Source organism: Lotus japonicus, chromosome 2, assembly GCF_012489685.1.
Source record: "Lotus japonicus ecotype B-129 chromosome 2, LjGifu_v1.2".
Classification (NCBI taxonomy): domain Eukaryota; kingdom Viridiplantae; phylum Streptophyta; class Magnoliopsida; order Fabales; family Fabaceae; genus Lotus; species Lotus japonicus.
The window spans coordinates 27,998,454-28,142,632 of NC_080042.1; positions in this window are offsets into that span (position 1 = coordinate 27,998,454).

The window sequence follows — 144,179 nt, forward strand, 5'->3', positions numbered from 1 at the left end:
TCGAGCAGCTCTACAAGCAATTTGGGCGAAACGTTCATAAAACAAAATTCCTACGCGCGAATTCGAAGAAACTGGGGCACAGTCCCTAATTTTAGTCCTTAAACTGTGGAAAAATTTTTGGAACATTTCGGGACTGCACATTTGTTCGAGTTATGTTCCCGTCGAGCAGCTCTACATACAATTTGGGCGAAACGTTCATAAAACAAAATTCCTGCGCGCGAATTCGACGAAGCTGGGGCACAGTCCCTAATTTTAGTCCCTTAAACTGTGGAAAATTTTTGGAACATTTCGGGACTGCACATTTGTTCGAGTTATGTTCCCGTCGAGCAGCTCTACATACAATTTGGGCGAAACGTTCATAAAACAAAATTCCTGCGCGCGAATTCGACGAAGCTGGGGCACAGTCCCTAATTTTAGTCCCTTAAACTGTGGACAAAAATTTGGAACATTTCAGGACTGCACGTTTGTTCGAGTTATTTCGAGTCGAGCAGCTCTTCGTATCATTTGGCGAAACGTTGATAAAACAAAATTCCTCTGCGCGAATTCGACGAAACCGGGGCACAGTCCCTAATTTTAGTCCCTTAAACCGTGGAAAAATTTGAAACATTTCAGGACTGCACGTTTGTTCGAGTTATGTTCCCGTCGCGCAGCTCTACGATTAATTTGTGCGAAACGTTCATAAAACAAAATTCCTGCGCGCGAATTCGATGAAACTGGGGCACAGTCCCTAACTTAGTCCCTTAAACAGTGGAAAAAATTTGGAACACTTCAGGACTGCACATTTGTTCGAGTTATGTTCCCGTCGAGCAGCTCTACGAACAATTTGGGCGAAACGTTCATAAAACAAAATTCCTACGCGCGAACTCGACGAAGCTGGGGCACAGTCCCTAATTTTAGTCCCTTAAACTGTGGACAAAAATTTGGAACATTTCAGGATTGCACGTTTGTTCGAGTTATGTTCCCGTCGAGCAGCTCTACAAGCAATTTGGGCGAAACGTTCATAAACCAAAATTCCTACGCGCGAATTCGAAAAACTGGGGCACAGTCCCTAATTTTAGTCCCTTAAACTGTGGAAAATTTTTTGGAATATTTCGGGACTGCATATCTGTTCGAGTTATGTTCCTCTCGAGCAGTTCTGCGTATCATTTGGGCGAAACGTTCATAAAACATAATTCCTGCGCGCGAATTCGACGAAACTAGGGAAACAGTCCCTAATTTTAGTCCCTTAAACTGTGGGACAAAAATTTGGAACATTTTAGGATGCACGTTTGTTCGAGTTATGTTCCCGTAGAGGCAGCTCTAAGAACAATTTGGGCGAAACGTTCATAAAACAAAATTCCTGCGCGCGAATTCGACAAAGCTGGGGCACAGTCCCTAATTTTAGTCCCTCAAACTGTGGACAAAAATTTGGAACATTTCAGGACTGCACGTTTGTTCGAGTTATGTTCCCGTCGAGCAGCTCTACAAGCATTTGGGCGAAACGTTCATAAAACAAAATTCCTACGCGCGAATTCGAAGAAACTGGGCACAGTCCCTAATTTTAGTCCGTTAAACTGTGGAAAATTTTTTGGAACATTTCGGGACTGCACATTTGTTCGAGTTATGTTCCCGTCGAGCAGCTCTACATACAATTTGGGCGAAACGTTCATAAAACAAATTCCTGGCGCGCGGAATTCGACGAAGCTGGGGCACAGTCCCTAATTTTAGTCCCTTAAACTGTGGAAAATTTTTGGAACATTTCGGGACTGCACATTTGTTCGAGTTATGTTCCCGTCGAGCTGCTCTACATACAATTTGGGCGAAACGTTCATAAAACAAAATTCCTGCGCGCGAATTCGACGAAGCTGGGGCACAGTCCCTAATTTTAGTCCCTTAAACTGTGGACAAAAATTTGGAACATTTCAGGACTGCACGTTTGTTCGAGTTATGTTCGAGTCGAGCAGCTCTTCGTATCATTTGCGCGAAACGTTGATAAAACAAAATTCCTCTGCGCGAATTCGACGAAACCGGGGCACAGTCCCTAATTTTAATCCCTTAAACCGTGGAAAAAATTTGAAACATTTAGGACTGCACGTTTGTTCGAGTTATGTTCCCGTCGCGCAGCTCTACGATTTATTTGTGCGAAACGTTCATAAAACAAAATTCCTGCGCGCGAATTCGATGAAACTGGGGCACAGTCCCTAATTATAGTCCCTTAAACAGTGGAAAAAATTTGGAACACTTCAGGACTGCACATTTGTTCGAGTTATGTTCCCGTCGAGCAGCTCTACGAACAATTTAGGCGAAACGTTCATAAAACAAAATTCCTACGCGCGAACTCGACGAAGCTGGGGCACAGTCCCAAATTTTAGTCCCTTAAACTGTGGACAAAAATTTGGAACATTTCAGGATTGCACGTTTGTTCGAGTTATGTTCCCGTCGAGCAGCTCTACAAGCAATTTGGGCGAAACGTTCATAAAACAAAATTCCTACGCGCGAATTCGAAGAAACTGGGGCACAGTCCCTAATTTTAGTCCCTTAAACTGTGGAAAATTTTTTGGAATATTTCGGGACTGCATATCTGTTCGAGTTATGTTCCTCTCGAGCAGTTCTGCGTATCATTTGGGCGAAACGTTCATAAAACATAATTCCTGCGCGCGAATTCGACGAAACTAGGGAAAAGTCCCTAATTTTAGTCCCTTAAACTGTGGACAAAAATTTGGAACATTTTAGGACTGCACGTTTGTTCGAGTTATGTTCCCGTAGAGCAGCTCTAGGAACAATTTGGGCGAAACGTTCATAAAACAAAATTCCTGCGCGCGAATTCGACAAAGCTGGGGCACAGTCCCTAATTTTAGTCCCTCAAACTGTGGACAAAAATTTGGAACATTTCAGGACTGCACGTTTGTTCGAGTTATGTTCCCGTCGAGCAGCTCTACAAGCAATTTGGGCGAAACGTTCATAAAACAAAATTCCTACGCGCGAATTCGAAGAAACTTGGGCACAGTCCCTAATTTTAGTCCGTTAAACTGTGGAAAATTTTTTGGAACATTTCGGGACTGCACATTTGTTCGAGTTATGTTCCCGTCGAGCAGCTCTACATACAATTTGGGCGAAACGTTCATAAAACAAAATTCCTGCGCGCGAATTCGACGAAGCTGGGGCACAGTCCCTAATTTTAGTCCCTTAAACTGTGGAAAACTTTTTGGAACATTTCGGGACTGCACATTTGTTCGAGTTATGTTCCCGTCGAGCTGCTCTACATACAATTTGGGCGAAACGTTCATAAAACAAAATTCCTGCGCGCGAATTCGACGAAGCTGGGGCACAGTCCCTAATTTTAGTCCCTTAAACTGTGGACAAAAATTTGGAACATTTCAGGACTGCACGTTTGTTCGAGTTATGTTCGAGTCGAGCAGCTCTTCGTATCATTTGCGCGAAACGTTGATAAAACAAAATTCCTCTGCGCGAATTCGACGAAACCGGGGCACAGTCCCTAATTTTAATCCCTTAAACCGTGGAAAAAATTTGAAACATTTTAGGACTGCACGTTTGTTCGAGTTATGTTCCCGTCGCGCAGCTCTACGATTTATTTGTGCGAAACGTTCATAAAACAAAATTCCTGCGCGGAATTCGATGAAACTGGGGCACAGTCCCTAATTATAGTCCCTTAAACAGTGGAAAAAATTTGGAACACTTCAGGACTGCACATTTGTTCGAGTTATGTTCCCGTCGAGCAGCTCTACGAACAATTTAGGCGAAACGTTCATAAACAAAATTCCTACGCGCGAACTCGACGAAGCTGGGGCACAGTCCCAAATTTTAGTCCTTAAACTGTGGACAAAAATTTGGAACATTTCAGGATTGCACGTTTGTTCGAGTTATGTTCCCGTCGAGCAGCTCTACAAGCAATTTGGGCGAAACGTTCATAAAACAAAATTCCTACGCGCGAATTCGAAGAAACTGGGGCACAGTCCCTAATTTTAGTCCCTTAAACTGTGGAAAATTTTTTGGAATATTTCGGGACTGCATATCTGTTCGAGTTATGTTCCTCTCGAGCAGTTCTGCGTATCATTTGGGCGAAACGTTCATAAAACATAATTCCTGCGCGCGAATTCGACGAAACTAGGGAAAAGTCCCTAATTTTAGTCCCTTAAACTGTGGACAAAAATTTGGAACATTTTAGGACTGCACGTTTGTTCGAGTTATGTTCCCGTAGAGCAGCTCTAGGAACAATTTGGGCGAAACGTTCATAAAACAAAATTCCTGCGCGCGAATTCGACAAAGCTGGGGCACAGTCCCTAATTTTAGTCCCTCAAACTGTGGACAAAAATTTGGAACATTTCAGGACTGCACGTTTGTTCGAGTTATGTTCCCGTCGAGCAGCTCTACAAGCAATTTGGGCGAAACGTTCATAAAACAAAATTCCTACGCGCGAATTCGAAGAAACTTGGGCACAGTCCCTAATTTTAGTCCGTTAAACTGTGGAAAATTTTTTGGAACATTTCGGGACTGCACATTTGTTCGAGTTATGTTCCCGTCGAGCAGCTCTACATACAATTTGGGCGAAACGTTCATAAAACAAAATTCCTGCGCGCGAATTCGACGAAGCTGGGGCACAGTCCCTAATTTTAGTCCCTTAAACTGTGGAAAACTTTTTGGAACATTTCGGGACTGCACATTTGTTCGAGTTATGTTCCCGTCGAGCTGCTCTACATACAATTTGGGCGAAACGTTCATAAAACAAAATTCCTGCGCGCGAATTCGACGAAGCTGGGGCACAGTCCCTAATTTTAGTCCCTTAAACTGTGGACAAAAATTTGGAACATTTCAGGACTGCACGTTTGTTCGAGTTATGTTCGAGTCGAGCAGCTCTTCGTATCATTTGCGCGAAACGTTGATAAAACAAAATTCCTCTGCGCGAATTCGACGAAACCGGGGCACAGTCCCTAATTTTAATCCCTTAAACCGTGGAAAAAATTTGAAACATTTTAGGACTGCACGTTTGTTCGAGTTATGTTCCCGTCGCGCAGCTCTACGATTTATTTGTGCGAAACGTTCATAAAACAAAATTCCTGCGCGCGAATTCGATGAAACTGGGGCACAGTCCCTAATTATAGTCCCTTAAACAGTGGAAAAAATTTGGAACACTTCAGGACTGCACATTTGTTCGAGTTATGTTCCCGTCGAGCAGCTCTACGAACAATTTGGGCGAAACGTTCATAAAACAAAATTCCTACGCGCGAACTCGACGAAGCTGGGGCACAGTCCCTAATTTTAGTCCCTTAAACTGTGGACAAAAATTTGGAACATTTCAGGATTGCACGTTTGTTCGAGTTATGTTCCCGTCGAGCAGCTCTACAAGCAATTTGGGCGAAACGTTCATAAAACAAAATTCCTACGCGCGAATTCGAAGAAACTGGGGCACAGTCCCTAATTTTAGTCCCTTAAACTGTGGAAATTTTTTGGAATATTTCGGGACTGCATATTTGTTCGAGTTATGTTCCTCTCGAGCAGTTCTGCGTATCATTTGGGCGAAACGTTCATAAAACATAATTCCTGCGCGCGAATTCGACGAAACTAGGGAACAGTCCCTAATTTTAGTCCCTTAAACTGTGGACAAAAATTTGGAACATTTTAGGACTGCACGTTTGTTCGAGTTATGTTCCCGTAGAGCAGCTCTAAGAACAATTTGGGCGAAACGTTCATAAAACAAAATTCCTGCGCGCGAATTCGACAAAGCTGGGGCACAGTCCCTAATTTTAGTCCCTCAAACTGTGGACAAAAATTTGGAACATTTCAGGACTGCACGTTTGTTCGAGCTATGTTCCCGTCGAGCAGCTCTACAAGCAATTTGGGCGAAACGTTCATAAAACAAAATTCCTACGCGCGAATTCGAAGAAACTTGGGCACAGTCCCTAATTTTAGTCCGTTAAACTGTGGAAAATTTTTTGGAACATTTCGGGACTGCACATTTGTTCGAGTTATGTTCCCGTCGAGCAGCTCCACATACAATTTGGGCGAAACGTTCATAAAACAAAATTCCTGCGCGCGAATTCGACGAAGCTGGGGCACAGTCCCTAATTTTAGTCCCTTAAACTGTGGAAAACTTTTTGGAACATTTCGGGACTGCACATTTGTTCGAGTTATGTTCCCGTCGAGCTGCTCTACATACAATTTGGGCGAAATGTTCATAAAACAAAATTCCTGCGCGCGAATTCGACGAAGCTGGGGCACAGTCCCTAATTTTAGTCCCTTAAACTGTGGACAAAAATTTGGAACATTTCAGGACTGCACGTTTGTTCGAGTTATGTTCGAGTCGAGCAGCTCTTCGTATCATTTGCGCGAAACGTTGATAAAACAAAATTCCTCTGCGCGAATTCGACGAAACCGGGGCACAGTCCCTAATTTTAATCCCTTAAACCGTGGAAAAAATTTGAAACATTTTAGGACTGCACGTTTGTTCGAGTTATGTTCCCGTCGCGCAGCTCTACGAAAAATTACTGCGAAAAGTTCATAAAAAATTTCCTGCGCGCGAATTCGATGAAACTGGGGCACAGTCCCTAACTTTAGTCCCTTAAACAGTGGAAAAAATTTGGAACACTTCAGGACTGCACATTTGTTCGAGTTATGTTCCCGTCGAGCAGCTCTACGAACAATTTGGGCGAAACGTTCATAAAACAAAATTCCTACGCGCGAACTCGACGAAGCTGGGGCACAGTCCCTAATTTTAGTCCCTTAAACTGTGGACAAAAATTTGGAACATTTCAGGATTGCACGTTTGTTCGAGTTATGTTCCCGTCGAGCAGCTCTACAAGCAATTTGGGCGAAACGTTCATAAAACAAAATTCCTACGCGCGAATTCGAAGAAACTGGGGCACAGTCCCTAATTTTAGTCCCTTAAACTGTGGAAAATTTTTTGGAATATTTCGGGACTGCATATCTGTTCGAGTTATGTTCCTCTCGAGCAGTTCTGCGTATCATTTGGGCGAAACGTTCATAAAACATAATTCCTGCGCGCGAATTCGACGAAACTAGGGAACAGTCCCTAATTTTAGTCCCTTAAACTGTGGACAAAAATTTGGAACATTTTAGGACTGCACGTTTGTTCGAGTTATGTTCCCGTAGAGCAGCTCTAAGAACAATTTGGGCGAAACGTTCATAAAACAAAATTCCTGCGCGCGAATTCGACAAAGCTGGGGCACAGTCCCTAATTTTAGTCCCTCAAACTGTGGACAAAAATTTGGAACATTTCAGGACTGCACGTTTGTTCGAGCTATGTTCCCGTCGAGCAGCTCTACAAGCAATTTGGGCGAAACGTTCATAAAACAAAATTCCTACGCGCGAATTCGAAGAAACTTGGGCACAGTCCCTAATTTTAGTCCGTTAAACTGTGGAAAATTTTTTGGAACATTTCGGGACTGCACATTTGTTCGAGTTATGTTCCCGTCGAGCAGCTCTACATACAATTTGGGCGAAACGTTCATAAAACAAAATTCCTGCGCGCGAATTCGACGAAGCTGGGGCACAGTCCCTAATTTTAGTCCCTTAAACTGTGGAAAACTTTTTGGAACATTTCGGGACTGCACATTTGTTCGAGTTATGTTCCCGTCGAGCTGCTCTACATACAATTTGGGCGAAACGTTCATAAAACAAAATTCCTGCGCGCGAATTCGACGAAGCTGGGGCACAGTCCCTAATTTTTGTCCCTTAAACTGTGGACAAAAATTTGGAACATTTCAGGACTGTACGTTTGTTCGAGTTATGTTCGAGTCGAGCAGCTCTTCGTATCATTTGCGTTAAACGTTGATAAAACAAAATTCCTCTGCGCGAATTCGACGAAACCGGGGCACAGTCCCTAATTTTAATCCCTTAAACCGTGGAAAAAATTTGAAACATTTTAGGACTGCACGTTTGTTCGAGTTATGTTCCCGTCGCGCAGCTCTACGATTTATTTGTGCGAAACGTTCATAAAACAAAATTCCTGCGCGCGAATTCGATGAAACTGGGGCACAGTCCCTAACTATAGTCCCTTAAACAGTGGAAAAAATTTGGAACACTTCAGGACTGCACATTTGTTCGAGTTATGTTCCCGTCGAGCAGCTCTACGAACAATTTGGGCGAAACGTTCATAAAACAAAATTCCTACGCGCGAACTCGACGAAGCTGGGGCACAGTCCCTAATTTTAGTCCCTTAAACTGTGGACAAAAATTTGGAACATTTCAGGATTGCACGTTTGTTCGAGTTATGTTCCCGTCGAGCAGCTCTACAAGCAATTTGGGCGAAACGTTCATAAAACAAAATTCCTACGCGCGAATTCGAAGAAACTGGGGCACAGTCCCTAATTTTAGTCCCTTAAACTGTGGAAAATTTTTTGGAATATTTCGGGACTGCATATTTGTTCGAGTTATGTTCCTCTCGAGCAGTTCTGCGTATCATTTGGGCGAAACGTTCATAAACCATAATTCCTACGCGCGAATTCGACGAAACTAGGGAACAGTCCCTAATTTTAGGACTGCACGTTTGTTCGAGTTATGTTCCCGTAGAGCAGTTCTAAGAACAATTTGGGCGAAACGTTCATAAAACAAAATTCCTGCGCGCGAATTCGACAAAGCTGGGGCACAGTCCCTAAATTTAGTCCCTCAAACTGTGGACAAAAATTTGGAACATTTCAGGACTGCACGTTTGTTCGAGTTATGTTCCCGTCGAGCAGCTCTACAAGCAATTTGGGCGAAACGTTCATAAAACAAAATTCCTACGCGCGAATTCGAAGAAACTTGGGCACAGTCCCTAATTTTAGTCCGTTAAACTGTGGAAAATTTTTTGGAACATTTCGGGACTGCACATTTGTTCGAGTTATGTTCCCGTCGAGCAGCTCTACATACAATTTGGGCGAAACGTTCATAAAACAAAATTCCTGCGCGCGAATTCGACGAAGCTGGGGCACAGTCCCTAATTTTAGTCCCTTAAACTGTGGAAAACTTTTTGGAACATTTCGGGACTGCACATTTGTTCGAGTTATGTTCCCGTCGAGCTGCTCTACATACAATTTGGGCGAAACGTTCATAAAACAAAATTCCTGCGCGCGAATTCGACGAAGCTGGGGCACAGTCCCTAATTTTAGTCCCTTAAACTGTGGACAAAAATTTGGAACATTTCAGGACTGCACGTTTGTTCGAGTTATGTTCGAGTCGAGCAGCTCTTCGTATCATTTGCGCGAAACGTTGATAAAACAAAATTCCTCTGCGCGAATTCGACGAAACCGGGGCACAGTCCCTAATTTTAATCCCTTAAACCGTGGAAAAAATTTGAAACATTTTAGGACTGCACGTTTGTTCGAGTTATGTTCCCGTCGCGCAGCTCTACGAAAAATTACTGCGAAAAGTTCATAAAAAATTTCCTGCGCGCGAATTCGATGAAACTGGGGCACAGTCCCTAACTTTAGTCCCTTAAACAGTGGAAAAAATTTGGAACACTTCAGGACTGCACATTTGTTCGAGTTATGTTCCCGTCGAGCAGCTCTACGAACAATTTGGGCGAAACGTTCATAAAACAAAATTCCTACGCGCGAACTCGACGAAGCTGGGGCACAGTCCCTAATTTTAGTCCCTTAAACTGTGGACAAAAATTTGGAACATTTCAGGATTGCACGTTTGTTCGAGTTATGTTCCCGTCGAGCAGCTCTACAAGCAATTTGGGCGAAACGTTCATAAAACAAAATTCCTACGCGCGAATTCGAAGAAACTGGGGCACAGTCCCTAATTTTAGTCCCTTAAACTGTGGAAAATTTTTTGGAATATTTCGGGACTGCATATTTGTTCGAGTTATGTTCCTCTCGAGCAGTTCTGCGTATCATTTGGGCGAAACGTTCATAAAACATAATTCCTGCGCGCGAATTCGACGAAACTAGGGAACAGTCCCTAATTTTAGTCCCTTAAACTGTGGACAAAAATTTGGAACATTTTAGGACTGCACGTTTGTTCGAGTTATGTTCCCGTAGAGCAGCTCTAAGAACAATTTGGGCGAAACGTTCATAAAACAAAATTCCTGCGCGCGAATTCGACAAAGCTGGGGCACAGTCCCTAATTTTAGTCCCTCAAACTGTGGACAAAAATTTGGAACATTTCAGGACTGCACGTTTGTTCGAGCTATGTTCCCGTCGAGCAGCTCTACAAGCAATTTGGGCGAAACGTTCATAAAACAAAATTCCTACGCGCGAATTCGAAGAAACTTGGGCACAGTCCCTAATTTTAGTCCGTTAAACTGTGGAAAATTTTTTGGAACATTTCGGGACTGCACATTTGTTCGAGTTATGTTCCCGTCGAGCAGCTCTACATACAATTTGGGCGAAACGTTCAAAAAACAAAATTCCTGCGCGCGAATTCGACGAAGCTGGGGCACAATCCCTAATTTTAGTCCCTTAAACTGTGGAAAACTTTTTGGAACATTTCGGGACTGCACATTTGTTCGAGTTATGTTCCCGTCGAGCTGCTCTACATACAATTTGGGCGAAACGTTCATAAAACAAAATTCCTGCGCGCGAATTCGACGAAGCTGGGGCACAGTCCCTAATTTTTGTCCCTTAAACTGTGGACAAAAATTTGGAACATTTCAGGACTGCACGTTTGTTCGAGTTATGTTCGAGTCGAGCAGCTCTTCGTATCATTTGCGCGAAACGTTGATAAAACAAAATTCCTCTGCGCGAATTCGACGAAACCGGGGCACAGTCCCTAATTTTAATCCCTTAAACTGTGGAAAAAATTTGAAACATTTTAGGACTGCACGTTTGTTCGAGTTATGTTCCCGTCGCGCAGCTCTACGAAAAATTACTGCGAAACGTTCATAAAAAATTTCCTGCGCGCGAATTCGATGAAACTGGGGCACAGTCCCTAACTTTAGTCCCTTAAACAGTGGAAAAAATTTGGAACACTTCAGGACTGCACATTTGTTCGAGTTATGTTCCCGTCGAGCAGCTCTACGAACAATTTGGGCGAAACGTTCATAAAACAAAATTCCTACGCGCGAACTCGACGAAGCTGGGGCACAGTCCCTAATTTTAGTCCCTTAAACTGTGGACAAAAATTTGGAACATTTCAGGATTGCACGTTTGTTCGAGTTATGTTCCCGTCGAGCAGCTCTACAAGCAATTTGGGCGAAACGTTCATAAAACAAAATTCCTACGCGCGAATTCGAAGAAACTGGGGCACAGTCCCTAATTTTAGTCCCTTAAACTGTGGAAAATTTTTTGGAATATTTCGGGACTGCATATTTGTTCGAGTTATGTTCCTCTCGAGCAGTTCTGCGTATCATTTGGGCGAAACGTTCATAAAACATAATTCCTGCGCGCGAATTCGACAAAACTAGGGAACAGTCCCTAATTTTAGTCCCTTAAACTGTGGACAAAAATTTGGAACATTTTAGGACTGCACGTTTGTTCGAGTTATGTTCCCGTAGAGCAGCTCTAAGAACAATTTGGGCGAAACGTTCATAAAACAAAATTCCTGCGCGCGAATTCGACAAAGCTGGGGCACAGTCCCTAATTTTAGTCCCTCAAACTGTGGACAAAAATTTGGAACATTTCAGGACTGCACGTTTGTTCGAGCTATGTTCCCGTCGAGCAGCTCTACAAGCAATTTGGGCGAAACGTTCATAAAACAAAATTCCTACGCGCGAATTCGAAGAAACTTGGGCACAGTCCCTAATTTTAGTCCGTTAAACTGTGGAAAATTTTTTGGAACATTTCGGGACTGCACATTTGTTCGAGTTATGTTCCCGTCGAGCTGCTCTACATACAATTTGGGCGAAACGTTCATAAAACAAAATTCCTGCGCGCGAATTCGACGAAGCTGGGGCACAGTCCCTAATTTTAGTCCCTTAAACTGTGGAAAACTTTTTGGAACATTTCGGGACTGCACATTTGTTCGAGTTATGTTCCCGTCGAGCTGCTCTACATACAATTTGGGCGAAACGTTCATAAAACAAAATTCCTGCGCGCGAATTCGACGAAGCTGGGGCACAGTCCCTAATTTTTGTCCCTTAAACTGTGGACAAAAATTTGGAACATTTCAGGACTGCACGTTTGTTCGAGTTATGTTCGAGTCGAGCAGCTCTTCGTATCATTTGCGTTAAACGTTGATAAAACAAAATTCCTCTGCGCGAATTCGACGAAACCGGGGCACAGTCCCTAATTTTAATCCCTTAAACCGTGGAAAAAATTTGAAACATTTTAGGACTGCAAGTTTGTTCGAGTTATGTTCCCGTCGCGCAGCTCTACGATTAATTTGTGCGAAACGTTCATAAAACAAAATTCCTGCGCGCGAATTCGATGAAACTGGGGCACAGTCCCTAACTTTAGTCCCTTAAACACTGGAAAAAATTTGGAACACTTCAGGACTGCACATTTGTTCGAGTTATGTTCCCGTCGAGCAGCTCTACGAACAATTTGGGCGAAACGTTCATAAAACAAAATTCCTACGCGCGAACTCGACGAAGCTGGGGCACAGTCCCTAATTTTAGTCCCTTAAACTGTGGACAAAAATTTGGAACATTTCAGGATTGCACGTTTGTTCGAGTTATGTTCCCGTCGAGCAGCTCTACAAGCAATTTGGGCGAAACGTTCATAAAACGAAATTCCTACGCGCGAATTCGAAGAAACTGGGGCACAGTCCCTAATTTTAGTCCCTTAAACTGTGGAAAATTTTTTGGAATATTTCGGGACTGCATATTTGTTAGAGTTATGTTCCTCTCGAGCAGTTCTGCGTATCATTTGGGCGAAACGTTCATAAAACATAATTCCTGCGCGCGAATTCGACGAAACTAGGGAACAGTCCCTAATTTTAGTCCCTTAAACTGTGGACAAAAATTTGGAACATTTTAGGACTGCACGTTTGTTCGAGTTATGTTCCCGTCGAGCAGCTCTACAAGCAATTTGGGCGAAACGTTCATAAAACAAAATTCCTACGCGCGAATTCGAAGAAACTGGGGCACAGTCCCTAATTTTAGTCCCTTAAACTGTGGACAAAAATTTGGAACATTTTAGGACTGGACGTTTGTTCGAGTTATGTTCCCGTAGAGCAGCTCTAAGAACAATTTGGGCAAAACGTTCATAAAACAAAATTCCTGCGCTCGAATTCGACAAAGCTGGGGCACAGTCCCTAATTTTAGTCCCTCAAACTGTGGACAAAAATTTGGAACATTTCAGGACTGCACGTTTGTTCGAGTTATGTTCCCGTCGAGCAGCTCTACAAGCAATTTGGGCGAAACGTTCATAAAACAAAATTCCTACGCGCGAATTCGAAGAAACTGGGGCACAGTCCCTAATTTTAGTCCCTTAAACTGTGGAAAATTTTTTGGAACATTTCGGGACTGCACATTTGTTCGAGTTATGTTCCCCCGTCGAGCAGCTCTACATACAATTTGGGCGAAACGTTCATAAAACAAAATTCCTGCGCGCGAATTCGACGAAGCTGGGGCACAGTCCCTAATTTTAGTCCCTTAAACTGTGGACAAAAATTTGGAACATTTCAGGACTGCACGTTTGTTCGAGTTATGTTCCCGTCGAGCAGCTCTACAAGCAATTTGGGCGAAACGTTCATAAAACAAAATTCCTACGCGCGAATTCGAAGAAACTGGGGCACAGTCCCTAATTTTAGTCCGTTAAACTGTGGAAAATTTTTTGGAACATTTCGGGACTGCACATTTGTTCGAGTTATGTTCCCGTCGAGCAGCTCTACATACAATTTGGGCGAAACGTTCATAAAACAAAATTCCTGCGCGCGAATTCGACGAAGCTGGGGCACAGTCCCTAATTTTAGTCCCTTAAACTGTGGACAAAAATTTGGAACATTTCAGGACTGCACGTTTGTTCGAGTTATGTTCGAGTCGAGCAGCTCTTCGTATCATTTGTGCGAAACGTTGATAAAACAAAATTCCTCTGCGCGAATTCGACGAAACCGGGGCACAGTCCCTAATTTTAATCCCTTAAACCGTGGAAAAAATTTGAAACATTTTAGGACTGCACGTTTGTTCGAGTTATGTTCCCGTCGCGCAGCTCTACGATTAATTTGTGCGAAACGTTCATAAAACAAAATTCCTGCGCGCGAATTCGATGAAACTGGGGCACAGTCCCTAACTTTAGTCCCTTAAACAGTGGAAAAAATTTGGAACACTTCAGGACTGCACATTTGTTCGAGTTATGTTCCCGTCGAGCAGCTTTACGAACAATTTGGGCGAAACGTTCATAAAACAAGATTCCTACGCGCGAACTCGACGAAGCTGGGGCACAGTCCCTAATTTTAGTCCCTTAAACTGTGGACAAAAATTTGGAACATTTCAGGATTGCACGTTTGTTCGAGTTATGTTCCCGTCGAGCAGCTCTACAAGCAATTTGGGCGAAACGTTCATAAAACAAAATTCCTACGCGCGAATTCGAAGAAACTGGGGCACAGTCCCTAATTTTAGTCCCTTAAACTGTGGAAAATTTTTTGGAATATTTCGGGACTGCATATTTGTTCGAGTTATGTTCCTCTCGAGCAGTTCTGCGTATCATTTGGGCGAAACGTTCATAAAACATAATTCCTGCGCGCGAATTAGACGAAACTAGGGAACAGTCCATAATTTTAGTCCCTTAAACTGTGGACAAAAATTTGGAACATTTCAGGACTGCACGTTTGTTCGAGTTATGTTCCCGTCGAGCAGCTCTACAAGCAATTTGGGCGAAACGTTCATAAAACAAAATTCTTACGCGCGAATTCGATGAAACTCGGGTACAGTCTCTAATTTTAATCCCTTAAACTCTGGAAAAAATTTTGGAACATTTCGGGACTGCATATTTGTTCGAGTTATGTTCCTGTCGAGCAGTTCTGCGTATCATTTGGGCGAAACGTTCATAAAACATAATTCCTGCGCGCGAATTCTACGAAGCTGGGGCACAGTCCCTAATTTTAGTCCCTTAAACTGTGGACAAAAATTTTGAACATTTCAGGACTGCACGTTTGTTCGAGTTATGTTTCCGTCGAGCAGCTCTACGTGCAATTTGGGCGAAACGTTCATAAACCAAAATTCCTACGCGCGAATTTGAAGAAACTGGGGCACAGTCCCTAATTTTAGTCCCTTAAACTGTGGAAAAATTTTTGGAATATTTCGGGAGTGCATATTTGTTCGAGTTATGTTCCTCTCGAGCAGTTCTGCGTATCATTTGGGCGAAACGTTCATAAAACATAATTCCTGCGCGCGAATTCGACGAAGCAGGGGCACAATCACTAATTTTAGTCCCTTAAACTGTGGACAAAAATTTGGAACATTTCAGGACTGCACGTTTGTTCGAGTTATGTTCGAGTCGAGCTGCTCTTCGTATCATTTGCGCGAAACGTTGATAAAACAAAATTCCTCTGCGCAAATTCGACGAAACCGGGGCACAGTCCCTAATTTTAGTCCCTTAAACCGTGGAAAAAATTTGAAACATTTCAGGACTGCACGTTTGTTCGAGTTATGTTCCCGTCGCGCAGCTCTACGATTAATTTGTGCGAAACGTTCATAAAACAAAATTCCTGCGCGCGAATTCGATGAAACTGGGGCACAGTCCCTAACTTTAGTCCCTTAAACAGTGGAAAAAATTGGGCCCACTTCAGGACTGCACATTTGTTCGAGTTATGTTCCCGTCGAGCAGCTCTACTAACAATTTGGGCGAAACGTTCATAAAACAAAATTCCTACGCGCGAACTCGACGAAGCTGGGGCACAGTCCCTAATTTTAGTCCCTTAAACTGTGGAAAAAAATTTGGAACATTTCAGGACTGCACGTTTGTTCGAGTTATGTTCCCGTCGAGCAGTTCTACAAGCAATTTGGGCGAAACGTTCATAAAACAAAATTCCTACGCGCGAATTCGAAGAAACTGGGGCACAGTCCCTAATTTTAGTCCCTTAAACTGTGGAAAATTTTTTGGAATATTTTGGGACTGCATATTTGTTCGAGTTATGTTCCTCTCGAGCAGTTCTGCGTATCATTTGGGCGAAACGTTCATAAAACATAATTCCTGCGCGCGAATTCGACGAAACTAGGGAACAGTCCCTAATTTTAGTCCCTTAAACTGTGGACAAAAATTTGGAACACTTCAGGACTGCACATTTGTTCGAGTTATGTTCCCGTCGAGCAGCTCTACGAACAATTTGGGCGAAACGTTCATAAAACAAAATTCCTACGCGCGAATTCGAAGAAACTGGGGCACAGTCCCTAATTTTAGTCCCTTAAACTGTGGAAAATTTTTTGGAATATTTCGGGACTGCATATTTGTTCGAGTTATGTTCCTCTCGAGCAGTTCTGCGTATCATTTGGGCGAAACGTTCATAAAACATAATTCCTGCGCGCGAATTCGACGAAACTAGGGAACAGTCCCTAATTTTAGTCCCTTAAACTGTGGACAAAAATTTGGAACATTTTAGGACTGCACGTTTGTTCGAGTTATGTTCCCGTAGAGCAGCTCTAAGAACAATTTGGGCGAAACGTTCATAAAACAAAATTCCTGCGCGCGAATTCGACAAAGCTGGGGCACAGTCCCTAATTTTAGTCCCTCAAACTGTGGACAAAAATTTGGAACATTTCAGGACTGCACGTTTGTTCGAGCTATGTTCCCGTCGAGCAGCTCTACAAGCAATTTGGGCGAAACGTTCATAAAACAAAATTCCTACGCGCGAATTCGAAGAAACTTGGGCACAGTCCCTAATTTTAGTCCGTTAAACTGTGGAAAATTTTTTGGAACATTTCGGGACTGCACATTTGTTCGAGTTATGTTCCCGTCGAGCAGCTCTACATACAATTTGGGCGAAACGTTCATAAAACAAAATTCCTGCGCGCGAATTCGACGAAGCTGGGGCACAGTCCCTAATTTTAGTCCCTTAAACTGTGGAAAACTTTTTGGAACATTTCGGGACTGCACATTTGTTCGAGTTATGTTCCCGTCGAGCTGCTCTACATACAATTTGGGCGAAACGTTCATAAAACAAAATTCCTGCGCGCGAATTCGACGAAGCTGGGGCACAGTCCCTAATTTTTGTCCCTTAAACTGTGGACAAAAATTTGGAACATTTCAGGACTGCACATTTGTTCGAGTTATGTTCGAGTCGAGCAGCTCTTCGTATCATTTGCGTTAAACGTTGATAAAACAAAATTCCTCTGCGCGAATTCGACGAAACCGGGGCACAGTCCCTAATTTTAATCCCTTAAACCGTGGAAAAAATTTGAAACATTTTAGGACTGCAAGTTTGTTCGAGTTATGTTCCCGTCGCGCAGCTCTACGATTAATTTGTGCGAAACGTTCATAAAACAAAATTCCTGCGCGCGAATTCGATGAAACTGGGGCACAGTCCCTAACTTTAGTCCCTTAAACACTGGAAAAAATTTGGAACACTTCAGGACTGCACATTTGTTCGAGTTATGTTCCCGTCGAGCAGCTCTACGAACAATTTGGGCGAAACGTTCATAAAACAAAATTCCTACGCGCGAACTCGACGAAGCTGGGGCACAGTCCCTAATTTTAGTCCCTTAAACTGTGGACAAAAATTTGGAACATTTCAGGATTGCACGTTTGTTCGAGTTATGTTCCCGTCGAGCAGCTCTACAAGCAATTTGGGCGAAACGTTCATAAAACAAAATTCCTACGCGCGAATTCGAAGAAACTGGGGCACAGTCCCTAATTTTAGTCCCTTAAACTGTGGAAAATTTTTTGGAATATTTCGGGACTGCATATTTGTTAGAGTTATGTTCCTCTCGAGCAGTTCTGCGTATCATTTGGGCGAAACGTTCATAAAACATAATTCCTGCGCGCGAATTCGACGAAACTAGGGAACAGTCCCTAATTTTAGTCCCTTAAACTGTGGACAAAAATTTGGAACATTTTAGGACTGCACGTTTGTTCGAGTTATGTTCCCGTCGAGCAGCTCTACAAGCAATTTGGGCGAAACGTTCATAAAACAAAATTCCTACGCGCGAATTCGAAGAAACTGGGGCACAGTCCCTAATTTTAGTCCCTTAAACTGTGGACAAAAATTTGGAACATTTTAGGACTGGACGTTTGTTCGAGTTATGTTCCCGTAGAGCAGCTCTAAGAACAATTTGGGCAAAACGTTCATAAAACAAAATTCCTGCGCTCGAATTCGACAAAGCTGGGGCACAGTCCCTAATTTTAGTCCCTCAAACTGTGGACAAAAATTTGGAACATTTCAGGACTGCACGTTTGTTCGAGTTATGTTCCCGTCGAGCAGCTCTACAAGCAATTTGGGCGAAACGTTCATAAAACAAAATTCCTACGCGCGAATTCGAAGAAACTGGGGCACAGTCCCTAATTTTAGTCCCTTAAACTGTGGAAAATTTTTTGGAACATTTCGGGACTGCACATTTGTTCGAGTTATGTTCCCCCGTCGAGCAGCTCTACATACAATTTGGGCGAAACGTTCATAAAACAAAATTCCTGCGCGCGAATTCGACGAAGCTGGGGCACAGTCCCTAATTTTAGTCCCTTAAACTGTGGACAAAAATTTGGAACATTTCAGGACTGCACGTTTGTTCGAGTTATGTTCCCGTCGAGCAGCTCTACAAGCAATTTGGGCGAAACGTTCATAAAACAAAATTCCTACGCGCGAATTCGAAGAAACTGGGGCACAGTCCCTAATTTTAGTCCGTTAAACTGTGGAAAATTTTTTGGAACATTTCGGGACTGCACATTTGTTCGAGTTATGTTCCCGTCGAGCAGCTCTACATACAATTTGGGCGAAACGTTCATAAAACAAAATTCCTGCGCGCGAATTCGACGAAGCTGGGGCACAGTCCCTAATTTTAGTCCCTTAAACTGTGGACAAAAATTTGGAACATTTCAGGACTGCACGTTTGTTCGAGTTATGTTCGAGTCGAGCAGCTCTTCGTATCATTTGCGCGAAACGTTGATAAAACAAAATTCCTCTGCGCGAATTCGACGAAACCGGGGCACAGTCCCTAATTTTAATCCCTTAAACCGTGGAAAAAATTTGAAACATTTTAGGACTGCACGTTTGTTCGAGTTATGTTCCCGTCGCGCAGCTCTACGATTAATTTGTGCGAAACGTTCATAAAACAAAATTCCTGCGCGCGAATTCGATGAAACTGGGGCACAGTCCCTAACTTTAGTCCCTTAAACAGTGGAAAAAATTTGGAACACTTCAGGCCTGCACATTTGTTCGAGTTATGTTCCCGTCGAGCAGCTCTACGAACAATTTGGGCGAAACGTTCATAAAACAAGATTCCTACGCGCGAACTCGACGAAGCTGGGGCACAGTCCCTAATTTTAGTCCCTTAAATTGTGGACAAAAATTTGGAACATTTCAGGATTGCACGTTTGTTCGAGTTATGTTCCCGTCGAGCAGCTCTACAAGCAATTTGGGCGAAACGTTCATAAAACAAAATTCCTACGCGCGAATTCGAAGAAACTGGGGCACAGTCCCTAATTTTAGTCCCTTAAACTGTGGAAAATTTTTTGGAATATTTCGGGACTGCATATTTGTTCGAGTTATGTTCCTCTCGAGCAGTTCTGCGTATCATTTGGGCGAAACGTTCATAAAACATAATTCCTGCGCGCGAATTAGACGAAACTAGGGAACAGTCCATAATTTTAGTCCCTTAAACTGTGGACAAAAATTTGGAACATTTCAGGACTGCACGTTTGTTCGAGTTATGTTCCCGTCGAGCAGCTCTACAAGCAATTTGGGCGAAACGTTCATAAAACAAAATTCTTACGCGCGAATTCGATGAAACTCGGGTACAGTCTCTAATTTTAATCCCTTAAACTCTGGAAAAAATTTTGGAACATTTCGGGACTGCATATTTGTTCGAGTTATGTTCCTGTCGAGCAGTTCTGCGTATCATTTGGGCGAAACGTTCATAAAACATAATTCCTGCGCGCGAATTCTACGAAGCTGGGGCACAGTCCCTAATTTTAGTCCCTTAAACTGTGGACAAAAATTTTGAACATTTCAGGACTGCACGTTTGTTCGAGTTATGTTTCCGTCGAGCAGCTCTACGAGCAATTTGGGCGAAACGTTCATAAACCAAAATTCCTACGCGCGAATTTGAAGAAACTGGGGCACAGTCCCTAATTTTAGTCCCTTAAACTGTGGAAAAAATTTTGGAATATTTCGGGAGTGCATATTTGTTCGAGTTATGTTCCTCTCGAGCAGTTCTGCGTATCATTTGGGCGAAACGTTCATAAAACATAATTCCTGCGCGCGAATTCGACGAAGCAGGGGCACAATCACTAATTTTAGTCCCTTAAACTGTGGACAAAAATTTGGAACATTTCAGGACTGCACGTTTGTTCGAGTTATGTTCGAGTCGAGCTGCTCTTCGTATCATTTGCGCGAAACGTTGATAAAACAAAATTCCTCTGCGCGAATTCGACGAAACCGGGGCACAGTCCCTAATTTTAGTCCCTTAAACCGTGGAAAAAATTTGAAACATTTCAGGACTGCACGTTTGTTCGAGTTATGTTCCCGTCGCGCAGCTCTACGATTAATTTGTGCGAAACGTTCATAAAACAAAATTCCTGCGCGCGAATTCGATGAAACTGGGGCACAGTCCCTAACTTTAGTCCCTTAAACAGTGGAAAAAATTGGGCCCACTTCAGGACTGCACATTTGTTCGAGTTATGTTCCCGTCGAGCAGCTCTACTAACAATTTGGGCGAAACGTTCATAAAACAAAATTCCTACGCGCGAACTCGACGAAGCTGGGGCACAGTCCCTAATTTTAGTCCCTTAAACTGTGGAAAAAAATTTGGAACATTTCAGGACTGCACGTTTGTTCGAGTTATGTTCCCGTCGAGCAGTTCTACAAGCAATTTGGGCGAAACGTTCATAAAACAAAATTCCTACGCGCGAATTCGAAGAAACTGGGGCACAGTCCCTAATTTTAGTCCCTTAAACTGTGGAAAATTTTTTGGAATATTTTGGGACTGCATATTTGTTCGAGTTATGTTCCTCTCGAGCAGTTCTGCGTATCATTTGGGCGAAACGTTCATAAAACATAATTCCTGCGCGCGAATTCGACGAAACTAGGGAACAGTCCCTAATTTTAGTCCCTTAAACTGTGGACAAAAATTTGGAACACTTCAGGACTGCACATTTGTTCGAGTTATGTTCCCGTCGAGCAGCTCTACGAACAATTTGGGCGAAACGTTCATAAAACAAAATTCCTACGCGCGAACTCGACGAAGCTGGGGCACAGTCCCTAATTTTAGTCCCTTAAACTGTGGAAAAAAATTTGGAACATTTCAGGACTGCACATTTGTTCGAGTTATGTTCCCGTCGAGCAGCTCTACAAGCAATTTGGGCGAAACGTTCATAAAACAAAATTCCTACGCGCGAATTCGAAGAAACTGGGGCACAGTCCCTAATTTTAGTCCCTTAAACTGTGGAAAATTTTTTGGAATATTTCGGGACTGCATATTTGTTCGAGTTATGTTCCTCTCGAGCAGTTCTGCGTATCATTTGGGCGAAACGTTCATAAAACATAATTCCTGCGCGCGAATTCGAAGAAACTAGGGAACAGTCCCTAATTTTAGTCCCTTAAACTGTGGACAAAAATTTGGAACATTTTAGGACTGCACGTTTGTTCGAGTTATGTTCCCATAGAGCAGCTCTAAGAACAATTTGGGCGAAACGTTCATAAAACAAAATTCCTGCGCGCGAATTCGACAAAGCTGGGGCACAGTCCCTAATTTTAGTCCCTCAAACTGTGGACAAAAATTTGGAACATTTCAGGACTGCACGTTTGTTCGAGTTATGTTCCCGTCGAGCAGCTCTTCAAGCAATTTGGGCGAAACGTTCATAAAACAAAATTCCTACGCGCGAATTCGAAGAAACTGGGGCACAGTCCCTAATTTTAGTCCGTTAAACTGTGGAAAATTTTTTGGAACATTTCGGGACTGCACATTTGTTCGAGTTATGTTCCCGTCGAGCAGCTCTACATACAATTTGGGCGAAACGTTCATAAAACAAAATTCCTGCGCGCGAATTCGACGAAGCTGGGGCACAGTCCCTAATTTTAGTCCCTTAAACTGTGGAAAATTTTTTGGAACATTTCGGGACTGCACATTTGTTCGAGTTATGTTCCTGTGGAGCTGCTCTACATACAATTTGGGCGAAACGTTCATAAAACAAAATTCCTGCGCGCGAATTCGACGAAGCTGGGGCACAGTCCCTAATTTTAGTCCCTTAAACTGTGGAAAAAAATTTGGAACATTTCAGGACTGCACGTTTGTTCGAGTTATGTTCAAGTCGAGCAGCTCTTCGTATCATTTGCGCGAAACGTTGATAAAACAAAATTCCTCTGCGCGAATTCGACGAAACCGGGGCACAGTCCCTAATTTTAATCCCTTAAACCGTGGAAAAAGTTTGAAACATTTTAGGACTGCACGTTTTTTCGAGTTATGTTCCCGTCGCGCAGCTCTACGATTAATTTGTGCGAAACGTTCATAAAACAAAATTCCTGCGCGCGAATTTGATGAAACTGGGGCACAGTCCCTAACTTTAGTCCCTTAAACAGTGGAAAAAATTTGGAACACTTCAGGACTGCACATTTGTTCGAGTTATGTTCCCGTCGAGCAACACTACGAACAATTTGGGCGAAACGTTGATAAAACAAAATTCCTCTGCGCGAATTCGAGGAAACCGGGGCACAGTCCTTAATTTTAATCCCTTAAACCGTGGAAAAAGTTTGAAACATTTTAGGACTGCACATTTGTTCGAGTTATGTTCCCGTCGAGCAGCTCTACATACAATTTGGGCGAAACGTTCATAAAACAAAATTCCTGCGCGCGAATTCGACGAAGCTGGGGCACAGTCCCTAATTTTAGTCCCTTAAACTGTGGAAAATTTTTTGGAACATTTCGGGACTGCACATTTGTTCGAGTTATGTTCCCGTGGAGCTGCTCTACATACAATTTGGGCGAAACGTTCATAAAACAAAATTCCTGCGCGCGAATTCGACGAAGCTTGGGCACAGTCCCTAATTTTAGTCCCTTAAACTGTGGAAAAAAATTTGGAACATTTCAGGACTGCACGTTTGTTCGAGTTATGTTCGAGTCGAGCAGCTCTTCGTATCATTTGCGCGAAACGTTGATAAAACAAAATTCCTCTGCGCGAATTCGACGAAACCGGGGCACAGTCCCTAATTTTAATCCCTTAAACCGTGGAAAAAGTTTGAAACATTTTAGGACTGCACGTTTTTTCGAGTTATGTTCCCGTCGCGCAGCTCTACGATTAATTTGTGCGAAACGTTCATAAAACAAAATTCCTGCGCGCGAATTTGATGAAACTGGGGCACAGTCCCTAACTTTAGTCCCTTAAACAGTGGAAAAAATTTGGAACACTTCAGGACTGCACATTTGTTCGAGTTATGTTCCCGTCGAGCAACTCTACGAACAATTTGGGCGAAACGTTCATAAAACAAAATTCCTACGCGCGCACTCGACGAAGCTGGGGCACAGTCCCTAATTTTAGTCCCTTAAACTGTGGACAAAAATTTGGAACATTTCAGGACTGCACGTTTGTTCGAGTTATGTTCCCGTCGAGCAGCTCTACAAGCAATTTGGGCGAAACGTTCATAAAATAAAATTCCTGCGCGCGAATTCGACGAAACTAGGGCACAGTCCCTAATTTTAGTCCCTTAAACTGTGGAAATTTTTTTGGAACATTTCGGGACTGCACATTTGTTCGAGTTATGTTCCCGTCGAGCAGCTCTACGAACAATTTGGGCGAAACGTTCAAAAAACAAAAATTTGGAATATTTTAGGACTGCACATTTGTTCGAGTTATGTTCCCGTCGAGTAGCTCTACGATTAATTTGTGCGAAACGTTCATAAAACAAAATTCCTGCGTGCGAAGTCGACGAAACTGGGGCACAGTCCCTAATTTTAGTCCCTTAAACTGTGGAAAAAATTTGGAACATTTTAGGACTGCACGTTTGTTCGAGTTATGTTCCCGTAGAGCAGCTCTAAGAACAATTTGGGCGAAACGTTCATAAAACAAAATTCCTGCGCGCGAATTCGACAAAGCTGGGGCACAGTCCCTAATTTTAGTCCCTCAAACTGTGGACAAAAATTTGGAACATTTCAGGACTGCAAGTTTGTTCGAGTTATGTTCCCGTCGAGCAGCTCTACATACAATTTGGGCGAAACGTTCATAAAACAAAATTCCTGCGCGCGAATTCGACGAAGCTGGGGCACAGTCCCTAATTTTAGTCCCTTAAACTGTGGAAAATTTTTTGGAACATTTCGGGACTGCACATTTGTTCGAGTTATGTTCCCGGGGAGCTGCTCTACATACAATTTGGGCGAAACGTTCATAAAACAAAATTCCTGCGCGTGAATTCGACGAAGCTGGGGCACAGTCCCTAATTTTAGTCCCTTAAACTGTGGACAAAAATTTGGAACATTTCAGGACTGCACGTTTGTTCGAGTTATGTTCCCGTCGAGCAGCTCTACAAGCAATTTGGGCGAAACGTTCATAAAACAAAATTCCTACGCGCGAATTCGAAGAAACTGGGGCACAGTCCCTAATTTTAGTCCCTTAAACTGTGGAAAATTTTTTGGAACATTTCGGGACTGCACATTTGTTCGAGTTATGTTCCCGTCGAGCAGCTCTAGATACAATTTGGGCGAAACATTCATAAAACAAAATTCCTGCGCGCGAATTCGACGAAGCTGGGGCACAGTCCCTAATTTTAGTCCCTTAAACTGTGGAAAATTTTTTGGAACATTTCGGGACTGCACATTTGTTCAAGTTATGTTCCCGTCGAGCTGCTCTACATACAATTTGGGCGAAACGTTCATAAAACAAAATTCCTGCGCGTGAATTCGACGAAGCTGGGGCACAGTCCCTAATTTTAGTCCCTTAAACTGTGGACAAAAATTTGGAACATTTCAGGACTGCACGTTTGTTCGAGTTATGTTCCCGTCGAGCAGCTCTACAAGCAATTTGGGCGAAACGTTCATAAAACAAAATTCCTACGCGCGAATTCGAAGAAACTGGGGCACAATCCCTAATTTTAGTCCCTTAAACTGTGGAAAATTTTTTGGAACATTTCGGGACTGCACATTTGTTCGAGTTATGTTCCCGTCGAGCAGCTCTACATACAATTTGGGCGAAACAATCATAAAACAAAATTCCTGCGCGCGAATTCGACGAAGCTGGGGCACAGTCCCTAATTTTAGTCCCTTAAACTGTGGAAAATTTTTTGGAACATTTCGGGACTGCACATTTGTTCAAGTTATGTTCCCGTCGAGCTGCTCTACATACAATTTGGGCGAAACGTTCATAAAACAAAATTCCTGCGCGTGAATTCGACGAAGCTGGGGCACAGTCCCTAATTTTAGTCCCTTAAACTGTGGACAAAAATTTGGAACATTTCAGGACTGCACGTTTGTTCGAGTTATGTTCCCGTCGAGCAGCTCTACAAGCAATTTGGGCGAAACGTTCATAAAACAAAATTCCTACGCGCGAATTCGATGAAACTCGGGTACAGTCTCTAATTTTAATCCCTTAAACTCTGGAAAAAATTTTGGAACATTTCGGGACTGCATATTTGTTCGAGTTATGTTCCTGTCGAGCAGTTCTGCGTATCATTTGGGCGAAACGTTCATAAAACAAAATTCCTGCGCGCGAATTCGACGAAGCTGGGGCACAGTCCCTAATTTTAGTCCCTTAAACTGTGGAAAATTTTTTGGAACATTTCGGGACTGCACATTTTTTCGAGTTATGTTCCCGTCGAGCTGCTCTACATACAATTTGGGCAAAACGTTCATAAAACAAAATTCCTGCGCGCGAATTCGACGAAGCTGGGGCACAATCACTAATTTTAGTCCCTTAAACTGTGGACAAAAATTTGGAACATTTCAGGACTGCACGTTTGTTGGAGTTATGTTCGAGTCGAGCTGCTCTTCGTATCATTTGCGCGAAACGTTGATAAAACAAAATTCCTCTGCGCGAATTCGACGAAACCGGGGCACAGTCCCTAATTTTAGTCCCTTAAACCGTGGAAAAAATTTGAAACATTTCAGGACTGCACGTTTGTTCGAGTTATGTTCCCGTCGCGCAGCTCTACGATTAATTTGTGCGAAACGTTCATAAAACAAAATTCCTGCGCGCGAATTCGATGAAACTGGGGCACAGTCCCTAACTTTAGTCCCTTAAACAGTGGAAAAAATTGGGCACACTTCAGGACTGCACATTTGTTCGAGTTATGTTCCCGTCGAGCAGCTCTACGAACAATTTGGGCGAAACGTTCATAAAACAAAATTCCTACGCGCGAACTCGACGAAGCTGGGGCACAGTCCCTAATTTTAGTCCCTTAAACTGTGGACAAAAATTTGGAACATTTCAGGACTGCACGTTTGTTCGAGTTATGTCCCCGTCGAGCAGTTCTACAAGCAATTTGGGCGAAACGTTCATAAAACAAAATTCCTACGCGCGAATTCGAAGAAACTGGGGCACAGTCCCTAATTTTAGTCCCTTAAACTGTGGAAAATTTTTTGGAATATTTTGGGACTGCATATTTGTTCGAGTTATGTTCCTGTCGAGTAGTTCTGCGTATCATTTGGGCGAAACGTTCATAAAACATAATTCCTGCGCGCGAATTCTACGAAGCTGGGGCACAGTCCCTAATTTTAGTCCCTTAAACTGTGGACAAAAATTTTGAACATTTCAGGACTGCACGTTTGTTCGAGTTATGTTCTCGTCGAGCAGCTCTACGAGCAATTTGGGCGAAACGTTCATAAACCAAAATTCCTACGCGCGAATTTGAAGAAACTGGGGCACAGTCCCTAATTTTAGTCCCTTAAACTGTGGAAAAATTTTTGGAATATTTCGGGACTGCATATTTGTTCGAGTTATGTTCCTCTCGAGCAGTTCTGCGTATCATTTGGGCGAAACGTTCATAAAACATAATTCCTGCGCGCGAATTCGACGAAACTAGGGAACAGTCCCTAATTTTAGTCCCTTAAACTGTGGACAAAAATTTGGAACATTTTTGGACTGCACGTTTGTTCGAGTTATGTTCCCGTAGAGCAGCTCTAAGAACAATTTGGGCGAAACGTTCATAAAACAAAATTCCTGCGCGCGAATTCGTCAAAGCTGGGGCACAGTCCCTAATTTTAGTCCCTCAAACTGTGGACAAAAATTTGGAACATTTCAGGACTGCACGTTTGTTCGAGTTATGTTCCCGTCGAGCAGCTCTACAAGCAATTTGGGCGAAACGTTCATAAAACAAAATTCCTACGCGCGAATTCGAAGAAACTGGGGCACAGTCCCTAATTTTAGTCCGTTAAACTGTGGAAAATTTTTTGGAACATTTCGGGACTGCACATTTGTTCGAGTTATGTTCCCGTCGAGCAGCTCTACATACAATTTGGGCGAAACGTTCATAAAACAAAATTCCTGCGCGCGAATTCGACGAAGCTGGGGCACAGTCCCTAATTTTAGTCCCTTAAACTGTGGAAAATTTTTTGGAACATTTCGGGACTGCACATTTGTTCGAGTTATGTTCCCGTGGAGCTGCTCTACATACAATTTGGGCGAAACGTTCATAAAACAAAATTCCTGCGCGCGAATTCGACGAAACCGGGGCACAGTCCCTAATTTTAGTCCCTTAAACTGTGGAAAAAAATTTGGAACATTTCAGGACTGCACGTTTGTTCGAGTTATGTTCGAGTCGAGCAGCTCTTCGTATCATTTGCGCGAAACGTTGATAAAACAAAATTCCTCTGCGCGAATTCGACGAAACCGGGGCACAGTCCCTAATTTTAATCCCTTAAACCGTGGAAAAAGTTTGAAACATTTTAGGACTGCACGTTTTTTCGAGTTATGTTCCCGTCGCGCAGCTCTACAATTAATTTGTGCGAAACGTTCATAAAACAAAATTCCTGCGCGCGAATTTGATGAAACTGGGGCACAGTCCCTAACTTTAGTCCCTTAAACAGTGGAAAAAATTTGGAACACTTCAGGACTGCACATTTGTTCGAGTTATGTTCCCGTCGAGCAACTCTACGAACAATTTGGGCGAAACGTTCATAAAACAAAATTCCTACGCGCGCACTCGACGAAGCTGGGGCACAGTCCCTAATTTTAGTCCCTTAAACTGTGGACAAAAATTTGGAACATTTTAGGACTGCACATTTGTTCGAGTTATGTTCTCATCGAGCAGCTCTACGAACAATTTGGGCGAAACGTTCATAAAACAAAATTCCTGCGCGCGAATTCGACGAAACTAGGGCACAGTCCCTAATTTTAGTCCCTTAAACTGTGGAAATTTTTTTGGAACATTTCGGGACTGCACATTTGTTCGAGTTATGTTCCCGTCGAGCAGCTCTACGAACAATTTGGGCGAAACGTTCAAAAAACAAAAATTTGGAATATTTTAGGAATGCACATTTGTTCGAGTTATGTTCCCGTCGAGTAGCTCTACGATTAATTTGTGCGAAACGTTCATAAAACAAAATTCCTGCGTGCGAAGTCGACGAAACTGGGGCACAGTCCCTAATTTTAGTCCCTTAAACTGTGGAAAAAATTTGGTACATTTTAGGACTGCACGTTTGTTCGAGTTATGTTCCCGTAGAGCAGCTCTAAGAACAATTTGGGCGAAACGTTCATAAAACAAAATTCCTGCGCGCGAATTCGACAAAGCTGGGGCACAGTCCCAAATTTTAGTCCCTCAAACTGTGGACAAAAATTTGGAACATTTCAGGACTGCACGTTTGTTCGAGTTATGTTCCCGTCGAGCAGCTCTACAAGCAATTTGGGCGAAACGTTCATAAAACAAAATTCCTACGCGCGAATTCGAAGAAACTGGGGCACAGTCCCTAATTTTAGTCCCTTAAACTGTGGAAAATTTTTTGGAACATTTCGGGACTGCACATTTGTTCGAGTTATGTTCCCGTCGAGCAGCTCTACATACAATTTGGGCGAAACATTCATAAAACAAAATTCCTGCGCGCGAATTCGACGAAGCTGGGGCACAGTCCCTAATTTTAGTCCCTTAAACTGTGGAAAATTTTTTGGAACATTTCGGGACTGCACATTTGTTCAAGTTATGTTCCCGTCGAGCTGCTCTACATACAATTTGGACGAAACGTTCATAAAACAAACTTCCTGCGCGTGAATTCGACGAAGCTGGGGCACAGTCCCTAATTTTAGTCCCTTAAACTGTGGACAAAAATTTGGAACATTTCAGGACTGCACGTTTGTTCGAGTTATGTTCCCGTCGAGCAGCTCTACAAGCAATTTGGGCGAAACGTTCATAAAACAAAATTCCTACGCGCGAATTCGATGAAACTCGGGTACAGTCTCTAATTTTAATCCCTTAAACTCTGGAAAAAATTTTGGAACATTTCGGGACTGCATATTTGTTCGAGTTATGTTCCTGTCGAGCAGTTCTGCGTATCATTTGGGCGAAACGTTCATAAAACATAATTCCTGCGCGCGAATTCTACGAAGCTGGGGCACAGTCCCTAATTTTAGTCCCTTAAACTGTGGACAAAAATTTTGAACATTTCAGGACTGCACGTTTGTTCGAGTTATGTTCCCGTCGAGCAGCTCTACGAGCAATTTGGGCGAAACGTTCATAAACCAAAATTCCTACGCGCGAATTTGAAGAAACTGGGGCACAGTCCCTAATTTTAGTCCCTTAAACTGTGGAAAAATTTTTGGAATATTTCGGGACTGCATATTTGTTCGAGTTATGTTCCTCTCGAGCAGTTCTACGTATCATTTGGGCGAAACGTTCATAAAACATAATTCCTGCGCGCGAATTCGACGAAGCAGGGGCACAATCACTAATTTTAGTCCCTTAAACTGTGGAAAATTTTTTGGAACATTTCGGGACTGCACATTTGTTCGAGTTATGTTCCCGTCGAGCAGCTCTACATACAATTTGGGCGAAACGTTCATAAAACAAAATTCCTGCGCGCGAATTCGACGAAGCTGGGGCACAGTCCCTAATTTTAGTCCCTTAAACTGTGGAAAATTTTTTGGAACATTTCGGGACTGCACATTTGTTCGAGTTATGTTCCCGTCGAGCTGCTCTACATACAATTTGGGCGAAACGTTCATAAAACAAAATTCCTGCGCGCGAATTCGACGAAGCTGGGGCACAATCACTAATTTTAGTCCCTTAAACTGTGGACAAAAATTTGGAACATTTCAGGACTGCACGTTTGTTCGAGTTATGTTCGAGTCGAGCTGCTCTTCGTACCATTTGCGCGAAACGTTGATAAAACAAAATTCCTCTGCGCGAATTCGACGAAACCGGGGCACAGTCCCTAATTTTAGTCCCTTAAACCGTGGAAAAAATTTGAAACATTTCAGGACTGCACGTTTGTTCGAGTTATGTTCCCGTCGCGCAGCTCTACGATTAATTTGTGCGAAACGTTCATAAAACAAAATTCATGCGAGCGAATTCGATGAAACTGGGGCACAGTCCCTAACTTTAGTCCCTTAAACAGTGGAAAAAATTGGGCACACTTCAGGACTGCACATTTGTTCGAGTTATGTTCCCGTCGAGCAGCTCTACGAACAATTTGGGCGAAACGTTCATAAAACAAAATTCCTACGCGCGAACTCGACGAAGCTGGGGCACAGTCCCTAATTTTAGTCCCTTAAACTGTGGACAAAAATTTGGAACATTTCAGGACTGCACGTTTGTTCGAGTTATGTTCCCGTCGAGCAGTTCTACAAGCAATTTGGGCGAAACGTTCATAAAACAAAATTCCTACGCGCGAATTCGAAGAAACTGGGGCACAGTCCCTAATTTTAGTCCCTTAAACTGTGGAAAATTTTTTGGAATATTTTGGGACTGCATATTTGTTCGAGTTATGTTCCTCTCGAGCAGTTCTGCGTATCATTTGGGCGAAACGTTCATAAAACATAATTCCTGCGCTCGAATTCGACGAAACTAGGGAACAGTCCCTAATTTTAGTCCCTTAAACTGTGGACAAAAATTTGGAACACTTCAGGACTGCACATTTGTTCGAGTTATGTTCCCGTAGAGCAGCTCTAAGAACAATTTGGGCGAAACGTTCATAAAACAAAATTCCTGCGCGCGAATTCGACAAAGCTGGGGCACAGTCCCTAATTTTAGTCCCTCAAACTGTGGACAAAAATTTGGAACATTTCAGGACTGCACGTTTGTTCGAGTTATGTTCCCGTCGAGCAGCTCTACAAGCAATTTGGGCGAAACGTTCATAGAACAAAATTCCTACGCGCGAATTCGACGAAGCTGGGGCACAGTCCCTAATTTTAGTCCCTTAAAATGTGGAAAAATTTTTGGAATATTTCGGGACTGCATATTTGTTCGAGTTATGTTCCTCTCGAGCAGTTCTGCGTATCATTTGGGCGAAACGTTCATAAAACATAATTCCTGCGCGCGAATTCGACGAAACTAGGGAACAGTCCCTAATTTTAGTCCCTTAAACTGTGGACAAAAATTTGGCACATTTTTGGACTGCACGTTTGTTCGAGTTATGTTCCCGTAGAGCAGCTCTAAGAACAATTTGGGCGAAACGTTCATAAAACAAAATTCCTGCGCGCGAATTCGACAAAGCTGGGGCACAGTCCCTAATTTTAGTCCCTCAAACTGTGGACAAAAATTTGGAACATTTCAGGACTGCACGTTTGTTCGAGTTATGTTCCCGTCGAGCAGTTCTACAAGCAATTTGGGCGAAACGTTCATAAAACAAAATTCCTACGCGCGAATTCGAAGAAACTGGGGCACAGTCCCTAATTTTAGTCCCTTAAACTGTGGAAAATTTTTTGGAATATTTTGGGACTGCATATTTGTTCGAGTTATGTTCCTCTCGAGCTGTTCTGCGTATCATTTGGGCGAAACGTTCATAAAACATAATTCCTGCGCTCGAATTCGACGAAACTAGGGAACAGTCCCTAATTTTAGTCCCTTAAACTGTGGACAAAAATTTGGAACACTTCAGGACTGCACATTTGTTCGAGTTATGTTCCCGTAGAGCAGCTCTAAGAACAATTTGGGCGAAACGTTCATAAAAAAAATTCCTGCGCGCGAATTCGACAAAGCTGGGGCACAGTCCCTAATTTTAGTCCCTCAAACTGTGGACAAAAATTTGGAACATTTCAGGACTGCACGTTTGTTCGAGTTATGTTCCCGTCGAGCAGCTCTACAAGCAATTTGGGCGAAACGTTCATAGAACAAAATTCCTACGCGCGAATTCGACGAAGCTGGGGCACAGTCCCTAATTTTAGTCCCTTAAACTGTGGAAAAATTTTTGGAATATTTCGGGACTGCATATTTGTTCGAGTTATGTTCCTCTCGAGCAGTTCTGCGTATCATTTGGGCGAAACGTTCATAAAACATAATTCCTGCGCGCGAATTCGACGAAACTAGGGAACAATCCCTAATTTTAGTCCCTTAAACTGTGGACAAAAATTTGGCACATTTTTGGACTGCACGTTTGTTCGAGTTATGTTCCCGTAGAGCAGCTCTAAGAACAATTTGGGCGAAACGTTCATAAAACAAAATTCCTGCGCGCGAATTCGACAAAGCTGGGGCACAGTCCCTAATTTTAGTCCCTCAAACTGTGGACAAAAATTTGGAACATTTCAGGACTGCACGTTTGTTCGAGTTATGTTCCCGTCGAGCAGCTCTACAAGCAATTTGGGCGAAACGTTCATAGAACAAAATTCCTACGCGCGAATTCGACGAAGCTGGGGCACAGTCCCTAATTTTAGTCCCTTAAACTGTGGAAAATTTTTTGGAACATTTCGGGACTGCACATTTGTTCGAGTTATGTTCCCGTGGAGCTGCTCTACATACAATTTGGGCGAAACGTTCATAAAACAAAATTCCTGCGCTCGAATTCGATGAAACTCGGGTACAGTCTCTAATTTTAATCCCTTAAACTCTGGAAAAAATTTTGGAACATTTCGGGACTGCATATTTGTTCGAGTTATGTTCCTCTCGAGCAGTTCTGCGTATCATTTGGGCGAAACGTTCATAAAACATAATTCCTGCGCGCGAATTCTACGAAGCTGGGGCACAGTCCCTAATTTTAGTCCCTTAAACTGTGGACAAAAATTTGGAACATTTCAGGACTGCACGTTTGTTCGAGTTATGTTCGAGTCGAGCTGATCTTCGTATCATTTGCGCGAAACGTTGAGAAAACAAAATTCCTCTGCGCGAATTCGACGAAACCGGGGCACAGTCCCTAATTTTAGTCCCTTAAACCGTGGAAAAAATTTGAAACATTTCAGGACTGCACGTTTGTTCGAGTTATGTTTCCGTCGCGCAGCTCTACGATTAATTTGTGCGAAACGTTCATAAAACAAAATTCCTGCGCGCGAATTCGATGAAACTAGGGCACAGTCCCTAACTTTAGTCCCTTAAACAGTGGAAAAAATTGGGCACACTTCAGGACTGCACATTTGTTCGAGTTATGTTCCCGTCGAGCAGCTCTACGAACAATTGGGGCGAAACGTTCATAAAACAAAATTCCTGCGCGCGAATTCGACAAAGCTGGGGCACAGTCCCTAATTTTAGTCCCTCAAACTGTGGACAAAAATTTGGAACATTTCAGGACTGCACGTTTGTTCGAGTTATGTTCCCGTCGAGCAGCTCTACAAGCAATTTGGGCGAAACATTCATAAAACAAAATTCCTACGCGCGAATTCGTAGAAACTGGGGCACAGTCCCTAATTTTAGTCCCTTAAACTGTGGAAAATTTTTTGGAACATTTCGGGACTGCACATTTGTTCGAGTTATGTTCCCGTCGAGCAGCTCTACATACAATTTGGGCGAAACGTTCATAAAACAAAATTCCTGCGCGCGAATTCGACGAAGCTGGGGCACAGTCCCTAATTTTAGTCCCTTAAACTGTGGACAAAAATTTGGAACATTTCAGGACTGCACGTTTGTTCGAGTTATGTTCCCGTCGAGCAGTTCTACAAGCAATTTGGGCGAAACGTTCATAAAACAAAATTCCTGCGCGCGAATTCGACGAAGCTGGGGCACAATCACTAATTTTAGTCCCTTAAACTGTGGACAAAAATTTGGAACATTTCAGGACTGCACGTTTGTTCAAGTTATGTTCGAGTCGAGCTGCTCTTCGTATCATTTGCGCAAAACGTTGATAAAACAAAATTCCTCTGCGCGAATTCGACGAAACCGGGGCACAGTCCCTAATTTTAGTCCCTTAAACCGTGGAAAAAATTTGCAACATTTCAGGACTGCACGTTTGTTCGAGTTATGTTCCCGTCGCGCAGCTCTACGATTAATTTGTGCGAAACGTTCATAAAACAAAATTCCTGCGCGCGAATTCGATGAAACTGGGGCACAGTCCCTAACTTTAGTCCCTTAAACAGTGGAAAAAATTGGGCACACTTCAGGACTGCACATTTGTTCGAGTTATGTTCCCGTCGAGCAGCTCTACGAACAATTTGGGCGAAACGTTCATAAAACAAAATTCCTACGCGCGAACTCGACGAAGCTGGGGCACAGTCCCTAATTTTAGTCCCTTAAACTGTGGACAAAAATTTGGAACATTTCAGGACTGCACGTTTGTTCGAGTTATGTTCCCGTCGAGCAGTTCTACAAGCAATTTGGGCGAAACGTTCATAAAACAAAATTCCTACGCGCGAATTCGAAGAAACTGGGGCACAGTCCCTAATTTTAGTCCCTTAAACTGTGGAAAATTTTTTGGAATATTTTGGGACTGCATATTTGTTCGAGTTATGTTCCTCTCGAGCAGTTCTGCGGATCATTTGGGCGAAACGTTCATAAAACATAATTCCTGCGCGCGAATTCGACGAAACTAGGGAACAGTCCCTAATTTTAGTCCCTTAAACTGTGGACAAAAATTTGGAACACTTCAGGACTGCATATTTGTTCGAGTTATGTTCCCGTAGAGCAGCTCTAAGAACAATTTGGGCGAAACGTTCATAAAACAAAATTCCTGCGCGCGAATTCGACAAAGCTGGGGCACAGTCCCTAATTTTAGTCCCTCAAACTGTGGACAAAAATTTGGAACATTTCAGGACTGCACGTTTGTTCGAGTTATGTTCCCGTCGAGCAGCTCTACAAGCAATTTGGGCGAAACGTTCATAGAACAAAATTCCTACGCGCGAATTCGAAGAAACTGGGGCACAGTCCCTAATTTTAGTCCGTTAAACTGTGGAAAATTTTTTGGAACATTTCGGGACTGCACATTTGTTCGAGTTATGTTCCCGTCGAGCAGCTCTACATACAATTTGGGCGAAACGTTCATAAAACAAAATTCCTGCGCGCGAATTCGACGAAGCTGGGGCACAGTCCCTAATTTTAGTCCCTTAAACTGTGGAAAATTTTTTGGAACATTTCGGGACTGCACATTTGTTCGAGTTATGTTCCCGTGGAGCTGCTCTACATACAATTTGGGCGAAACGTTCATAAAACAAAATTCCTGCGCGCGAATTCGACGAAGCTGGGGCACAGTCCCTAATTTTAGTCCCTTAAACTGTGGACAAAAATTTGGAACATTTCAGGACTGCACGTTTGTTCGAGTTATGTTCGAGTCGAGCAGCTCTTCGTATCATTTGCGCGAAACGTTGATAAAACAAAATTCCTCTGCGCGAATTCGACGAAACCGGGGCACAGTCCCTAATTTTAGTCCCTTAAACCGTGGAAAAAATTTGAAACATTTCAGGACTGCACGTTTGTTCGAGTTATGTTCCCGTCGCGCAGCTCTACGATTAATTTGTGCGAAACGTTCATAAAACAAAACTCCTGCGCGCGAATTCGATGAAACTGGGGCACAGTCCCTAACTTTAGTCCCTTAAACAGTGGAAAAAATTGGGCACACTTCAGGACTGCACATTTGTTCGAGTTATGTTCCCGTCGAGCAGCTCTACGAACAATTTGGGCGAAACGTTCATAAAACAAAATTCCTACGAGCGAACTCGACGAAGCTGGGGCACAGTCCCTAATTTTAGTCCCTTAAACTGTGGACAAAAATTTGGAACATTTCAGGACTGCACGTTTGTTCGAGTTATGTTCCCGTCGAGCAGTTCTACAAGCAATTTGGGCGAAACGTTCATAAAACAAAATTCCTACGCGCGAATTCGAAGAAACTGGGGCACAGTCCCTAATTTTAGTCCCTTAAAATGTGGAAAATTTTTTGGAATATTTTGGGACTGCATATTTGTTCGAGTTATGTTCCTCTCGAGCAGTTCTGCGGATCATTTGGGCGAAACGTTCATAAAACATAATTCCTGCGCGCGAATTCGACGAAACTAGGGAACAGTCCCTAATTTTAGTCCCTTAAACTGTGGACAAAAATTTGGAACACTTCAGGACTGCACATTTGTTCGAGTTATGTTCCCGTAGAGCAGCTCTAAGAACAATTTGGGCGAAACGTTCATAAAACAAAATTCCTGCGCGCGAATTCGACAAAGCTGGGGCACAGTCCCTAATTTTAGTCCCTCAAACTGTGGACAAAAATTTGGAACATTTCAGGACTGCACGTTTGTTCGAGTTATGTTCCCGTCGAGCAGCTCTACAAGCAATTTGGGCGAAACGTTCATAGAACAAAATTCCTACGCGCGAATTCGAAGAAACTGGGGCACAGTCCCTAATTTTAGTCCGTTAAACTGTGGAAAATTTTTTGGAACATTTCGGGACTGCACATTTGTTCGAGTTATGTTCCCGTCGAGCAGCTCTACATACAATTTGGGCGAAACGTTCATAAAACAAAATTCCTGCGCGCGAATTCGACGAAGCTGGGGCACAGTCCCTAATTTTAGTCCCTTAAACTGTGGAAAATTTTTTGGAACATTTCGGGACTGCACATTTGTTCGAGTTATGTTCCCGTGGAGCTGCTCTACATACAATTTGGGCGAAACGTTCATAAAACAAAATTCCTGCGCGCGAATTCGACGAAGCTGGGGCACAGTCCCTAATTTTAGTCCCTTAAACTGTGGACAAAAATTTGGAACATTTCAGGACTGCACGTTTGTTCGAGTTATGTTCGAGTCGAGCAGCTCTTCGTATCATTTGCGCGAAACATTGATAAAACAAAATTCCTCTGCGCGAATTCGACGAAACCGGGGCACAGTCCCTAATTTTAATCCCTTAAACCGTGGAAAAAGTTTGAAACATTTTAGGACTGCACGTTTTTTCGAGTTATGTTCCCGTCGCGCAGCTCTACGATTAATTTGTGCGAAACGTTCATAAAACAAAATTCCTGCGCGCGAATTTGATGAAACTGGGGCACAGTCCCTAACTTTAGTCCCTTAAACAGTGGAAAAAATTTGGAACACTTCAGGACTGCACATTTGTTCGAGTTATGTTCCCGTCGAGCAACTCTACGAACAATTTGGGCGAAACGTTCATAAAACAAAATTCCTACGCGCGCACTCGTCGAAGCTGGGGCACAGTCCCTAATTTTAGTCCCTTCAACTGTGGAAAATTTTTTGGAATATTTCGGGACTGCATATTTGTTCGAGTTATGTTCCTCTCGAGCAGTTCTGCGTATCATTTGGGCGAAACGTTCATAAAACATAATTCCTGCGCGCGAATTCGACGAAACTAGGGAACAGTCCCTAATTTTAGTCCCTTAAACTGTGGACAAAAATTTGGAACATTTTAGGACTGCACGTTTGTTCGAGTTATGTTCCCGTAGAGCAGCTCTAAGAACAATTTGGGCGAAACGTTCATAAAACAAAATTCCTACGCGCGAACTCGACGAAGCTGGGGCACAGTCCCTAATTTTAGTCCCTTAAACTGTGGACAAAAATTTGGAACATTTCTGGACTGCACGTTTGTTCGAGTTATGTTCCCGTCGAGCAGCTCTACAAGCAATTTGGGCGAAACGTTCATAAAACAAAATTCCTACGCGCGAATTCGAAGAAACTGGGGCACAGTCCCTAATTTTAGTCCGTTAAACTGTGGAAAATTTTTTGGAACATTTCGGGACTGCACATTTGTTCGAGTTATGTTCCCGTCGAGCAGCTCTACATACAATTTGGGCGAAACGTTCACAAAACAAAATTCCTGCGCGCGAATTCGACGAAGCTGGGGCACAGTCCCTAATTTTAGTCCCTTAAACTGTGGAAAATTTTTGGAACATTTCGGGACTGCACATTTGTTCGAGTTATGTTCCCGTGGAGCTGCTCTACATACAATTTGGGCGAAACATTCATAAAACAAAATTCCTGCGCGCGAATTCGACGAAGCTGGGGCACAGTCCCTAATTTTAGTCCCTTAAACTGTGGACAAAAATTTGGAACATTTCAGGACTGCACGTTTGTTCGAGTTATGTTCGAGTCGAGCAGCTCTTCGTATCATTTGCGCGAAACGTTGATAAAACAAAATTCCTCTGCGCGAATTCGACGAAACCGGGGCACAGTCCCTAATTTTAATCCCTTAAACCGTGGAAAAAATTTGAAACATTTTAGGACTGCACGTTTGTTCGAGTTATGTTCCCGTCGCGCAGCTCTACGATTAATTTGTGCGAAACGTTCATAAAACAAAATTCCTGCGCGCGAATTTGATGAAACTGGGGCACAGTCCCTAACTTTAGTCCCTTAAACAGTGGAAAAAATTTGGAACACTTCAGGACTGCACATTTGTTCGAGTTATGTTCCCGTCGAGCAGCTCTACGAACAATTTGGGCGAAACGTTCATAAAACATAATTCCTACGCGCGAATTCGAAGAAACTGGGGCACAGTCCCTAATTTTAGTCCCTTAAACTGTGGAAAATTTTTTGGAATATTTCGGGACTGCATATTTGTTCGAGTTATGTTCCTCTCGAGCAGTTCTGCGTATCATTTGGGCGAAACGTTCATAAAACATAATTCCTGCGCGCGAATTCGACGAAACTAGGGAACAGTCCCTAATTTATTCCCTTAAACTGTGGACAAAAATTTGGAACATTTTAGGACTGCACGTTTGTTCGAGTTATGTTCCCGTAGAGCAGCTCTAAGAACAATTTGGGCGAAACGTTCATAAAACAAAATTCCTACGCGCGAACTCGACGAAGCTGGGGCACAGTCCCTAATTTTAGTCCCTTAAACTGTGGACAAAAATTTGGAACATTTCAGGACTGCACGTTTGTTCGAGTTATGTTCCCGTCGAGCAGCTCTACAAGCAATTTGGGCGAAACGTTCATAAAACAAAATTCCTACGCGCGAATTCGAAGAAACTGGGGCACAGTCCCTAATTTTAGTCCCTTAAACTGTGGAAAATTTTTTGGAATATTTCGGGACTGCATATTTGTTCGAGTTATGTTCCTCTCGAGCAGTTCTGCGTATCATTTGGGCGAAACGTTCATAAAACATAATTCCTGCGCGCGAATTCGACGAAACTAGGGAACAGTCCCTAATTTTAGTCCCTTAAACTGTGGACAAAAATTTGGAACATTTTAGGACTGCACGTTTGTTCGAGTTATGTTCCCGTAGAGCAGCTCTAAGAACAATTTGGGCGAAACGTTCATAAAACAAAATTCCTACGCGCGAACTCGACGAAGCTGGGGCACAGTCCCTAATTTTACTCCCTTAAACTGTGGACAAAAATTTGGAACATTTCTGGACTGCACGTTTGTTCGAGTTATGTTCCCGTCGAGCAGCTCTACAAGCAATTTGGGCGAAACGTTCATAAAACAAAATTCCTACGCGCGAATTCGAAGAAACTGGGGCACAGTCCCTAATTTTAGTCCTTTAAACTGTGGAAAATTTTTTGGAACATTTCGGGACTGCACATTTGTTCGAGTTATGTTCCCGTCGAGCAGCTCTACATACAATTTGGGCGAAACGTTCACAAAACAAAATTCCTGCGCGCGAATTCGACGAAGCTGGGGCACAGTCCCTAATTTTAGTCCCTTAAACTGTGGAAAATTTTTGGAACATTTCGGGACTGCACATTTGTTCGAGTTATGTTCCCGTGGAGCTGCTCTACATACAATTTGGGCGAAACGTTCATAAAACAAAATTCCTGCGCGCGAATTCGACGAAGCTGGGGCACAGTCCCTAATTTTAGTCCCTTAAACTGTGGACAAAAATTTGGAACATTTCAGGACTGCACGTTTGTTCGAGTTATGTTCGAGTCGAGCAGCTCTTCGTATCATTTGCGCGAAACGTTGATAAAACAAAATTCCTCTGCGCGAATTCGACGAAACCGGGGCACAGTCCCTAATTTTAATCCCTTAAACCGTGGAAAAAATTTGAAACATTTTAGGACTGCACGTTTGTTCGAGTTATGTTCCCGTCGCGCAGCTCTACGATTAATTTGTGCGAAACGTTCATAAAACAAAATTCCTGCGCGCGAATTTGATGAAACTGGGGCACAGTCCCTAACTTTAGTCCCTTAAACAGTGGAAAAAATTTGGAACACTTCAGGACTGCACATTTGTTCGAGTTATGTTCCCGTCGAGTAGCTCTACGAACAATTTGGGCGAAACGTTCATAAAACATAATTCCTACGCGCGAATTCGAAGAAACTGGGGCACAGTCCCTAATTTTAGTCCCTTAAACTGTGGAAAATTTTTTGGAATATTTCGGGACTGCATATTTGTTCGAGTTATGTTCCTCTCGAGCAGTTCTGCGTATCATTTGGGCGAAACGTTCATAAAACATAATTCCTGCGCGCGAACTCGACGAAACTAGGGAACAGTCCCTAATTTTAGTCCCTTAAACTGTGGACAAAAATTTGGAACATTTTAGGACTGCACGTTTGTTCGAGTTATGTTCCCGTAGAGCAGCTCTAAGAACAATTTGGGCGAAACGTTCATAAAACAAAATTCCTGCGCGCGAATTTGATGAAACTGGGGCACAGTCCCTAACTTTAGTCCCTTAAACAGTGGAAAAAATTTGGAACACTTCAGGACTGCACATTTGTTCGAGTTATGTTCCCGTCGAGCAGCTCTACGAACAATTTGGGCGAAACGTTCATAAAACATAATTCCTACGCGCGAATTCGAAGAAACTGGGGCACAGTCCCTAATTTTAGTCCCTTAAACTGTGGAAAATTTTTTGGAATATTTCGGGACTGCATATTTGTTCGAGTTATGTTCCTCTCGAGCAGTTCTGCGTATCATTTGGGCGAAACGTTCATAAAACATAATTCCTGCGCGCGAATTCGACGAAACTAGGGAACAGTCCCTAATTTTAGTCCCTTAAACTGTGGACAAAAATTTGGAACATTTTAGGACTGCACGTTTGTTCGAGTTATGTTCCCGTAGAGCAGCTCTAAGAACAATTTGGGCGAAACGTTCATAAAACAAAATTCCTGCGCGCGAATTCGATGAAACTGGGGCACAGTCCCTAACTTTAGTCCCTTAAACAGTGGAAAAAATTTGGAACACTTCAGGACTGCACATTTGTTCGAGTTATGTTCCCGTCGAGCAGCTCTACGAACAATTTGGGCGAAACGTTCATAAAACATAATTCCTACGCGCGAATTCGAAGAAACTGGGGCACAGTCCCTAATTTTAGTCCCTTAAACTGTGGAAAATTTTTTGGAATATTTCGGGACTGCATATTTGTTCGAGTTATGTTCCTCTCGAGCAGTTCTGCGTATCATTTGGGCGAAACGTTCATAAAACATAATTCCTGCGCGCGAATTCGACGAAACTAGGGAACAGTCCCTAATTTTAGTCCCTTAAACTGTGGACAAAAATTTGGAACATTTTAGGACTGCACGTTTGTTCGAGTTATGTTCCCGTAGAGCAGCTCTAAGAACAATTTGGGCGAAACGTTCATAAAACAAAATTCCTACGCGCGAACTCGACGAAGCTGGGGCACAGTCCCTAATTTTAGTCCCTTAAACTGTGGACAAAAATTTGGAACATTTCAGGACTGCACGTTTGTTCGAGTTATGTTCCCGTCGAGCAGCTCTACAAGCAATTTGGGCGAAACGTTCATAAAACAAAATTCCTACGCGCGAATTCGAAGAAACTGGGGCACAGTCCCTAATTTTAGTCCCTTAAACTGTGGAAAATTTTTTGGAATATTTCGGGACTGCATATTTGTTCGAGTTATGTTCCTCTCGAGCAGTTCTGCGTATCATTTGGGCGAAACGTTCATAAAACATAATTCCTGCGCGCGAATTCGACGAAACTAGGGAACAGTCCCTAATTTTAGTCCCTTAAACTGTAGACAAAAATTTGGAACATTTTAGGACTGCACGTTTGTTCGAGTTATGTTCCCGTAGAGCAGCTCTAAGAACAATTTGGGCGAAACGTTCATAAAACAAAATTCCTACGCGCGAACTCGACGAAGCTGGGGCACAGTCCCTAATTTTAGTCCCTTAAACTGTGGACAAAAATTTGGAACATTTCTGGACTGCACGTTTGTTCGAGTTATGTTCCCGTCGAGCAGCTCTACAAGCAATTTGGGCGAAACGTTCATAAAACAAAATTCCTACGCGCGAATTCGAAGAAACTGGGGCACAGTCCCTAATTTTAGTCCGTTAAACTGTGGAAAATTTTTTGGAACATTTCGGGACTGCACATTTGTTCGAGTTATGTTCCCGTCGAGCAGCTCTACATACAATTTGGGCGAAACGTTCACAAAACAAAATTCCTGCGCGCGAATTCGACGAAGCTGGGGCACAGTCCCTAATTTTAGTCCCTTAAACTGTGGAAAATTTTTGGAACATTTCGGGACTGCACATTTGTTCGAGTTATGTTCCCGTGGAGCTGCTCTACATACAATTTGGGCGAAACGTTCATAAAACAAAATTCCTGCGCGCGAATTCGACGAAGCTGGGGCACAGTCCCTAATTTTAGTCCCTTAAACTGTGGACAAAAATTTGGAACATTTCAGGACTGCACGTTTGTTCGAGTTATGTTCGAGTCGAGCAGCTCTTCGTATCATTTGCGCGAAACGTTGATAAAACAAAATTCCTCTGCGCGAATTCGACGAAACCGGGGCACAGTCCCTAATTTTAATCCCTTAAACCGTGGAAAAAATTTGAAACATTTTAGGACTGCACGTTTGTTCGAGTTATGTTCCCGTCGCGCAGCTCTACGATTAATTTGTGCGAAACGTTCATAAAACAAAATTCCTGCGCGCGAATTTGATGAAACTGGGGCACAGTCCCTAACTTTAGTCCCTTAAACAGTGGAAAAAATTTGGAACACTTCAGGACTGCACATTTGTTCGAGTTATGTTCCCGTCGAGCAGCTCTACGAACAATTTGGGCGAAACGTTCATAAAACATAATTCCTACGCGCGAATTCGAAGAAACTGGGGCACAGTCCCTAATTTTAGTCCCTTAAACTGTGGAAAATTTTTTGGAATATTTCGGGACTGCATATTTGTTCGAGTTATGTTCCTCTCGAGCAGTTCTGCGTATCATTTGGGCGAAAAGTTCATAAAACATAATTCCTGCGCGCGAATTCGACGAAACTAGGGAACAGTCCCTAATTTTAGTCCCTTAAACTGTGGACAAAAATTTGGAACATTTTAGGACTGCACGTTTGTTCGAGTTATGTTCCCGTAGAGCAGCTCTAAGAACAATTTGGGCGAAACGTTCATAAAACAAAATTCCTGCGCGCGAATTTTTTGGAATATTTCGGGACTGCATATTTGTTCGAGTTATGTTCCTCTCGAGCAGTTCTGCGTATCATTTGGGCGAAACGTTCATAAAACATAATTCCTGCGCGCGAATTCGACGAAACTAGGGAACAGTCCCTAATTTTAGTCCCTTAAACTGTGGACAAAAATTTGGAACATTTTAGGACTGCACGTTTTTTCGAGTTATGTTCCCGTCGCGCAGCTCTACGATTAATTTGGGCGAAACGTTCATAAAACAAAATTCCTGCGCGCGAATTTGATGAAACTGGGGCACAGTCCCTAACTTTAGTCCCTTAAACAGTGGAAAAAATTTGGAACACTTCAGGACTGCACATTTGTTCGAGTTATGTTCCCGTCGAGCAACTCTACGAACAATTTGGGCGAAACGTTCATAAAACAAAATTCCTACGCGCGCACTCGACGAAGCTGGGGCACAGTCCCTAATTTTAGTCCCTTAAACTGTGGACAAAAATTTGGAACATTTCAGGATTGCACGTTTGTTCGAGTTATATTCCCGTCGAGCAGCTCTACAAGCAATTTGGGCGAAACGTTCATAAAACAAAATTCCTACGCGCGAATTCGAAGAAACTGGGGCACAGTCCCTAATTTTAGTCCCTTAAACTGTGGAAAAATTTTGGAATATTTCGGGACTGCACATTTGTTCGAGTTATGTTCCCGTCGAGCAGCTCTACGAACAATTTGGGCGAAACGTTCAAAAAACAAAAATTTGGAATATTTTAGGGCTGCACATTTGTTCGAGTTATGTTCCCTTCGAGCAGCTCTACGATTAATTTGTGCGAAACGTTCATAAAACAAAATTCCTGCGCGCAAATTCGACGAAACTGGGGCTCAGTCCCTAATTTTAGTCCCTTAAACTGTGGACAAAAATTTGGAACACTTCAGGACTGCACATTTGTTCGAGTTATGTTCCCGTCGAGCAGCTCTACGAACAATTTGGGCGAAACGTTCATAAAACAAAATTCCTACGCGCGAACTCGACGAAGCTGGGGCACAGTCCCTAATTTTAGTCCCTTAAACTGTGGACAAAAATTTGGAACATTTCAGGACTGCACATTTGCTCGAGTTATGTTCCCGTCGAGCAGCTCTACAAGCAATTTGGGCGAAACGTTCATAAAACAAAATTCCTACGCGCGAATTCGAAGAAACTGGGGCACAGTCCCTAATTTTAGTCCCTTAAACTGTGGAAAATTTTTTGGAATATTTCGGGACTGCATATTTGTTCGAGTTATGTTCCTCTCGAGCAGTTCTGCGTATCATTTGGGCGAAACGTTCATAAAACATAATTCCTGGGCGCGAATTCGACGAAGCTGGGGCACAGTCCCTAATTTTAGTCCCTTAAACTGTGGAAAATTTTTTGGAACATTTCGGGACTGCACGTTTGTTCGAGTTATGTTCCCGTCGAGCAGCTCTACAAGCAATTTGGGCGAAACGTTCACAAAACAAAATTCCTGCGCGCGAATTCGACGAAGCTGGGGCACAGTCCCTAATTTTAGTCCCTTAAACTGTGGAAAATTTTTGGAACATTTCGGGACTGCACATTTGTTCGAGTTATGTTCCCGTGGACCTGCTCTACATACAATTTGGGCGAAACGTTCATAAAACAAAATTCCTGCGCGCGAATTCGACGAAGCTGGGGCACAGTCCCTAATTTTAGTCCCTTAAACTGTGGACAAAAATTTGGAACATTTCAGGACTGCACGTTTGTTCGAGTTATGTTCGAGTCGAGCAGCTCTTCGTATCATTTGCGCGAAACGTTGATAAAACAAAATTCCTCTGCGCGAATTCGACGAAACCGGGGCACAGTCCCTAATTTTAATCCCTTAAACCGTGGAAAAAATTTGAAACATTTTAGGACTGCACGTTTGTTCGAGTTATGTTCCCGTCGCGCAGCTCTACGATTAATTTGTGCGAAACGTTCATAAAACAAAATTCCTGCGCGCGAATTTGATGAAACTGGGGCACAGTCCCTAACTTTAGTCCCTTAAACAGTGGAAAAAATTTGGAACACTTCAGGACTGCACATTTGTTCGAGTTATGTTCCCGTCGAGCAGCTCTACGAACAATTTGGGCGAAACGTTCATAAAACATAATTCCTACGCGCGAATTCGAAGAAACTGGGGCACAGTCCCTAATTTTAGTCCCTTAAACTGTGGAAAATTTTTTGGAATATTTCGGGACTGCATATTTGTTCGAGTTATGTTCCTCTCGAGCAGTTCTGCGTATCATTTGGGCGAAACGTTCATAAAACATAATTCCTGCGCGCGAATTCGACGAAACTAGGGAACAGTCCCTAATTTTAGTCCCTTAAACTGTGGACAAAAATTTGGAACATTTTAGGACTGCACGTTTGTTCGAGTTATGTTCCCGTAGAGCAGCTCTAAGAACAATTTGGGCGAAACGTTCATAAAACAAAATTCCTACGCGCGAACTCGACGAAGCTGGGGCACAGTCCCTAATTTTAGTCCCTTAAACTGTGGACAAAAATTTGGAACATTTCAGGACTGCACGTTTGTTCGAGTTATGTTCCCGTCGAGCAGCTCTACAAGCAATTTGGGCGAAACGTTCATAAAACAAAATTCCTACGCGCGAATTCGAAGAAACTGGGGCACAGTCCCTAATTTTAGTCCCTTAAACTGTGGAAAATTTTTTGGAATATTTCGGGACTGCATATTTGTTCGAGTTATGTTCCTCTCGAGCAGTTCTGCGTATCATTTGGGCGAAACGTTCATAAAACATAATTCCTGCGCGCGAATTCGACGAAACTAGGGAACAGTCCCTAATTTTAGTCCCTTAAACTGTGGACAAAGATTTGGAACATTTTAGGACTGCACGTTTGTTCGAGTTATGTTCCCGTAGAGCAGCTCTAAGAACAATTTGGGCGAAACGTTCATAAAACAAAATTCCTGCGCGCGAATTCGACAAAGCTGGGGCACAGTCCCTAATTTTAGTCCCTCAAACTGTGGACAAAAATTTGGAACATTTCAGGACTGCACGTTTGTTCGAGTTATGTTCCCGTCGAGCAGCTCTACAAGCAATTTGGGCGAAACGTTCATAAAACAAAATTCCTACGCGCGAATTCGAAGAAACTGGGGCACAGTCCCTAATTTTAGTCCCTTAAACTGTGGAAAATTTTTTGGAATATTTCGGGACTGCATATTTGTTCGAGTTATGTTCCTCTCGAGCAGTTCTGCGTATCATTTGGGCGAAACGTTCATAAAACATAATTCCTGCGCGCGAATTCGACGAAACTAGGGAACAGTCCCTAATTTTAGTCCCTTAAACTGTGGACAAAAATTTGGAACATTTTAGGACTGCACGTTTGTTCGAGTTATGTTCCCGTAGAGCTGCTCTAAGAACAATTTGGGCGAAACGTTCATAAAACAAAATTCCTGCGCGCGAATTCGACAAAGCTGGGGCACAGTCCCTAATTTTAGTCCCTCAAACTGTGGACAAAAATTTGGAACATTTCAGGACTGCACGTTTGTTCGAGTTATGTTCCCGTCGAGCAGCTCTACAAGCAATTTGGGCGAAACGTTCATAAAACAAAATTCCTACGCGCGAATTCGAAGAAACTGGGGCACAGTCCCTAATTTTAGTCCGTTAAACTGTGGAAAATTTTTTGGAACATTTCGGGACTGCACATTTGTTCGAGTTATGTTCCCGTCGAGCAGCTCTACATACAATTTGGGCGAAACGTTCATAAAACAAAATTCCTGCGCGCGAATTCGACGAAGCTGGGGCACAGTCCCTAATTTTAGTCCCTTAAACTGTGGAAAATTTTTTGGAACATTTCGGGACTGCACATTTGTTCGAGTTATGTTCCCGTGGAGCTGCTCTACATACTATTTGGGCGAAACGTTCATAAAACAAAATTCCTGCGCGCGAATTCGACGAAGCTGGGGCACAGTCCCTAATTTTAGTCCCTTAAACTGTGGACAAAAATTTGGAACATTTCAGGACTGCACGTTTGTTCGAGTTATGTTCGAGTCGAGCAGCTCTTCGTATCATTTGCGCGAAACGTTGATAAAACAAAATTCCTCTGCGCGAATTCGACGAAACCGGGGCACAGTCCCTAATTTTAATCCCTTAAACCGTGGAAAAAATTTGAAACATTTTAGGACTGCACGTTTGTTCGAGTTATGTTCCCGTCGCGCAGCTCTACGATTAATTTGTGCGAAACGTTCATAAAACAAAATTCCTGCGCGCGAATTTGATGAAACTGGGGCACAGTCCCTAACTTTAGTCCCTTAAACAGTGGAAAAAATTTGGAACACTTCAGGACTGCACATTTGTTCGAGTTATGTTCCCGTCGAGCAGCTCTACGAACAATTTGGGCGAAACGTTCATAAAACAAAATTCCTACGCGCGAACTCGACGAAGCTGGGGCACAGTCCCTAATTTTAGTCCCTTAAACTGTGGACAAAAATTTGGAACATTTCAGGATTGCACGTTTGTTCGAGTTATGTTCCCGTCGAGCAGCTCTACAAGCAATTTGGGCGAAACGTTCATAAAACAAAATTCCTACGCGCGAATTCGAAGTAACTGGGGCACAGTCCCTAATTTTAGTCCCTTAAACTGTGTAAAAATTTTGGAATATTTCGGGACTGCACATTTGTTCGAGTTATGTTCCCGTCGAGCAGCTCTACGAACAATTTGGGCGAAACGTTCAAAAAACAAAAATTTGGAATATTTTAGGACTGCACATTTGTTCGAGTTATGTTCCCGTCGAGTAGCTCTACGATTAATTTGTGCGAAACGTTCATAAAACAAAATTCCTGCGTGCGAAGTCGACGAAACTGGGGCACAGTCCCTAATTTTAGTCCCTTAAACTGTGGACAAAAATTTGGAACATTTCAGGACTGCACGTTTGTTCGAGTTATGTTCCCGTCGAGCAGCTCTACGAACAATTTGGGCGAAACGTTCAAAAAACAAAAATTTGGAATATTTTAGGGCTGCACATTTGTTCGAGTTATGTTCCCTTCGAGCAGCTCTACGATTAATTTGTGCGAAACGTTCATAAAACAAAATTCCTGCGCGCAAATTCGACGAAACTGGGGCTCAGTCCCTAATTTTAGTCCCTTAAACTGTGGACAAAAATTTGGAACATTTCAGGACTGCACGTTTGTTCGAGTTATGTTCCCGTCGAGCAGCTCTACGAACAATTTTGGGCGAAACGTTCATAAAACAAAATTCCTGCGCGCGAATTCGACGAAACTGGGGCACAGTCCCTAATTTTAGTCCCTTAAACTGTGGAAAAATTTGGAACATTTCAGGACTGCACGTTTGTTCGAGTTATGTTCCCGTCGCGCAGCTCTACGATTAATTTGTGCGAAACGTTTATAGAACAAAATTCCCACGCGCGAATTCGAAGAAACTGGGGCACAGTCCCTAATTTTAGTCCCTTAAACTGGGGAAAAATTTTTGGAACATTTCGGGACTGCACATTTGTTCGAGTTATGTTCCTGTCGAGCAGTTCTGCGTATCATTTGGGCGAAGCGTTCATAAAACATAACTCCTGCGCGCGAATTCGACGAAACTGGGGAACAGTCCCTAATTTTAGTCCCTTAAACTGTGGACAAAAATTTGGAACACTTTAGGACTGCACATTTGTTCGAGTTATGTTCGAGTCGAGCAGCTCTTCGTATCATTTGCGCGAAACGTTGATCAAACAAAATTCCTGCGCGCGAATTCGACGAAACCGGGGCACAGTCCCTAATTTTAGTCCCTTAAACTGTGGAAAAAATTTGTAAACTGTAACACCCCGATTTCGGTGGCGTCACTTTAGTAACCAAAAGAAGTACTTAAGCGGAAAAACGTGAATTATTTTTTTTTCGACAATATAACTAAAGACAGAAAGCAATAAACTTCCCAACAAAAGATAAAAGAAACTACTATACAACTATATATACATGCCTCGCTAAATACAACCACGTCACGAGTAACCTCCAGTGACGGGTGACAGAAAGAGAGTAACGCCCGAAGGCAATATGTACAGTCCAAGGTAAAAAATACTGTGTCCGCAACACTAAACCTCAAAATCTGAGAACAAGTTGGCCCAGCGGCCTAAGAAAAGACCCCCTAAATCCAACCAACTCTCTGTGATCTCCATAGGAAACCACACAAAAAGCTACCGGTAGGAAACTACCCTGTCCCCAAAACTGAAGCATGACGTTCAGAGCATCGACACTACTCCTACACTATCCCTACCCGAGGAGCCCACACTAGCACTCGATCCTACACGCTAGCGCGGTCGTCATCCGAATCTACATCCAGGACGACTAAGTCGACATACTCAACACTGCCCTCTCTGTCCACCCTAATGCGCTCCTGCACTGGCCTCTCGGGCTCGGGGCCCGGAACGAGATCCGCGACGACAGCAGCAGCAGTAGACGGACTAGACTCCGTCGAAACCCCACCTACTGGCACCTCCTCAGAGGGGTCCTCATCATCCGAAGGGGATGGTGGCGGTGGAGGTCCTCCCAAGCCGGGTCCACAGTGTACACCTGGAGGCAGGTTGAAGCTCACTATGTGCCTCCTCATCACCCCCTCCGTCAAGCGTCTGAATCGGTCGCCACGGTCCTCCATGACCCGACCGGTGTAGGTCGCACGGTGGCCCTCGGGATCGACCACCCATGCACCTGGGTCGTTGTTCTAGGAATGGACATTGAAGAGAGGCATAGTACCTAGAGGTAGAGGGATTGTGCCAAGAGAGAGTGAGAATGAGAGAGAGTGCTGAATTTCAAGTGTTATTTCATCAAATGAGCCAAAAGTCCCCTCCAATTGATAACTACCTCCTATTTATAGAGCTTGGGTACTACCTATTGGGCCAATTGGGCCTCCGAGGTCAAGGCCCAACTGAAGGCCAGGGCCCCGCCTCAGGGCGGGATACATGCTGGGCGTTGCCCCTCTAGGGGCTCGCCCAGTCCACTAGTCCACAAGACACCGAGCTCGAGGTACGAGAGCTAAGGGTGTCTTTTAAATGCTGTTTGTACACCGGAATCTACACTGCCAACATGGCTTGAGAAAAGAGAAGTTAACTATACCGCCAACATGGCGTGAGCAAAAGGAAACTAGCATTTTCAGTTACCCAGTCCACTGACTTGACGAGAAAACCAAGCTGGCAAGTCCACAAGTCCGCAAGCGGCGAGAACGACTACTTTGTATTGGTGACAAGTTGGAGCAGGTGTATGATCTCTCGCCGGCGGGAAAGGTGGCAGGCATGGGTCATGTGCCGATCATTCAATCATTGACTGGCGGTGACCCCGATGAGCGTCCGAACTTCGTTGTTGGTGTCAATCGTCAGGCGATGGCGTTTGATCCTTATAGTGGCGAGGCTTTTCGCGCCTTCCCTTATTTTAAAACCCTTTCAAATTTCTATCTGCCTCACGTGGCTGCCCCACGTGATGTGTTGGTTACATCAATTTCCCTCTTTCTCCGGAACCGTCACTTCACCTTTCATAACCGTCCCATCGTGCGCAGTAACTCCCCTTTGCACGCGACCCACCTCCCCAAAACCACCATGACTTCCAACCTTCCACACGCGTCCAACACGCGTCACCCTTCCAGCTTCTCCCCTTCTCCTATAAAAACCCTTCTTCCCCACTGTCATCCCTTTCCAAGACCCCTCTTCACTTCCCTAATCGCTTACCAAACTCCTTCTGCCCACTTCCGCTCCGGAGCCGTCGCTTATCACCCTTTCCGCTACCCACTCTTCACATCCTACTCCGGTGAGTCCCACTGTCCTTATCTTTACATCGCACACATACTGATCTTTTCTTTTCTTTCACTTCACTGCCTTCTAAAAATGGCTTCAAACCCTACCTCCCCTAATCACTCTTCTTCCTCCTCCGAAAGCGACCCTGACTCCACCGCTGCCGGCGGCCTCCGTTTAGAGGTTCCGGAGATCCCAGCTCACCGACTACAAACCTACGCCACTCTGCCCCTTCCAGTCCAAGTAGCCCCCAAACACGAGGCTATAGATCAACCTTCCATCTTCCAAGATAGCGATCCCATTGTGCAATTCGTGAACTCCCTGGGTGGCTTGTCCAATGACGATGAGTTTAACGCCAAACTCAGGATCTGGGTTTGCAGTCCCGGGGATCGCCCCTGGCTTCACAAGCCAGACGGCGACGTAAAGAGATCCCATTTTTTCTTTGCGTACGAATACATGTTTAGCGAGCTTGGAATCAGGCTTCCTTTCTCGCCCTTTGTCCAAACCGTCCTCCGCGACATCAACGCGGCTCCCTATCAACTCCACCCTAACGCCTGGGCCTTCATTCGATGTTTTGAAATCCTAAGCGCCGCTGTCGGCATCGCCCCATCCCCCACCAGTTTCTTCTACCTTTACGACGTCGACCCCAAGTCCATCAAAAACAAAGGATGGATTTCCTTGAAGGCCCGAGCCGGCCGGAAGTGTTTGCATCCCCACAAAAGTAACGCGAAGTCCTCTTTCGCACGAAAGTACTTCCGTGTGGCGGTTCATCCCGCCTACCCAGAAGCATTCACCCTCAGAGACGGGACCGCCCTCTTTCCTCTTTACTGGACAGAGAAGCCCAACGGGATCACCGATCCTTCAGAGGATTCCTTGTCCGCCAACGATAAAGCCTTTCTTAATCTCCTTGCCCCACTTCCCATCCTTGACTGCACAACAGTCCTTGAGGGCGCTGACCTCTCAAGAACTCCCAAATACTTAGGTTGCCCATAGCTCACTTTTATTATTGACATTTCCTTTCTCGACTCCTATGTTATCACTGATCGTTTTTTTTTTATTGTTACAGAAGATATGAATTTCACGAACGCCGAGCTCCTGAAGGCCCGCGAGAGGAGAATGGCTCGCTTTTCCCCAAAATTCAACACTGAGGGCGACGCGAAAAAACGGGGCGGTGCTGAGAACCAAGCCGAGAGCACCAAAGCTCCCAAGAGGAGAAGATTGACCAAAGCCTCCTCCAACGCCGGCACATCCAACCCTGGCGCTCAGCCCACCACTGCTGCTGCGCCTAAAGGCAAAAATGTCGCTGAAGCCTCTGTTGCCGCAGCTACCGAGCCAACCGCCGTACCGGCTTCTTCTCCTGCCTCCGCCGGTGCGACCGCTGCTGCTGCCGCTGAGTCCTCTATTGGCGCCACAGTCGCCTCCGCCGGCGTTAACGCCACAAAAGCTGCTGCATCTTCCGACACTCCTATTGGAGATAAGGAAAAAGAAAATGAAACCCCAAAGTCTCCTCCTCGCCAAGATGCGCCTCCTAGCCCGCCCTCAACACATGATGCGGGCTCCATGCCTTCCCCGCCTCATCAAGGGGAAAAATCCTGTCCTGGCGCTGCCACTACCTCTGAAGCAGCTCAAATTGAACAAGCCCCTGCTCCTGAGGTCGGTTCTTCAAGCTACTATAATATGCTCCCCAACGCCATTGAACCCTCAGAATTCTTACTTGCTGGTCTCAACCGTGACGTTATAGAAAAAGAAGTTTTGAGTCAGGGCCTGAATGTCACCAAGGAGGAGACTCTTGCTTGCCTCCTACGCGCTGGGTGCATCTTTGCTCACACGTTTGAGAAGTTCAATGCCGCCAACGTTGAAGCTGAGCGGTTGAAGGCCGAAAGTGCTAAGCATCAAGAAGCCGCCGCTGCTTGGGAAAAACGTTTCGACAAACTGGCGACGCAGGCAGGAAAAGACAAAGTCTATGCCGACAAGATGATTGGCACGGCGGGGATTAAAATCGGCGAGCTGGAGGATCAGCTGGCGCTGATGAAGGAAGAAGCAGATGAGCTTGATGCAAGCCTTCAAGCTTGCAAGAAGGAAAAAGAGCAAGCTGAGAAGGACTTGATCGCCCGAGGCGAGGCGCTGATTGCTAAGGAGTCAGAGCTTGCCATACTGTGCGCTGAGCTGGAGTTAGTGAAAAAGGCGTTGGCAGAGCAAGAGAAAAAGTCTGCGGAGTCCTTGGCCTTGGCGAAATCTGACATGGAGGCGGTGATGCAGGCTACGTCCGAGGAGATCAAGAAAGCGACCGAAACTCATGCCGAGGCCCTCGCCACGAAAGATGCTGAAATTGCTTCCCAACTAGCAAAGATCAAAAGTCTAGAGGACGAGCTGGCGACGGAGAAGGCCAAAGCCATTGAGGCGAGGGAACAAGCCGCTGACATCGCCCTTGACAACCGCGAGCGCGGTTTCTACCTCGCCAAAGACCAGGCCCAACATTTGTACCCGAACTTTGACTTTAGCGCCATGGGAGTAATGAAAGAGATAACCGCCGCAGGACTGGTTGGTCCCGACGATCCTCCCCTGATTGACCAAAACCTCTGGACAGCGACTGAAGAAGAAGAGGAAGAAGAAGAACAGGAGAAAGAAAACAATGAATAATGTAATTTTTAACATTACTTTTATCTTTTACTGTCACCTTGTAGTGTACTTTTCCGCCATTCGTCTATGTTTAAGCAACCTTTCGCCATAGCTTTTTATATCGCCGTTGGATATGTTGTAAGTCATATTGGAATGCTTTCGCCGTACACTACTCGCCTCGCCTTCCCTCCTATTCATTCGCCGACCTTATATCTTGCGCTATTTTTCACGCGTCATATGATTGAATTACGCCTAACGATTTCGTGCGTTAATTTTAACTAGGACTTGTTGCTTGGTATTCCACCACCAAGACTTTAGACGTTTTTTCCCTAATAGGAAGAAACGGCCTCCATTCTCGAGGACTTCGCCCGGGGCTTTGCCCGCTCGGGGCTTACAATGCTTGGATCCCAATGGCCATTTGGGGGTCCCAAGACTTTTGCCTAGTTAACGGCGCTCGTCGTATTCTGGCGAGACTTACCCAGCACATCGTTTACGGGACCGGCGATCACGTCAGACTTTCCGGAGGGTGATTCCCAGGCGTCAAAGGCCATTTGTGGAATCGCCACAACCTTCAGGGTTCCAGCAAGCCCCTTTGGGGATCAAGCTTGTCCCACTTAGTGATCGCTGTAATTCTTTATGTCGATCGGCAATTCCGATCGTCAGGGAATCCCTGGAATTTTTTGGACACTAATTTCGTGAATTTTCGTCTTATTTTATTGATTTGTCGTTGCAGTACATTGGACAATTTGAAAACACTTCGGAAAATCTTAAAGATATCTGGCTCCGGCGATTCTGACTTGTTCACTTTCTCGCCTGCAATCAACTATAAAAGTAGCGCAAGCTCAAACCATTGAACGATCGAGGTAACCGCCTCCCATCAAGCTCTTCTAAGTGATAGGCCCCATTACCAAGAACTTTAATAATGCGGTAGGGCCCTTCCCAGTTGGGAGTAAGCTTGTTCCCTGGGGCTCCCGATCGCCACTTGAGGACCAGGTCGCCAACCTGCATATCTCGGACGCGAACCCTGCTGTTGAACTTTGCCGCCACGCGCTGCTTCATCGCTGTTTCCCGAATGTGCGCCTCGTCGCGCGTTTCCGACAAAAGGTCCAGCTCCACCGCCATGTTGGCCTCATTTTCCTCTTCAAAACCTGGTCGAGTCCGCCATGTAAAGTTGTCAATCTCCACCGGCAACATGGCATCTACCCCATAGGTCATTCTAAAGGGGGTTTCCCTTGTAGTAGATTGCTCGGTGGTGTTGTACGACCACAGCACCGCCGGAAGTTCATCCAACCAAGCTCCCTTAGCCTCCGCGAGCCGTCGTCTTAGTCCTCGTAGGATTACCCTGTTTGCAGATTCCACCTGCCCGTTCGTCTGCGGATGCTCAACAGAGGCGAACCTCATCTGTATGCCCATTTCCTTGCAGAACTCCCTTGTTTGACTGCTTGAAAACTGGGTCCCATTGTCAGATACGATCGCCCTTGGGATCCCGAACCTGCAAACAATACGCTTCCAGTAGAAATTGACTATCTTTGCAGAAGTAATCTTGGCCAAGGGTTCAGCCTCAATCCACTTAGTGAAGTAGTCCACCGCCACCAATATAAACTTCATTTGTGCCCTGGCGGTCGGGAAAGGTCCAACTAAGTCCACACCCCACATGGCGAAAGGCCACGGGGCGCTCATCGTTACCAACTCCTTTGGCGGTGCCTTAGACAAATCCGCGAACACTTGACACTCCTTGCACTGCTTCACGAAGTCCATACAATCTTTCCTGAGGGTGGGCCAGTAAAAACCCGCCCTCAACACTTTGCAAGCCAAAGACCTTCCCCCGATGTGGCTCGCGCACACTCCTTCATGTACTTCAGACATTATCGCTTCGTACTTCTCTGGCGATACACATTTCAACAATGGCGTCGAGAAACCACGGCGATACAAGTGTCCGTCAATGAGAGTATAGTGACTCGCCTCCCGCTGCTGCTCCTTCGTGCATTGCTCCACTTCTGCCGGGTCCCCCGCCAAGATAGATATTATGGGATCCATCCATGTTCTCCCTCTGTTTACGCAGGACATGAGCTCGCCTTTGATGCTTGGGTACGCCAGCGTTTCCTGAATCACACTTTTGTTATTGCCGGGCTTCCGCGTGCTCGCCAGTTTGGCTAGCGCGTACGCCCGCTGATTTTCTGCCCGAGGAACGTACTCCACCACGACCTCTTGAAAGAGTGTCATCAAATACCGTACCCGCTCAAGGTACTTGATCAGATTAGGATCTTTGACCTGGAAAGTTCCCTTCACTTGATTCTCCACCAATTGTGAGTCCGTTCTTATCAACAAACTCCTGATCTTCACTTCCCGCGCCAACTTCAATCCGGCGATGAGAGCTTCATATTCTGCTTGGTTGTTCGTTGCTTTGAACTCGAATTTCAGGGATTGCTCCAACACTAGTTCCCCCGGCCCTTCTAACGTTACTCCCGCGCCGCTGCCACTACTATTGGAGGATCCATCCACGAAGAGAGTCCACTGAGTGTCCACTCTTTCAAACCGATCTGGAGTCAACTCGACCACAAAGTCAGCTAGTGACTGCGCACCAACCGTGCCCCGCTTATCGTATTGCAAACCATACTCTGACAATTCAACCGACCAGGCGACCAATCTACCTGATAAATCCGGTTTTTGTAATACTTGCCTCAAGGGCAAATCCGTCCGCACCTTCACGGGAAAACTCTGAAAATAAGGTCTCAACCGCCGGGCGGTGACGAGGACCGCCAGCGCCGCCTTCTCAATTTTCTGATATCTGACCTCCGCGCCCTGGAGTGTGTGACTAACAAAATAAACAATTCGATGCTCGCCATCTATCTCCTGCAACATCACAGAACTCAGAGCACTATCGCTCACAGCAAAATACAAATGCAGCGGGTGTCCCTGTATTGGTTTCGACAAGATCGGCGGTGACGATAGGAGTTCCTTGAGGCGAACGAAAGCTTCCTCACACTCCGCCATCCACTCGAATACGACATTCTTGCGAAGACACTTGAAAAAAGGAAAAGATCTGTCACCAGACTTGGGAAGAAACCGAGATAAAGCTGCTATTCGCCCCGTCAAACGTTGGACCTCTTTCACATTGGAAGGGCTTTTCATCTGCTGAATCGCCTTGCATTTTTCTGGGTTTATCTCGATTCCTCTGGATGTGATCATGAATCCCAAAAACTTGCCCCCCTGAACACCAAAAGAGCATTTCTCCGGATTGAGGCGCATACTGTGCTTCCTTATTTCGCCAAATGCTTCCTCCAGATCTTGATGATGGTCTAAACCTCGTACTGATTTAACAATCATGTCATCAACGTAAACCTCCATGTTTCTTCCCACCTGCCTAGCAAAAACCCTATCCATCAATCTTTGGTAGGTAGCCCCAGCGTTCTTTAGTCCAAACGGCATGGTGCGATAGCAATAATTGACTCTGGCAGTCATAAAAGTCGTTTTGTCCTCGTCTGCCGGGTGCATGCGGATTTGATGATAGCCAGAATAAGCATCCATCAAGCTAAGCAGTTCGTTGCCCGAGGCACCATCAACAAGGCTATCGATGCTGGGAAGGGGATACGAATCTTTTGGACATGCTTTGTTTAAGTCTGTGTAATCTACACACATTCGCCATTTCCCGTTCGCCTTCTTCACCATTACGACGTTTGCCAACCACGTCGGATACTTCACTTCCCTGATGAACTCTGCCGCCAACAACTTGTCGACCTCCTGTTGCACCGCCTTCCCTTTGTCGCCACCCAAGCGCCTCCTAAGTTGTGAAACTGGCTTGACACTTGGATTCAATGCTAACCGATGGCATATGAAATTTGGATCAATTCCAGGCATGTCTTTGCAGCTCCAAGCAAACAAGTCTAAGTTCTCCCCAAGCAGTTTTGTCAGGCGCGTCTCCTGCTCTTCCGTCAGTCTGGTCCCAATCTTCAAAGTGCGATCGCCAAACTTTAGCGCCTTCGTTTCCTCAATTGGCGTGGGCCTATTTACTCGCCCCTCGCCCCGGGGATCAAGATTTTCATCCGAAGCTTCGATTTCATAACATCTATGACCAACCAACGCACTCTTCTTGCCGTACAAGTTAAGGCAATTATTGTAACACTCCCTCGCCATCTTCTGGTCCACTTTCAGCTTTCCCACCTTTCCACTGCTTAGCGGATACTTGACCGCCAAGTGGGCTGTCGAAATTACAGCACAAAGGCGATTCAACGTATTTCGCCCAATGATGACATTGTAGGATGCTACCACCTGGAGAACCAGATACCTTACCTTCAAAACCCTAGCACACTCGTCTTCCCCAAATATTGTGTCTAGATCAATGTATCCCCGCACCATTACTTGCTCCCCCGCGAAACCTACCAAGGTTCCCGCGTATGGAGTTAGATCATTGTCAGTTAGTCCCAACTTGTCAAATGCATCACCATAGATAATATCAGCCGAACTACCCTGATCCAGGAGTACCCTTCTAATGTTGAAACTGTTCATCCTTAACTGCACCACAATCGGGTCGTCCTTATGAGGCTTTATCCCCTCAAAGTCCGCCATCGAGATTGTTATGTCAGGGTGTACGAATCCAAAAGCGACCTCATGAACGGAATTTACGGCACGAACATGGCGTTTACGCGCCGCGTGAGTGTCGCCACCGCCGCCAAATCCCCCGGCGATGGTGTTGATGGTCCCGACGGGCGGTCCTGAGTGTCGAGCGAACGTGTCATCAGCCCCTTTTGTGGCGATAGCCGCTGATTCTTGCTTTTTCTTGCCCTTAGTGTCCGCTCGCTCCTCCTCCCGCTTGTGCGCTTTGTTTTGATCGCCTCCATTGCGCCACTGGCCTTGACGATTTCCTTGATATCCCGCCCGAATCAACTTGTCAATCTCCCGCTGCAAAGTCCAACAGTCATCCGTATCATGCCCGGCGGACCGGTGGAACTCGCACCACTTCTTGGGATTGGCGTCCCGTGGCTGATACTTTGGGGCCTCCGGCTCATCCACTAGATTTGCGTCGCTTGCCCCTCGGAGCGTATCCGATACATCTGTGTTCATCACCATATCAGTTTCCTCCCGCTGGCGATGAGACTTAGATTGCCAAGGCCGACGTTGTTCATAATCATCGCGCCGTGGATACAACTGTTCCTTGGTCGGTTTGAATACCGACTTCCCCTTACCCGGCCTCTGCTGTTTGCCTTCCCCCTTATCTTCGCCGCTCCTATCTTTTTTCACGCGCTTGGGCGACGTGTCGCCCTTTTCCAACTTCGCGCGCTTTCTTTTGAAAGCGTCGTCCTCCTCGTCGAGAATATAAGTGCTGGCACGAGCACGCATCTCTCCCATCGAGCGCGCCGGCTTACGTGTCAATTTGCTGTTCAACCCTCCCGGCAGCAAACCGTTTTTAAATGCTAAAGCACAAGCTCGAGGCTCCTCGTCCTCTACCTTTACCGACGCCGCGCTATACCTTGCCATGTACTCTTTCAGTGACTCCCCTTCCTGCTGGCGAATATTGTATAGGTCATTGATTGTCACCGGCTGATTCTTATTTGCCGAGAATTGCACTAGAAACTTGGATGAGAAGTCTCTGAAATTTGAAATCGATCCACGCGGCAAAGTTGTGAACCACGCCATCGCCGTCGATTTGAACGTCGATGGAAACATCCTGCACTTCACCGCATCTGACGCCGCAATTATCACCATCTTCGTATTAAAATACAAAAGATGATCTTTCGGATCGGAATCTCCGCTGTAAGAATCCAGAACTAACGTTTTCATGTTATCCGGAATCGCCACATTCTCAACATCTTCCGAGAACGGACGGAACTCAGCCACGGAGTCTGCTTCTCTGCTTCCATCATCTCGCTGCTCGCGACGGTAGAAATCTAACTGAGCCTGTAGATGCTCATTCCGCTGCTGGATGTTGCCAATACTGCGCATCAAATGGCGCCATTGCTCCTGTGTCACCGCCGGCTGTTGTTCCGGAGCAGGTGAATTCTCTGGTGAGCGCTCCAGAGATCCCACCTGTGAAGGCGATGGAGGAGGTGGTGGTGATGGAAGAGGAGAAGGCGACTGTACTCCTGTCGTTCGTACCGGAGAATCCAGGTCCACACGATGAGGCCGCCGAGGCGGCGAAATCCGCTGTCGCATTGGTGAATGATGCTGCCTCCTGCGTCGAGTCTCCATCCAAACCAGAAACGATGCAAACTCGATCGGAGAACCAACACTAGTCACAGAATTAAAATCAGAAAACTAGAGAATTGCCTAATCACAATCAGAGGTAACTTCATGCACAATCAATCCACGAGAATGGGAGGGGTTCGGTCCCCACAGACGGCGCCAAATGTTCTAGGAATGGACATTGAAGAGAGGCATAGTACCTAGAGGTAGAGGGATTGTGCCAAGAGAGAGTGAGAATGAGAGAGAGTGCTGAATTTCAAGTGTTATTTCATCAAATGAGCCAAAAGTCCCCTCCAATTGATAACTACCTCCTATTTATAGAGCTTGGGTACTACCTATTGGGCCAATTGGGCCTCCGAGGTCAAGGCCCAACTGAAGGCCAGGGCCCCGCCTCAGGGCGGGATACATGCTGGGCGTTGCCCCTCTAGGGGCTCGCCCAGTCCAGTCGTCTTGATCAAGCATCTCGTACCTGGTCCCCCCCGAGGGGCTGACCATGGTAAACCAATCCCCCATACTCATCTGACAAATGGCGTAGTCCGCCCAAACACACACAGCAGACGCGAGGGTCAACTCCAAAGAATTATATAATTAATAAAACCAGATATAATTATAGGATAATAAATACTTGCCTCTCAGGCTTATAAGTTTTGGGATAGCTTCCTAGGGTTGCATGTATCACAATGAATATAAAGAACCATAAAAACAAGTAGCATGCCTCAAAAATAGGATAAACAGTTACCAATCACACTCAGCAACTAAGTCAGCATGTATGTTGCATGAAATGCAATGCTGGGTAACAAAATGCATTCCGGAAGAAGGATGGACATCAACGAGACGGCCCTAACACCAGCCACGGTGGGTACCTTCCTGCTCGCGTGTCTCTTACACCACACAAAAGTAGTCAGATCAGCAGTGAACCCGTAGGTCTGCCATTCCGTCTGCTACTAAGGACCACCGTAGTGTCCTAAATATGGAAATCCGGGTCTTATGACCATTTTGGAATCCACCGAGGTCCGGTATCACGCCGTGTATTAACCTCAAAATGAGTGCATGAATGCAAGTGATTAGCCAAGCAACGTCTCCGACCTCACCCGACACGTCGTCACGTGTTCTAGCTAACTTATTGTCTCTAAAAAGCCTACCCTAAGGCAAACGTCGATTCTGCGACAAAATGAATTAATCAAAAGAAGATGAAGATACTTTGGAACTCATGGTTTCCGGCTAAACTTTAGATAGCCAATCAATAAACTGCTCATCGAGCGAAAAGGTACCGAAGTACTTGGAAACTTATAGTTCCCGGCTAAACTTTAGATAGCCAAACAATAACCTGCTCAGTGAGCGAAGGAGTACGAATGTACTTGAAACTCATAGATTTCCTCAAAACTTGGACTCGACGACACTTCTCATATTTCCAAACAAATACTCAGGCTTTATGCTCTTATCTAAGGATGTTATTATTGTTCAAAGGATTTAGAAATTGATTAATGTCTTATGAATTTCCGTGATAAAATAGATTTCATTTAATCTTATAATACTTCCTAAGAGTTTTCAGAGATCCCATAATCTCAAATAATTTCCCTGAGAAGGTCTCGATCCATTAAAACATAACAAGGTCCGAACTCCGTTCGTCCTTCTAAACTTTCTCAAAATCTCATAAAAATTCGGCATGACTTGCCCGCAATCCTCACTCCTCAGAATCTCAGGTGCACGTGGAATAGCATAACTAAAACAGCTCAGTCAAAAGCATAACAGCATATTCCAACACATCCTAAGTTAACCATGTAGCACATAGCATGTGAATCATTTAGCACACAATATCATGGCATCAATTACTCAACAAGGTCGGCCGAAGCCTCAGAGAACAATTCAGACATTTAGCAATTAAGTGCATAACACATAAATCAAGTCGAACTTGTCGATACCTAAAGCATTATCTAGTAATTCAGAGAGTAGCCCTCACCGGTGGGTCTTCCAGCTTCTTCCTCAAAATGTTCTTCAAGCTCTTCTCCTTGATCTCTGGGAATCTCCTCAAACGAACCTTAAGCAAAAATCACAGAAATCAACACCAAGAGTCAGAAACTCAGCAATCAAAGAGTCCTAGGGTTACACGGTACACTACTACCTCCGTGGTACGACAATCTAACGCGTTAAGACAAGTTTTCGAAAAATCGGATTCTCCCCCCCCTTGATATAGCTCTCGGCCACTTCCTTTAATTGGGAGGGTCGATTTTTCTTCGATCAAACTTGGTTCCTAGGTTAACATAAGCCGTAACTAAGACGGTTCTAGGCTCGGAAAAATTTTCGGATCGAAAACTGATATAGGGGTAGTTTGGTCATTATTTTTAGCTCAAAATTTCAAAATTGGATTTTTGAAAAACAAATTGGATGGGGACGTCCACAACGACGTTTATGACGACAAATCCTACTAGCACTAAGCCAAGTCGATAGATTAGAGCGTAAAGGTTGCGACTTTGCCGAAAAATGGGTATTTAAGGTAGAAATTGATCCCGGCGGCATTTCGTCGACATTCGACAAAATCTAATCCGCAGAACACGCTCAGGAGCATGCAGGGAAGAAGTTTAGACACTGAAATTAGCGTATTTGAACAGTTTTTCAAAAACCTCAAAATTTTGAACTCAGAAAGTCGTAGGAGAAGTGGATAGAAACGACGATTCGAAGGAGAGTATAGTTTACCTACCTCGAGGTCTTCGATTAGTGACGATCGGTGAAGCAAACGGGCAAGAAACGACGAAGATCCGGATCTCTCTCTCTCTCTAGGTGCTCGCGGGTTTGGGGAGGGGAAATGGGTATTTTTTTGAAAAAAATCTAATTTTCAAGCTATTTATAGGTTTTGGAAAAAGCGGAAAAAAGATTTTTTTTGCGATTCCGATTTTTCCTGCGCGTTCCTCTGCGCATTCTAAGATAGGTTCTGGCGACAGAATTCCAGAACTCAAAACAGGATTCTTGGAATTAAACCAAAAGATCCAAAATCGGCATAAGTCGGTGTAAGTCGGATTATCCCGAAAAACTACTTTTTGCAGTGATCGTCGGATGAGAAAACTTTCTTCTGAAGAAAGATTAGGAATGATGAGAGAAATAGGAGAACGCGGGTGGAATCTTCTTTTGCAGCTCCGAATAGAAAAAGTCTTCATCGTCTGTCGATCTTAGGTTTTCTCGAACTATCAGGGATTCCGTTTCGGCAAACTTCCGAGAATTGGAATTTGACGTTCGTACTTTCCAGGATTTCGCATCGAAATGATTGTTTAAGGACGGAAAAGAGAAATTCTAACATTTCTCTGAGGATTTTTGGAATTAGTTTCCATCGTGTACTAAAGCGTAAATTAACTATTCACTAATACCTTTGACCTAGGATTAAGCGTATGTTAGTCGTGCTATAACTCTTTCGGTTTTTCGATAAATTCTTGGACTTTTCCTGAACCTTTTTCCTTCCCAAATTTATCTTAATCAAATAACTCTTTTATTTTATTCACTTATCCAAAGCGTTAAAACTTGGGCCTTACATAAACTTTCAGGACTGCACGTTTGTTCGAGTTATGTTCCCGTCGCGCAGCTCTACGATTAATTTGTGCGAAACGTTCATAGAACAAAACTCCCACGCGCGAATTCGAAGAAACTGGGGCACAGTCCCTTAAACTGTGGAAAAAATTTTGGAACATTTCGGGACTGCACGTTTGTTCGAGTTATGTTCCCGTCGAGCAGCTCTACGAACAATTTGGGCGAAACGTTCATAAAACAAAATTCCTGCGCGCGAATTCGACGAAACTGTGGCACAGCCCCTAATTTTAGTCCCTTAAACTGTGGATAAAAATTTGGAACATTTCAGGACTGCACATTTGTTCGAGTTATGTTCCCATCGAGCAGCTCTACGAACAATTTGGGCGAAACGTTTATAGAACAAAATTCCCACGCGCGAATTCGTAGAAACTGGGGCACAATCCCTAATTTTAGTCCCTTAAACTGTGGAAAATTTTTTGGAACATTTCGGGACTGCACATTTGTTTGAGTTATGTTCCCGTCGAGCAGCTCTACGAACAATTTGGGCGAAACGTTCATAAAACAAAATTCCTGCCCGCGAATTCGAAGAAGCTGGAGCACAGTCCCTAATTTTAGTCCCTTAAACTGTGGACAAAAATTTGGAACATTTCAGGACTGCACGTTTGTTCGAGTTATGTTCCCGTCGAGCAGCTCTACGAGCAATTTGGGCGAAACGTTCATAAAACAAAATTCCTACGCGCGAATTCGAAGAAACTGGGGCATAGTCCCTAATTTTAGTCCCTTAAACTGGGGAAAATTTTTTGGAACATTTCGGGACTGCACATTTGTTCGAGTTATGTTCCTGTCGAGCAGTTCTGCGTATCATTTGGGCGAAACGTTCATAGAACATAATTCCTGCGCGCGAATTCGACGAAACTAACAGTCCCTAATTTTAGTCCCTTAAACTGTGGACAAAAATTTGGAACATTTCAGGACTGCACGTTTGTTCGAGTTATGTTCCCGTCGAGCAGCTCTACAAGCAATTTGGGCGAAACGTTCATAAAACAAAATTCCTACGCGCGAATTCGAAGAAACTGGGGCACAGTCCCTAATTTTAGTCCCTTAAACTGTGGAAAATTTTGTGGAATATTTCGGGACTGCATATTTGTTCGAGTTATGTTCCTCTCGAGCAGTTCTGCGTATCATTTGGGCGAAACGTTCATAAAACATAATTCCTGCGCGCGAATTCGACGAAACTAGGGAACAGTCCCTAATTTTAGTCCCTTAAACTGTGGACAAAAATTTGGAACATTTTAGGACTGCACGTTTGTTCGAGTTATGTTCCCGTAGAGCAGCTCTAAGAACAATTTGGGCGAAACGTTCATAAAACAAAATTCCTGCGCGCGAATTCGACATAGCTGGGGCACAGTCCCTAATTTTAGTCCCTCAAACTGTGGACAAAAATTTGGAACATTTCAGGACTGCACGTTTGTTCGAGTTATGTTCCCGTCGAGCAGCTCTACAAGCAATTTGGGCGAAACGTTCATAAAACAAAATTCCTACGCGCGAATTTGAAGAAACTGGGGCACAGTCCCTAATTTTAGTCCGTTAAACTGTGGAAAATTTTTTGGAACATTTCGGGACTGCACATTTGTTCGAGTTATGTTCCCGTCGAGCAGCTCTACATACAATTTGGGCGAAACGTTCATAAAACAAAATTCTTGCGTGCGAATTCGACGAAGCTGGGGCACAGTCCCTAATTTTAGTCCCTTAAACTGTGGAAATTTTTTTGGAACATTTCGGGACTGCACATTTGTTCGAGTTATGTTCCCGTGGAGCTGCTCTACATACAATTTGGGCGAAACGTTCATAAAACAAAATTCCTGCACGCGAATTCGACGAAGCTGGGGCACAGTCCGTAATTTTAGTCCCTTAAACTGTGGACAAAAATTTGGAACATTTCAGGACTGCACGTTTGTTCGAGTTATGTTCGAGTCGAGCAGCTCTTCGTATCATTTGCGCGAAACGTTGATAAAACAAAATTCCTCTGCGCGAATTCGACGAAACCGGGGCACAGTCCCTAATTTTAATCCCTTAAACCGTGGAAAAAATTTGAAACATTTTAGGACTGCACGTTTGTTCGAGTTATGTTCCCGTCGCGCAGCTCTACGATTAATTTGTGCGAAACGTTCATAAAACAAAATTCCTGCGCGCGAATTCGATGAAACTGGGGTACAGTCCCTAACTTTAGTCCCTTAAACAGTGGAAAAAATTTGGAACACTTCAGGACTGCACATTTGTTCGAGTTATGTTCCCGTCGAGCAGCTCTACGAACAATTTGGGCGAAACGTTCATAAAACAAAATTCCTACGCGCGAACTCGACGAAGCTGGGGCACAGTCCCTAATTTTAGTCCCTTAAACTGTGGACAAAAATTTGGAACATTTCAGGATTGCACGTTTGTTCGAGTTATGTTCCCGTCGAGCAGCTCTACAAGCAATTTGGGCGAAACGTTCATAAAACAAAATTCCTACGCGCGAATTCGAAGAAACTGGGGCACAGTCCCTAATTTTAGTCCCTTAAACTGTGGAAAAATTTTGGAATATTTCGGGACTGCACATTTGTTCGAGTTATGTTCCCGTCGAGCAGCTGTACGAACAATTTGGGCGAAACGTTCAAAAAACAAAAATTTGGAATATTTTAGGACTGCACATTTGTTCGAGTTATGTTCCCGTCGAGTAGCTCTACGATTAATTTGTGCGAAACGTTCATAAAACAAAATTCCTGCGTGCGAAGTCGACGAAACTGGGGCACAGTCCCTAATTTTAGTCCCTTAAACTGTGGACAAAAATTTGAAACATTTCAGGACTGCACGTTTGTTCGAGTTATGTTCCCGTCGAGCAGCTCTACGAACAATTTGGGCGAAACGTTCAAAAAACAAAAATTTGGAATATTTTAGGGCTGCACATTTGTTCGAGTTATGTTCCCTTCGAGCAGCTCTACGATTAATTTGTGCGAAACGTTCATAAAACAAAATTCCTGCGCGCAAATTCGACGAAACTGGGGCTCAGTCCCTAATTTTAGTCCCTTAAACTGTGGACAAAAATTTGGAACATTTCAGGACTGCACGTTTGTTCGAGTTATGTTCCCGTCGAGCAGCTGTACGAAGAATTTTGGGCGAAACGTTCATAAAACAAAATTCCTGCGCGCGAATTCGACGAAACTGGGGCACAGTCCCTAATTTTAGTCCCTTAAACTGTGGAAAAATTTGGAACATTTCAGGACTGCACGTTTGTTCGAGTTATGTTCCCGTCGCGCAGCTCTACGATTAATTTGTGCGAAACGTTTATAGAACAAAATTCCCACGCGCGAATTCGAAGAAACTGGGGCACAGTCCCTAATTTTAGTCCCTTAAACTGGGGAAAAATTTTTGGAACATTTCGGGACTGCACATTTGTTCGAGTTATGTTCCTGTCGAGCAGTTCTGCGTATCATTTGGGCGAAGCGTTCATAAAACATAACTCCTGCGCGCGAATTCGACGAAACTGGGGAACAGTCCCTAATTTTAGTCCCTTAAACTGTGGACAAAAATTTGGAACACTTTAGGACTGCACATTTGTTCGAGTTATGTTCGAGTCGAGCAGCTCTTCGTATCATTTGCGCGAAACGTTGATCAAACAAAATTCCTGCGCGCGAATTCGACGAAACCGGGGCACAGTCCCTAATTTTAGTCCCTTAAACTGTGGAAAAAATTTGTAAACTGTAACACCCCGATTTCGGTGGCGTCACTTTAGTAACCAAAAGAAGTACTTAAGCGGAAAAACGTGAATTATTTTTTTTTCGACAATATAACTAAAGACAGAAAGCAATAAACTTCCCAACAAAAGATAAAAGAAACTACTATACAACTATATATACATGCCTCGCTAAATACAACCACGTCACGAGTAACCTCCAGTGACGGGTGACAGAAAGAGAGTAACGCCCGAAGGCAATATGTACAGTCCAAGGTAAAAAATACTGTGTCCGCAACACTAAACCTCAAAATCTGAGAACAAGTTGGCCCAGCGGCCTAAGAAAAGACCCCCTAAATCCAACCAACTCTCTGTGATCTCCATAGGAAACCACACAAAAAGCTACCGGTAGGAAACTACCCTGTCCCCAAAACTGAAGCATGACGGTCAGAGCATCGACACTACTCCTACACTATCCCTACCCGAGGAGCCCACACTAGCACTCGATCCTACACGCTAGCGCGGTCGTCATCCGAATCTACATCCAGGACGACTAAGTCGACATACTCAACACTGCCCTCTCTGTCCACCCTAATGCGCTCCTGCACTGGCCTCTCGGGCTCGGGGCCCGGAACGAGATCCGCGACGACAGCAGCAGCAGTAGACGGACTAGACTCCGTCGAAACCCCACCTACTGGCACCTCCTCAGAGGGGTCCTCATCATCCGAAGGGGATGGTGGCGGTGGAGGTCCTCCCAAGCCGGGTCCACAGTGTACACCTGGAGGCAGGTTGAAGCTCACTATGTGCCTCCTCATCACCCCCTCCGTCAAGCGTCCGAATCGGTCGCCACGGTCCTCCATGACCCGACCGGTGTAGGTCGCACGGTGGCCCTCGGGATCGACCACCCATGCACCTGGGTCGTCTTGATCAAGCATCTCGTACCTGGTCCCCCCCGAGGGGCTGACCATGGTAAACCAATCCCCCATACTCATCTGACAAATGGCGTAGTCCGCCCAAACACACACAGCAGACGCGAGGGTCAACTCCAAAGAATTATATAATTAATAAAACCAGATATAATTATAGGATAATAAATACTTGCCTCTCAGGCTTATAAGTTTTGGGATAGCTTCCTAGGGTTGCATGTATCACAATGAATATAAAGAACCATAAAAACAAGTAGCATGCCTCAAAAATAGGATAAACAGTTACCAATCACACTCAGCAACTAAGTCAGCATGTATGTTGCATGAAATGCAATGCTGGGTAACAAAATGCATTCCGGAAGAAGGATGGACATCAACGAGACGGCCCTAACACCAGCCACGGTGGGTACCTTCCTGCTCGCGTGTCTCTTACACCACACAAAAGTAGTCAGATCAGCAGTGAACCCGTAGGTCTGCCATTCCGTCTGCTACTAAGGACCACCGTAGTGTCCTAAATATGGAAATCTGGGTCTTATGACCATTTTGGAATCCACCGAGGTCCGGTATCACGCCGTGTATTAACCTCAAAATGAGTGCATGAATGCAAGTGATTAGCCAAACAACGTCTCCGACCTCACCCGACACGTCGTCACGTGTTCTAGCTAACTTATTGTCTCTAAAAAGCCTACCCTAAGGCAAACGTCGATTCTGCGACAAAATGAATTAATCAAAAGAAGATGAAGATACTTTGGAACTCATGGTTTCCGGCTAAACTTTAGATAGCCAATCAATAAACTGCTCATCGAGCGAAAAGGTACCGAAGTACTTGGAAACTTATAGTTCCCGGCTAAACTTTAGATAGCCAAACAATAACCTGCTCAGCGAGCGAAGGAGTACGAATGTACTTGAAACTCATAGATTTCCTCAAAACTTGGACTCGACGACACTTCTCATATTTCCAAACTAATACTCAGGCTCTATGCTCTTATCTAAGGATGTTATTATTGTTCAAAGGATTTAGAAATTGATTAATGTCTTATGAATTTCCGTGATAAAATAGATTTCATTTAATCTTATAATACTTCCTAAGAGTTTTCAGAGATCCCATAATCTCAAATAATTTCCCTGAGAAGGTCTCGATCCATTAAAACATAACAAGGTCCGAACTCCGTTCGTCCTTCTAAACTTTCTCAAAATCTCATAAAAATTCGGCATGACTTGCCCGCAATCCTCACTCCTCAGAATCTCAGGTGCACGTGGAATAGCATAACTAAAACAGCTCAGTCAAAAGCATAACAGCATATTCCAACACATCCTAAGTTAACCATGTAGCACATAGCATGTGAATCATTTAGCACACAATATCATGGCATCAATTACTCAACAAGGTCGGCCGAAGCCTCAGAGAACAATTCAGACATTTAGCAATTAAGTGCATAACACATAAATCAAGTCGAACTTGTCGACACCTAAAGCATTATCTAGTAATTCAGAGAGTAGCCCTCACCGGTGGGTCTTCCAGCTTCTTCCTCAAAATGTTCTTCAAGCTCTTCTCCTTGATCTCTGGGAATCTCCTCAAACGAACCTTAAGCAAAAATCACAGAAATCAACACCAAGAGTCAGAAACTCAGCAATCAAAGAGTCCTAGGGTTACACGGTACACTACTACCTCCGTGGTACGACAATCTAACGCGTTAAGACAAGTTTTCGAAAAATCGGATTCTCCCCCCCCCTTGATATAGCTCTCGGCCACTTCCTTTAATTGGGAGGGTCGATTTTTCTTCGATCAAACTTGGTTCCTAGGTTAACATAAGCCGTAACTAAGACGGTTCTAGGCTCGGAAAAATTTTCGGATCGAAAACTGATATAGGGGTAGTTTGGTCATTATTTTTAGCTCAAAATTTCAAAATTGGATTTTTGAAAAACAAATTGGATGGGGACGTCCACAACGACGTTTATGACGACAAATCCTACTAGCACTAAGCCAAGTCGATAGATTAGAGCGTAAAGGTTGCGACTTTGCCGAAAAATGGGTATTTAAGGTAGAAATTGATCCCGGCGGCATTTCGTCGACATTCGACAAAATCTAATCCGCAGAACACGCTCAGGAGCATGCAGGGAAGAAGTTTAGACACTGAAATCAGCGTATTTGAACAGTTTTTCAAAAACCTCAAAATTTTGAACTCAGAAAGTCGTAGGAGAAGTGGATAGAAACGACGATTCGAAGGAGAGTATAGTTTACCTACCTCGAGGTCTTCGATTAGTGACGATCGGTGAAGCAAACGGGCAAGAAACGACGAAGATCCGGATCTCTCTCTCTCTCTAGGTGCTCGCGGGTTTGGGGAGGGGAAATGGGTATTTTTTTGAAAAAAATCTAATTTTCAAGCTATTTATAGGTTTTGGAAAAAGCGGAAAAAAGATTTTTTTTGCGATTCCGATTTTTCCTGCGCGTTCCTCTGCGCATTCTAAGATAGGTTCTGGCGACAGAATTCCAGAACTCAAAACAGGATTCTTGGAATTAAACCAAAAGATCCAAAATCGGCATAAGTCGGTGTAAGTCGGATTATCCCGAAAAACTACTTTTTGCAGTGATCGTCGGATGAGAAAACTTTCTTCTGAAGAAAGATTAGGAATGATGAGAGAAATAGGAGAACGCAGGTGGAATCTTCTTTTGCAGCTCCGAATAGAAAAAGTCTTCATCGTCTGTCGATCTTAGGTTTTCTCGAACTATCAGGGATTCCGTTTCGGCAAACTTCCGAGAATTGGAATTTGACGTTCGTACTTTCCAGGATTTCGCATCGAAATGATTGTTTAAGGACGGAAAAGAGAAATTCTAACATTTCTCTGAGGATTTTTGGAATTAGTTTCCATCGTGTACTAAAGCGTAAATTAACTATTCACTAATACCTTTGACCTAGGATTAAGCGTATGTTAGTCGTGCTATAACTCTTTCGGTTTTTCGATAAATTCTTGGACTTTTCCTGAACCTTTTTCCTTCCCAAATTTATCTTAATCAAATAACTCTTTTATTTTATTCACTTATCCAAAGCGTTAAAACTTGGGCCTTACATAAACTTTCAGGACTGCACGTTTGTTCGAGTTATGTTCCCGTCGCGCAGCTCTACGATTAATTTGTGCGAAACGTTCATAGAACAAAACTCCCACGCGCGAATTCGAAGAAACTGGGGCACAGTCCCTTAAGCTGTGGAAAAAATTTTGGAACATTTCGGGACTGCACGTTTGTTCGAGTTATGTTCCCGTCGAGCAGCTCTACGAACAATTTGGGCGAAACGTTCATAAAACAAAATTCCTGCGCGCGAATTCGACGAAACTGTGGCACAGCCCCTAATTTTAGTCCCTTAAACTGTGGATAAAAATTTGGAACATTTCAGGACTGCACATTTGTTCGAGTTATGTTCCCATCGAGCAGCTCTACGAACAATTTGGGCGAAACGTTTATAGAACAAAATTCCCACGCGCGAATTCGTAGAAACTGGGGCACAATCCCTAATTTTAGTCCCTTAAACTGTGGAAAATTTTTTGGAACATTTCGGGACTGCACATTTGTTTGAGTTATGTTCCCGTCGAGCAGCTCTACGAACAATTTGGGCGAAACGTTCATAAAACAAAATTCCTGCCCGCGAATTCGAAGAAGCTGGAGCACAGTCCCTAATTTTAGTCCCTTAAACTGTGGACAAAAATTTGGAACATTTCAGGACTGCACGTTTGTTCGAGTTATGTTCCCGTCGAGCAGCTCTACGAGCAATTTGGGCGAAACGTTCATAAAACAAAATTCCTACGCGCGAATTCGAAGAAACTGGGGCATAGTCCCTAATTTTAGTCCCTTAAACTGTGGAAAAATTTTTGGAACATTTCGGGACTGCACATTTGTTTGAGTTATGTTCCCGTCGAGCAGCTCTACGAACAATTTGGGCGAAACGTTCATAAAACAAAATTCCTGCGCGCGAATTCGAAGAAGCTGGAGCACAGTCCCTAATTTTAGTCCCTTAAACTGTGGACAAAAATTTGGAACATTTCAGGACTGCACGTTTGTTCGAGTTATGTTCCCGTCGAGCAGCTCTACGAGCAATTTGGGCGAAACGTTCATAAAACAAAATTCCTACGCGCAAATTCGAAGAAACTGGGGCATAGTCCCTAATTTTAGTCCCTTAAACTGGGGAAAATTTTTTGGAACATTTCGGGACTGCACATTTGTTCGAGTTATGTTCCTGTCGAGCAGTTCTGCGTATCATTTGGGCGAAACGTTCATAAAACATAATTCCTGCGCGCGAATTCGACGAAACTAACAGTCCCTAATTTTAGTCCCTTAAACTGTGGACAAAAATTTGGAACATTTTAGGACTGCACATTTGTTCAAGTTATGTTCGAGTCGAGCAGCTCTTCGTATCATTTGCGCAAAACGTTGATAAAACAAAATTCCTGCGCGCGAATTCGACGAAACCGGGGCACAGTCCCTAATTTTAGTCCCTTAAACTGTGGAAAAAATTTGTAAACTTTCAGGACTGCACGTTTGTTCGAGTTATGTTCCCGTCGCGCAGCTCTACGATTAATTTGTGCGAAACGTTCATAGAACAAATTCCCCACGCGCGAATTCGAAGAAACTGGGGCACAGTCCCTAATTTTAGTCCGTGTGAAGAGTGGGTAGCGGAAAGGGTGATAAGCGACGGCACCAGAGCGGAAGTTGGAAGAAGGAGCTTGGTAAGCAATGAGGGTAGTAAAAAGGGGTCTCGGAAGAGGATGATGGTAGGGAAAAAGGGTTTTTATAGGCAAAGGGGGGAAGTTGGAAGGGTGACGCGTGGTGGACGCGTGTGGGAGATTGGAAGTCATGATGGTTTTTGGGGAAGTGGAACGCGTGTGATGGGAATTACTGCGCACGATGGGACAGTTATGAAAAGTGAAATGACGGTTCCGGAGAAAGAGGGAAACTGATGTAACTGACGCATCACGTGGGGCAGTTAGGGATTTGAAAGGTTTTTGAAATAAGGGAAAGCGCGAAAGGCCTCGCCGCTGTTAAAACCGAACACCATCGCCTGGCAAGTGATACCAGCAATGAAGTTTAGTCGCTCGCCAGGGACTCTGCCGGTCAACACTTGGGTGATCAGTGCGTGGTCAATGCCTTCCACCTTTTTCGCCGGTACGGAGCGACCGTTCTCGCCGCTTGTGGACTTGTGGACTTGCCGGGTTGAGTTGCTCGCCGAGACCAGTGGACTGGGCGGTTAAAGATGTTTGTTTCCTTTTGCTTACGCCATGTTGGCGACGTAGTTTTCTTCTTTCTTAAGCCATGTTGGCGGCTTAGATTCCGGCGTACTGTAGAAAGCATGCGAAGGCATTTAAAAGACACACTATGCTCTCATGCTTCGAGCTCGGTGTCTTGTGGACTAGTGGACTGGGCGAGCCCCTAGAGGGGCAACGCCCAGTGCGTAGCCCGCCCAGAGGCGAGGGCTTGGCCTTAAGTTGGGCCTCAGCCTCGGAGGCCCAACTGGCCCAATAGGTAGTACCCAAGCTCTATAAATAGGAGGTAGTTACCAATTGTAAAGGACTTTTGGCCCACTTTATGAAATAGCACATGAAATTCAGCATTCTCATTCTCTCTCTAGCGCATTCTTCCACTCTCTAGGTACTATCCCTTCCTTCAATGTTCGCCCGAATTGATAAGTTGATTCGGGCGGGATATCAAGGAAATCGCCAAGGCCAGTGGCGCAACAACGGCGATCACAACAAAACGCATAAGCGAGAGGAGGAGCGAACGGACGCTAAGGGCAAGAAAAAGCAAGAATCGGCGGCTATCGCCACCAAAGGGGCTGATGACACGTTCGCTCAACACTCAGGACCGCCCGTAGGGACCATAAACACCATCGCTGGAGGATTTGGCGGTGGTGGCGACACCCATGCGGCGCGGAAATGCCATATTCGTGCAGTTAATTCAGTTCATGAAGTCGCTTTCAGATTCGTGCACCCTGACATAACAATCTCGATGGCAGACTTTGAGGGGATAAAGCCTCACAAGGATGACCCAATCGTAGTGCAATTAAGGTTGAATAGTTTCAACGTTAGAAGGGTACTCCTGGATCAGGGTAGTTCGGCTGATATTATCTATGGGAACGCATTTGACAAGTTGGGACTGACTGACAATGATCTGACTCCATATGCGGGAACCTTGGTAGGTTTTGCGGGTGAGCAAGTAATGGTGCGAGGATTCATTGATCTAGACACAATATTTGGGGAAGATGAGTGTGCCAGGGTTTTGAAGGTAAGGTATCTGGTTCTCCAGGTGGTGGCATCTTACAATGTCATCATTGGGCGAAATACGTTGAATCGCCTCTGTGCTGTGATTTCAACAGCCCACTTGGCGGTCAAGTATCCACTAAACAATGGAAAGGTTGGCAAGCTGAAGGTTGACCAGAAGATGGCGAGGGAATGTTATAATAATTGCCTCAGCTTGTATGGCAAGAAGAGTGCGTTGGTCGGACACAGATGTTATGAAATTGAAACTTCGGATGAAGATCTTGACCCACGTGGCGAGGGGCGAGTGAACATACCCACGCCAATTGAGGAGACAAAGGCGTTAAGGTTTGGCGATCGCACTCTGAAGATTGGGACCAGATTGACAGACGAGCAGGAGACGCGGCTGACAAAGCTGCTAGGTGAGAACTTAGATTTGTTTGCTTGGAGCTGCAAGGACATGCCCGGAATTGATCCAAACTTCATCTGCCATCGTTTGGCATTAAATCCAACCGTCAAGCCAGTTTCACAACTCAGGCGACGCTTGGGTGGAGACAAGGGAAAAGCGGTTCAACAGGAAGTTGACAAGTTGCTGGCGGCAGAATTCATCAGGAAAGTGAAGTATCAGACGTGGTTGGCAAACGTCGTGATGGTGAAGAGGGCGAATGGGAAATGGCGAATGTGCGTAGACTACACAGACTTAAACAAGGCATGCCCAAAGGATTCGTATCCCCTTCCCAGCATTGATGGTCTCGTTGATGGAGCCTCGGGCAACGAACTGCTTAGCTTGATGGATGCTTATTCTGGTTATGATCAAATCCGCATGCACCCGGCAGACGAAGACAAAACGGCTTTCATGACCGCCAGAGTCAACTATTGTTATCGCACCATGCCGTTTGGATTAAAGAATGTTGGGGCGACCTACCAAAGATTGATGGATAGGGTTTTTGCTGGACAGGTGGGAAGAAACATGGAAGTTTACGTTGACGATATGATCGTTAAATCAGTACGTGGCTTGGACCATCATCAAGATCTGGAAGAAGCATTTGGCGAGATAAGGAAGCACAATATGCGCCTCAACCCGGAGAAATGCTCTTTTGGTGTTCAGGGCGGCAAGTTTCTAGGATTCATGATCACATCCAGAGGAATAGAAATAAACCCAGATAAATGCAAGGCGATTCAGCAGATGAAAAGCCCCTCTAATGTGAAAGAAGTCCAACGTCTAACAGGGCGAATAGCAGCTTTATCTCGATTTCTTCCTAAGTCTGGTGATAGATCTTTCCCTTTTTTCAAGTGTCTTCGAAAAAATGTTGTGTTTGAGTGGACGGCGGAGTGTGAAGAAGCTTTTGTTCGCCTCAAGGAACTCTTTTCGTCACCGCCAATCTTGTCAAAACCGATACAAGGACACCCACTACACTTGTATTTTGCTGTAAGTGATAGTGCTCTGAATTCTGTGATACTGCAGGAAATAGATGGCGAGCATCGAATTGTTTATTTCGTAAGCCACACACTCCAGGGCGCAGAGGTCAGATACCAGAAAATTGAGAAGGCGGCGCTGGCGGTCCTTGTCACCGCCCGGCGGTTGAGACCTTATTTTCAGAGTTTTCCAGTGAAGGTGCGGACGGATTTGCCTCTGAGACAAGTGTTACAAAAACCGGATTTGTCAGGTAGATTGGTCGCCTGGTCGGTTGAATTGTCTGAATATGGGTTACAATATGATAAGCGAGGCACAAATGGCGCACAATCACTGGCTGATTTTGTGGTGGAGTTGACCCCAGATCGGTTTGAAAAAGTGGACACTCAGTGGACTCTCTTTGTGGATGGATCCTCCAATAACAGTGGCAGTGGCGCGGGAGTAACGTTGGAAGGACCAGGAGATCTAGTATTGGAGCAATCCCTGAAATTCGAGTTCAAGGCAACAAACAACCAAGCAGAATATGAAGCTCTCATCGCCGGATTGAACATGTGTGAACAGAGGGGCGACGTGGATGGGACCCATATTATCTATCTTGGCGGGGGACCCGGCGGAAGTGGAGCAATGCACGAAGGAACAACGGCGAGAGGCGAGCCACTATACTCTCATTGACGGACACTTGTATCGCCGTGGTTTTTCGACGCCATTGTTAAAATGCGTACCGCCAGAAAAATACGAAGCGATAATGTCTGAGGTGCATGAAGGAGTGTGTGCAAGCCATATTGGGGGAAGATCTTTGGCCTGCATGGTGTTAAGGGCGGGATTCTACTGGCCCACCCTCAGGAAAGATTGTATGGACTTTGTGAAGCGGTGTAAAAAATGTCAAGTGTTTGCGGATTTGTCTAAGGCACCGCCAAAAGAGCTGGTAACGATGAGCGCCCCATGGCCTTTCGCCATGTGGGGTGTGGACATGGTAGGACCTTTTCCGACCGCCAGGTCGCAAATGAAGTTTATATTGGTAGCGGTGGACTACTTCACTAAATGGATTGAAGCCGAGCCCCTGGCCAAAATAACCTCTGCAAAGATAGTCAACTTTTACTGGAGGCGTATCGTTTGTAGGTTCGGGATCCCAAGGGCGATCGTATCCGACAACGGGACCCAGTTTTCAAGCAACCAAACAAGGGAATTTTGCAAGGAAATGGGCATACAGATGAGATTTGCCTCTGTGGAGCATCCGCAAACGAACGGGCAAGTAGAATCTGCGAACAGGGTAATTCTGCGTGGACTAAGGCTACGGCTTGAGGAAGCCAAGGGAGCCTGGCTGGATGAACTCCCAGTGGTACTATGGTCGTACAACACCACTGTGCAATCTACTACAAGAGAAACCCCCTTTAGGATGACCTATGGGGTAGATGCCATGTTGCCGGTGGAGATTGACAATTTCACATGGCGGACTCAGCCGGATTTTGAAGGGGAGAATCAAGCCAATATGGCGATGGAGTTGGATCTTTTGTCCGAAACGCGTGACGAGGCGCACATTCGAGAAACGGCGATGAAGCAGCGCGTGGCCGCCAAGTACAATAGTAGGGTTCGCGTTCGAGATATGCAAGTTGGCGATCTGGTCCTAAAGTGGCGGTCAGGAGCCCCGGGAAACAAGCTGACTCCGAACTGGGAAGGGCCTTACCGCATTGTCAAAGTTCTTGGTACAGGGGCCTATCACTTGGAGGAGCTTGATGGAAGGCGACTACCCAGGTCGTTCAACGGTTTGAGTCTGCGCTATTATTATAGCTGATCGTGAGCGTGAAAGCTGGAAAGGCGAGGACTTCTGATGGGCAAAGTGAATTCGCCAAGGATAGATATTTTCAATTTCTCTAAAAGTACTTCAAAATTCTCCATTGTAACAAAGGCGTGCTCTTTTTCTCCGAGAGGAGTTTTTTAATGAGGCGCATCATCAATAAAACGAAAATTCAGGAAATTCGTGTCTAAAAATTCCAGGGATTCCCTGACGATCGAAATTGCCGATCGACACAAAGAATTACGACGATCACTAGGTGGGACAAGCTTGATCCCCAAAGGGGCTTGCTGGAACCCTGAAGGTGGCGGCGATTCCACAAATGGCCTTTGACGCCTGGGAATCACCCCCCGGAAAGTCTGACGTGATCGCCGGTCCCGTAAACGATGTGCTGGGTAAGTCTCGCCAGAATACGACGAGCGCCATTAACTAGGCAAAAATCTTGGGACCCCCAAATGGCCATTGGGACCCAAGCATAGTAAGCCCCGAGCGGGCAAAGCCCCGGGCGAAGCCCTCAAGAATGGAGGCCATTTATCCCTTTGTGGAAAATGTTTAAAGTCTTGGTGGAGAAATACCAAGCAACAAGCCCTAGTTAAAATTAATGCACAGAATCGTTAGGCGTAATTCAATCACATGACGCGTGAAAAATAGCGCAAGATATAAGGTCGGCGAATGAATAAGGTGGAAGGCGAGTGCTTAGTCACTCAGGATGTTGAGTATTTTATTACTCCGGGGCGTTAGGGCGTTTAAACTATGAAAATTCGTTCAAAACAATGAGAATGTGGCGATTTGCGAAGTGGCGACCAAAAAAATTTTACGGCGAAAGCAATCATTCAACAAAATTAACAAGGTATTAAAAGGCGATATAAAAACAATGGCGGAAGGTTGCTCATATATGGAAATGACAGGAAAGTGCATTACAGAGGGCGGTAAAGGCAAAGTAAAAATTAAAATTACATTAATCATTATTTCTCTCTTCTTCTCCTGTTTCTTCTACTTCTTCAGTGGCGGTCCAGAGGTGTTGGTCAATCAGGGGAGGATCATCGGGACCAACCAGTCCTTCAGTGGTGATCTCTTTCATTACTCCCATAGCGCTAAAGTCAAGGTTCGGGAACAAATGTTGGGCCTGGTCTTTGGCGAGGTAAAAGCCGCGCTCGCGATTGTCATAGGCAATGTCAGCGGCTTGTTCCCTCGCCTCAGCGGCTTTGGCTTTCTCCGTCGCCAGCTCGCCCTCTAGCTTTTTAATCTTTGCAAGGTGGGAAGTAATGTCAGAATCTTTTGCGGCGAGAGCAGCGCCATAGGCCAAAGACTCTTCAGAGGCATTTCGCACCGCCGCCTCCAGGTCAGCCTTCGCCGAGGCCAAAGACTCAGCAGATTTTTTCTCTTGCTCCGCCAGCGCCTTTCTCACCGACTCCAGTTCAACGCGTAATGCGTCGAGCTGCGACTCCTTAGCTGCCAGTGCCTCGCTTCTGGCAGCCAAGTCCTTCTCAACTTGGCCTTTTTCCTTTTTGCAAGCCTGGAGGCTTGCATCAAGACCATCCGCTTCTTCCCTCATTAGCTCCAGATCGTTTTCTAGCTCGCCGATTTTGATTCCCGCCGTACCAATCAGCTTGTCGGCCTGGACTTTTTCTTTTCCCGCTTGCTCCAACAGTTTGTCAAAGCGCTTCTTCCAGCCGGCGGTGTCTTCCTGGTGCTTGGTGTTCTCAGCCCTCAACCTCTCAGCTTCAGCGGCGACGGCGTTGAACTTTTCAAACGCGTGGGCAAAGATGCACCCAGCGCGTAGGAGACAAGCAAGAGTCTCCTCCTTGGTCTCATTAATGCCCCGACTCAAAACTTCTTTTTCTATGGCGTCACGGTTGAGGCCGGTAAGTAAGAATTCTGAAGGTTCAATGGCGTTGGGAAGCATATTGTAATAGCTTGAAGAACCGCCCTCGGGAACAGGAGCTTGCTCAATCCGGGCTGCTTCCAAAGTAGTGGCAGCGTCAGGAGAGGATCTTTCCTCTTGATGAGGCGGGGAAGGCATTTGGCGCCCATCATTTGTTGGGGGCGGGCTAGGAGTTGCGTCTTGGCGAGGGGGAGACTTGGGGGTTTCATTTTCTTTTTCTTTCTCCCCAGCAGGAGTATCGGAAGACGCGGCAGCTTTTGTGGTATTGACGGCGGCAAGTTTCTTAACAGCAGAGGATTGAGAAATGTTGGTGGTTGTGTCAGTGGCTGGTATCTGGTCAACAGAGGTGGTTGTGGCACCGGCGGAGGCGGCTGTGGCGCCTGCAGTGGACTTGGCGGCGGCAGCGGCAGCTGCACCTGCGGTAGCGGAATTGGGAGCTGGGACGGTGGTTGACTCGGTGGCCGTGGCGATGGAGGCTTCAGCGACATTTTTGCCTTTGGACACAGCGGTAGTGGTGGGCTGAGCGCCAGGGTTGGAGGAGCCGGCGACAGAGGAGGCTTTGACCAATTTCCTCCTCTTGGGGGCTTTGGCGCCCTCAGCTTGGTTCTCAGCACCGCCCCGCTTATTCACATCGCCCTCAACGTTGAACTTTGGGGAAAAACGAGTCATTCTCCTCTCGCGGGCTTTCAGGAGCGTTGGTGAAGTTCATATCTTCTGCAACAATAAAAAAAAAGAGGATCAATGACAACATAGGAGATGAAAAAGAAAATGTCGATGATAAAAGTAAGCTATAGATAACCTAAGTATTTGGGAGTCCTTGAGAGGCGAGCGCCCTCAAGGACTGTTGAGCAGTCAAGGATGGGAAGCGGGACAAGGAGATTCAGAAAGGCTTTGTCGTGGGCAGACAAGGATTCCTCTGAAGGATCAGTAATCCCATTGGGCTTCTCCGTCCAGTAAAGAGGAAAATAGGCGGTCTCGTCCCTAATGGTGAAGGCCTCTGGATAGGCGGGGTGAACCGCCACACGAAAGTACCTCCAGGCAAAGGAGGATTTCGCGTTGCTTTTATAGGGATTCAAGCACTTCCGGCCGGCTCGGGCCTTTAAGGAGATCCATCCTCTATTTTTGATGGACTTGGAGTCAACATCGTAGAGGTAGAAGAAGCTGGTAGGAGATGGGGCGGTGCCAACCGCGGCGCATAAAATTTCAAAGCACCGAATGAAGGCCCAGGCGTTGGGGTTAAGTTGACAGGGAGCCGTGTTGATGTCGCGGAGGACGGTTTGGACAAAGGGCGAAAAAGGAAGCCTGACTCCAAGCTCGCCAAACAAGTATTCGTACGCAAAGAAAAAGTGGGATCTCTTTACGTCGCCGTTGAGCTTATGAAGCCAGGGGCGATCCTCGGAACTGCAGGTCCAGATCCTGAGTTTGGCGTTAAACGCATCATCGTCAGACAAACCACCCAGGGTGCTCACGAATTCCACGATGAGATCACTATCCTGGAAAATGGAAGGTTGGTCTATAGCCTCGGGGGTGGGGGCTCTTTGGACTGGAAGGGGCAGAGTGGCGAAGGTTTTTAGTCGGAAAGGAGGGATCTCCGGGACCTCTAAGCGGAGGCCGCCGGCTGCAGTGGAGTCAGGGTCGCTCCCAGAAGAGGAAGAGGGGTGATTAGGGGAGTTAGGGTTTGAAGCCATTTTTAGACAGTGAAATGGGAAAAAGGAAAAAATGAGTAGATATATGATGCAGAGATAAGGGAAGTAGGACTCACCGGAAAAGGATGTGAAGAGTGGGTAGCGGAAAGGGTGATAAGCGACGGCACCAGAGCGGAAGTTGGAAGAAGGAGCTTGGTAAGCAATGAGGGTAGTAAAAAGGGGTCTCGGAAGAGGATGATGGTAGGGAAAAAAGGTTTTTATAGGCAAAGGGGGGAAGTTGGAAGGGTGACGCGTGGTGGACGCGTGTGGGAGATTGGAAGTCATGATGGTTTTTGGAGAAGTGGAACGCGTGTGATGGGAATTACTGCGCACGATGGGACAGTTATGAAAAGTGAAATGACGGTTCCGGAGAAAGAGGGAAACTGATGTAACTGACGCATCATGTGGGGTAGTTAGGGATTTGAAAGGTTTTTGAAATAAGGGAAAGCGCGAAAGGCCTCGCCGCTGTAAAAACCGAACACCATCGCCTGGCAAGTGATACCAGCAATGAAGTTTAATCGCTCGCCAGGGACTCTGCCGGTCAACACTTGGGTGATCAGTGCGTGGTCAATGCCTTCCACCTTTTTCGCCGGTACGGAGCGACCGTTCTCGCTGCTTGTGGACTTGTGGACTTGCCGGGTTGAGTTGCTCGCCGAGACCAGTGGACTGGGCGGTTCAAGATGTTTGTTTCCTTTTGCTTACGCCATGTTGGCGACGTAGTTTTCGTCTTTCTTAAGCCATGTTGGCGGCTTAGGTTCCGGCGTACTGTAGAAAGCATGCGAAGGCATTTAAAAGACACACTATGCTCTCATGCTTCGAGCTCGGTGTCTTGTGGACTAGTGGACTGGGCGAGCCCCTAGAGGGGCAACGCCCAGTGCGTAGCCCGCCCAGAGGCGAGGGCTTGGCCTTAAGTTGGGCCTCAGCCTCGGAGGCCCAACTGGCCCAATAGGTAGTACCCAAGCTCTATAAATAGGAGGTAGTTACCAATTGTAAAGGACTTTTGGCCCACTTTATGAAATAGCACATGAAATTCAGCATTCTCATTCTCTCTCTAGCGCATTCTTCCACTCTCTAGGTACTATCCCTTCCTTCAATGTTAATTCCCAGAACATCTACGATTAATTTGTGCGAAACGTTCATAAAACAAAATTCCTGCGCGCGAATTCGACTAAACTGGGGCACAGTCCCTAATTTTAGTCCCTTAAACTGTGGACAAAAATTTGGAACATTTCAGGACTGCACGTTTGTTCGAGTTATGTTCCCGTCGAGCAGCTCTACGAACAATTTGGGCGAAACGTTCATAAAACAAAATTCCTGAGCGCGAATTCGACGAAACTAGGGCACAGTCCCTAATTTTAGTCCCTTAAACTCTGGAAAAAATTTTGGAACATTTCGGGACTGCATATTTGTTCGAGTTATGTTCCTGTCGGGCAGTTCTGCGTATCATTTGGGCGAAACGTTCATAAAACATAATTCCTACGCACGAATTCGAAGAAACTGGGGCACAGTCCCTAATTTTAGTCCCTTAAACTGTGGAAAATTTTTTGGAACATTTCGGGACTGCACATTTGTTCGAGTTATGTTCCCGTCGAGCAGATCTACGAACAATTTGGGCGAAACGTTCATAAAACAAAAATTTGGAACATTTTAGGACTGCACATTTGTTCTAGTTATGTTCCCGTCGAGCAGCTCTACGATTAATTTGTGCGAAACGTTCATAAAACAAAATTCCTGCGCGGGAATTCGACGAAACTGGGGCACAATCCCTAATATTAGTCCCTTAAACTGTGGACAAAAATTTGGAACATTTCAGGACTGCACGTTTGTTCGAGTTATGTTCCCGTCGAGCAGCTCTACGAACAATTTGGGCGAAACGTTCATAAAACAAAATTCCTGCGCGCGAATTCGACGAAACTGGGGCACAGTCCCTAATTTTAGTCCCTTAAACTCTGGAAAATTTTTTGGAACATTTCGAGACTGCATATTTGTTCGAGTTATGTTCCTGTCGAGCAGTTCTGCGTATCATTTGGGCGAAACGTTCATAAAACATAATTCCTGCGCGCGAATTCGACGAAACTGGGGAACAGTCCCTAATTTTAGTCCGTTAAACTGTGGACAAAAATTTGAAACATTTCAGGACTGCACGTTTGTTCGAGTTATGTTCGAGTCGAGCAGCTCTTCGTATCATTTGCGCGAAATGTTGATAAAACAAAATTCCTGCGCGCGTATTCGACGAAACCGGGGCATAGTCCCTAATTTTAGTCCCTTAAACTGTGGAAAAAATTTGGAACATTTCAAGACTGCACTTTTGTTCGAGTTATGTTCCCGTCGCGCAGCTCTACGATTAATTTGTGCGAAACGTTCATAAAACAAAATTCCTGCGCGCGAATTCGATGAAACTGGGGCACAGTCCCTAATTTTAGTCCCTTAAACTGTGGAAAAAATTTGGAACATTTCAGGACTGCACGTTTGTTCGAGTTATGTTCCCGTCGCGCAGCTCTACGAACAATTTGGGCGAAACGTTCATAAAACAAAATTCCTGCGCGCAAATTCGACGAAACTGGGGCACAGTCCCTAATTTTAGTCCCTTGAACTCTGGAAAAAATTTTGGAACATTTCGGGACTGCATATTTGTTCGAGTTATGTTCCTGTCGGGCAGTTCTGCGTATCATTTGGGCGAAACGTTCATAAAACATAATTCCTACGCGCGAATTCGAAGAAACTGGGGCACTGTCCCTAATTTTAGTCCCTTAAACTGTGGAAATTTTTTTGGAACATTTCGGGACTGCACATTTGTTTGAGTTATGTTCCCGTCGAGCAGCTCTACGAACAATTTGGGCGAAACGTTCATAAAACAAAAATTTGGAACAATTTAGGACTGCACATTTGTTCGAGATATGTTCCCGTCGAGCAGCTCTACGATTAATTTGTGCGAAACGTTCATAAAACAAAATTCCTGCGCGCGAATTCCACGAAACTGGGGCACAGTCCCTAATTTTAGTCCCTTAAACTGTGGACAAAAATTTGGAACATTTCAGGACTGCACATTTGTTCGAGTTATGTTCCCGTCGAGCAGCTCTAAGAACAATTTGGGCGAAACGTTCATAAGACAAAATTCCTGCGCGCGAATTCGACGAAACTGGGGCACAGTCCCTAATTTTAGTCCCTTAAACTCTGGAAATTTTTTTGGAACATTTCGGGACTGCATATTTGTTCGAGTTATGTTCCTGTCGAGCAGTTCTGCGTATCATTTGGGCGAAACGTTCATAAAACAATTCCTGCGCGCGAATTCGACGAAACTGGGGAACAGTCCCTAATTTTAGTCCCTTAAACTGTGGACAAAAATTTGGAACATTTCAGGACTGCACGTTTGTTCGAGTTATGTTCGAGTCGAGCAGCTCTTCGTATCATTTGCGCGAAATGTTGATAAAACAAAATTCCTGCGCGAGAATTCGACGAAACCGGGGCACAGTCCCTAATTTTAGCCCCTAAAATGTTGAAAAAATTTGGAACATTTCAGGACTGCACGTTTGTTCGAGTTATGTTCCCGTCGCGTAGCTCTACGATTAATTTGTGCGAAACGTTCATAAAACAAAATTCCTGCGCGCGAATTCGATGAAACTGGGGCACAGTCCCTAATTTTAGTCCCTTAAACAGTGGAAAATTTTTCGGAACATTTCGGGACTGCACATTTGTTCGAGTTATGGTCCCCTCGAGCAGCTCTACGAACAATATGGGCGAAACGTTCATAAAACAAAATTCCTGCGCGCGAATTCGACGAAGCTGGGTTACAGTCCCTAATTTTAGTCCCTTAAACTGTGGACAAAAATTTGGAACATTTCAGGACTGCACGTTTGTTCGAGTTATGTTCCCGTCGAGCAACTCTACGAGCAATTTGGGCGAAACGTTCATAAAACAAAATTCGTACGCGCGAATTCGAAGAAACTGGGGTACAGTCCCTAATTTTAGTCCCTTAAACTGTAGAAAAATTTTTGGAGCATTTCGGCACTGCACATTTGTTCGAGTTATGTTCCCGTAGAGCAGCTCTAAGAACAATATGGGCGAAACGTTCATAAAACAAAATTTTAGCGCGCGAATTCGAAGAAACTGGGGAACAGTCCCTAATTTTAGTCCCTTAAACTGTGGAAAAATTTTTGGAACATTTCGGGACTGCATATTTGTTCGAGTTATGTTCCTGTCGGGCAGTTCTGCGTATCATTTGGGCGAAACGTTCATAAAACATAATTCCTACGCGCGAATTCGAAGAAACTGGGGCACAGTCCCTAATTTTAGTCCCTTAAACTGTGGAAATTTTTTTGGAACATTTCGGGACTGCACATTTGTTCGAGTTATGTTCCCGTCGAGCAGCTCTACGAACAATTTGGGCGAAACGTTCATAAAACAAAATTCCTGCGCGCGAATTCCACGAAACTGGGGCACAGTCCCTAATTTTAGTCCCTTAAACTGTGGACAAAAATTTGGAACATTTCAGGACTGCACATTTGTTCGAGTTATGTTCCCGTCGAGCAGCTCTAAGAACAATTTGGGCGAAACGTTCATAAGACAAAATTCCTGCGCGCGAATTCGACGAAACTGGGGCACAGTCCCTAATTTTAGTCCCTTAAACTCTGGAAATTTTTTTGGAACATTTCGGGACTGCATATTTGTTCGAGTTATGTTCCTGTCGAGCAGTTCTGCGTATCATTTGGGCGAAACGTTCATAAAACAATTCCTGCGCGCGAATTCGACGAAACTGGGGAACAGTCCCTAATTTTAGTCCCTTAAACTGTGGACAAAAATTTGGAACATTTCAGGACTGCACGTTTGTTCGAGTTATGTTCGAGTGGAGCAGCTCTTCGTATCATTTGCGCGAAATGTTGATAAAACAAAATTCCTGCGCGAGAATTCGACGAAACCGGGGCACAGTCCCTAATTTTAGCCCCTAAAATGTTGAAAAAATTTGGAACATTTCAGGACTGCACGTTTGTTCGAGTTATGTTCCCGTCGCGTAGCTCTACGATTAATTTGTGCGAAACGTTCATAAAACAAAATTCCTGCGCGCGAATTCGATGAAACTGGGGCACAGTCCCTAATTTTAGTCCCTTAAACAGTGGAAAATTTTTCGGAACATTTCGGGACTGCACATTTGTTCGAGTTATGGTCCCCTCGAGCAGCTCTACGAACAATATGGGCGAAACGTTCATAAAACAAAATTCCTGCGCGCGAATTCGACGAAGCTGGGTTACAGTCCCTAATTTTAGTCCCTTAAACTGTGGACAAAAATTTGGAACATTTCAGGACTGCACGTTTGTTCGAGTTATGTTCCCGTCGAGCAACTCTACGAGCAATTTGGGCGAAACGTTCATAAAACAAAATTCGTACGCGCGAATTCGAAGAAACTGGGGTACAGTCCCTAATTTTAGTCCCTTAAACTGTAGAAAAATTTTTGGAGCATTTCGGCACTGCACATTTGTTCGAGTTATGTTCCCGTAGAGCAGCTCTAAGAACAATATGGGCGAAACGTTCATAAAACAAAATTTTAGCGCGCGAATTCGAAGAAACTGGGGAACAGTCCCTAATTTTAGTCCCTTAAACTGTGGAAAAATTTTTGGAACATTTCGGGACTGCATATTTGTTCGAGTTATGTTCCTGTCGGGCAGTTCTGCGTATCATTTGGGCGAAACGTTCATAAAACATAATTCCTACGCGCGAATTCGAAGAAACTGGGGCACAGTCCCTAATTTTAGTCCCTTAAACTGTGGAAATTTTTTTGGAACATTTCGGGACTGCACATTTGTTCGAGTTATGTTCCCGTCGAGCAGCTCTACGAACAATTTGGGCGAAACGTTCATAAAACAAAATTCCTGCGCGCGAATTCGACGAAGCTGGGGCACAGTCCCTAATTTCAGTCCCTTTAACTGTGGACAAAAATTTGGAACATTTCAGGACTGCACGTTTGTTCGAGTTATGTTCCCGTCGCGCAGCTCTACGATTAATTTGTGCGAAACGTTCATAAAACAAAATTCCTACGCGCGAATTCGAAGAAACTGGGGTACAGTCCCTAATTTTAGTCCCTTAAACTGTGGACAAAAATTTGGAACATTTCAGGACTGCACGTTTGTTCGAGTTATGTTCCCGTCGCGCAGCTCTACGATTAATTTGTGCGAAACGTTCATAAAACAAAATTCCTGCGCGCGAATTCGAAGAAACTGGGGTACAGTCCCTTAAACTGTAGAAAAATTTTGGGAACATTTCGGCACTGCACATTCGTTCGAGTTATGTTCCCGTAGAGCAACTCTAAGAACAATTTGGGCGAAACGTTCTGTTCTAGCAATGAACATTGAAGAAAGGTATTGTTCTAGCAATGAACATTGAAGAAAGGTATAGTACCTAGAGAGTGGAGAATTGTGCTAGAGAAAGAATGAGAATGAGAGAGAGAATGCTGAATTTCATGTATCATTTCATCAAATGAGCCAAAAGTCCCTTACAATTGGTCACTCCCTCCCATTTATAGAGTTCGGGCACTATCTCTTGGGCCAATTGGGCCTCCGAAGCCAAGGCCCATCGGTTAGGGCCCCGCCTCGGGGCGGGCTATATGCTAGGCGTTGCCCCCCTAGGGGCTCGCCCAGTCCACTAGTCCACAAGACACCGAGCTCGAAGTAGGAGAGCTAAGTGTGTCTTTTAAATGCCTTTACATATGCCCTATAATACACTAGGATTTGAGCTGCCAACATGGCTTGAGAAAAGGGAAGCAAACTACGTTGCCAACATGTTGTGAGCAAAAGGAAACTAGCATCTTTAGTCATCCAGTCCACTGACTTGGCGAGCAACTTGAGCCGACAAGTCCACAAGTCCACAAGCGGCGAGCAACCCGAGCCGGCAAGTCCACAAGTCCACAAGCGGCGAGAGCGATCGCTCCGTACTGACGGTCAGCTGGAACAGGTGCATGATCGTCCGCCGGCGGGAAAGGTGGCAAGCATTGGTCACGTGCCGATCACCCAAACGTTGATGGTATCACCTATCGGGCGATGATGTTTGGCTATTACAGTGGCGAGGCCTTTCGCGCTTTCCCCTATTTCAAAAACCCTTCGAATCCTCAACTGCCCCACGTGATGCGTCAGTTACATCAATTTCCCTCTTTCTCCGGAAACGTCACTTCACTTTTCATAACCGTCCCATCTTGCGCAGTAACTCCCCATTACATCCCATCATGCGCAATAACTCCCCATTACACGCAACCCATTTCCCCAAAAAACCATCATGACTCCCAACCTTCCACACGCGTCCAACACGCGTCACTCTTCCGGCCCTTCCCCCTTCCCTATAAAAACCCTCCTTCCCTACAAACATCCCTTCCCGAAACCTCTCTTCACCTCCCTAATCGCTTACCAAACCCCCTCTGCCAACTTCCGTTCCGGAGCCGTTGCTTATCACCCCTTCCGCTACCCACTCTTCACATCTTACTCCGGTGAGTCCTACTGCCTTTATCTTTGCATCATATACATACTCATCTTTTCCTCTCTTTCATTTCGCTGTCTTCTAAAAATGGCTTCAAATCCTACCTCCCCTAATCACTCCTCTTCCTCCTCCGGAAGCGACCCCGACTCCACCGCCGCCGGCGGCCTCCGTTTAGAGGTCCCAGAGATCCCTTCTTACCGATTAAAAACCTTTGCCACTCTGCCCCTTCCAGTCCAAAATGCCCCCACCCACGAGGCTATAGACCAACCTTCCATTTTCCAGGATAGCGATCTCATTGTGCAATTCGTGAGCTCCCTGGGCGGTTTGTCTAATGACGATGAGTTTAACGCCAAGCTCCGGATCTGGATCTGCAGTTCTGAGGATCGCCCCTGGCTTCATAAGCTAAACGGCGACGTAAAGAGATCCCACTTTTTCTTTGCGTACGAATACATGTTCAGTGAGCTTGGAATCAGGCTTCCCTTCTCGCCCTTTGTCCAAACCGTCCTCCGCGACATCAACGCGGCTCCCTGCCAACTTCACCCCAACGCCTGGGCCTTCATTCGGTGCTTTGAAATCTTATGCGCCGCTGTTGGCATCGCCCCATCCCCCACCAGTTTCTTCTACCTCTACGATGTTGACCCCAAGTCCATCAAAAACAAAGGATGGATTTCCTTGAAGGCCCGGGCCGGCCGGAAGTGCTTGCATCCCCACAAAAGTAACGCGAAGTCCTCCTTCGCGCGGAAGTACTTTCGTGTGGCGGTTCACCCCGCCTACCCAGAGCCGTTCACCCTTAGGGACGGGACCGCCCTTTTCCCTCTTTACTGGACGGAGAAGCCCAATGGGATCACCGATCCTTCAGAGGAATCTTTGTCCGCCAACGACAAAGCCTTTCTTAATCTCCTTGCCCCACTTCCCATCCTTGACTGCACAACAGTCCTTGAGGGCGCTGACCTCTCAAGAACTCCCAAATACTTAGGTTGTCCATAGCTTACTTTTATTGTCAACATTTTCTTTCTCGTCTCCTATGCTGTCACTGACCCTTTTTTATTGTTGCAGAAGATATGAACTTCACGAATGCCGAGCTCCTGAAGGCTCGCGAGAGGAGAATGGCCCGCTTTTCCCCAAAGTTCAACGCTGAGGGCGATGGGAAAAAACGGGGCGGTGCCGAGAACCAAGGTGAGGGCGCCAAAGCCCCTAAGAGGAGAAAATTGGTCAAAGCCTCCTCCGTCGCCGGCACTTCAAACCCTGGCGCTCAGCCCACCACTGCCGCTGCGTCCAAAGGCAAAAGTGTTGCTAAAGCCTCCGCCGCCGCAGCTACCGAGACAACCACTGTCCCGGCCTCCAAATCTGCTACCGCGGACGTGGCCTCCGCAGCCGCCGCCAAGTCCACTACTGTAGGTGCTACAGCTGCCTCCACCGGTGCCGCAACTACCTCTGCTGATCAGTCACCAACCGCTGACACAACCGCCAACATCTCCCAACCCTCAGCTGTTGCCATCATTAATGCCATAACAGCTGCCGCGTCGTCTGATGCTCCTGCCGGGGAGAAAGGAAAAGAAAATGAAACCCCCCAGTCTCCTCCCCGCCAGGACGCACCTCCTAGCCCGCCCCCAACAGATGATGGGTGCCCCGTGTCTTCTCCACCTCGCCGCGAAGAGGGACCCTCTGATGTCGCCGCTACCCAGATCGAGCAGGCTCCTGGTAAAGAGAGCGGTTCTTCCAGCTACTACAACATGCTTCCCAACGCCATTGAACCTTCGGAATTCTTGCTTACCGGCCTCAATCGCGAAGTCATAGAGAAAGAAGTTTTGAGTCGGGGCATTAATGAAACCAAGGAGGAAACTCTTGCTTGTCTCCTACGCGCTGGGTGCATCTTTGCTCATGCATTTGAAAAGTTCAACGCCGCCACCGTCGAAGCTGAGCGGTTGAGGACCGAGAGCGCTCAGCATCAAGAAGCCGCCGCCGCTTGGGAAAAACGCTTCGACAAACTGGCGACGCAGGCAGGGAAAGACAAAGTTCAAGCCGACAAGTTGATTGGCTCGGCGGGAATTAAAATCGGCAAACTAGAGGATCAGCTGGCGTTGATGAAGGAAGAAACGGATGATCTTGATGCAAGTCTTCAAGCTTGCAAAAAGGAAAAAGAGCAAGCTGAGAAGGACCTGATCGCCAGTGGCGAAGCGCTGGTTGCTAAGGAGTCAAAGCTCGCAACATTGCGCGCTGAGCTGGAGTTAGTGAAGAAGGCGCTGGCGGAGCAAGAGAAAAAGTCTGCTGAGTCCCTGGCCCTGGCGAAGTGTGACATGGAGGCGATGATGCAAGCCACGTCCGAGGAAATCAAGAAAGCAACCGACGCTCATGCCGAGGCCCTCGCCATAAAAGATGCCGAGATTGCTTCCCAACTGGCAAAAATCAAAGTGCTCGAGGACGAGCTGGCGACGGAAAAAGCCAAAGCCACTGAGGCGAGGGAACAAGCCGCTGACATCGCCCTTGACAACCGCGAGCGCGGTTTCTACCTCGCCAAAGATCAGGCCCAACATTTGTACCCGAACTTTGACTTTAGCGCCATGGGAGTAATGAAAGAGATAACCGCCGAAGGACTGGTTGGTCCCGACGATCCTCCCCTGATTGACCAACACCTCTGGACAGCGACTGAAGAAGAAGAGGAAGAAGAAGAACAGGAGAAAGAGAAAGAAAACAATGAATAATGTAATTTTAACATCACTTTAGCTTTTACTGTCACCTTGTAGTGTGCTTTTCCGCCATTCATCTATGTTTAAGCAACCCTTCGCCATAGCTTTTTATATCGCCGTTGGATATTTTGTAAATCATGTTGGAATGCTTTCGCCGTACATTTTTTGGTCGCCGCCTTCTTATTGCTTAAAAAATTTAAGAATGCATTTCATAATTTAACGCCCCACCACGCCGGAGTAATAAAATACCCAACATCCTGAGTGTCCAAGCACTCGCCTTCCACCTTATTCATTCGCCGACCTTATTTCTTGCGCTATTTTTTCACGCGTCATATGATTGAATTACGCCTAACGACTTCGTGCATTAATTTTAACTAGGACTTGTTGCTTGGTATTCCACCACCAAGACTTTAGACGTTTTCCCCAAAGGAAGAAACGGCCTCCATTCTCGAGGGCTTCGCCCGGGGCTTTGCCCGCTCGGGGCTTACAATGCTTGGATCCCAATGGCCATTTGGGGGTCCCAAGACTTTCGCCTAGTTAACGGTGCTCGTCGTATTCTGGCGAGACTTACCCAGCACATCGTTTACGAGACCGGCGATCACGTCAGACTTTCCAGGGGGTGATTCCCAGGCGTCAAAGGCCATTTGTGGAATCGCCGCCACCTTCAGGGTTCCAGCAGGCCCCTTTGGGAATCAAGCTTGCCCCACTTAGTGATCGCCGTAATTCTTTATGTCGATCGGCAATTCCGATCGTCAGGGAATCCGTGGAATTTTTTGACACGAATTTCGTGAATTTTAATTTTATTTTATTGATGGAGCGCCTCATTAAAAAACTCCTTCCGGAGAAAAAGAGCACGCTTTGTTATTGCAATACATTGGAGAATTTGAAAACACTTTTCAGAAAATTTCAAAGATATCTGGCTCCGGCGACTCCGCCCTGTTCGCTTTCTCGCCTGCGATCAACTATAATAGTAACGCAAGCTCGAACCATTGAACGACCGAGGTAGCCGCCTTCCATCAAGCTCTTCTAAGTGATAGGCCCCATTACCAAGAACCTTAATAATGCGGTAGGGCCCTTCCCAGTTAGGCGTGAGCTTGTTTCCCAGGGCTCCCGATCGCCACTTGAGGACCAAGTCGCCGACCTGCATATCTCGGACGCGAACCCTACTGTTGAACTTTGCCGCCACGCGCTGCTTCATCGCTGTTTCCCGAATGTGCGCCTCGTCACGCGTTTCCGACAAAAGGTCCAACTCCGCCGCCATATTGGCTTGATTCTCCCCTTCAAAATCTGGCTGGGTTCGCCATGTGAAGTTGTCAATCTCCACTGGCAACATAGCATCAACCCCATAGGTCATTCTAAAGGGGGTTTCCCTTGTAGTGGATTGCACAGTGGTGTTGTATGACCATAGCACCACCGGGAGTTCCTCCAGCCAGGCTCCCTTAGCCTCCTTGAGCTGTCGCCTTAATCCGCGCAGGATTACCCTGTTTGCATATTCCACTTGCCCGTTTGCTTGCGGATGCTCCACAGAGGCAAACCTCATCTGTATGCCCATTTCCCTGCAAAATTCTCTAGTTTGGTTGCTTGAAAACTGGGTCCCGTTGTCGGATACGATCGCCCTTGGAATCCTGAACCTGCAAACAATTCGCTTCCAGTAGAAGTTGACTATCTTCGCAGAGGTTATTTTGGCCAGGGGCTCGGCCTCAATCCATTTAGTGAAATAATCCACCGCTACCAATATAAACTTCATTTGCGACCTGGCGATCGGAAAAGGCCCTACTAGATCCACCCCCCACATGGCGAAGGGCCATGGGGCGCTCATCGTTACCAGCTCCTTTGGTGGTGCCTTAGATAAATCAGCAAACACTTGACATTTTTTGCATTTTTTCACAAAGTCCATGCAGTCTTTCCTGAGGGTGGGCCAGTAGAATCCCGCCCTCAACACCTTGCAAGCCAAAGATCTCCCCCCAATGTGGCTTGCGCACACTCCCTCGTGCACCTCAGACATTATTGCCTCGTATTTTTCCGGCGGTACGCATTTTAACAATGGCGCCGAAAAACCACGGCGATACAAATGTCCGTCGATGAGAGTATAGTGGCTCGCCTCTCGCCGTTGTTCCTTCGTGCATTGCTCCACTTCCGCTGGGTCCCCCGCTAAGATGGACAATATAGGTCCCATCCACGTCGCTCCCCTGTCCACGCATGCCATGAGCTCGCCTTCAATGCTGGGGAACGCCAGCGTTTCCTGAATCACACTTCTATTGTTGCCGGGCTTCCGCGTGCTCGCCAATATGGCCAACGCGTCCGCCCGCTGGTTTTCAGTCCGAGGAACATATTCCACCACAACCTCTTGAAAAAGTGTCATCAAATATCGCACTCGCTCTAGGTACTTGATCAGATTAGGATCTTTGACCTGGAAAGTGCCCTTCACTTGGTTCTCCACCAACTGCGAGTCCGTTCTTATCAACAAGCTTCCAATCTTTACTTCACGCGCCAACTTCAACCCGGCGATGAGAGCCTCATACTCTGCCTGGTTGTTTGTGGCCTTGAACTCGAATTTCAGCGATTGTTCCAGTACTAGATCTCCTGGTCCTTCCAACGTTACTCCCGCGCCACTGCCACTGCTATTGGAGGATCCATCTACAAAGAGAGTCCACTGAGTGTCTACTCTTTCAAACCGATCTGGGGTCAATTCCACCACAAAATCAGCCAGCGACTGTGCGCCAACCTTGCCTCGTTTATCATATTGCAAACCATATTCGGACAATTCAACCGACCAGGCGACCAATCTGCCTGACAAATCCGGTTTTTGCAACACTTGTCTCAGGGGTAAATCCGTTCGCACCCTTACTGGAAAACTCTGAAAGTAAGGTCTTAACCGCCGGGCGGTGACGAGGACCGCCAATGCTGCCTTCTCGATTTTTTGGTATCTGACCTCTGCGCCCTGGAGTGTGTGGCTAACGAAATAAATAACTCGATGTTCGCCATCCACCTCCTGCAATATCACAGAACTCAGAGCACTATCACTCACAGCAAAATACAAGTGCAGCGGGTGCCCCTGCATTGGTTTTGACAAGATCGGCGGTGATGACAGGAGTTATTTGAGGCGAACAAAAGCTTCCTCACACTCCGCTGTCCACTCGAATGCAGCATTTTTTCGAAGACACTTGAAAAATGGGAAAGATCTATCGCCAGACTTAGGGAGAAAATGAGATAGAGCTGCTATTCGCCCGGTTAAACGTTGGACTTCTTTCACATTAGAGGGACTTTTCATCTGCTGAATCGCCTTGCATTTGTCCGGGTTTATCTCTATTCCCCTGGATGTGATCATGAATCCCAGAAACTTGCCACCCTGAACACCAAAAGAGCACTTCTCCGGGTTAAGGCGCATATTGTGCTTCCTGATCTCGCCGAATGCTTCTTCCAGATCTTGATGATGATCTAAACCACGTACTGACTTAACGATCATATCATCGACGATAGGTGATACCATCAACGTTTGGGTGATCGGCACGTGACCAATGCTTGCCACCTTTCCCGCCGGCGGACGATCATGCACCTGTTCCAGCTGACCGCCAGTACGGAGCGATCGCTCTCGCCGCTTGTGGACTTGTGGACTTGCCGGCTCGGGTTGCTCGCCGCTTGTGGACTTGTGGACTTGTCGGCTCAAGTTGCTCGCCAAGTCAGTGGACTGGATGACTAAAGATGCTAGTTTCCTTTTGCTCACGCCATGTTGGCAACGTAGTTTGCTTCTCTTTTCTCAAGCCAAGTTGGCAGCTCAAATGCCAGTGTATTATAGGGCATATGTAAAGGCATTTAAAAGACACACTTAGCTCTCATACTTCGAGCTCGGTGTCTTGTGGACTAGTGGACTGGGCGAGCCCCTAGGGGGGCAACGCCTAGCATATAGCCCGCCCCGAGGCGGGGCCCTAACCTTAAGATGGGCCTTGGCTTCGGAGGCCCAATTGGCCCAAGAGATAGTGCCCGAACTCTATAAATGGGAGGGAGTGACCAATTGTAAGGGACTTTTGGCTCATTTGATGAAATGATACATGAAATTCAGCATTCTCTCTCTCATTCTCATTCTTTCTCTAGCACAATTCTCCACTCTCTAGGTACTATACCTTTCTTCAATGTTCATTGCTAGATGATCCAAACCACGTACTGACTTAACGATCATATCATCGACGTAAACTTCCATGTTTCTCCCCACCTGCCCAGCAAAAACCCTATCCATCAATCTTTGGTAGGTCGCCCCAGCGTTCTTTAGTCCAAACGGCATGGTGCGATAGCAATAATTGACTCTGGCGGTCATGAAAGCCGTTTTGTCCTCGTCTGCCGGGTGCATGCGGATTTGATGATAGCCAGAATAAGCATCCATCAAGCTAAGCAGTTCGTTGCCCGAGGCACCATCAACGAGGCTATCAATGCTGGGAAGGGGATACAAATCTTTTGGACATGCTTTGTTTAAATCTGTGTAATCTACACACATTCGCCACTTCCCGTTCGCCTTCTTCACCATTACGACGTTCGCCAACCACGTCGGATACTTCACTTCCCTGATGAACTCTGCCGCCAGCAACTTGTCAACTTCCTGTTGAATCGCCTTTCCCTTGTCTCCTCCCAAGCGCCGCCTGATTTGTGAAACTGGCTTGACACTTGGATTCAATGCTAATCGATGGCAAATGAAGTTTGGATCAATTCCAGGCATGTCTTTGCAGCTCCAAGCAAACAAATCTAAGTTCTCCCCAAGCAGCTTTGTCAGGCGCGTCTCCTGCTCTTCCGTCAGTCTGGTCCCAATCTTCAAAGTGCGATCGCAAAACTTCAGCGCCTTCGTGTCCTCAATTGGCGTGGGCCTGTTTACCCGCCCCTCGTCACGTGGGTCAAGATTTTCATCCGAAGCTTCAATTTCATAACACCTATGACCGACCAACGCACTCTTCTTGCCGTACAAGTTAAGGCAATTATTGTAACACTCCCTCGCCATCTTCTGGTCCACCTTCAGCTTTCCAACCTTTCCACTGCTTAGCGGATACTTGACCGCCAAATGGGCTGTTGAAATTACACCACAAAGGCGATTCAATGTATTTCGCCCAATAATGACATTGTAAGATGCCACCACCTGGAGAACCAGATACCTTACCTTCAAAACCCTGGCACACTCATCTTCCCCGAATATTGTGTCTAGATCAATGTATCCTCGCACCATTACTTGCTCCCCCGCGAAACCTACCAAGGTTCCCGCATATGGAGTCAGATCATTGTCAGTTAGTCCCAACTTGTCGAATGCATCACCATAGATAATATCAGCCGAACTACCCTGATCCAGGAGTACCCTTCTAACGTTGAAACTGTTCATCCTTAACTGCACTACGATCGGGTCATCCTTATGAGGCTTTATCCCCTCAAAGTCTGCCATCGAGATTGTTATGTCAGGGTGTACGAATCCAAAAGCGACCTCATGAACAGAATTAACCGCACGAACATGGCGTTTCCGCGCCGCATGGGTGTCGCCACCGCCGCCAAATCCCCCAGCGATGGTGTTTATGGTCCCGACGGGCGGTCCTGAGTGTTGAGCGAACGTGTCATCAGCTCCTCTTGTGGCGATAGCCGCTGATTCTTGCTTTTTCTTGCCCTTAGTGTCCACTCGCTCCTCTTCTCGCTTATGCGTTTTGTTGTGATCGCCGTTGTTGCGCCACTGGCCTTGGCGATTTCCTTGATATCCCGCCCGAAACAACTTATCAATTTCCCGCTGCAAAGTCCAGCAGTCGTCTGTGCCGTGCCCGGCGGACCGATGGAATTCACACCACTTCTTGGAATTGGCGTCCCGTGATTGATACTTAGGGGCCTCTGGCTCATCCACTAGATTTGCGCCCCTCGCCCTGCGGAGCATATCCGTTAATTCAGTATTCATTACCATGTCAGCTTCCTCCCGCTGGCGATGGGACTTGGATTGCCATGGCCGGCGTTGTTCATAATCATCACGCCGTGGATACAACTGCTCCTTGGTCGGCCTCAATGCCGCCTTCCCTTTATCTTGCCTTTGCTGCTTGCCATCCCCCTTATCTTCGCCATTCTTATCTTTTTTCGCGCGCTTGGGCGACGTGTCGCCCTTTTCCAACTTCGCGCGCTTTCTTTTGAAAGCGTCGTCCTCCTCATCAAGAATATAAGTGCTGGCGCGAGCACGCATCTCCTCCATCGAACGCGCCGGCTTACGTGTCAATTTGCTGTTCAACCCTCCCGGTAGCAAACCGTTTTTAAATGCTAGAGCACAAGCTCCAGGCTCCTCGTCCTCAACCTTGACCGACGCTGCGCTGTACCTTGCCATGTACTCTTTCAGTGATTCTCCTTCTTGCTGGCGAATATTATATAGGTCGTTGATCGTCACCGGCTGATTCTTATTCGCCGAGAATTGCACTAGATACTTGGATGAGAAGTCTCTGAAATTTGAAATCGATCCGCGCGGCAAAGTTGTGAACCACGCCATCGCCGTCGATTTGAACGTCGATGGAAACATCCTGCACTTCACCGCATCTGACGCCGCAATTATCACCATCTTCGTATTGAAATACAGAAGATGATCCTTCGGATCGGAATCTCCGCTGTAAGAATCCAGAACTAACGTTTTCATATTATCCGGAATCGCCACACTCTCAACATCCTCCGAGAACGGACGGAACTCAGCCACAGAATCTGCTTCTCTGCTTCCATCGTCCCGCTGCTCGCGACGGTAGAAATCCAACTGAGCCTGTAGATGCTCATTCCTCTGTTGGATGTTGCCAATGTTGCGCATCAGATGGCGCCATTGCTCTTGTGTCACCGCCGGTTGTTGCTCCGGAGCAGGTGAATTCTCTGGTGAGCGCTCCAGAGATCCAACCTTTGAAGGCGATGGAGGAGGTGGTGGTGACAGAGGAGGAGAAGGCGGCTGTACTCCCGCCGTTCGTACCGGAGAATCCAGGATCACACGATGAGGCCGCCAAGGCGGCGAAATTCGCTGTCGCACTGGTGAATGATGCTGCCTCCTGCGTCGAGTCTCCATCCAAACCAAGAACGATGCAAACTCGATCGGAAAACGAACACCGGTTACAGAGTCAAAATCAAAAGACCAGAGAATTGCCTAATCACCAACAGAGATAACATCCTGCACAATCAATCCACGTGAATGGGAGTAGAAAGTTTACGGTCCCCACAGACGGCGCCAAATGTTCTAGCAATGAACATTGAAGAAAGGTAGTACCTAGAGAGTGGAGAATTGTGCTAGAGAGAGAATGAGAATGAGAGAGAGAATGCTGAATTTCATGTATCATTTCATCAAATGAGCCAAAAGTCCCTTACAATTGGTCACTCCCTCCTATTTATAGAGTTCGGGCACTATCTCTTGGGCCAATTGGGCCTCCGAAGCCAAGGCCCATCTTAAGGTTAGGGCCCCGCCTCGGGGCGGGCTATATGCTAGGCGTTGCCCCCTAGGGGCTCGCCCAGTCCACTTCATAAAACAAAATTTCAGCGCGCGAATTCGAAGAAACTGGGGCACAGTCCCTAATTTTAGTCCCTTAAACTCTGGAAATTTTTTTGGAACATTTCGGGACTGCATATTTGTTCGAGTTATGTTCCTGTCGAGCAGTTCTGCGTATCATTTGGGCGAAACGTTCATAAAACAATTCCTGCGCGCGAATTCGACGAAACTTGGGAACAGTCCCTAATTTTAGTCCCTTAAACTGTGGACAAAAATTTGGAACATTTCAGGACTGCACGTTTGTTCGAGTTATGTTCGAGTCGAGCAGCTCTTCGTATCATTTGCGCGAAATGTTGATAAAACAAATTCCTGCGCGCGAATACGACGAAACCGGGGCACAGTCCCTAATTTTAGTCCCTTAAACTGTTGAAAAAATTTGGAACATTTCAGGACTGCACGTTTGTTCGAGTTATGTTCCCGTCGCGCAGCTCTACGATTAATTTGTGCGAAACGTTCATAAAACAAAATTCCTGCGCGCGAATTTGATGAAAATGGGGCACAGTCCCTAATTTTAGTCCCTTAAACAGTGGAAAAGTTTTCGGAACATTTCGGGACTGCACATTTGTTCGAGTTATGGTCCCCTCGAGCAGCTCTACGAACAATTTGGGCGAAACGTTCATAAAACCAAATTCCTGCGCGCGAATTCGACGAAGCTGGGGTACAGTCCCTAATTTTAGTCCCTTAAACTGTGGACAAAAATTTGGAACATTTCAGGACTGCAGGTTTGTTCGAGTTATGTTCCCGTCGAGCAACTCTACGAGCAATTTGGGCGAAACGTTCATAAAACAAAATTCGTTCGCGCGAATTCGAAGAAACTGGGGTACAGTCCCTAATTTTAGTCCCTTAAACTGTAGAAAAATTTTTGGAGCATTTCGGCACTGCACATTTGTTCGAGTTATGTTCCCGTAGAGCAGCTCTAAGAACAATATGGGCGAAACGTTCATAAAACAAAATTTTAGCGCGCGAATTCGAAGAAACTGGGGCACAGTCCCTAATTTTAGTCCCTTAAACTGTGCAAAAAGTTTTGGAACATTTCGGGACTGCATATTTGTTCGAGTTATGTTCTTGTCGGGCAGTTCTGCGTATCATTTGGGCGAAACATTCATAAAACATAATTCCTACGCGCGAATTCGAAGAAACTGGGGCACAGTCCCTAATTTTAGTCCCTTAAACTGTGGAAAATTTTTTGGAACATTTCGGGACTGCACATTTGTTCGAGTTATGTTCCCGTCGAGCAGCTCTAAGAACAATATGGGCGAAACGTTCATAAAACAAAATTTCAGCGCGCGAATTCGAAGAAACTGGGGCACAGTCCCTAATTTTAGTCCCTTAAACAGTGGAAAAAATTTTGGAACATTTCGGAACTGCATATTTGTTCGAGTTATGTTCCTGTCGGGCAGTTCTGCGTATCATTTGGGCGAAACGTTCATAAAACATAATTCCTACGCGCGAAATCGAAGAAACTGGGACACAGTCCCTAATTTTAGTCCCTTAAACTGTGGAAAATTTTTTGGAACATTTCGGGACTGCACATTTGTTCGAGTTATGTTCCCGTCGAGCAGCTCTACGAACAATTTGGGCGAAACGTTCATAAAACAAAATTCCTGCGCGCGAATTCGACGAAGCTGGGGCACAGTCCCTAATTTTAGTCCCTTTAACTGAGGACAAAAATTTGGAACATTTCAGGACTGCACGTTTGTTCGAGTTATGTTCCCGTCGCGCAGCTCTACGAACAATTTGGGCGAAACGTTCATAAAACCAAATTCCTGCGCGCGAATTCGACGAAGCTGGGGTACAGTCCCTAATTTTAGTCCCTTAAACTGTGGACAAAAATTTGGAACATTTCAGGACTGCAGGTTTGTTCGAGTTATGTTCCCGTCGAGCAACTCTACGAGCAATTTGGGCGAAACGTTCATAAAACAAAATTCGTTCGCGCGAATTCTAAGAAACTGGGGTACAGTCCCTAATTTTAGTCCCTTAAACTGTAGAAAAATTTTTGGAGCATTTCGGCACTGCACATTTGTTCGAGTTATGTTCCCGTAGAGCAGCTCTAAGAACAATATGGGCGAAACGTTCATAAAACAAAATTTTAGCGCGCGAATTCGAAGAAACTGGGGCACAGTCCCTAATTTTAGTCCCTTAAACTGTGCAAAAAGTTTTGGAACATTTCGGGACTGCATATTTGTTCGAGTTATGTTCTTGTCGGGCAGTTCTGCGTATCATTTGGGCGAAACATTCATAAAACATAATTCCTACTCGCGAATTCGAAGAAACTGGGGCACAGTCCCTAATTTTAGTCCCTTAAATTGTGGAAATTTTTTTGGAACATTTCGGGACTGCACATTTGTTCGAGTTATGTTCCCGTCGAGCAGCTCTAAGAACAATATGGGCGAAACGTTCATAAAACAAAATTTCAGCGCGCGAATTCGAAGAAACTGGGGCACAGTCCCTAATTTTAGTCCCTTAAACAGTGGAAAAATTTTTGGAACATTTCGGAACTGCATATTTGTTCGAGTTATGTTCCTGTCGGGCTGTTCTGCGTATCATTAGGCCGAAACGTTCATAAAACATAATTCCTACGCGCGAAATCGAAGAAACTAGGACACAGTCCCTAATTTTAGTCCCTTAAACTGTGGAAAATTTTTTGGAACATTTCGGGACTGCACATTTGTTCGAGTTATGTTCCCGTCGAGCAGCTCTACGAACAATTTGGGCGAAACGTTCATAAAACAAAATTCCTGCGCGCGAATTCGACGAAGCTGGGGCACAGTCCCTAATTTTAGTCCCTTTAACTGAGGACAAAAATTTGGAACATTTCAGGACTGCACGTTTGTTCGAGTTATGTTCCCGTCGCGCAGCTCTACGATTAATTTGTGCGAAACGTTCATAAAACAAAATTCCTACGCGCGAATTCGAAGAAACTGGGGTACAGTCCCTAATTTTAGTCCCTTAAACTGTGGACAAAAATTTGGAACATTTCAGGACTGCACGTTTGTTCGAGTTATGTTCCCGTCGCGCAGCTCTACGGTTAATTTGTGCGAAACGTTCATTAAACAAAATTCCTACGCGCGAATTCGAAGAAACTGGGGTACAGTCCCTAATTTTAGTCCCTAAAACTGTAGAAATATTTTGGGAACATTTCGGCACTGCACATTTGTTCGAGTTATGTTCCCGTAGAGCAGCTCTAAGAACAATATGGGCGAAACGTTCATAAAACAAAATTTTAGCGCGCGAATTCGAAGAAACTGGGGCACAGTCTCTAATTTTAGTCCCTTAAACTGTGCAAAAAGTTTTGGAACATTTCGGGACTGCATATTTGTTCGAGTTATGTTCCTGTCGGGCAGTTCTGCGTATCATTTGGGCGAAACATTCATAAAACATAATTCCTACGCGCGAATTCGAAGAAACTGGGGCACAGTCCCTAATTTTAGTCCCTTAAACTGTGGAAATTTTTTTGGAACATTTCGGGACTGCACATTTGTTCGAGTTATGTTCCCGTCGAGCAGCTCTAAGAACAATATGGGCGAAACGTTCATATAACAAAATTTCAGCGCGCGAATTCGAAGAAACTGGGGCACAGTCCCTAATTTTAGTCCCTTAAACAGTGGAAAAATTTTTGGAACATTTCGGAACTGCATATTTGTTCGAGTTATGTTCCTGTCGGGCAGTTCTGCGTATCATTTGGGCGAAACGTTCATAAAACATAATTCCTACGCGCGAAATCGAAGAAACTGGGACACAGTCCCTAATTTTAGTCCCTTAAACTGTGGAAAATTTTTTGGAACATTTCGGGACTGCACATTTGTTCGAGTTATGTTCCCGTCGAGCAGCTCTACGAACAATTTGGGCGAAACGTTCATAAAACAAAATTCCTGCGCGCGAATTCGACGAAGCTGGGGCACAGTCCCTAATTTTAGTCCCTTTAACTGAGGACAAAAATTTGGAACATTTCAGGACTGCACGTTTGTTCGAGTTATGTTCCCGTCGCGCAGCTCTACGATTAATTTGTGCGAAACGTTCATAAAACAAAATTCCTACGCGCGAATTCGAAGAAACTGGGGTACAGTCCCTAATTTTAGTCCCTTAAACTGTGGACAAAAATTTGGAACATTTCAGGACTGCACGTTTGTTCGAGTTATGTTCCCGTCGCGCAGCTCTACGGTTAATTTGTGCGAAACGTTCATAAAACAAAATTCCTACGCGCGAATTCGAAGAAACTGGGGTACAGTCCCTAATTTTAGTCCCTAAAACTGTAGAAATATTTTGGGAACATTTCGGCACTGCACATTTGTTCGAGTTATGTTCCCGTAGAGCAGCTCTAAGAACAATTTGGGCGAAACGTTCATAAAACAAAATTTCAGCGCGCGAATTCGAAGAAACTGGGGCACAGTCCCTAATTTTAGTCCCTTAAACTGTGGAAAAATTTTTGGAACATTTCGGGACTGCACATTTGTTCGAGTTATGTTCCCGTAGAGCAGCTCTAAGAACAATATGGGCGAAACGTTCATAAAACAAAATTTCAGCGCGCGAATTCGAAGAAACTGGGGCACAGTCCCTAATTTTAGTCCCTGAAACAGTGGAAAAATTTTTGGAACATTTCGGAACTGCATATTTGTTCGAGTTATGTTCCTGTCGGGCAGTTCTGCGTATCATTTGGGCGAAACGTTCATAAAACATAATTCCTACGCGCGAAATCGAAGAAACTGGGACACAGTCCCTAATTTTAGTCCCTTAAACTGTGGAAAATTTTTTGGAACATTTCGGGACTGCACATTTGTTCGAGTTATGTTCCCGTCGAGCAGCTCTACGAACAATTTGGGCGAAACGTTCATAAAACAAAATTCCTGCGCGCGAATTCGACGAAGCTGGGGCACAGTCCCTAATTTTAGTCCCTTTAACTGAGGACAAAAATTTGGAACATTTCAGGACTGCACGTTTGTTCGAGTTATGTTCCCGTCGCGCAGCTCTACGTTTAATATTTGCGAAACGTTCATAAAACAAAATTCCTACGCGCGAATTCGAAGAAACTGGGGTACAGTCCCTAATTTTAGTCCCTTAAACTGTGCAAAAAGTTTTGGAACATTTCGGGACTGCATATTTGTTCGAGTTATGTTCTTGTCGGGCAGTTCTGCGTATCATTTGGGCGAAACATTCATAAAACATAATTCCTACGCGCGAATTCGAAGAAACTGGGGCACAGTCCCTAATTTTAGTCCCTTAAACAGTGGAAATTTTTTTGGAACATTTCGGGACTGCACATTTGTTCGAGTTATGTTCTTGTCGGGCAGTTCTGCGTATCATTTGGGCGAAACATTCATAAAACAAAATTTTAGCGCGCGAATTCGAAGAAACTGGGGCACAGTCTCTAATTTTAGTCCCTTAAACTGTGCAAAAAGTTTTGGAACATTTCGGGACTGCATATTTGTTCGAGTTATGTTCCTGCCGGGCAGTTCTGCGTATCATTTGGGCGAAACATTCATAAAACATAATTCCTACGCGCGAATTCGAAGAAACTGGGGCACAGTCCCTAATTTTAGTCCCTTAAACTGTGGAAATTTTTTTGGAACATTTCGGGACTGCACATTTGTTCGAGTTATGTTCCCGTCGAGCAGCTCTAAGAACAATATGGGCGAAACGTTCATATAACAAAATTTCAGCGCGCGAATTCGAAGAAACTGGGGCACAGTCCCTAATTTTAGTCCCTTAAACAGTGGAAAAATTTTTGGAACATTTCGGAACTGCATATTTGTTCGAGTTATGTTCCTGTCGGGCAGTTCTGCGTATCATTTGGGCGAAACGTTCATAAAACATAATTCCTACGCGCGAAATCGAAGAAACTGGGACACAGTCCCTAATTTTAGTCCCTTAAACTGTGGAAAATTTTTTGGAACATTTCGGGACTGCACATTTGTTCGAGTTATGTTCCCGTCGAGCAGCTCTACGAACAATTTGGGCGAAACGTTCATAAAACAAAATTCCTGCGCGCGAATTCGACGAAGCTGGGGCACAGTCCCTAATTTTAGTCCCTTTAACTGAGGACAAAAATTTGGAACATTTCAGGACTGCACGTTTGTTCGAGTTATGTTCCCGTCGCGCAGCTCTACGATTAATTTGTGCGAAACGTTCATAAAACAAAATTCCTACGCGCGAATTCGAAGAAACTGGGGTACAGTCCCAAATTTTAGTCCCTTAAACTGTGGACAAAAATTTGGAACATTTCAGGACTGCACGTTTGTTCGAGTTATGTTCCCGTCGCGCAGCTCTACGGTTAATTTGTGCGAAACGTTCATAAAACAAAATTCCTACGCGCGAATTCGAAGAAACTGGGGTACAGTCCCTAATTTTAGTCCCTAAAACTGTAGAAATATTTTGGGAACATTTCGGCACTGCACATTTGTTCGAGTTATGTTCCCGTAGAGCAGCTCTAAGAACAATTTGGGCGAAACGTTCATAAAACAAAATTTCAGCGCGCGAATTCGAAGAAACTGGGGCACAGTCCCTAATTTTAGTCCCTTAAACTGTGGAAAAAATTTTGGAACATTTCGGGACTGCACATTTGTTCGAGTTATGTTCCCGTAGAGCAGCTCTAAGAACAATATGGGCGAAACGTTCATAAAACAAAATTTCAGCGCGCGAATTCGAAGAAACTGGGGCACAGTCCCTAATTTTAGCCCCTGAAACAGTGGAAAAATTTTTGGAACATTTCGGAACTGCATATTTGTTCGAGTTATGTTCCTGTCGGGCAGTTCTGCGTATCATTTGGGCGAAACGTTCATAAAACATAATTTCTACGCGCGAAATCGAAGAAACTGGGACACAGTCCCTAATTTTAGTCCCTTAAACTGTGGAAAATTTTTTGGAACATTTCGGGACTGCACATTTGTTCGAGTTATGTTCCCGTCGAGCAGCTCTACGAACAATTTGGGCGAAACGTTCATAAAACAAAATTCCTGCGCGCGAATTCGACGAAGCTGGGGCACAGTCCCTAATTTTAGTCCCTTTAACTGAGGACAAAAATTTGGAACATTTCAGGACTGCACGTTTGTTCGAGTTATGTTCCCGTCGCGCAGCTCTACGATTAATTTGTGCGAAACGTTCATAAAACAAAATTCCTACGCGCGAATTCGAAGAAACTGGGGTACAGTCCCTAATTTTAGTCCCTTTAACTGTGGACAAAAATTTGGAACATTTCAGGACTGCACGTTTGTTCGAGTTATGTTCCCGTCGCGCAGCTCTACGATTAATTTGTGCGAAACGTTCATAAAACAAAATTCCTACGCGCGAATTCGAAGAAACTGGGGTACAGTCCCTAATTTTAGTCCCTTAAACTGTGGACAAAAATGTAACACCCCGATTTCGGTGGCGTCACTTTAGTAACCAAAATAAACTTAATGCGGAAAAACGTGAATATTTTTTTTTTTCGATAATAACTAAGACAAGACTGAATTAAATAAAACCCAACAATAACAATAATCAGAACTAATATACAATATATAAACAGCCCCCGCTGTAGTAGTAACCTCGTCACGAGTAAACCTCCAATGACGGAAAGAAAAGTGTAACGCCCGAAGGCAAAAGGTACAATCCACAAGAAAAGTCAAGTGTCCGCAACACCATCCCTCAAAATTGAGAACAAGCTGGCCCATCGGCCTGAAGCAAGACCTCCTAAGTCCAACCAACTCTCTGTGATTCTCGTAAAGAACCACACAAAAAGCTATAGGTGGGAAACTACCCTGTCCCCAAAGAAAACAAATGATGTTCAGAGCTAAGACTCTACTCCTACACTAATCCCATCTCGAGGAGCTCACACCAGCACTAAACCTACATGCTAGCATGATCGTCGCCCGAATCTGAATCCAGAACGACCTAGTCTATGTACACCATCCGTCCTCCTCTCGCTACCGCGATGCGCTCCTGTTCCAGCATCTCCACTCTAGTTTCCCCCGAAGGGTGAACCGTCATGAACCAGCCCGCCAAAAACATCTGACAAAGGGTGTTTGTCCGCCAAAGCACACACAGGAAAGACGCGAGGGTCAACTCCAAGGAATTATGTAAATAATAGCACCAATAGATATAAATAAGATAATAGCCACTTAGGCTTATAACTAGGGATAACATCCTAGGGTTGCATATTTCCACAAAGAATATAACGACTGTAAATCACAGTTAACATGCATCAAGTAGAACTAACAAGTATCAAACACACTCATTAACTATGTCAGTATGCATGTTGCATGAAATGATATGCAGGTTAACCCAGTCAACCAATATGCAATCCGGAACGGATGGACATCAACGGATCAGCCCTTCACCAGCCACGGTGGTGCCATTTCGGCCCGCGTGCCTCTTACACCACACAAAGGTAGTCAGATCAGCCGTAACCCGTAGGTCTGCCATTTCGGTCTGCTACAAGAGACGTTTACAAACACTCTTTCACGGAAATCCGGGTCTTATGACCATTTTGGAATCCGACGAGGTCCAGAGTACGTCCTGTGTTAATACCCCATTAATGTTGCATGAATGCAGGATGATTAGTCATCCAACGTCTCCGATCTCACTCGACACGTCGCCACGTGTTCTAGGTAAATTAAAGTTTCTAAAAGCTTACCCTAAGGTAAAGTCGATTCTGCGACAAAATACAATAATCATAAAATGAGTGCAACCACTCACGATGACTCTTCGGGTCATCAATGCTCTCACGAAGTCTCACGCTTCAGTGAAGTTTCATGCTCTCACAAGGTCTCACGCCTCAGTGGAGTTCCATGCTTTCCACAAGGTCTCACGCCTCAGTGGAGTATCCCGCATTCACAAGGTCTCACGCCTCAGTGAAGCTTCTTGCTGTTCACGAGGTCTCACGCCTCAGTGAAGATCCATGCTTTCCACAAGGTCTCACGCCTCAGTGGAGTATCACGCATTCACAAGGTCTCACGCCTCAGTGAAGCTTCTCGGCTCATCCCTTGGATGGCTAACAAACTGCTCAACGAGCGAAGGAGTACCAGCATACTCAGAACTTACCAAACTCCTCAACACTTGGATCCGACGACACTCCTCGCTTTTCCAAAACTATGATTTGACTTCCAATGCCTTCCTTCGAGGTTGTTATCATTACTTAAAGATTTTGAGGTTATTTAAGGTCTTATGAATTTTCTTTATAAAATAGATTCCATTTTGTCTTATCGCAAGTCTTATACATTTGCAGGATCTCCCAATCCCAAGTCGCTTCCAGAGAATGTCTCGATCCACTAAACAAAATTAAGGCCCGAACCTCGTTCGTCCTATCAAACTTTCTCAAAACTCTCGAAATAAAATCGGCATGACCTGCCCGCTATTCTCACCATTCAGAATATCAGATTCCAGCACAGAGCATATTTAAATCATCACAATCAACAACATGTCATATATCAATAAATCGCATCATAAACACTTAGCACTTAGCATATAAAGCATGCACCACACATCCTAGATTACCCACATAGCACATAGCATGTAAGACAATCTCAAAAACATTCAGTAGATGAATCATCTACATTGTCAGCCGAAGCCTTAGAAAACATTTTCCAATCACACACAATTCTAGTGCATAAACAGTAAACAATGTCGAAACATCAACCCTAAGCATTAACTAGAGATTCAGTGAGAAGCCCTCACCTGAAGGTTCTCCAGTATGATCGTCAAGCGCTTCCTCGCACTCAAAGTGTTGTTCCTCAGAGAAATCCTCAAAAACACCTTTACAACAAAATCACAGAATACTATAAGAATCTATCGAAAACTAAGCTATCGATACATACTAAGGTTACTCGAAGTAATCTATACCCTAAGGTACGATAAACTAGCGCGAAAGGACAAGTTTTTGGAAAAGGAAATTTCCTCCTCCCCCTCTAATAGGTTCGGCCACTTTTCACAATTAAGGGGCTCGATTTTTCTTCGATCAAACTTGGTTCCTATGCTTTCATAAGCCGTAACTAAGGGTATTCTGAACTCGGAAAAATTATCGGATCAAAAACTGTCGCAGGGGTATTTTGGTCATGATTTTTAACTTAGGATTTTCAAAACTGAAATCCCAAAAATAAAATTTTGCAGGGACGTCACCAACGACGTTTATGACAACTAATCCTACTAGCACTAAGCTAAGGCGATAGTTTTCATCCTAAAGGTTGAAGCTTTACTCCAAAAGTTCCAAAAATGGGTATTTAAGGCTAAAATTGATTCCGGCGGAATTCCGGCGACATAACGGAAAATCTAATCCGGCAGAAGTGATCTTGGGCACATATAGAAGAGGTTTAGAATCAGAAATGAAAGATTCAGGATAGTTTTGCAAAAACCCATAAACTATCCGCTCAGAAAACTCTACAGAAAAGCTATGGAAAAAGCGATCAGAGGTAAGGATTAGCGACTATACCTCGAAACCTTGAAGCAGCAACTGATTGATCGACGATCAAGCAAAGATTGAACAAAATCTTCTCCTCCTCCTCTCCTCTCAAACTCGCGGCCTTTGGGTGGGTTTTGGGTAGTTTGTTTTGATTTTTCTTCCTTTCTTTGCTATATATAGAAAATGGTAATTCGCGGGAAAATGAAAGTTTCGCGAATCTGATTTTTCCGGCATCATTCTCCATGAATTCTAAGATAGGTTTTGGCAAAGGAATTCCTAAGCTAAGAAGATGTCTCCTTGTATTTTTGGCAACTAATGCAAAGTCGGTGCAAAGTCGGTGTAAAACTATTTTACCCGATAAGTTGCTTTTTGCATCGAATGTCGGAATAGAGAACTTCCTTCGGAAGAAAGATTGAAATCATCAAGAGAAATGGGTGTACGCGTGTAGAATATTCATTTGAAGCTCTGAATAGATAAAGTCCCCATAGTCGGGTGATTCTAGGGTTTTGAAATACCAGGGTTTCGGTTTCGGCAAACTTCCGATGATTGGAATCGGACGTTCGTAGATCCTAGAGTTTCGCCTCGAAACGATTGTGATATATGGAAAAAGAGAAGTTCTAACATTTCTCTGAAGATTTTTGGAATTAACTTCCGTCGTGCCTAAAAGTGAAAATCAGCTATATACTAGGGCTTCTGACCTAGGTTTAAGCGTATAACGATCGTGCTATAACTTTTATCGATCATGATGTAATCCTTTGACTTTTCCTGAACTTTCTCCTTCATAAATTTATTTCATTTGGTAAACTCTAGTTCAGGTTTCCCTTCACAATACATCAACCCTAATCGTAAATGGAAATCTCTTCCACTGATCCTAAGCTTAAAAACTTGGGTCTTACATTACTACCCTCCAAAAAGAAAGTTTCGTCCTCGAAACTTAGGGTTCAGTAAAAGCTCTGACTATTGTTCTTGATCTTTTCCTCTAACTCCCATATGGCATCGTCTGTGTCTTTGTTCCAAATAACTCTTACTAAAGCACTCTGCTTTCCCTTCGATTGTTTCCCTCTTCTAGTCCCAATGTTGACCAACGGCGTCTCAACAGACATATCATCTTTCAACTTGCCGAGGTTTAACTACAATCATCAATGATAACACCACTAAAACTCTTACTCGATTATGATCTCCAGCTTCTGAAGTCAATCTTTACCCTAAGATTCTCATTCCACTTAGCAATAATTCACTCGCTAATCTCTAGCTTGTATCACCGAAATCCATAACAAGTTTCATTCACTCTTAGACTTTAAGCAACTTGTCCAAATATGACAACCTCAAGTGTTCATCTTAATACTAACCTTCCCTTTTCTGTAACTTGATCACCATCTCGTCAATCAACTTCTTAATCTCTCTATTAAATTCTAACCAACTTCGAGTCCTAGAAATTTAAGACAACAATTCATAGACTTAAAACCTGAACCTTCACCAAGTTTGGACCTCTAATGTCCGTTAATTCTTCAATGCTTCCTAAATGAATATCCATTTCTTCAAACTATATCTCCTTCGCAAGAGAACTTATACTTAATGCGAACTTTTTCCTCCCAGCTCGACTAATCCTCGATCCAATCAAGTTAATCTTACCAATCCTTCTATCAAAGTCCATAGCCAGCTCTGATTCCGAATATCACCCCCTCAATATTAAGTTGATCAAGCCTAATACATCGAAGGTGAAATTTAGAAAAACCCACTGGAACAGTCAATGAGTTCCTATCATCCGATAGTCACAAATATCCTGACCTCACATCCTCAACGATTCCGCTACGGAACTACACGCCCTCAACATCATACGTATACTATCCATAAGAAACCTCTATAAGATTCATTCTTCAGCTTCTAACTTCTTGTTAGACGCATTGGTGCAAAACTACTTTCTAGGTTTACCGTGTTATTCTAAACCTCGTATAATTTCTATAGCTAAAATACGAGCTACGGTCAAATAAGGTATTAATAGGCGTAATAACTATAAGGTCAAAGCTTAGACAGTGTAAGTAAGTCAGGTGTGTTTGCACACGCTACGAAAGTAATGGAATATACTATACTGAAATGAGAAAGAATGGTTAGAAGGTTACCATCGTTCTTGCGCTCTTCTCTGACAAATCCCTCAGCTCTCTCACCGTCCATGGTGTAAACTCTTGCTTTGGCAGCAGAACGCTTCCCACGAGCAGTGTTCACAGTTGGTTCCGTCTTAGGTGCTCTGCACTGACCGGCAGTGTGCCCCATTTTGTTACAATTGAAGCACTTGGGCCTCTTGTCGGAACAAGCATTAGCATAATGCCCCAGTTCCCCACATCTGAAACAGGTCATCTCCTTCTTCAAAGTCTGATCTCCGGAACCTCCAGCAGTACCCGCCATGGTTCTGTAAGATCCTGAAGTAAATCCTCTTCCAGCAGAACGCTGATATGGCCCCCTGCTCTGAAATTTCTCTCTGCTCTGAAAATTTTGAGAGCTCGACCTCATCGGCCCTCCAGTTCCAGCCCGGTTTAGCCTCCGGTTCTTCATCAGTTCCACCTCCGTGGCTTTCTCAACCAAGGATTGGAATCGCATGATTCCCAGCGGCCTCACTGAGTCCTCAATATCCGGCCTCAGTCCATTGACAAAACGCTTGCACATATAGTGCTCGTTCACGTGATCATGAAAGAATTGGAAATGCTTCGCCAAAGATTCCAGCTTCGAAGCAAATTCCGGTACTGACATACCTCCCTGACGGAGTGTCAGAAATTGTGACTCCCGCTCATCCCGAGCACTTGTTGGAAAGTATTTCTCCAAGAATGCAGTTCGGAAGGAGTTCCAGTTGATCTCCTCATGGTTATCCTCCATAATCCCCCTGGCGCCCTTCCACCAGTACTCAGCATCACCGAGCAGTAGATAAGTCGCCATGCCCACTTTGGCACCCTCAACAGTCTGCAGTACGCCAAATATCTTCTCGATCTCCTGAATCCAGAGATCTGCTTTATCCGGGTCAGTACCACCAGAGAACTTTGGTGGGTTTTGCCTCCTGAAATCATTGAGGCCTTTGTTCTGGTCCAGAGTTACTTCCCTCTGGCGCTGATGTTGTTCACGTGCCTCCTCAGCAGCACGCCTCATCGCACTATCATTTGCCTGCGCTGTTACCGCTTGGGCCTGCGCTGTTACCGCTTGGGCCATAGTGGCCATCATCTCAGCTAGCTGATTAGTATTCACCATGTTCTGTTAAGTTAAACAAACAGTTAGTACTCATCATAAGATAGCATCTAGTATAACTATACAATATGATTAAGCAATAACTTCAATCAATTTTTAAGCGAAAAATCGCTTGCAGACAATCAATTTTCACTCTTTGCAGAGTCACACAACCTAGCACACTACCTATTCCCCAACAACACCCAAAAGACTCGACCGTGCTCTGATACCACAATGTAACACCCCGATTTCGGTGGCGTCACTTTAGTAACCAAAATAAACTTAATGCGGAAAAACGTGAATATTTTTTTTTTCCGATAATAACTAAGACAAGACTGAATTAAATAAAACCCAACAATAACAATAATCAAAACTAATATACAATATATAAACAGCCCCCGCTGTAGTAGTAACCTCGTCACGAGTAAACCTCCAGTGACGGAAAGAAAAGTGTAACGCCCGAAGGCAAAAGGTACAATCCACAAGAAAAGTCAAGTGTCCGCAACACCATCCCTCAAAATTGAGAACAAGCTGGCCCATCGGCCTGAAGCAAGACCTCCTAAGTCCAACCAACTCTCTGTGATTCTCGTAAAGAACCACACAAAAAGCTATAGGTGGGAAACTACCCTGTCCCCAAAGAAAACAAATGATGTTCAGAGCTAAGACTCTACTCCTACACTAATCCCATCTCGAGGAGCTCACACCAGCACTAAACCTACATGCTAGCATGATCGTCGCCCGAATCTGAATCCAGAACGACCTAGTCTATGTACACCATCCGTCCTCCTCTCGCTACCGCGATGCGCTCCTGTTCCAGCATCTCCACTCTAGTTTCCCCCGAAGGGTGAACCGTCATGAACCAGCCCGCCAAAAACATCTGACAAAGGGTGTTTGTCCGCCAAAGCACACACAGGAAAGACGCGAGGGTCAACTCCAAGGAATTATGTAAATAATAGCACCAATAGATATAAATAAGATAATAGCCACTTAGGCTTATAACTAGGGATAACATCCTAGGGTTGCATATTTCCACAAAGAATATAACGACTGTAAATCACAGTTAACATGCATCAAGTAGAACTAACAAGTATCAAACACACTCATTAACTATGTCAGTATGCATGTTGCATGAAATGATATGCAGGTTAACCCAGTCAACCAATATGCAATCCGGAACGGATGGACATCAACGGATCAGCCCTTCACCAGCCACGGTGGTGCCATTTCGGCCCGCGTGCCTCTTACACCACACAAAGGTAGTCAGATCAGCCGTAACCCGTAGGTCTGCCATTTCGGTCTGCTACAAGAGACGTTTACAAACACTCTTTCACGGAAATCCGGGTCTTATGACCATTTTGGAATCCGACGAGGTCCAGAGTACGTCCTGTGTTAATACCCCATTAATGTTGCATGAATGCAGGATGATTAGTCATCCAACGTCTCCGATCTCACTCGACACGTCGCCACGTGTTCTAGGTAAATTAAAGTTTCTAAAAGCTTACCCTAAGGTAAAGTCGATTCTGCGACAAAATACAATAATCATAAAATGAGTGCAACCACTCACGATGACTCTTCGGGTCATCAATGCTCTCACGAAGTCTCACGCTTCAGTGAAGTTTCATGCTCTCACAAGGTCTCACGCCTCAGTGGAGTTCCATGCTTTCCACAAGGTCTCACGCCTCAGTGGAGTATCCCGCATTCACAAGGTCTCACGCCTCAGTGAAGCTTCTTGCTGTTCACGAGGTCTCACGCCTCAGTGAAGATCCATGCTTTCCACAAGGTCTCACGCCTCAGTGGAGTATCACGCATTCACAAGGTCTCACGCCTCAGTGAAGCTTCTCGGCTCATCCCTTGGATGGCTAACAAACTGCTCAACGAGCGAAGGAGTACCAGCATACTCAGAACTTACCAAACTCCTCAACACTTGGATCCGACGACACTCCTCGCTTTTCCAAAACTATGATTTGACTTCCAATGCCTTCCTTCGAGGTTGTTATCATTACTTAAAGATTTTGAGGTTATTTAAGGTCTTATGAATTTTCTTTATAAAATAGATTCCATTTTGTCTTATCGCAAGTCTTATACATTTGCAGGATCTCCCAATCCCAAGTCGCTTCCAGAGAATGTCTCGATCCACTAAACAAAATTAAGGCCCGAACCTCGTTCGTCCTATCAAACTTTCTCAAAACTCTCGAAATAAAATCGGCATGACCTGCCCGCTATTCTCACCATTCAGAATATCAGATTCCAGCACAGAGCATATTTAAATCATCACAATCAACAACATGTCATATATCAATAAATCGCATCATAAACACTTAGCACTTAGCATATAAAGCATGCACCACACATCCTAGATTACCCACATAGCACATAGCATGTAAGACAATCTCAAAAACATTCAGTAGATGAATCATCTACATTGTCAGCCGAAGCCTTAGAAAACATTTTCCAATCACACACAATTCTAGTGCATAAACAGTAAACAATGTCGAAACATCAACCCTAAGCATTAACTAGAGATTCAGTGAGAAGCCCTCACCTGAAGGTTCTCCAGTATGATCGTCAAGCGCTTCCTCGCACTCAAAGTGTTGTTCCTCAGAGAAATCCTCAAAAACACCTTTACAACAAAATCACAGAATACTATAAGAATCTATCGAAAACTAAGCTATCGATACATACTAAGGTTACTCGAAGTAATCTATACCCTAAGGTACGATAAACTAGCGCGAAAGGACAAGTTTTTGGAAAAGGAAATTTCCTCCTCCCCCTCTAATAGGTTCGGCCACTTTTCACAATTAAGGGGCTCGATTTTTCTTCGATCAAACTTGGTTCCTATGCTTTCATAAGCCGTAACTAAGGGTATTCTGAACTCGGAAAAATTATCGGATCAAAAACTGTCGCAGGGGTATTTTGGTCATGATTTTTAACTTAGGATTTTCAAAACTGAAATCCCAAAAATAAAATTTTGCAGGGACGTCACCAACGACGTTTATGACAACTAATCCTACTAGCACTAAGCTAAGGCGATAGTTTTCATCCTAAAGGTTGAAGCTTTACTCCAAAAGTTCCAAAAATGGGTATTTAAGGCTAAAATTGATTCCGGCGGAATTCCGGCGACATAACGGAAAATCTAATCCGGCAGAAGTGATCTTGGGCACATATAGAAGAGGTTTAGAATCAGAAATGAAAGATTCAGGATAGTTTTGCAAAAACCCATAAACTATCCGCTCAGAAAACTCTATAGAAAAGCTATGGAAAAAGCGATCAGAGGTAAGGATTAGCGACTATACCTCGAAACCTTGAAGCAGCAACTGATTGATCGACGATCAAGCAAAGATTGAACAAAATCTTCTCCTCCTCCTCTCCTCTCAAACTCGCGGCCTTTGGGTGGGTTTTGGGTAGTTTGTTTTGATTTTTCTTCCTTTCTTTGCTATATATAGAAAATGGTAATTCGCGGGAAAATGAAAGTTTCGCGAATCTGATTTTTCCGGCATCATTCTCCATGAATTCTAAGATAGGTTTTGGCAAAGGAATTCCTAAGCTAAGAAGATGTCTCCTTGTATTTTTGGCAACTAATGCAAAGTCGGTGCAAAGTCGGTGTAAAACTATTTTACCCGATAAGTTGCTTTTTGCATCGAATGTCGGAATAGAGAACTTCCTTCGGAAGAAAGATTGAAATCATCAAGAGAAATGGGTGTACGCGTGTAGAATATTCATTTGAAGCTCTGAATAGATAAAGTCCCCATAGTCGGGTGATTCTAGGGTTTTGAAATACCAGGGTTTCGGTTTCGGCAAACTTCCGATGATTGGAATCGGACGTTCGTAGATCCTAGAGTTTCGCCTCGAAACGATTGTGATATATGGAAAAAGAGAAGTTCTAACATTTCTCTGAAGATTTTTGGAATTAACTTCCGTCGTGCCTAAAAGTGAAAATCAGCTATATACTAGGGCTTCTGACCTAGGTTTAAGCGTATAACGATCGTGCTATAACTTTTATCGATCATGATGTAATCCTTTGACTTTTCCTGAACTTTCTCCTTCATAAATTTATTTCATTTGGTAAACTCTAGTTCAGGTTTCCCTTCACAATACATCAACCCTAATCGTAAATGGAAATCTCTTCCACTGATCCTAAGCTTAAAAACTTGGGTCTTACATTACTACCCTCCAAAAAGAAAGTTTCGTCCTCGAAACTTAGGGTTCAGTAAAAGCTCTGACTATTGTTCTTGATCTTTTCCTCTAACTCCCATATGGCATCGTCTGTGTCTTTGTTCCAAATAACTCTTACTAAAGCACTCTGCTTTCCCTTCGATTGTTTCCCTCTTCTAGTCCCAATGTTGACCAACGGCGTCTCAACAGACATATCATCTTTCAACTTGCCGAGGTTTAACTACAATCATCAATGATAACACCACTAAAACTCTTACTCGATTATGATCTCCAGCTTCTGAAGTCAATCTTTACCCTAAGATTCTCATTCCACTTAGCAATAATTCACTCGCTAATCTCTAGCTTGTATCACCGAAATCCATAACAAGTTTCATTCACTCTTAGACTTTAAGCAACTTGTCCAAATATGACAACCTCAAGTGTTCATCTTAATACTAACCTTCCCTTTTCTGTAACTTGATCACCATCTCGTCAATCAACTTCTTAATCTCTCTATTAAATTCTAACCAACTTCGAGTCCTAGAAATTTAAGACAACAATTCATAGACTTAAAACCTGAACCTTCACCAAGTTTGGACCTCTAATGTCCGTTAATTCTTCAATGCTTCCTAAATGAATATCCATTTCTTCAAACTATATCTCCTTCGCAAGAGAACTTATACTTAATGCGAACTTTTTCCTCCCAGCTCGACTAATCCTCGATCCAATCAAGTTAATCTTACCAATCCTTCTATCAAAGTCCATAGCCAGCTCTGATTCCGAATATCACCCCCTCAATATTAAGTTGATCAAGCCTAATACATCGAAGGTGAAATTTAGAAAAACCCACTGGAACAGTCAATGAGTTCCTATCATCCGATAGTCACAAATATCCTGACCTCACATCCTCAACGATTCCGCTACGGAACTACACGCCCTCAACATCATACGTATACTATCCATAAGAAACCTCTATAAGATTCATTCTTCAGCTTCTAACTTCTTGTTAGACGCATTGGTGCAAAACTACTTTCTAGGTTTACCGTGTTATTCTAAACCTCGTATAATTTCTATAGCTAAAATACGAGCTACGGTCAAATAAGGTATTAATAGGCGTAATAACTATAAGGTCAAAGCTTAGACAGTGTAAGTAAGTCAGGTGTGTTTGCACACGCTACGAAAGTAATGGAATATACTATACTGAAATGAGAAAGAATGGTTAGAAGGTTACCATCGTTCTTGCGCTCTTCTCTGACAAATCCCTCAGCTCTCTCACCGTCCATGGTGTAAACTCTTGCTTTGGCAGCAGAACGCTTCCCACGAGCAGTGTTCACAGTTGGTTCCGTCTTAGGTGCTCTGCACTGACCGGCAGTGTGCCCCATTTTGTTACAATTGAAGCACTTGGGCCTCTTGTCGGAACAAGCATTAGCATAATGCCCCAGTTCCCCACATCTGAAACAGGTCATCTCCTTCTTCAAAGTCTGATCTCCGGAACCTCCAGCAGTACCCGCCATGGTTCTGTAAGATCCTGAAGTAAATCCTCTTCCAGCAGAACGCTGATATGGCCCCCTGCTCTGAAATTTCTCTCTGCTCTGAAAATTTTGAGAGCTCGACCTCATCGGCCCTCCAGTTCCAGCCCGGTTTAGCCTCCGGTTCTTCATCAGTTCCACCTCCGTGGCTTTCTCAACCAAGGATTGGAATCGCATGATTCCCAGCGGCCTCACTGAGTCCTCAATATCCGGCCTCAGTCCATTGACAAAACGCTTGCACATATAGTGCTCGTTCACGTGATCATGAAAGAATTGGAAATGCTTCGCCAAAGATTCCAGCTTCGAAGCAAATTCCGGTACTGACATACCTCCCTGACGGAGTGTCAGAAATTGTGACTCCCGCTCATCCCGAGCACTTGTTGGAAAGTATTTCTCCAAGAATGCAGTTCGGAAGGAGTTCCAGTTGATCTCCTCATGGTTATCCTCCATAATCCCCCTGGCGCCCTTCCACCAGTACTCAGCATCACCGAGCAGTAGATAAGTCGCCATGCCCACTTTGGCACCCTCAACAGTCTGCAGTACGCCAAATATCTTCTCGATCTCCTGAATCCAGAGATCTGCTTTATCCGGGTCAGTACCACCAGAGAACTTTGGTGGGTTTTGCCTCCTGAAATCATTGAGGCCTTTGTTCTGGTCCAGAGTTACTTCCCTCTGGCGCTGATGTTGTTCACGTGCCTCCTCAGCAGCACGCCTCATCGCACTATCATTTGCCTGCGCTGTTACCGCTTGGGCCTGCGCTGTTACCGCTTGGGCCATAGTGGCCATCATCTCAGCTAGCTGATTAGTATTCACCATGTTCTGTTAAGTTAAACAAACAGTTAGTACTCATCATAAGATAGCATCTAGTATAACTATACAATATGATTAAGCAATAACTTCAATCAATTTTTAAGCGAAAAATCGCTTGCAGACAATCAATTTTCACTCTTTGCAGAGTCACACAACCTAGCACACTACCTATTCCCCAACAACACCCAAAAGACTCGACCGTGCTCTGATACCACAATGTAACACCCCGATTTCGGTGGCGTCACTTTAGTAACCAAAATAAACTTAATGCGGAAAAACGTGAATATTTTTTTTTTCCGATAATAACTAAGACAAGACTGAATTAAATAAAACCCAACAATAACAATAATCAAAACTAATATACAATATATAAACAGCCCCCGCTGTAGTAGTAACCTCGGCACGAGTAAACCTCCAGTGACGGAAAGAAAAGTGTAACGCCCGAAGGCAAAAGGTACAATCCACAAGAAAAGTCAAGTGTCCGCAACACCATCCCTCAAAATTGAGAACAAGCTGGCCCATCGGCCTGAAGCAAGACCTCCTAAGTCCAACCAACTCTCTGTGATTCTCGTAAAGAACCACACAAAAAGCTATAGGTGGGAAACTACCCTGTCCCCAAAGAAAACAAATGATGTTCAGAGCTAAGACTCTACTCCTACACTAATCCCATCTCGAGGAGCTCACACCAGCACTAAACCTACATGCTAGCATGATCGTCGCCCGAATCTGAATCCAGAACGACCTAGTCTATGTACACCATCCGTCCTCCTCTCGCTACCGCGATGCGCTCCTGTTCCAGCATCTCCACTCTAGTTTCCCCCGAAGGGTGAACCGTCATGAACCAGCCCGCCAAAAACATCTGACAAAGGGTGTTTGTCCGCCAAAGCACACACAGGAAAGACGCGAGGGTCAACTCCAAGGAATTATGTAAATAATAGCACCAATAGATATAAATAAGATAATAGCCACTTAGGCTTATAACTAGGGATAACATCCTAGGGTTGCATATTTCCACAAAGAATATAACGACTGTAAATCACAGTTAACATGCATCAAGTAGAACTAACAAGTATCAAACACACTCATTAACTATGTCAGTATGCATGTTGCATGAAATGATATGCAGGTTAACCCAGTCAACCAATATGCAATCCGGAACGGATGGACATCAACGGATCAGCCCTTCACCAGCCACGGTGGTGCCATTTCGGCCCGCGTGCCTCTTACACCACACAAAGGTAGTCAGATCAGCCGTAACCCGTAGGTCTGCCATTTCGGTCTGCTACAAGAGACGTTTACAAACACTCTTTCACGGAAATCCGGGTCTTATGACCATTTTGGAATCCGACGAGGTCCAGAGTACGTCCTGTGTTAATACCCCATTAATGTTGCATGAATGCAGGATGATTAGTCATCCAACGTCTCCGATCTCACTCGACACGTCGCCACGTGTTCTAGGTAAATTAAAGTTTCTAAAAGCTTACCCTAAGGTAAAGTCGATTCTGCGACAAAATACAATAATCATAAAATGAGTGCAACCACTCACGATGACTCTTCGGGTCATCAATGCTCTCACGAAGTCTCACGCTTCAGTGAAGTTTCATGCTCTCACAAGGTCTCACGCCTCAGTGGAGTTCCATGCTTTCCACAAGGTCTCACGCCTCAGTGGAGTATCCCGCATTCACAAGGTCTCACGCCTCAGTGAAGCTTCTTGCTGTTCACGAGGTCTCACGCCTCAGTGAAGATCCATGCTTTCCACAAGGTCTCACGCCTCAGTGGAGTATCACGCATTCACAAGGTCTCACGCCTCAGTGAAGCTTCTCGGCTCATCCCTTGGATGGTTAACAAACTGCTCAACGAGCGAAGGAGTACCAGCATACTCAGAACTTACCAAACTCCTCAACACTTGGATCCGACGACACTCCTCGCTTTTCCAAAACTATGATTTGACTTCCAATGCCTTCCTTCGAGGTTGTTATCATTACTTAAAGATTTTGAGGTTATTTAAGGTCTTATGAATTTTCTTTATAAAATAGATTCCATTTTGTCTTATCGCAAGTCTTATACATTTGCAGGATCTCCCAATCCCAAGTCGCTTCCAGAGAATGTCTCGATCCACTAAACAAAATTAAGGCCCGAACCTCGTTCGTCCTATCAAACTTTCTCAAAACTCTCGAAATAAAATCGGCATGACCTGCCCGCTATTCTCACCATTCAGAATATCAGATTCCAGCACAGAGCATATTTAAATCATCACAATCAACAACATGTCATATATCAATAAATCGCATCATAAACACTTAGCACTTAGCATATAAAGCATGCACCACACATCCTAGATTACCCACATAGCACATAGCATGTAAGACAATCTCAAAAACATTCAGTAGATGAATCATCTACATTGTCAGCCGAAGCCTTAGAAAACATTTTCCAATCACACACAATTCTAGTGCATAAACAGTAAACAATGTCGAAACATCAACCCTAAGCATTAACTAGAGATTCAGTGAGAAGCCCTCACCTGAAGGTTCTTCAGTATGATCGTCAAGCGCTTCCTCGCACTCAAAGTGTTGTTCCTCAGAGAAATCCTCAAAAACACCTTTACAACAAAATCACAGAATACTATAAGAATCTATCGAAAACTAAGCTATCGATACATACTAAGGTTACTCGAAGTAATCTATACCCTAAGGTACGATAAACTAGCGCGAAAGGACAAGTTTTTGGAAAAGGAAATTTCCTCCTCCCCCTCTAATAGGCTCGGCCACTTTTCACAATTAAGGGGCTCGATTTTTCTTCGATCAAACTTGGTTCCTATGATTTCATAAGCCGTAACTAAGGGTATTCTGAACTCGGAAAAATTATCGGATCAAAAACTGTCGCAGGGGTATTTTGGTCATGATTTTTAACTTAGGATTTTCAAAACTGAAATCCCAAAAATAAAATTTTGCAGGGACGTCACCAACGACGTTTATGACAACTAATCCTACTAGCACTAAGCTAAGGCGATAGTTTTCAGCCTAAAGGTTGAAGCTTTACTCCAAAAGTTCCAAAAATGGGTATTTAAGGCTAAAATTGATTCCGGCGGAATTCCGGCGACATAACGGAAAATCTAATCCGGCAGAAGTGATCTTGGGCACATATAGAAGAGGTTTAGAATCAGAAATGAAAGATTCAGGATAGTTTTGCAAAAACCCATAAACTATCCGCTCAGAAAACTCTACAGAAAAGCTATGGAAAAAGCGATCAGAGGTAAGGATTAGCGACTATACCTCGAAACCTTGAAGCAGCAACTGATTGATCGACGATCAAGCAAAGATTGAACAAAATCTTCTCCTCCTCCTCTCCTCTCAAACTCGCGGCCTTTGGGTGGGTTTTGGGTAGTTTGTTTTGATTTTTCTTCCTTTCTTTGCTATATATAGAAAATGGTAATTCGCGGGAAAATGAAAGTTTCGCGAATCTGATTTTTCCGGCATCATTCTCCATGAATTCTAAGATAGGTTTTGGCAAAGGAATTCCTAAGCTAAGAAGATGTCTCCTTGTATTTTTGGCAACTAATGCAAAGTCGGTGCAAAGTCGGTGTAAAACTATTTTACCCGATAAGTTGCTTTTTGCATCGAATGTCGGAATAGAGAACTTCCTTCGGAAGAAAGATTGAAATCATCAAGAGAAATGGGTGTACGCGTGTAGAATATTCATTTGAAGCTCTGAATAGATAAAGTCCCCATAGTCGGGTGATTCTAGGGTTTTGAAATACCAGGGATTCGGTTTCGGCAAACTTCCGATGATTGGAATCGGACGTTCGTAGATCCTAGAGTTTCGCCTCGAAACGATTGTGATATATGGAAAAAGAGAAGTTCTAACATTTCTCTGAAGATTTTTGGAATTAACTTCCGTCGTGCCTAAAAGTGAAAATCAGCTATATACTAGGGTTTCTGACCTAGGTGTAAGATCAAGTTTTGATCTAGTAGTACAACTCTATGTTTTGATGATTACAAGTTAACCTTTTGATATGAACAATTGTGGTACTCTAACGTGTTTTTCTGAGTGTGCTATTTACAGGCTCTGACCTCAACTCAATCTCACACAAATCAGAAGCACTGTGTATAAAGGGTAACCCAAGCAACGCTTTCGCATTCACCATGTTCAGTATGAACAGTGGAAAAGCTTCAGAAGTTCTGAAGCTATACAAACTCTGATGTGGACTCAGTCGCTAGAAGCTCTGAAGATCCAGAAGTTCTGATAACCAAGAAACACTGAAGGTTCAGATGTTCTGATGGTGTAGAAGACTCTGAAGATCCAGAAGCTGAATAGTGGAAACTCTGAAGTCCAGAAGCAAGAAACTCTGAAGGCCATGTTCTTCCCTCTGAGTTCAGAATCAGAAGATACAATGGTCAGAGGATCTGTGCTTTCCCTCTGACTCTGATCAACCGGCTTCACAAGTTCCAATATGAAGTATTCCCCTGATCAGAAGTCTCCTAGGTTAAAAGGTCAAGTCTCTATCCAAGTACAAAAGCAAGTGTACCTTCCTGACGACCTACCTAACGTTCTCAGCCACAGCAGAAGCTGGATTTTCCAGAACTGCCCTCCAACGGTAGCATTTCCCATGCAACGCTCAACCCTAATCCTTGGAGTATATATAGAGGCTGAAGATTGAAAGAAGCGGCTAGAAAAAAACACATATACGCGCAAGACATATTCAAAATATTCTAAGCTTTCTTTCATCTGAAATTCATTGTGTTCACTATTAGCTTTTTAGAAGCAAATCTCTTGTAAACAATTCTTTGATAAACAGTTTGTTTAGTTCCTTTAGGAGATCAAGGTTGATCGGATCCGAGAGAAGACTAAGAGAGTGAATCTTAGTGTGAGCTAAGTCAGTGTAATTGTTAGTCACTTGTAGGTTTCAAGTGTAGTTGTAACTCTTACCTGATTAGTGGATTGCCTTCATTCTAAGAAGGAAGAAATCACCTTAACGGGTGGACTGGAGTAGCTTGAGTGATTTATCAAGTGAACCAGGATAAAATCCTTGTGTGCTTTTCTATCTCTTATCTTTAGCACTTAAGTTCTCGAAAGATTTGTCAAAATCTTTAAGGTGGAAGTTTTGTTCTGAAAACGTTATTCAAACCCCCCCTTTCTACCGTTTTTCATACCTTCACTAGGTTTAAGCGTATAACGATCGTGCTATAACTTTTATCGATCATGATGTAATCCTTTGACTTTTCCTGAACTTTCTCCTTCATAAATTTATTTCATTTGGTAAACTCTAGTTCAGGTTTCCCTTCACAATACATCAACCCTAATCGTAAATGGAAATCTCTTCCACTGATCCTAAGCTTAAAAACTTGGGTCTTACAAAAAATTTGGAACATTTCAGGACTGCACGTTTGTTCGAGTTATGTTCCCGTCGCGCAGCTCTACGATTAATTTGTGCGAAACGTTCATAAAACAAAATTCCTACGCGCGAATTCGAAGAAACTGGGGTACAGTCCCTAATTTTAGTCCCTTAAACTGTAGAAAAATTTTGGGAACATTTCGGCACTGCACATTTGTTCGAGTTATGTTCCCGTAGAGCAGCTCTAAGAACAATTTGGGCGAAACGTTCATAAAACAAAATTTCAGCGCGCGAATTCGAAGAAACTGGGGCACAGTCCCTAATTTTAGTCCCTTAAACTGTGGAAAATTTTTTGGAACATTTCGGGACTGCACATTTGTTCGAGTTATGTTCCCGTAGAGCAGCTCTAAGAACAATATGGGCGAAACGTTCATAAAACAAAATTTCAGCGCGCGAATTCGAAGAAACTGGGGCACAGTCCATAATTTTAGTCCCTTAAACTGTGGAAAAATTTTTGGAACATTTCGGGACAGCATATTTGTTCGAGTTATGTTCCTGTCAGGCAGTTCTGCGTATCATTTGGGCGAAACGTTCATAAAACATAATTCCTACGCGCGAATTCGAAGAAACTGGGGCACAGTCCCTAATTTTAGTCCCTTAAACTGTGGAAATTTTTTTGGAACATTTCGGGACTGCACATTTGTTCGAGTTATGTTCCCGTCGAGCAGCTCTACGAACAATTTGGGCGAAACGTTCATAAAACAAAATTCCTGCGCGCGAATTCGACGAAGCTGGGGCACAGTCCCTAATTTTAGTCCCTTTAACTCTGGACAAAAATTTGGAACATTTTAGGACTGCACGTTTGTTCGAGTTATGTTCCCGTCGCGCAGCTCTACGATTAATTTGTGCGAAACGTTCATAAAATAAAATTCCTACGCGCGAATTCGAAGAAACTGGGGTACAGTCCCTAATTTTAGTCCCTTAAACTGTGGACAAAAATTTGGAACATTTCAGGACTGCACGTTTGTTCGAGTTATGTTCCCGTCGCGCAGCTCTACGATTAATTTGTGCGAAACGGTCATAAAACAAAATTCCTACGCGCGAATTCGAAGAAACTGGGGTACAGTCCCTAATTTTAGTCCCTTAAACTGTAGAAAAATTTTGGGAACATTTTGGCACTGCACATTCGTTCGAGTTATGTTCCCGTAGAGCAGCTCTAAGAACAATTTAGGCGAAACGTTCATAAGACAAAATTTCAGCGCGCGAATTCGAAGAAACTGGGGCACAGTCCCTAATTTTAGTCCCTTAAACTCTGGAAATTTTTTTGGAACATTTCGGGACTGCATATTTGTTCGAGTTATGTTCCTGTCGAGCAGTTCTACGTATCCTTTGGGCGAAACGTTCATAAAACAATTCCTGCGCGCGAATTCGACGAAACTGGGGAACAGTCCCTAATTTTAGTCCCTTAAACTGTGGACAAAAATTTGGAACATTTCAGGACTGCACGTTTGTTCGAGTTATGTTCGAGTCGAGCAGCTCTTCGTATCATTTGCGCGAAATGTTGATAAAGCAAAATTCCTGCGCGCGAATTCGACGAAACCGGGGCACAGTCCCTAATTTTAGTCCCTTAAACTGTTGAAAAAATTTGGAACATTTCGGGACTGCACATTTGTTCGAGTTATGGTCCCCTCGAGCAGCTCTACGAACAATTTGGGCGAAACGTTCATAAAACAAAATTCCTGCGCGCGAATTCGACGAAGCTGGGGTACAGTCCCTAATTTTAGTCCCTTAAACTGTGGAAAAAAATTTGGAACATTTCAGGACTGCACGTTTGTTCGAGTCATGTTCCCGTCGAGCAACTCTACGAGCAATTTGGGCGAAACGTTCATAAAACAAAATTCGTACGCGCGAATTCGAAGAAACTGAGATACAATCCCTAATTTTAGTCCCTCAAACTGTAGAAAATTTTTTGGAGCATTTCGGCACTGCACATTTGTTCGAGTTATGTTCCCGTAGAGCAGCTCTGAGAACAATATGGGCGAAACGTTCATAAAACAAAATTTCAGCGCGCGAATTCGAAGAAACTGGGGCACAGTCCCTAATTTTGGTCCCTTAAACTGTGGAAAAATTTTTGGAACATTTCGGGACTGCATATTTGTTCGAGTTATGTTCCTGTCGGGCAGTTCTGCGTATCATTTGGGCGAAACGTTCATAAAAACTAATTCCTACGCGCAAATTCGAAGAAACTGGGGGACAGTCCCTAATTTTAGTCCCTTAAACTGTGGAAAATTTTTTGGAACATTTCGGGACTGCACATTTGTTCGAGTTATGTTCCCGTCGAGCAGCTCTACGAACAATTTGGGCGAAACGTTCATAAAACAAAATTCCTGCGCGCGAATTCGACGAAGTTGGGGCACAGTCCCTAATTTTAGTCCCTTTAACTGTGGACAAAAATTTGGAACATTTCAAGACTGCACGTTTGTTCGAGTTATGTTCCCGTCGCGCAGCTCTACGATTAATTTGTGCGAAACATTCATAAAACAAATTCCTACGCGCGAATTCGAAGAAACTGGGGTACAGTCCCTAATTTTAGTCCCTTAAACTGTGGACAAAAATTTGGAACATTTCAGGACTGCACGTTTGTTCGAGTTATGTTCCCGTCGCGCAGCTCTACTATTAATTTGAGCAACACGTTCATAAAACAAAATTCCTACGCGCGAATTCGAAGAAACTGGGGTACAGTCCCTAATTTTAGTCCCTTAAACTGTGGACAAAAATTTGGAACATTTTAGGACTGCACGGTTGTTCGAGTTATGTTCCCGTCGCGCAGCTCTACGATTAATTTGTGCGAAACGTTCATAAAACAAAATTCCTACGCGCGAATTCGAAGAAACTGGGGTACAGTCCCTAATTTTAGTCCCTTAAACTGTAGAAAATTTTTGGGAACATTTCGGCACTGCACATTTGTTCGAGTTATATTCCCGTAGAGCAGCTCTAAGAACAATTTGGGCGAAACGTTCATAAAACAAAATTTCAGCGCGCGAATTCGAAGAAACTGGGGCACAGTCCCTAATTTTAGTCCCTTAAACTGTGGAAAATTTTTTGGAACATTTCGGGACTGCACATTTGTTCGAGTTATGTTCCCAACGAGCAGCTCTGCGTATCATTTGGGCGAAACGTTCATAAAACATAATTCCTACGCGCGAATTCGAAGAAACTGGGGCACAGTCCCTAATTTTAATCCCTTAAACTGTGGAAAATTTTTTGGAACATTTCGGGACTGCACATTTGTTCGAGTTATGTTCCCGTCGAGCAGCTCTACGAACAATTTGGGCGAAACGTTCATAAAACAAAATTCCTGCGCGCGAATTCGACGAAGCTGGGGCACAGTCCCTAATTTTAGTCCCTTTAACTGTGGACAAAAATTTGGAACATTTCAGGACTGCACGTTTGTTCGAGTTATGTTCCCGTCGCGCAGCTCTACAATTAATTTGTGCGAAACGTTCATAAAACAAAATTCCTACGCGCGAATTCGAAGAAACTGGGGTACAGTCCCTAATTTTAGTCCCTTAAACTGTGGACAAAAATTTGGAACATTTCAGGACTGCGCGTTTGTTCGAGTTATGTTCCTGTCGCGCAGCTCGACGATTAATTTGTGCGAAACGGTCATAAAACAAAATTCCTACGCGCGAATTCGAAGAAACTGGGGTACAGTCCCTAATTTTAGTCCCTTAAACTGTAGAAAAATTTTGGGAACATTTCGGCACTGCACATTCGTTCGAGTTATGTTCCCGTAGAGCAGCTCTAAGAACAATTTAGGCGAAACGTTCATAAGACAAAATTTCAGCGCGCGAATTCGAAGAAACTGGGGCACAGTCCCTAATTTTAGTCCCTTAAACTCTGGAAATTTTTTTGGAACATTTCGGGACTGCATATTTGTTCGAGTTATGTTCCTGTCGAGCAGTTCTGCGTATCATTTGGGCGAAACGTTTATAAAACAATTCCTGCGCGCGAATTCGACGAAACTAGGGAACAGTCTCTAATTTTAGTCCCTTAAACTGTGGACAAAAATTTGGAACATTTCAGGACTGCACGTTTGTTCGAGTTATGTTCGAGTCGAGCAGCTCTTCGTATCATTTGCACGAAATGTTGATAAAACAAAATTCCTGCGCGCGAATTCGACGAAACTGGGGCACAGTCCCTAATTTTAGTCCCTTAAACTGTTGAAAAAATTTGGAACATTTCAGGACTGCACGTTTGTTCGAGTTATGTTCCCGTCGCGCAGCTCTACGATTAATTTGTGTGAAACGTTCATAAAACAAAATTCCTGCGCGCGAATTTGATGAAACTGGGGCACAGTCCCTAATTTTAGTCCCTTAAACAGTGGAAAATTTTTCGGAACATTTCGGGACTGCACATTTGTTCGAGTTATGGTCCCCTCGAGCAGCTCTACAAACAATTTGGGCGAAACGTTCATAAAACAAAATTCCTGCGCGTGAATTCGACGAAGCTGGGGTACAGTCCCTAATTTTAGTCCCTTAAACTGTGGAAAAAAATTTGGAACATTTCAGGACTGCACGTTTGTTCGAGTCATGTTCCCGTCGAGCAACTCTACGAGCAATTTGGGCGAAACGTTCATAAAACAAAATTCGTACGCGCGAATTCGAAGAAACTGGGGTACAGTCCCTAATTTTAGTCCCTAAACTGTGGACAAAAATTTGGAACATTTCAGGACTGCACGTTTGTTCGAGTTATGTTCGAGTCGAGTAGCTCTTCGTATCATTTGCGCGAAATGTTGATAAAACAAAATTCCTGCGCGCGAATTCGACGAAACCGGGGCACAGTCCCTAATTTTAGTCCCTTAAACTGTTGACAAAAATTTGGAACATTTCAGGACTGCACGTTTGTTCGAGTTATGTTCCCGTCGCGCAGCTCTACGATTAATTTGTGCGAAACGTTCATAAAACAAAATTCCTACGCGCGAATTCGAAGAAACTGGGGCACAGTCCCTAATTTTAGTCCCTTAAACTGTAGAAAAATTTTGGGAACATTTCGGCACTGCACATTTGTTCGAGTTATGTTCCCGTAGAGCAGCTCTAAGAACAATTTGGGTGAAACGTTCATAAAACAAAATTTCAGCGCGCGAATTCGAAGAAACTGGGGCACAGTCCCTAATTTTAGTCCCTTAAACTGTGGAAAATTTTTTGGAACATTTCGGGACTGCACATTTGTTCGAGTTATGTTCCCGTCGAGCAGCTCTACGAACAATTTGGGCGAAACGTTCATAAAACAAAATTCCTGCGCGCAAATTCGACGAAGCTGGGGCACAGTCCCTAATTTTAGTCCCTTTAACTGTGGACAAAAATTTGGAACATTTCAGGACTGCACGTTTGTTCGAGTTATGTTCCCGTAGAGCAGCTCTAAGAACAATTTGGGCGAAACGTTCATAAAACAAAATTTCAGCGCGCGAATTCGAAGAAACTGGGGCACAGTCCCTAATTTTAGTCCCTTAAACTTTGGAAAAATTTTTGGAACATTTCGGGACTGCACATTTGTTCGAGTTATGTTCTCAACGAGCAGCTCTCCGAACAATTTGGGCAAAACGTTCATAAAACATAATTCCTACGCGCGAATTCGAAGAAACTGGGGGACAGTCCCTAATTTTAGTCCCTTAAACTGTGGAAAATTTTTTGGAACATTTCGGGACTGCACATTTGTTTGAGTTATGTTCCCGTCGAGCAGCTCTACGATTAATTTGTGCGAAACATTCATAAAACAAAATTCCTACGCGCGAATTCGAAGAAACTGGGGTACAGTCCCTAATTTTAGTCCCTTAAACTGTAGAAAATTTTTGGGAACATTTCGGCACTGCACATTTGTTCGAGTTATGTTCCCGTAGAGCAGCTCTAAGAACAATTTGGGCGAAACGTTCATAAAACAAAATTTCAGCGCGCGAATTCGAAGAAACTGGGGCACAGTCCCTAATTTTAGTCCCTTAAACTGTGGAAATATTTTTGGAACATTTCGGGACTGCACATTTGTTCGAGTTATGTTCCCAACGAGCAGCTCTGCGAACAATTTAGGCGAAACGTTCATAAAACAAAATTACTGCGCGCGAATTTGACGAAGCTGGGGCACAGTTCCTAATTTTAGTCCCTTTAACAGTGGACAAAAATTTGGAACATTTCAGGACTTCACGTTTGTTCGAGTTATGTTCCCGTCGCGCAGCTCTGCGATTAATTTGTGCGAAACGTTCATAAAACAAAATTTCAGCGCGCGAATTCGAAGAAACTGGGGCATAGTCCCTAATTTTAGTCCCTTAAACTGTGGAAATTTTTTTGGAACATTTCGGGATTGCACATTTGTTCGAGTTATGTTCCCAACGAGCAGCTCTCCGAACAATTTAGGCGAACGTTTATAAAACAAAATTACTGCGCGCGAATTTGACGAAACTAGGGCAGAGTCCCTAATTTTAGTCCCTTTAACTGTGGACAAAAATTTGGAACATTTCAGGACTGCACGTTTGTTCGAGTTATGTTCCCGTAGAGCAGCTCTAAGAACAATGTGGGCGAAACGTTCATAAAACAAAATTTCAGCGCGCGAATTCGAAGAAACTGGGGCACAGTCCCTAATTTTAGTCCCTTAAACTTTGGAAAAATTTTTGGAACATTTCGGGACTGCACATTTGTTCGAGTTATGTTCTCAACGAGCAGCTCTCCGAACAATTTGGGCGAAACGTTCATAAAACATAATTCCTACGCGCGAATTCGAAGAAACTGGGGGACAGTCCCTAATTTTAGTCCCTTAAACTGTGGAAAATTTTTTGGAACATTTCGGGACTGCACATTTGTTTGAGTTATGTTCCCGTCAAGCAGCTCTACGAACAATTTGGGCGAAACGTTCATAAAACAAAATTCCTGCGCGCGAATTCGACGAAGCTGGGGCACAGTCCCTTATTTTAGTCCCTTTAACTGTGGACAAAAATTTGGAACATTTCAGGACTGCACGTTTGTTCGAGTTATGTTCCCGTCGCGCAGCTCTACGATTAATTTGTGCGAAACATTCATAAAACAAAATTCCTACGCGCGAATTCAAAGAAACTGGGGTACAGTCCCTAATTTTAGTCCCTTAAACTGTGGACAAAAATTTGGAACATTTTAGGACTGCACGTTTGTTCGAGTTATGTTCCCGTCGAGCAGCTCTACGATTAATTTGTGCGAAACGTTCATAAAACAAAATTCCTACGCGCGAATTCGAAGAAACTGGGGTACAGTCCCTAATTTTAGTCCCTTAAACTGTAGAAAATTTTTGGGAACATTTCAGCACTGCACATTTGTTCGAGTTATGTTCCCGTAGAGCAGCTCTAAGAACAATTTGGGCGAAACGTTCATAAAACAAAATTTCAGCGCGCGAATTCGAAGAAACTGGGGCACAGTCCCTAATTTTAGTCCCTTAAACTGTGGAAATATTTTTGGAACATTTCGGGACTGCACATTTGTTCGAGTTATGTTCCCAACGAGCAGCTCTGCGAACAATTTAGGCGAAACGTTCATAAAACAAAATTACTGCGCGCGAATTTGACGAAGCGGGGGCACAGTTCCTAATTTTAGTCCCTTTAACAGTGGACAAAAATTTGGAACATTTCAGGACTGCACGTTTGTTCGAGTTATGTTCCCGTCGCGCAGCTCTGCGATTAATTTGTGCGAAACGTTCATAAAACAAAATTTCAGCGCGCGAATTCGAAGAAACTGGGGCATAGTCCCTAATTTTAGTCCCTTAAACTGTGGAAATTTTTTTGGAACATTTCGGGATTGCACATTTGTTCGAGTTATGTTCCCAACGAGCAGCTCTCCGAACAATTTAGGCGAACGTTTATAAAACAAAATTACTGCGCGCGAATTTGACGAAACTAGGGCAGAGTCCCTAATTTTAGTCCCTTTAACTGTGGACAAAAATTTGGAACATTTCAGGACTGCACGTTTGTTCGAGTTATGTTCCCGTAGAGCAGCTCTAAGAACAATGTGGGCGAAACGTTCATAAAACAAAATTTCAGCGCGCGAATTCGAAGAAACTGGGGCACAGTCCCTAATTTTAGTCCCTTAAACTTTGGAAAAATTTTTGGAACATTTCGGGACTGCACATTTGTTCGAGTTATGTTCTCAACGAGCAGCTCTCCGAACAATTTGGGCGAAACGTTCATAAAACATAATTCCTACGCGCGAATTCGAAGAAACTGGGGGACAGTCCCTAATTTTAGTCCCTTAAACTGTGGAAAATTTTTTGGAACATTTCGGGACTGCACATTTGTTTGAGTTATGTTCCCGTCAAGCAGCTCTACGAACAATTTGGGCGAAACGTTCATAAAACAAAATTCCTGCGCGCGAATTCGACGAAGCTGGGGCACAGTCCCTTATTTTAGTCCCTTTAACTGTGGACAAAAATTTGGAACATTTCAGGACTGCACGTTTGTTCGAGTTATGTTCCCGTCGCGCAGCTCTACGATTAATTTGTGCGAAACATTCATAAAACAAAATTCCTACGCGCGAATTCAAAGAAACTGGGGTACAGTCCCTAATTTTAGTCCCTTAAACTGTGGACAAAAATTTGGAACATTTTAGGACTGCACGTTTGTTCGAGTTATGTTCCCGTCGAGCAGCTCTACGATTAATTTGTGCGAAACGTTCATAAAACAAAATTCCTACGCGCGAATTCGAAGAAACTGGGGTACAGTCCCTAATTTTAGTCCCTTAAACTGTAGAAAATTTTTGGGAACATTTCAGCACTGCACATTTGTTCGAGTTATGTTCCCGTAGAGCAGCTCTAAGAACAATTTGGGCGAAACGTTCATAAAACAAAATTTCAGCGCGCGAATTCGAAGAAACTGGGGCACAGTCCCTAATTTTAGTCCCTTAAACTGTGGAAATATTTTTGGAACATTTCGGGACTGCACATTTGTTCGAGTTATGTTCCCAACGAGCAGCTCTGCGAACAATTTAGGCGAAACGTTCATAAAACAAAATTACTGCGCGCGAATTTGACGAAGCGGGGGCACAGTTCCTAATTTTAGTCCCTTTAACAGTGGACAAAAATTTGGAACATTTCAGGACTGCACGTTTGTTCGAGTTATGTTCCCGTCGCGCAGCTCTGCGATTAATTTGTGCGAAACGTTCATAAAACAAAATTTCAGCGCGCGAATTCGAAGAAACTGGGGCATAGTCCCTAATTTTAGTCCCTTAAACTGTGGAAATTTTTTTGGAACATTTCGGGACTGCACATTTGTTTGAGTTATGTTCCCAACGAGCAGCTCTCCGAACAATTTAGGCGAACGTTTATAAAACAAAATTACTGCGCGCGAATTTGACGAAACTAGGGCAGAGTCCCTAATTTTAGTCCCTTAAACTCTGGAAAAAATTTTGGAACATTTCGGGAGTGCATATTTGTTCGAGTTATGTTCCTGTCGGGCAGTTCTGCGTATCATTTGGGCGAAACGTTCATAAAACATAATTCCTACGCGCGAATTCGAAGAAACTGGGGCACAGTCCCTAATTTTAGTCCCTTAAACTGTGGAATATTTTTTGGAACATTTCGGGACTGCACATTTGTTCGAGTTATGCTCCCGTCGAGCAGCTCTACGAACAATTTGGGCGAAACGTTCATAAAACAAAATTCCTGCTCGCGAATTCGACGAAGCTGGGGCACAGTCCCTAATTTTAGTCCCTTTAACTATGGACAAAAATTTGGAACATTTTAGGACTGCACGTTTGTTCGAGTTATGTTCCCGTCGCGCAGCTCTACGATTAATTTGTGCGAAACGTTCATAAAACAAAATTCCGACGCGCGAATTCGAAGAAACTGGGGTACAGTCCCTAATTTTAGTCCCTTAAACTGTGGACAAAAATTTGGAACATTTCAGGACTGCACGTTTGTTCGAGTTATGTTCCCGTCGCGCAGCTCTACTATTAATTTGTGCGAAACGTTCATAAAACAATATTCCTACGCGCGAATTCGAAGAAACTGGGGTACAGTCCCTAATTTTAGTCCCTTAAACTGTGGACAAAAATTAGGAACATTTTAGGACTGCACGTTTGTTCGAGTTATGTTCCCGTCGCGCAGCTCTACGATTAATTTGTGCGAAACGTTCATAAAACAAAATTCCTACGCGCGAATTCGAAGAAACTGGGGTACAGTCCCTAATTTTAGTCCCTTAAACTGTCGAAATATTTTTGGAACATTTCGGGACTGCACATTTGTTCGAGTTATGTTCCCAACGAGCAGCTCTGCGAACAATTTAGGCGAAACGTTCATAAAACAAAATTACTGCGCGCGAATTTGACGAAGCGGGGGCACAGTTCCTAATTTTAGTCCCTTTAACAGTGGACAAAAATTTGGAACATTTCAGGACTGCACGTTTGTTCGAGTTATGTTCCCGTCGCGCAGCTCTGCGATTAATTTGTGCGAAACGTTCATAAAACAAAATTTCAGCGCGCGAATTCGAAGAAACTGGGGCATAGTCCCTAATTTTAGTCCCTTAAACTGTGGAAATTTTTTTGGAACATTTCGGGACTGCACATTTGTTCGAGTTATGTTCCCAACGAGCAGCTCTCCGAACAATTTAGGCGAACGTTTATAAAACAAAATTACTGCGCGCGAATTTGTTCGAGTTATGTTCCTGTCGGGCAGTTCTGCGTATCATTTGGGCGAAACGTTCATAAAACATAATTCCTACGCGCGAATTCGAAGAAACTGGGGCACAGTCCCTAATTTTAGTCCCTTAAACTGTGGAATATTTTTTGGAACATTTCGGGACTGCACATTTGTTCGAGTTATGTTCCCGTCGAGCAGCTCTACGAACAATTTGGGCGAAACGTTCATAAAACAAAATTCCTGCTCGCGAATTCGACGAAGCTGGGGCACAGTCCCTAATTTTAGTCCCTTTAACTATGGACAAAAATTTGGAACATTTTAGGACTGCACGTTTGTTCGAGTTATGTTCCCGTCGCGCAGCTCTACGATTAATTTGTGCGAAACGTTCATAAAACAAAATTCCGACGCGCGAATTCGAAGAAACTGGGGTACAGTCCCTAATTTTAGTCCCTTAAACTGTGGACAAAAATTTGGAACATTTCAGGACTGCACGTTTGTTCGAGTTATGTTCCCGTCGCGCAGCTCTACAATTAATTTGTGCGAAACGTTCATAATACAAAATTCCTACGCGCGAATTCGACGAAACTAGGGAACAGTCCCTAATTTTAGTCCCTTAAACTGTAGAAAAATTTTGGGAACATTTCGGCACTGCACATTTGTTCGAGTTATGTTCCCGTAGAGCAGCTCTAAGAACAATTCGGGCGAAACGTTCATAAAACAAAATTTCAGCGCGCGAATTCGAAGAAACTGGGGCACAGTCCCTAATTTTAGTCCCTTAAACTGTGGAAAATTTTTTGGAACATTTCGGGACTGCACATTTGTTCGAGTTATGTTCTCAACGAGCAGCTCTCCGAACAATTTAGGCGAACGTTCATAAAACAATATTACTGCGCGCGAATTCGACGAAACTAGGGCAGAGTCCCTAATTTTAGTCCCTTAAACTCTGGAAAAATTTTTGGAACATTTTGGGACTGCATATTTGTTCGAGTTATGTTCCTGTCGAGTAGTTCTGCGTGCGAATTCGACGAAACTGGGGAACAGTCCCTAATTTTAGTCCCTTAAACTGTTGACAAAAATTTGGAACATTTTAGGACTGCACATTTGTTCGAGTGATGTTCGAGTCGAGCAGCTCTTCGTATCATTTGCGCGAAACGTTGATAAAACAAAATTCCTCTGCGCGAATTCGACGAAACCGGGGCACAGTCCGTAATTTTTGTCCCTTAAACTGTGGAATAAATTTGGAACATTTCAGGACTGCACGTTTGTTCGAGTTATGTTCCCGTCGCGCAGCTCTACGATTAATTTGTGCGAAACGTTCATAAAACAAAATTCCTGCGCGCGAATTCGAAAAACTGGGGCACAGTCCCTAATTTTAGTCCCTTAAACTGTTGACAAAAATTTGGAACATTTTAGGACTGCACATTTGTTCGAGTGATGTTCGAGTCGAGCAGCTCTTCGTATCATTTGGGCGAAACGTTCATAAAACTTAATTCCTACGCGCGAATTCGAAGAAACTGGGGCACAGTCCCTAACTTTAGTCCCTTAAACTGTGGAAAATTTTTTGGAACATTTCGGGACTGCACATTTGTTCGAGTTATGTTCCCGTCGAGCAGCTCTACGAACAATTTGGGCGAAACGTTCATAAAACAAAATTCCTGCGTGCGTATTCGACGAAGCTGGGGCACAGTCCCTAATTTTAGTCCCTTTAACTGTGGACAAAAATTTGGAACATTTTAGGACTGCACGTTTGTTCGAGTTATGTTCCCGTCGCGCAGCTCTATGATTAATTTGTGCAAAACGTTCATAAAACAAAATTCCTACGCGCGAATTCGAAGAAACTGGGGTACAGTCCCTAATTTTAGTCCCTTAAACTGTAGAAAATTTTTGGGAACATTTCGGCACTGCACATTTGTTCGAGTTATATTCCCGTAGAGTAGCTCTAAGAACAATTTGGGCGAAACGTTCATAAAACAAAATTTCAGCGCGCGAATTCGAAGAAACTGGGGCACAGTCCCTAATTTTAGTCCCTTAAACTGTGGAAAATTTTTTGGAACATTTCGGCACTGCACATTTGTTCGAGTTATGTTCCCGTAGAGCAGCTCTAAGAACAATTCGGGCGAAACGTTCATAAAACAAAATTTCAGCGCGCGAATTCGAAGAAACTGGGGCACAGTCCCTAATTTTAGTCCCTTAAACTGTAGAAAATTTTTTGGAACATTTCGGGACTGCACATTTGTTCGAGTTATGTTCCCGTAGAGCAGCTCTACGAACAATTTGGGCGAAACGTTCATAAAACAAAATTCCTGCGCGCGAATTCGACGAAGCTGGGGCACAGTCCCTAATTTTAGTCCCTTTAACTGTGGACAAAAATTTGGAACATTTTAGGACTGCACGTTTGTTTGAGTTATGTTCCCGTAGAGCAGCTCTAAGAACAATTTGGGCGAAACGTTCATAAAACAAAATTTCAGCGCGCGAATTCGAAGAAACTGGGGCACAATCCCTAATTTTAGTCCCTTAAACTTTGGAAAAATTTTTGGAACATTTCGGGACTGCACATTTGTTCGAGTTATGTTCTCAACGAGCAGCTCTCCGAACAATTTAGGCGAACGTTCATAAAACAATATTACTGCGCGCGAATTCGACGAAACTAGGGCAGAGTCCCTAATTTTAGTCCCTTAAACTCTGGAAAAATTTTTGGAACATTTCGGGACTGCATATTTGTTCGAGTTATGTTCCTGTCGAGTAGTTCTGCGTGCGAATTCGACGAAACTGGGGAACAGTCCCTAATTTGAGTCCCTTAAACTGTTGACAAAAATTTGGAACATTTTAGGACTGCACATTTGTTCGAGTGATGTTCGAGTCGAGCAGCTCTTCGTATCATTTGCGCGAAACGTTGATAAAACAAAATTCCTCTGCGCGAATTCGACGAAACCGGGGCACAGTCCGTAATTTTTGTCCCTTAAACTGTGGAATAAATTTGGAACATTTCAGGACTGCACGTTTGTTCGAGTTATGTTCCCGTCGCGCAGCTCTACGATTAATTTGTGCGAAACGTTCATAAAACAAAATTCCTGCGCGCGAATTCGATGACACTGGGGCACAGTCCCTAATTTTAGTCCCTTAAACAGTGGAAAATTTTTCGAAACATTTCGGGACTGCACATTTGTTCGAGTTTTGGTCCCCTCGAGCAGCTCTACGAACAATTTGGGCGAAACGTTCATAAAACAAAATTCCTGCGCGCGAATTCGAAGAAACTGGGGCACAGTCCCTAATTTTAGTCCCTTAAACTGTTGACAAAAATTTGGAACATTTTAGGACTGCACATTTGTTCGAGTGATGTTCGAGTCGAGCAACTCTTCGTATCATTTGGGCGAAACGTTAATAAAACTTAATTCCTACGCGCGAATTCGAAGAAACTGGGGCACAGTCCCTAACTTTAGTCCCTTAAACTGTGGAAAATTTTTTGGAACATTTCGGGACTGCACATTTGTTCGAGTTATGTTCCCGTCGAGCAGCTCTACGAACAATTTGGGCGAAACGTTCATAAAACAAAATTCCTGCGTGCGAATTCGACGAAGCTGGGGCACAGTCCCTAATTTTAGTCCCTTTAACTGTGGACAAAAATTTGGAACATTTTAGGACTGCACGTTTGTTCGAGTTATGTTCCCGTCGCGCAGCTCTATGATTAATTTGTGCAAAACGTTCATAAAACAAAATTCCTACGCGCGAATTCGAAGAAACTGGGGTACAGTCCCTAATTTTAGTCCCTTAAACTGTAGAAAATTTTTGGGAACATTTCGGCACTGCACATTTGTTCGAGTTATATTCCCGTAGAGCAGCTCTAAGAACAATTTGGGAGAAACGTTCATAAAACATAATTCCTACGCGCGAACTCGAAGAAACTGGGGTACAATCACTAATTTTAGTCCCTTAAACTGTGGAAAATTTTTTGGAACATTTCGGGACTGCACATTTGTTCGAGTTATGTTCCCGTCGAGCAGCTCTACGAACAATTTGGGCGAAACGTTCAAAAAACAAAAATTTGGAACATTTTAGGACTGCACATTTGTTCGAGTTATGTTCCCGTCGAGCAGCTCTACGATTAATTTGTGCAAAACGTTCATAAAACAAAATTCCTGCACGCGAATTCGATGAAACTGGGGCACAGTCCCTAATTTTAGTCACTTAAACAATGGAAAAAATTTGGAACACTTCAAGAATGCACATTTGTTCGAGTTATGTTCCCGTCGAGCAGCTCTACGAATAATTTGGGCGAAACGTTCATAAAACATAATTCCTGCGCGCGAATTCGAGTTATGTTCCCGTCAAGCAGCTCTACGAACAATTTCAAGACTGCACATTTGTTCGAGTTATGTTCCCGTCAAGCAGCTCTACGAACAATTTGGGCGAAACTTTCGTAAAACAAAATTCCTGCGTGCGTATTCGACGAAACTGGGGCACAGTCCCTAATTTTAGTCCCTTAAACTGTGGAAAAAAATTTGAAACATTTCAGGATTGCACATTTGTTCGAGTTATGTTCCCGTCAAGCAGCTCTACGAACAATTTCAAGACTGCACATTTTTCGAGTTATGTTCCCGTCAAGCAGCTCTACGAACAATTTGGGTGAAACTTTCGTAAAACAAAATTCCTGCGCGCGAATTCGACGAAACTAGGGCACAGTCCCTAATTTTAGTCCCTTAAACTGTGGACAAAAATTCGGAAAATTTCAGGACTGCTCATTTGTTCGAGTTCTGTTCCTGTCGAGCAGCTCTACGAACAATTTCAAGACTGCACATTTGTTCGAGTTATGTTCCCGTCAAGCAGCTCTACGAACAAATTCAAGACTGCACATTTGTTCGAGTTATGTTCCCGTCAAGCAGCTCTACGAACAATTTGGGCGAAACTTTCGTAAAACAAAATTCCTGCGCGCGTATTCGACGAAACTGGGGCACAGTCCCTAATTTTAGTCCCTTAAATTGTGGAAAAAAATTTGAAACATTTCAGGATTGCACATTTGTTCGAGTTATGTTCCCGTCAAGCAGCTCTACGAACAATTTCAAGACTGCACATTTTTCGAGTTATGTTCCCGTCAAGCAGCTCTACGAACAATTTGGGTGAAACTTTCGTAAAACAAAATTCCTGCGCGCGAATTCGACGAAACTGGGGCACAGTCCCAAATTTTAGTCCCTTAAACTGTGGACAAAAATTTGGAAAATTTCAGGACTGCTCATTTGTTCGAGTTCTGATCCTGTCGAGCAGCTCTACGAACAATTTGGGCGAAACTATCGTAAAACAAAATTCCTGCGCGCGAATTCGACGAAACTAAGGCACAGTCCCTAATTTTAGTCCCTTAAACTGTGGACAAAAATTTTAAACATTTCAGGACTGCTAATTTGTTCGAGTTATGTTCCCGTCGAGCAGCTCTACGAACAATTTGGGCGAAACTTTCGTAAAACAAAATTCCTGCGCGCGAATTCGACGAAACTGGGGCACAGTCCCTAATTTTAGTCACTTAAACAGCGGACAAAAATTTGAAACATTCCAGGACTGCACATTTGTTCGAATTATGTTTCCGTCAAGCAGCTCTACGAACAATTTGGGCGAAACGTTCATAAAACAAAATTCCTGCGCGCGAATTCGACGAAACTAGGGCACAGTCCCTAGTTTTAGTCCCTTAAACTGTGGACAAAAATTTGGAACATTTCAATATTGCACTTTTGTTCGAGTTATGTTCCCGTCAAGCAGCTCTACGAACAATTTGGGCGAAACGTTCATAAAACAAAATTCCTGCGCGCGAATTCGACGAAACTGGGGCACAGTCACTAATTTTAGTCCCTTAAACTGTGGACAAAAATTTGGAACATTTCAGAACAGCACATTTGTTCGAGTTATGTTCCCGTCAAGCAGCTCTACGAACAATTTCAAGACTGCACATTTGTTCGAGTTATGTTCCCGTCAAGCAGCTCTACGAACAATTTGGGCGAAACTTTCGTAAAACAAAATTCCTGCGCGCGTATTCGACGAAACTGGGGCACAGTCCCTAATTTTAGTCCCTTAAACTGTGGAAAAAAATTTGAAACATTTCAGGATTGCACATTTGTTCGAGTTATGTTCCCGTCGAGCAGCTCTACGAACAATTTCAAGACTGCACATTTTTCGAGTTATGTTCCCGTCAAGCAGCTCTACGAACAATTTGGGTGAAACTTTCGTAAAACAAAATTCCTGCGCGCGAATTCGACGAAACTGGGGCACAGTCCCTAATTTTAGTCCCTTAAACTGTGGACAAAAATTCGGAAAATTTCAGGACTGCTCATTTGTTCGAGTTCTGTTCCTGTCGAGCAGCTCTACGAACAATTTCAAGACTGCACATTTGTTCGAGTTATGTTCCCGTCAAGCAGCTCTACGAACAATTTCAAGACTGCACATTTGTTCGAGTTATGTTCCCGTCAAGCAGCTCTACGAACAATTTGGGCGAAACTTTCGTAAAACAAAATTCCTGCGCGCGTATTCGACGAAACTGGGGCACAGTCCCTAATTTTAGTCCCTTAAATTGTGGAAAAAAATTTGAAACATTTCAGGATTGCACATTTGTTCGAGTTATGTTCCCGTCAAGCAGCTCTACGAACAATTACAAGACTGCACATTTTTCGAGTTATGTTCCCGTCAAGCAGCTCTACGAACAATTTGGGTGAAACTTTCGTAAAACAAAATTCCTGCGCGCGAATTCGACGAAACTGGGGCACAGTCCCAAATTTTAGTCCCTTAAACTGTGGACAAAAATTTGGAAAATTTCAGGACTGCTCATTTGTTCGAGTTCTGATCCTGTCGAGCAGCTCTACGAACAATTTGGGCGAAACTATCGTAAAACAAAATTCCTGCGCGCGAATTCGACGAAACTAAGGCACAGTCCCTAATTTTAGTCCCTTAAACTGTGGACAAAAATTTGAAACATTTCAGGACTGCTAATTTGTTCGAGTTATGTTCCCGTCGAGCAGCTCTACGAACAATTTGGGCGAAACTTTCGTAAAACAAAATTCCTGCGCGCGAATTCGACGAAACTGGGGCACAGTCCCTAATTTTAGTCCCTTAAACAGTGGACAAAAATTTGGAACATTTCAGGACTGCACATTTGTTCGAGTTATGTTCCCGTCGAGCAGCTCTACGAAAACTTTGGGCGAAACGTTCGTAAAACAAAATTCGTGCGCGCGAATTCGACGAAACTGGGGCACAGTCACTAATTTTAGTCCCTTAAACTGTGGACTAAAATTTGGAACATTTCAGAACAGCACATTTGTTCGAGTTATGTTCCCGTCAAGCAGCTCTACGAACAATTTCAAGACTGCACATTTGTTCGAGTTATGTTCCCGTCAAGCAGCTCTACGAACAATTTGGGCGAAACTTTCGTAAAACAAAATTCCTGCGTGCGTATTCGACGAAACTGGGGCACAGTCCCTAATTTTAGTCCCTTAAACTGTGGAAAAAAATTTGAAACATTTCAGGATTGCACATTTGTTCGAGTTATGTTCCCGTCAAGCAGCTCTACGAACAATTTCAAGACTGCACATTTTTCGAGTTATGTTCCCGTCAAGCAGCTCTACGAACAATTTGGGTGAAACTTTCGTAAAACAAAATTCCTGCGCGCGAATTCGACGAAACTAGGGCACAGTCCCTAATTTTAGTCCCTTAAACTGTGGACAAAAATTCGGAAAATTTCAGGACTGCTCATTTGTTCGAGTTCTGTTCCTGTCGAGCAGCTCTACGAACAATTTCAAGACTGCACATTTGTTCGAGTTATGTTCCCGTCAAGCAGCTCTACGAACAAATTCAAGACTGCACATTTGTTCGAGTTATGTTCCCGTCAAGCAGCTCTACGAGCAATTTGGGCGAAACTTTCGTAAAACAAAATTCCTGCGCGCGTATTCGACGAAACTGGGGCACAGTCCCTAATTTTAGTCCCTTAAATTGTGGAAAAAAATTTGAAACATTTCAGGATTGCACATTTGTTCGAGTTATGTTCCCGTCAAGCAGCTCTACGAACAATTTCAAGACTGCACATTTTTCGAGTTATGTTCCCGTCAAGCAGCTCTACGAACAATTTGGGTGAAACTTTCGTAAAACAAAATTCCTGCGCGCGAATTCGACGAAACTGGGGCACAGTCCCAAATTTTAGTCCCTTAAACTGTGGAAAAAAATTTGGAAAATTTCAGGACTGCTCATTTGTTCGAGTTCTGATCCTGTCGAGCAGCTCTACGAACAATTTGGGCGAAACTATCGTAAAACAAAATTCCTGCGCGCGAATTCGACGAAACTAAGGCACAGTCCCTAATTTTAGTCCCTTAAACTGTGGACAAAAATTTTAAACATTTCAGGACTGCTAATTTGTTCGAGTTATGTTCCCGTCGAGCAGCTCTACGAACAATTTGGGCGAAACTTTCGTAAAACAAAATTCCTGCGCGCGAATTCGACGAAACTGGGGCACAGTCCCTAATTTTAGTCACTTAAACAGTGGACAAAAATTTGAAAACATTCCAGGACTGCACATTTGTTCGAATTATGTTTCCGTCAAGCAGCTCTACGAACAATTTGGGCGAAACGTTCATAAAACAAAATTCCTGCGCGCGAATTCGACGAAACTAGGGCACAGTCCCTAGTTTTAGTCCCTTAAACTGTGGACAAAAATTTGGAACATTTCAATATTGCACTTTTGTTCGAGTTATGTTCCCGTCAAGCAGCTCTACGAACAATTTGGGCGAAACGTTCATAAAACAAAATTCCTGCGCGCGAATTCGACGAAACTGGGGCACAGTCACTAATTTTAGTCCCTTAAACTGTGGACAAAAATTTGGAACATTTCAGAACAGCACATTTGTTCGAGTTATGTTCCCGTCAAGCAGCTCTACGAACAAATTCAAGACTGCACATTTGTTCGAGTTATTTCCCGTCAAGCAGCTCTACGAACAATTGGGCGAAACTTTCGTAAAACAAAATTCCTGCGCGCGTATTCGACGAAACTGGGGCACAGTCCCTAATTTAGTCCCTTAAATTGTGGAAAAAATTTGAAACATTTCAGGATTGCACATTTGTTCGAGTTATGTTCCGTCAAGCAGCTCTACGAACAATTTCAAGACTGCACATTTTTCGAGTTATGTTCCCGTCAAGCAGCGCTACGAACAATTTGGGTGAAACTTTCGTAAAACAAAATTCC